General features: G+C 35.5%; 1 protein-coding gene across 1 annotated transcript; it reads left to right on the top strand.

Annotated features, from left to right (window-relative positions):
- The first annotated feature begins 62,698 nt into the window (after positions 1 to 62,698).
- On the top strand, positions 62,699 to 132,432 carry TNFSF11 (TNF superfamily member 11). Its single transcript, XM_074192597.1, has 5 exons — positions 62,699 to 63,068; positions 83,113 to 83,280; positions 113,702 to 113,747; positions 113,828 to 113,914; positions 130,984 to 132,432. The coding sequence occupies exons 1-5, from the start codon at positions 62,850 to 62,852 to the stop codon at positions 131,403 to 131,405; spliced, it is 942 nt and encodes a 313-aa protein (XP_074048698.1). The 5' UTR covers positions 62,699 to 62,849; the 3' UTR covers positions 131,406 to 132,432.
- Positions 132,433 to 144,179: the final 11,747 nt, after the last annotated feature.

Raw genomic sequence — 144,179 nt, 5'->3', positions numbered from 1 at the left:
AGGACAATCTGTCATCTTATGGGACTCTGTGGAGCCACTTCATAGAATCTCAGATTTGGAAGAAACCTGAGAGGTCCTTTAGTCAAGCCCCATGCCTACACAAGAATCTTCTCTACAATATCCCTCAATTTGTCACCTGATCTCTCTTTGAGCCAACCATCTATACCTTGGAGGCAGCTCCAGTTATTAGGAAATTTTCATATATTGAGCCAAAATCTGATTATCTAAAGCTTTCTTCTATTGATTTAGCTTTGTCCTGTATATTACAGCAAGCAAAACAAGTCTAATTCATTTTCAATGAGATCTTATACATGGATGTATACATCTCCAAGCCAAACTGATTCTTATATGGTCACCAGTAAAATCTATATTCCAGTTGCTTTGACTTATCAGTGGAAAAGGTGCCATAACTACTGACCTCCATTAAGCCTACAGTTCCTCTCAACTCTTGCCGTTTAAAATACTTTGTATTCAGCAGGTATTTATATGCTTCCTGGGGCATCCCTTGTCATATAGATTTCTTTAATTGTCACATTAATCCTTGTTATCAGCCAACAAACATTTATTAAGTTCTTACTATGTACCAACCACTTTGATAAGCAATGGAGATAAAAAGAAAGGCAAAACCTAATTCCTGCTCTCAAGGAACTCATGGTAAAATGAGGAAGAGAGTGTGTTAACAAGCATAAACAAACAGGATGTATATAGGAAAGGAGCTAACATTAAGGGAGATTTGAAAAGGCTTCATGCCGATGGTATGATTTTCTTTGGAAGTTAAAATAACCCTAGAAAATCAGGAATCAGATTGGGGGAGAGAATTCCAGTCAGTCAAGTATTTTTTAGCACCTACTAGTGTACTATGTGACAGGTACTCTGCTTTGTGCTGGAGGATTTCTGATGAAAATGCACAAAATCGGAAGGTGGGGGGGATCTAATTCAAGGAACAGCCAGAAGGGTCAGTATCACTGGATTGTAAAGTATTGAGTGGGGGTAATGTAAAGTATAAGAAAACTGAAATTTGTAATTGTTTGTTTTATTTTTCTAAATAGGTTGTAAGATTTTTGAGATTCTGAGACTGTCAGTTGCACTTTTTGATATTTGCTGGGAAGAGATAGAGTACAAAGAACTTAGAAAAAAAGGCAAAAAGATAAAAATTGAAGCATTTTGCTGAAATACAATGACCTAGGATCAGAAGGTTTTAGTTCTATTACTAGCTCTATTAATGACTAGTTACATGACCTTGGACAAATTGATAGTAAATATGAAAATAATACATTCTGATTAGGGCATAAGGAATGGAACCTTTTTTTTGGAGAGGCTAACAAAAATGGCTTTAAAGCTTATAGTGAGGAAGAGCTATTCTCCAAAAGATAGACAAGAGATAAACACAAAGAAAAAATGTACACTTACAACTATAACAAAATCACTAATAACAAAAGAAAAGCAAGTTTAAACAATTCTAAGATTTTGGCTTATACCTATAAAATTTACAAAAAATGACAAATATGGAAATTGTAAGTTTTGGTTTCCGTGAGAAGACAGGTCCATTAATATATTGTTGATGGAGCAATGAATTAGTCCAATTCTTCTGGAAGACAATTTGAAATTATGAGTAACTAAATTCTTCATTCCCTTATACCAGATACTATATATGTTAAAATATTTGTGGTAAGGTTTATTATGGCAATAAAAAAGTAGAAACAAAATGGATATCCATTGATAAAGAAAAATGTAATGAGCTAATATTGTAGTACCTGAAATGATAATATAAGGAATTCAGAGAAAAGTGAGACTTGTCTTAACAGATACAGAATAAAGATATACATATATGCAATGATGTAAATGAAAGCATGAAAAGAAAGTAGTAAGATTATTTGCAATGACTAAGCTTTGTTTTGGAGAAGAGATGATGAGGCAAATTTTCTCCTCCTTTTGGCAGAGAGAAGAAAAGCAGGATGTTTTGTGCATAATCAAATATGATCATTTTTCATGGCTTCTACAGAACTGGTTTCCCTTATTGCAAGTTCAACAAGGTGAAAGGGGTATATTATGAAATGACTCATATAAAAATAAAAGAAATCAATAAAACTTTAAAATATATTGTCAGAATCTTTCATTGTTCCTCCTTCCAGTGTGGTATCAATTTGGGGGACCAGTATACAATCATGCCCTTTTATTTCTCAATGCACATTCCAATTTGTTTCTTTGTTCCAAGCTAGTATTGCTTCTGAGAACATTGTAATATTGACCCATGTCTACATGTTCATGACAAAAAAAGGAAGTTCATTAAACACAGGAAAGGTTTTATTTAATGATTCCCAAGTCCAATAAAACAGAAAAGACTGAGCCATAAACAATTTTAAAAAAATTCTTCTGTTTTTTCCTGATGTCCTTTCTCCTCCAGGGACCTTACAGTCCTCCATGCTGATATTACTAATCCAGGATTGAGGATCTCTTGAAAAGGGTGAGGATAAGAGGTCACTGTCTCCAAACCTGCACACTCCCAGGATCAGTGGAGGTCAATGGCCAGGTTTGCTTCTGCACACAAATTCTGTACCAGAGTGTTCTGTGGGTAAAGTTCCTGCTTGGTCCTGGGATTTTCCCACTTTTTCAGGAACTCTTTTTTGCTCTGTAGTTTCCATACCACTACTACCAACTCAAGTTCCTATAGTTTCAACTTAAGTCAATGACTCCTTGACATTTCACTGATGCCTCTTAAAAAAATTTTTATCTATCTATCTATCTATCTATCTATCTATCTATCTATCTATCTATCTATCTATCTATCTACAGTGTCTCCCAGCATGGCTTCCTCTCCTCTTTCCTTACAGTCATTTCATATAACAATAAATTAAATAAAAAAAGAAAAAATCAGCATAAATGAAAAGCCTAAAATTAAATGCAATATTCTAAACTTGTAGACCTTCCACCTCTGAAAACAAGTGGAATGGGAATACTTTTAATATCTTATTAGGGATAATGCTTATCCTCTGAAATTTTGTAATATTCACTTTCACTAGTTTTGTAGTTGTTTTCCTTCCCATTTACATTGCTGTAGTTACAGTGCATATTGCTTTTCTGTCTCTGTTTATATCATTCTATATCAGTTCATAGAAACTCTTCCATGCTTCTCAGAATTAATCATATTTGCCATTTCTTACAATACTCCATTATATACATGTACTAATTTGTTTAACCATTCCTCAGTTGTAGAGGTTCTACTTTGTTTCTAGTTACCTCAAAAAAGGACTGTGATAAATAATTTGGTATAAATGAGGATTTTCTTCTTATCAATGAACTCCTTGAAGTATAGGTCAACTAACAAAACCTCTAGGACTGAAGGGCGTTTTATTTACTTAATTCCAAAATACTTTCCAAAATGATTGCACTAGTTCCTAGCTCCACAAACAATACATTAGTATGCTTATTGTCTAACATCACCTTCAACATCAACTTCTGTCTTTTATCTTCTCATTTAATTTGAAGAGTATGAGATGAAATCTCAGGGCCATTTTGATTTGAACTTCTCTTAATATTAATAATTTGGAGCACTCTTTAATAAGACTCTTAATAGTCTATAATTCTTTTGAAAATGATGTTTCTGTCTTAGTAGAAGATGGAGAGGAGACCAAGTTTTGATTTGCTAAGATTTTTAATGGTCTAGTCTATAAGTTTCAATATCCAACTGACATGTATTATATTTCTCAAAACTGATTAATTAATTTTTAGCTTTAAATCTTAGTATATGATTATCACCATTGAAATTTGGACAGTGTGGTGACAATAATTAAGCACTTTTGTTAACACTAGTTCAGGTCCAATGGTCTTTGTAAGTATGCTTTGCCAGACACTGTTGGTCTGTCCTTTTATATGTAATAGTATCAATAGAATAGATTATTGAAGCATACACACAAGGTCCATGATGATCCTATCCAGGGAAAGTTTATTTATTTACCCTAATTATGTTTTTTTCATTTATGTATAGATATGTTTATATAGAGATATATTTCCTCATTATGAATCAATATTTATCAATAAAGACAAACAATATAGACAAAAGAGAGTTTACAAAGATTTGGAGGAAAAGGAAACATTCATCACTTCCAATTAGTTTAAAATTTTTTTTAATGTAGAATCGCTTTAGAATAGCAACAAAATCTCCTACTTGTTTTCATTTAACCTTCAGAAATTGTTTTCTCTCCATTTTTTCTTCCCTCCAAAATTGTTACATTATAAATGTCAATGTATATATTAGTTTTCTTCATTTTGAATTTTATCTTGTTCTTCCTGTTTCTTTATATTTATATTTGTTATGCCTTATTCCACAATAATCCTATATTCATGCATCATGACTATTTGATTATTTTTCAGTCATTGAGTGCATAGATTATTTCTAGCATTTTCCTACTACTAATAATAATGCTGGTAGGAACATTTATGTTCAGATGACTCCTATTTCACATAAATATATTATTATGATTTAGGATAAAAAAAGATTAGTTACTGGGTCAAAGGGTATATACAATTTTGTGGATAGACAAACATCATGAGATGTTGGGAAGTTGGAAACAACAAAATTTATTAAAGGATTGGATATTTGAGTTGAGTAAATGATGAATGAGTAAATGTGAATCAAGTAAAAAATTGGATGACACTGAGATTATGAATCTGGATTATTGTGAAGATGGTGGAGCCCAATATAGGAATAGTGAAGTTAAGAAGAGATTAACTGGGGGGGGGTAGGGTAGGTAAGTACTTAATAGGATAGTTGGGATGTATTATAATCAGTAGGGAGCTAAGTCTCAGTGAAGGCCAAAAGATGGAAATAGTAAGAAAAGATTTAGAATGATAAAGACTTTTTGTTGCTGAGTTGTGCCACTTCTAAATCTAGAATTCTGTTTCTGTCATTCTTTCCTCCAATAAAATAATCTTTTACTTTTCATTGAGTGTATTGACTGTTTATATTATCTTTGGGTATTTCTAAGTGGTTATTTTACCATCATTCTATCCTGAGATTTCCTAATTTTGCTTAGTTTCTTCCTTATTTCATCTTGTGCTATTTTAACATTTCATCTCTTTCTATTTTGTATATTGAGGAAATTTTAGTTCAGTTGGGTTCAACAAATACTCCCTTTGTGTAAGGGCTGAGAAAGGCAAAACTCATATAGTCCTTGGTGCCTAGGAGCTTATATTCCTCAGGGATATAAGATACAGGAAGATAAAATTGATGTAAGTTTCACTTTGGATGCTCCTGTTGGTGTTTGAGTATTTCTGTGACTGTTTCTTTTATTCTAGAGTAGTTTATTTTCATTATATTAGAACTGTTCTTTTATTTATCCATTTCTTTGAGGTTTTTTTTCCCCCCTAAAAGTCAGTTTTCTTTTAAGTTTCTGATAGTTTGTCTTCTTTTTTGGCAAAATTGATCTTTGTTTTGAGGGGTCACTGAGTAGCAAGACTTTTGCAATTTCAAATTTCTCCATCTTTCCAGAAATCATCGAACATGATTACTTTCCAAGTTGCTTTGCCTCACCATGTGGTCTAAAGGCAGAATAGAGAGATAGAACAATGAGAAAAGAAACAGAATACAAATGGAAAACTGGAAAACCTCTCAGGATCCATAGTTTTAAGGGACCTTAGAAATCAACCTATTCAATAACTTCCTATTTTATAGATAAGGAAACCAAGGACTAGACAGACTAATTTCTTACCCAAGGACATACAATTAATAAAAAAGAAGAGTAAAAATTCAAAACCAAGACTTTCTGCCTCCAAATTCAGTAATTTCCATTAAATTTAGGTTGTTATAAGTATCAAATGAGATAGCATATCTAAAGTGCTTTATCAGCTTTAAAGTGCTATGTAAAAGACTGGTTATTTCCACTATATCATTCTGGTCCTGCAAGAATAATTTGATTCTCTGAAACTGATTGACTCATTCCCTGCTTCAAAACAGGTTTATACTTAGGATTAACCCCAGGATCAAATAGTAATGTAAGGAAAAGCTTTTTTCCTCTCTCTCTCTTCACCAGTCTCTACTTTGTGTATTTTTGAATCCTTCCTTTCTTCCTTGGTAGAGAAGTTTTTCCTATGCTTTTTGAGGTCCTTAGTTTCCTTAAGGTTTTTGCCTACCACCAACTCCCTGTTATTTAAGTCTTCTTTCAGGAAATAACTAAACATATTAACGAATTTAAGGTGAGGAGGCTACTTGTTGTAGTGGATAAGGACTCTGGACTTAGACTTGGAAAGACAAGTTCAAATTTTGCTTCAAATCCTTACCCACTGTGTGATCCTTGGACAGCCTATCTCAGTCTCACTTTTCCACATTTGCAAAATGGGAATAATCATAGCATACCTGACAGGATTGTTGTGAAATTCAAACGAGATTACATATATGCACATATATGTGTGTATATATATATACATATATATATATATATATGTATATATGATTTTATTTGTTCAGTTTTGTTGTATCTGACTTTTTTGTGACCCCATTTGGAGTTTTCTTGACAGGGATACTAGAGTAGTTTGCAATTTCCTTTTCCAACTCATTTTATGAATGAACAAACAGAGTTAAGTGATTTTTCCACGGTCACACAGCAAATAAATATCTGAGGCTAGATTTGCACCCACAAAGCAGAGTTTTCCTGACTTCACAGGGACAAAGTATCAAGCCAAAAGAATAATTTTATAACAAAGGAATTTCAGAAATCATGAAAGTTTGTGAAGGAGATATTTTGAGGGTAGAAACTAATTTCCATTAAATTTACAGTAAAAATCCTAAAGCCATGCTGTGTAGGGAGTGTCCACTTGCATGGTCATCCATGTCCATTCATAAAATGTCTGGCAGTTGACAGTCTTTGGAACTATCATTAGAAATTTAAATAAAAGAATTGTGTGTGTGTGTGTGTGTGTGTGTGTGTGTGTGTGTGTGTGTGGCGGTGGTGGTGGGGGGTTGAGGGGTAGAGAAGGAAAAGATGATGATAGCATCTTTGGTAGGACTTGATAAAAAGTTCAACTCTCTTGCCCCATGTGCTCCCCCTTTTTCCCTTTGGGGAAGCAAGATCAATTGACAAGATTGAGATAAACAGTACTAGGTCAAACCTGTACTCACATGTTTCATCAGCTTCTCTTGTATTGACATATTTTTTTAGCAGACAAACCAAGTCATGCTTAAAATTACGCCAAACATCCAACAAGTTCTCAGCTCCTTATTTGGGGGAAACTGGACCTGAAAGGACCCTTAGAGGAATTCTAATTCTAACCTTCTGCCCCCTCCCAATGAGAATTTGCATGTGTGATGGAGTCTGGGATTCTCCTCCTCATGCCCCACAACATCCTGCTCTCTTTGCAGGGTACAGCAATGTATTCTACCAAGGAAAAGACAAGTGATGATATACCAATATCCTGATCTATCTGTCCAGGGCTCTAGAATCAGTCATCTGATAATGCTACCTTCCAAAGTACTTCCAAAACACTGACATATATTAACTCATAGATCAAAATCTTTGTTGTTTGAAGTTGTCCCATTCAGTTTGTGTGTGTGTGTGTGTATGTGTATGTGTATGTGTTTTGATCAGAGACAATGAACAACAGCTGTATACTCAGGGAGTTTATAAAACTCAACACATTAGAGAATCCTTTTAGCAAATATCTTAATTCTTGAGTTGATTCTTCAAAGGAGGCTCAGGGACAGGAAGATTCTAGAAGTTTCTCAGCTTCTCCTAGATATCAGCTATGTGACCCTACCTGACAGGAAATGCCTAAATATCTAATACATTCTTGACAATATACTTCTGTATACAATGAGATACAGAGGAAATCTTTATCTCCAATCTAAGCTAATACAAGGTGGTCCTAGCAAAGTTATTATTTTCCTTTTATTTTCTAAATGTTATTTCATTTTATTTTTTCCAATGAAATGCAAAGGTATTTTCAACATTCATCTCTTTGTAAGGCTTTAAGTTCCACATTTTTCTACCTCCCTCTCTTCCTTCCCCCTTCCATAGGATGGCAAGTAATTTGATATAGTATACACATGTTCCGTCATGTTTATCATATTTCCCTATTAGTCATGTTGTGAAAGAAGAATTAGAACTTAAGGGGAAAAAACATGAGAATGAAAAAATAAAACAAGTTAAAAAAGTAAAAATAGTATGCTCTGGTCTGCATTCAGACTCCATAGTATTTTCCCTAACAAGTCTTTTGGAATTGTCCTTGGCAGAACTAAGCCCACCATAGTTGATCATCATACAGCATTACTATTAATGTGTACAATGTTCACTCCACTCAGTTCATGTAAGTCTTTCCAGGCTTTACTGAAGTCTACCTACTCATGATATCTTACAGAACAATAGTACTCCATCACTTTCATATACTACACTCTGTTCAGCCATTCCCCAGTTGATGGGCATCCCCTCAATTTCCAATTCTTTGCCATTACAAATAAAGCTGCTATACTTTTTGTTCATGTGGGTTCTTTCCCCCAATGTCATTATTTTTAAGGAAATTGGTTTTTTTCTTTAACCTTGGCCATGAAGTGAAGGTTGTTCCTTTTTTTTCTTTCTCATGCCATTTCTTGTCAATTAAGAGCTTCAATTTGCCATATGCTTGTTAGAGAAATGTTCACACGTCAGATTTGGCCCTGGTTTGGAGGTCTGGCTCTGTAGATATGTTTCTACATCTGAAAAAAATAAAGGGGATGATCTCTAGCTTTCAGGCTATGATCCAAAGCACCTACTATATTCATTCAGTTGTCAATGAACCAATAAGTATTCATGAAGTCCTAATCATGTTAATTGCTGGTGTCAAAAAAGAAAAAAGATGAAGCAGTTTTGGTGTTCAAGAAACTTACTTAACATGTATCTAGGAAACAATCCTTGCCCTCAAGGTGCTTACATTCAATTGGACAATAAACACACACACACACACACACACACACACACACAGAGTAATGTAAAAAGGGAGAAAACATTAAGGGAATTGGATCGAGAATGGATCATGAGAAATAAGAATTCATTAAAGAAGGAAAGATGCAGAAAGGTAAATGAACCAATGCCAAAAGAATATTATGCTCAATTCAGAAATGACAACAGAAAAAAAAGGACAGGTATGGTGCCCAAGATAAGTTGGATAATTAACTGGAGAAGAAAAATTTCTCTCAGAAAAATTGTCTTATTTGGAAGAGAAGGAGGAGGAATATTGTGAAGGATAAATATTAAGATCTACTGCCTGATTAAAGTAGGAAGGTCTGTAAGCACTTTGAAAATGTAAAGCACTTTGAACATGCATCCACTTTGCACTTATTAGACTATAATACTGGCCCTTTATCCTCTATTATCAGGCAGGACCATGTGCACATTTGATCCTAAGGTCATTGAAGTAGAAAATGATTGCTGAGGAGCATAACATACATTTCTTTCACATGTGAACATAGTAACTAATGGAAAGGTTCAGTCTAGGAATGACTGAGGTATTCCAGAGCACCAAAGACTGATGTTTGAATTTACTTTCAATTCAAGTCTGCTCATCTAAACCAAGAACAAAATAGAAAAGACATAGAGGGTTATAAGGGTCTTTTTTTTTTAAAATCAATGTCCCAGGTTCTCTGTAGGCATTAGCAAGAGAATGAACTCCTTGAAGTTTGCTTGCACTAAAGTAAGAAGGAAAAAATGACTTTGAACTCACTTCATTAGGAATGGAACAAAACCTTTTCTGAGGTAGCTAGAAACTTATGAAGATTACCATTGAATACAGGTACCGTCCCCAAATCATCTAGAGTACAGTTTTTCAGCATGATTCGTGGGAAAAGAGCTGTTATTTTGAAGTGAGGACACATTTTCAAATTCTTATTTTCCTACTTCCTCCCTGGGTGATCTTAGGCAAGTCATCCAAATTCTTTGGACCTTAATTTTTTCATATGTACAACGAGAGAGTTGGAGGAGATAACCTATAAGAACCTCTGCAGCTGTAAATTTATCAGCTCATTTTACAGCTCTGGGAATTTGATTTTTTGCCTTGAAAGTGGATAATTCTTTTGATCAACTCAAAGTTCAACCATGATTCCAGAGGACTAATGATAAAGAATGTTATCCATTTCCTTTCAGAGAGGAGGACTCAAAATGCAGAATGAGACCCATATTTTTTAGACAAAGACAATTTTAGAATTTGTTTGGCTTGATGATGCACAATCATTACAAATGTTTTTGTTTTTATTAGATGAAGAGGTAGGAAGTAGGAAAATAAATGCTTGATAACTGAAAAAATTAAATAAAAAAATAAAGGATATGCTTATTTTCAAAGGTAGAAATGAGAGGGGATGCAGTTTAGGAATATCTCAATGAGCAATCAAACAATTTCTAGGTAAACAATAAATGGGTTAGGCCCTGTATTCTATGATGAGGAGATTAGCAAAAGCCTGCCTCTCTAGTCCCCTTATCTTCCTTGGAAAGTCACTGTATTTGTTCTGTGGAGGAGGGGCTTCTCCTGACACTGAGGGAGTAAGACTTACTTCCCTCATAAAGTTGCTGAAGGATGCAAAATGATCCTATGTGAACTTCCAATAACTCACCCCCCCACTTTGTAAGAGGGGAGTCAAGCTGTTTAATTTTAATAACTTTGCTTTTTTCAACCTTTTATCTTTCAAAGACATAGTATGCTCTGAAATGTATTTACCTCTAAAGTGCTCATTTTGAGAATATGATTATTGAGTCTTGCTGGAATTTTCTATCAAATTCATTTTGGAGACAAGAAATTGACGAGCCTGATTTCTGGAACTCTCCTTGCTTTATGACCATACTCCATAATCATTCTGATTCTGAGGAAACTCTTAATCTTGTAAAATAAATTTAATGAGTCATTTTAGAATTTTATGAGATCTAAAAGTAAAGTGTCCCTGATAGGTTCTTTTAACACAATGTTTATACCTCTCATCATTACTTAGCACGTGTTGACTTATATTGTTATTTATCATTATGTGCTTCTTTTATTCACCAACCCTCCCCAACCCCCAACTGAGCTGTAAGGTTTCTGAGAGAAGGAACTTTGTTCTGTATTTTATTTCATTTGGGAGGATGGGTAAATTATAAACACACATGCTTGTGTGTGTATATATATATATATATATTACAAATATATATATATATTACAAATATATATTACATATATATTTTTCTAGTTCTATATTTTCTCCTTCCTTCCATCTAATTGAGAAGGCAAGAAATACAATATTCATTATACATATGAAGTGATAAAAATGTATTTCCACCTTAACCATGTTGTGAGAGAAAATAAAAAGGCAAGAAAAATAAAGTTAAAGAAAATTTGTTTCAATCTGTACTCAGAATCTAGTTTTCTCTCTGGAGATACATAGTATTTTTAATCATGAACCTCTTAGAACTATTAGAGTTCATTATATTGATCAGAAGAGCTAAATATTTAATAGTTATTGTTATTAGAATATTGTTACTGTGTATTTTTGTTGTTACAATATTCTCCTAGTTCTGCTCACTTCATTTTAGCTCATGAGAATCTTCCCAGGTTTTTCTGAAACCAACCAATTCATCATTTCTTGCAGCATAATAGCATTTCATCACAATCATATACCATAATTTTTTCATCCATCCCCCAATTGATGGGCATCCCCTTAATTTCTCATTCCTTGTCACCACAAAAAAGCTACTAAAATATTTTGTACATATTTTTCTTTGATCTTTTTTGGAATATAGACTTAATAATGGTATTTTGGGGTCAAAGGATACATAGTTTTATAGTCCTTTGGGCATAGCTCTTAATTATTCTCCTGAATGATTGGATCAGTTTACAACTCTACCAATAGTACATGAGGGTACCTATCTTTCTATATCCCACTAAGATCTTTTATTTTCCTTTTCTGTCATATTAGCCATTATGAGAGACATGGCGTGGTATGCCATAGTAGTTTTAATTTGCATTTCTCTAATATTACTGATTTAGAGCATTTTTATAAGACTTTTGTTAACTTTGGTTTCTTCTGAAAGCACCCTGTTAATATTCTTCAACCATTTATTAATTGAGGAATGATTTTTATTATTTAAATATAAATTTGATTCTTTTCCCTATTTCCTTGAGAAATGAGGTCTTAAAGGATAAAATATTTTCCCCTAGTTTCCTGCTTTCCTTCTAATCTGGGCTGCATTTATTTTGTTTGTTCAAAACCTTTTAAATTTTATATAATCAAAATTATCCATTTTGTCTCCCACGAAGTTCTCTATCTCTTATTTGATTATGAGGTCTTCCCTTATTCATAGATTCATAAGTAATTTTTCCATGCTCCCTTAATTTACTTATGATACCATCTTTTATGTACAAATACCATTATTGAGTTTATCTTGGTATATAGTGTAGGAGTCTTGTTGACTGATTTCTAATTTTTGCAGTTTTTGTTGAATAGTGAATTTTTGCCCCCAAAACTTGAACCTTTGGGTTTATTAAACACTGGATTATTATAGTCATTTACTTTTGTACTTTGTATACCTAATCTATTCCATTGATGAATCACTCTATTTCCTATCCAGTACTAGATGGCTTCAATGTTTACAACACTAAGTATAATTTGAAATCTGGTACTGCTAGACTGACTTCCTTCACTTAAAAATTTCTTTGATATTCTTGATCTTTTTTATTTCAATTTTACTATTATCTTTTCCAATTATATAAAATAATCCTATTGTACTTTGCTTGGTATAGCACTGAATAAGTAATTTGAACTAATATTATTATTTTATTATATTGGCTTAGTCTTCCCAGGAGCAATTAATATTTTGCTAATTGCTTAGTTCTATATTTTTGCTTGAAAAGTATTTTGTAATTGTATGCTGTAATCCTGTATAGGCTCCCTAATATTTTATACAATCTGAAATTGTTTTAAATGAAATTCCTCTTTCTACCTCTTCATGATAATGTATGTGAATTTGTTTTATATTCTGTAATTTTCTTAAAGTTGTTTGTTGTTTTGACTGGTTTCCTAATTGATTCTCTTTGGTTCTCTAAGTATACTATCATATCATGTATAAATAGTGATAGTTTTTTTCCTCATTAACTATTCTTATTCTTTCAATTTCTTTTTCTTCTCTTATTGCTAGTATAGGTTTTCTTTTTGAAGTTGACTCAGAAGATTCAACCTAGCAAACCTTGACTAACCATATTAATCATTCTTAGCCCAATGCAAGTGTCACATCTTCCATGAAACCTTTTTCTGAATCTTCCTATTAGTATTAATCTTCTCTCCCTGAAGTATCAGAGAACAATTGAGGAAAACTCTAATAGCCTGCATACAATAATAACAATAATGATAATAACTAGCATTTATATAGTGATATATATATACATATATACATATATATATATATATATATTATCCCCATTTTACAGATGAGGAACTAACTTGTATCTGAAAAGTAAAATTATTTGCCCAAAGCCACATAGTGTATAAGTATCTGAGATGATTTTTGAGATCTATTGTGTATTATTTTTGAGTCTGTCTCATCTTTGTATTAAACTGACTATAACTTTCATCATGAGGGCAAGGACTGTGATTTATGTATACTATTTGTCTCACCCAGTGTTCAATACAATAGTTTCCCCATTAAAAAGTGATACTTAATTTTTTGTTGAAATAAATTGATTTTGGGGAGGTGGAGCCAAGATGGCAACAGGAGAAGAGCCTCTCCTAGGTGTTCTCTCCAAAATATGAAGCCCAGCCCTCAGGACACTCAGCAAGCAGTGTGGCTGTGGCAGTCCAGATCCAGGACATGGAAGCAGGCAGAGCTGGTAAGCAGGAGTCCCCAGGCAACTTAGCCTTGAGTTCTCAGCCTACCAAAGGTAGGAGAGTAGAGAGAGACTTCTGAGGTCTGTCCTCTGTACCTGGAACAGGACTCTGGGGCTCTGACCACATTCAAATCCTGATCATAGTCTAGGCCCCCCCCATAGAACAGCAGGGCCCCCCCAACCTCAGCTCTGTGGCAAAGTGTGGGCTTACGGTCATTCACAGACCAGGAGGGAAGACAGAGCTTCACACACTGAGATCCTTGGGGGGGGGGGATGTCCCAATAATACTCAAAAGCTCAGGAAGCACCCTAAAACCAGCCACAGCCTGGGGAAATGAGTAAACAGAGAAAAAAAGAGGAATACCATTGAGAAATACATTGTCTGTGATCCCAGAAGGATCAAAATACTCAATCTGAAGATGAAGAAGTACAAGCTTCTGCATCTAAAGAGTCCATGAAAAATGGAAATTTGGGCTCAGGCTATGACAGAGCTCAAAAAGATTTTGAAAATCAAGTAAGGGAGGCAGTGGATAGAACACTGACTCTGCAGTCAGGAGTACCTGAGATCAAATCCAGCCTTAGACACTTAATAATTACCTAGCTGTGTGGCCTTGGGCAAGCCACTTAACCCCATTGCCATGCAAATATATGAAAAAAACTAAAAAAAATCAAATAAGGGAGATAGAAGAAAAATTGGGAAAAGAAATGAGAGAGATGCAAGAAAAACATGAAAAAGAAGTCAGCAGCTTAGTCAAGAAGATCCAAAAAATGCTTAAGAAAATAATATGTTAAAAACCAGCATAAGTCAAATGGATAAAACAGTTCAAAAAGTTATTGAGGAGAAGAATGCTTTAAAAAGTAGAACTGGTCAGATGGAAAAAGAGATAAGAAAGCTCTCTGAGCAAAAGAGCCTTGACCTCATTTTTAAAGATTTCCTACAGGAAAATTACCCAGATATCCTAGAAGCAGAGGGCAAAAATAGAAATTGAGAGAATCCAACAATCTCCCCCAGAAAGAGGTTAAAACAAAACCAACCCACAGGAATATTATAGCCAAATTCCAGAACTCCCAAGTCAAAGAGAAAACATTACAAGCAACCAGGACACAATTCAAATATTATGGAGCTGCAGTCAGGATCACACAGGACTTAGCAGCAACTACATTAAGGGCTCATAGGACTTGGAATATAATATTCTGTAACGCAAAGGAGCTTTGAATGGAGAATCAACTACCCAGAAAAACTGAACATCCTCTTCCAGGGAAAAGATGGACTTTCAATGAACCAGAGAAATTTCAAATGTTCCTTTTGAAATGACCAGAGCTGAACAGAAATTTTGACCTTCAAATACAAGACTCAGGTTAAGCACAGGGAGCAGAGGTGAAAGCTAAAATATGAGGGACATAACGATAGTGAACTACATGTATTCCTGCATAGAAAAATGATACTGATGAACCCTCTCACTTAATAGAGCAGGTAGAAGGAGCTTTTATAGATGAAGCACAAGAGATAGCAGAATTTGAAGATATAATGTAAAAGTGGAGTCAATGGTTAAAAGGGAAATGTACTGGGAATAAGAGAAAGGAGAGGTGGAATAGGCTAAGATATTTTGTGTGAAAGATTTTTTTTGCAATGAGTTTTTGTAATGATATGGAAGGGGGGAAGGTGAGGGGGAATGAGGGAACCGTCACTCTCATCAGAAATGTTTCAGAGAGGAAACAGCATATACACTCAATAGGGTATATATACATCTAGAGTAAAAAGGAGAGAATGGAGAAAGAGGAAAGGGGGAGATGTGGCTGATAGAGGAGAAGGTAGATCATAGGAGAGAATAGTCAGATATAACACATTTTCTTTTTTATTTCTAGCAAGGGACTGGGATTGAGTAGCCTCTCTGGGACCACGGGGTCAAGTGGTTGCTGGGTCTCAGGAGTGGTATGTGGGCTTGGGGCCTCTTGACCCCAGGGCTGGTGCTCAGTCCACTGCCACTCAGTTACCATCCAGCACATTTTGGAGGTGGGACAGAGTGAAAGGAGAGAGAAAATAAAATATATGGTAGTGGGGAGGAATGGATGGAGGGAATTACAATTAGCAACAGCACCTGTGGAAAAATATGGAAGTAACTTCTGTGATGGACTTGTGATAAAGAATGTGATCTACCTGAGACAGAGCTGATGGCATAAGAACACAGACTGAAACACATTTTTTTCTCTATTTTTTACTTTATTTCTCATGAGGTTTTATGTTTTTTGGGGGGAGGGGGTATTATGTTTACTCTTAAACAAGAATATTTTAGTAATGTATAAAAAAATTACTTGTACAAAAATATTCATAGTAGCTCTGTTTGTGGTGGCAAAGGATTGGAAATTAAGTGAATGTCCATCAATTGGAGAATGGCTTAACAAAATGTGGTATATGTATGTATGTGATGGAACACTATTGTTCTATTAGAAACCAGGAGGGATGGGAATTCAGGGAAGACTGGAGGGATTTGTACAAACTGATGCTGAGCAAGATGAGCAGAACCAGACAAATACTGCACACTCTAACAGCAAAATGGGGGTGATAATAACTTTAATGGACTTGTTCATTCCATTAGTGCAACAATCAGGCACAATACTTTATTTTTATTCTTTAAGGATATGATTTCTCTCTCATCACATTCAACTTAGATCAATGTATACTATGTAAAAAATATAAAGACTAACAGACTGCCTTCTGTGGGGGGGTGGGGGTAGAGGGAAGCAAGAATAGGGGAAAAAATTGTAAAAAATTTAAAAAATAATAAAAGGATTATAGAATTTAAAAAATAAGTAAAACAATGCCACTTTTCTCATTAGATTTTTTGCTTTGAAAAGTATATTTTTCATAATGATTTATTATTGTTATTTTGAATGAATTAATAAATATATTTTTAAAATTAAAAAAAGAGTTAAATTGATTTTGGCAACCCCTCCAGTAAGGCACCCAGCATAATTTCTTGTAACATAATGTGTTCAATTAGATGTTGCTGTCACTTTACTACATCAATCTACCTCCAATTCCAGACCATTTGAGCAATATTGCCCATGTAAGTCAATTGTTGTAAGTATCCCTCCTGACACAAAGTTTTACTCTTTCTGGTTCATGTCTTTGATCAAGAAAAACCTTGGAATTTCAGTATCTGATTCATCATGCTTATTCAAGGAATTCTTCAATTACTCTTTCAAATTCTTAAACTAACAAGAAGAGAATTTAATTACATAGCAAAATATAGAAAAGATTCATGCTTATTCCGTTGAATGTCAAAAATTTTCCCTGATTTCCCACATGGGCTTATATAGAATTCATAACTCATGATAGTAACCTGTGTGGCTTGAAGTTGCTACAAAATGATTTGCCTTCCCATAAATTATGCTGCAAATTATGCACAATGCTTATGTATAGCAAGGTCTGGGCTTGTTACTCTATATTTTAGATCTATGTCTCCTTGGTCCTTGCTCCCCTTCTATGGTTTGTCTTTCTGTGATTTCCTGACACATCAATTCTTCTCACTCTTCCTCCTTCAATATCCAAAGCTTTGTCATTAGTTCAGTACTTAGGTCTTACTGGCCCTTCCCTCCTAGGCTTTGTGGTTACAGGAATTTTCAGTGTAGGTGTGATTCAGTATCTCTGTACTGATGATACATCAACATCAGCAGATGTGCACTAGGTACTACTGACCCCAGATCTACACAGTGTTGTTCTATTTTTTTTTTATCAACCCACTATGACCCCTTTCATATGTGTTTAGGTCCCCTTTCACATATGTTTCCCAGCCCCATCTGTCAGATTTACCTGATGCTTGACAACCCAAAATGTAAAGAGATAAATTCAAAGAAAAATAAATATAAATAAAGGGAAAGTGTGAGAAGGCAAGCTATTGTGGACAATAGCACTCTAAGGAAACACCTCAATTTAATTCCAGGATAAGGAATTAAATGTGCTGATTTCTGAGGCAGGAATGTTCATTAGAGCAGCTGAATGATTAAGGAAGTGAAATTGAGCAAGCTAAAATGGTGAAACAACTGACAATTTGCTTCACACAGTTTGTTTGGCAAAACATACATATTCACACACACACACACACACACACACACACACACACACACAAAAAAAAACCCCTGTTATATGAGAGAAAAGATTTAATTGGAAGTCAAACAGTTTTTCATTAGTTTTGTATCCACGGAAGCAAAACCTGTCATTTGCATTGGCCTCCACTGGACTATGTATTACTCCCTGAAAGGAAAAGTGAGCTCCTTAAGGCAACCTGAGAAATCAAAACTGACAGGTGTTCAGCCATTCAATGTGCCTATCAGAAGTTGTTTATTGTGTCTAGAGCAAATGATGGTGACAGCTTTCTCAGAATACAAGGGTAGCAAAACTGTCACTCTGTCATTGATTCTAGTGCTAGAGTCCTATTGTGTAGTCTGCTTATTGATTTCTCAAGGATTACCTGCCTCTTTGGACCTACTGGAGAGTAAGTCACTCATTAGAATTGCACATAAATTTGGATTGTCTCATTAAAAGTCCATTGTGGCATATCAAAGTATTTTTAATGTAGAGTTCCTTTCTAGAAAATCCTTCCTAGATTTCAGGGCTTTTTTTCCTTTCTGTAGAATTATCTTTTCATTGGAAAAACAAATAAAATCTTAACAGAATTATGTTTCTCCCCCTCACATTATTGAGGTGCATTTGACTTTGTTTTGAAGCTTGTTTTATGTTCCTGGAAAGGAAGTTGCTATAAAGGGCATTTTCAAATGAAAACACCAGCTTTCACTTCCTCTTGGATAATCCCTTTTCTATTTTTTAGCTCCTATCATTTAGGTGAGCAAGAGATTGAAAGTCAGGATTCTTCAAGCCTGGGCTCCAATTTGGCAATGGATTTTTTCATTCTGGTCAAACTTAGAGAAATTTTTTTAAAATAATGATCTAATGTAAAGACATGCCTACATATGCAAAGTATATGTTGGTACCTTGAGGAATCTATGCATGTTGATTTCAATCATTGATGAATCAGGGACATTAAACTGGGAATAATATTGCAAAAAAAAGTAAATTTGGTCAGGGGTTATTTATTTCCAAAGCATCTATGAAAATCATTACTCATATAAGAAATGACAAATATGAAGAACTGGGAGGAACATGGGAGGAGTTTATGAACTGGTGAAGAGTGGAGAAATGGAAATGGAAACACTCACTGGTATCTAAACTCAGATTAAATTCAATATCCATAGTTGATTTCAGAGTTCAGATAATGGAATACATTTCCTTTTTTCTGAGTGGATAGTTAAGGAGTTTTGAAAGTTAAATGTTTCATATATGGACTGAAAATTCACCACATCTTTGACTTTTGTGTAATTATACTTACTCTTTTGTTAAAAGGGAGAATTCTTTAGATTAGGGGAATATTTAAGGCAATAATGGTTATAAGAAACAAAAGGTATGAATTAAAGGGTTTTTAAAATAAAAAAAGTTAAGTTTATATCTGTAATCCTAGCTACTAATAAGGCTAAAATTAGCAGATCTTTTGAGCTTAGGGGATCTGAGCAGAATGGCTTTTACTGATTGAGTATTCACACTGAATTTGACATCATTATGGAGATTTCCCAGAAGTGGGGGCCAACACTTTTGACTACATCAAAGCTCCAGTGCTGACCGGTCAAAAGATTTGTCTCATGAGCAGCCTTTACATTCAGTCTGATATAAAGGTACCCAGTCTAAAAACAGAATAAACCAAAAATAGAATCTGTGACTTGATTGGCAAGGACTTCATTATGCATTTCCCCTATGTTCAGTCGGTTTCTATGATTAGTCAATTCAATTTCCACAATATTTTTCATTTGTCCCTTAATTAGATTCATGTTACAAATTACCTTAGTTCAAGCCCGCCAAACCTCATACCAGGCCTTTCACAAAAGACATTTTTTGAAGAACAGTTTTTATATTTTTTGCCTATTTATTTTTCTGTTTTATTTATTTTAACATTAATTTAAAATTTGGGGGGGTTCCTAATTCTCTTTCTCTTCCCCTATCACCCCCATTCTGCAGTAGACTCTTAATTTGTCTTTCAGCATTCAGTCTCTTCTTTATCATCAATTAGCTGCCAAGTTGATCTTCCCAAAGAATATGTTTGATCATGTCATCATTCTGCTACAAAAACTTCATTTGTTCTCTCTTATCACTAAGATAACATACAAATTCATTTGTTAAGCATTTAAAACCCTTTTGCAATAAGATTTCAATCTATCCTTTCTGATTGTTTATATACCTCCATTCCCCTTTCATTCCAAATGTCAGTCAAAATGGTCTAAATTGTTTTTCTCCTATACTTAGCATTTTCATCTTCTATCTCCATATCTTTGCACAGGTTGTTCCCTCCGTCTAGAATTCTCTTTCTCATCTCAGAATCTTTAATTCCCTTTGAGGTTCAAGTCAAGTACTATCTCCTACAATAAATTTTTCCTAACCTCTTTCATTTATCCGTACTCACCTCATGTTGTTTTGTAAGATCCCAATGGGACTGACTCTCAACTTGGAACCCAAAAGTTGTAGATTTGATCTCTGGGAGATATGAACTAAGTCAAAGCTCTTGAAGTCTCTATTGCACTGAAACTATAGCTTATGAGCCTTTACAGGTAGATACAATTAGTAAAAAATAATCTTCCCTATAGAACTAGTATATACAATTCCATAAATATATTGCATTAGAAAAAAGAGTGGGCATCTGCATAGAATACGCCAACAGAGACAAATATGTGGGAAACCCATTCAACCAAGATAACTCACACATCTGTCACTACAGGACTTCAATGTTCTTTCTCTTTTCATGGGGTTCTCATACTGTTCCCCACTGTGAGCAATAGTTGTCCTGGGTAAATTACTTAGCTGGGCTCCTTGAGTGATTCTTTCCAAAGTTTAATTCTTGATTACCAAGGCAAAATTTTCCCTTGAATCTTTATAGCTATCTTCTTCTCTGCTTCCAGGGGTTACACTCCTCAAAGCTGTCTCCCAATTCGACTCTTTTCTTAGACCTGTCTACTTCTGGATATGACATTACCTTCTGGTTTTATTAGTTTTGCAGCAGCACCATGGCCCATATTTGAGGAGAGAAAAAAAGAAATCCCCTTCATTGTCCTTTAGTAGCAGTACAAGGAAGGGAACTGGTAAAAAGTCATCTGTCATTTCCCCTTTGGCTGACTCTCTTCTCTGCTGCCAAGGATTATAATCCTTGGAACTGCTTGTTACCTTAATTTACTTTCAGATTCAAGGAGATGAATTTTTTTTTAATTTTAAAGAAAAAATTTCTGAAGAAATCAGTATCTGAGCTGCCTAAGTAGTTGCTGCTTTCACTTCCATTTCTTTGGGTTACTAAAGCAACTAGTCAGTATGTTTAAAAACAAAAGATGAAGAAGAAAATTTTTTGCAATACTACGTTTCTTGTTAGATGCAGATAGTCTGACTTCCAAACATCATGCACAACATAGTCAAATAGTGGTTCCAGAAGCACAATGTTTATCCAACCAAGACTTTCAGCTTGGGCATGATATGTGAAGTGTGTTGGAAGGGGAGAGGAGAGAGGAGTATTACTAATATCAAGAAGGAGAAAGAATCAGAGTGGATGTCTTGAGAAGAGGAGGCTCAGTTGAAACTGTGCAAAACTAGAATAAACAAATTGTTGTTGCACACCCAAATGTCACTGACATTCAAAATAAATATCTAACAGAATTCCATAATGAGTTCTTCGCAAATCATCTTTAGCACTCCACTACTATAGTGAGTTTATGGCAACCCAGGGTGGGTTGATGGCTTTGTGCTTTAATTCTATGTTGCATTTTCTGAAATGGAAGACTAGGCATTTTTTCCACAGTCGTTTCTTTGGCATGGAATTATTGCACTTCCCATATAAAATACAAAATAAATTATATATATTAAGCTTTAATCAGTTTCTATTATTATTTAATAACTAGTTAAATATGTTGTACAAAACTAGTTCTAATCTATACTCAAAATGACTTTTCCAGCCATTGTGGATACACACACAAACATATATATATATACATACATATATAAAGATGTATACACATGCACATATATATTTATATAGAAATGTATATAATAAATTATAAATTTCCAATATCTATAAACAAAGTCATTTCAGTTGTGTCTAACTTTTTGTGATTCCATTTGGAACATTGTCTCTTATGAAAAGGATAGTAGCTCATGTTTCCGTAGAAATTCAAATATTACACTATGCTTTCCTCCCAACAGTCTTATTAGGTAGTAAGTTTAATTATCCTTCCCATTGTATTCAGGAAGTAACAAATTCAGAGAGAGGAAGTTCTTTGACCCTGAACACATAGTAAGAAGCAAAATTAAGACTCATACTTTGTTTCCTAACTTCCAAGTCCATGACCTCTTTCGTCTTAACCAGGAATTCTTAACCTCAAGTTCAAAAATTTGAGTTCTTATGGACACATTGTGATAACTATTTTGATATATTTGATTTCCTTTGCAATCCTTTGTATTTTAATTTATGCATTAAAAGCTTAGTTTTGTAGAGTCAATATGCTTTGCCAGAATGCCAAGGGCTTTAGAGCCCTGTTTATAAACCATGCTGTCTAGTCCTATCTTGCACCCATTTCTAGGACAGATTTTCCTCAGTTTCCCCACCATGAAGAACCATCCTGTTCTTCACTTCTAGAGCCTATCACTATCCTACAGCACATATGTTCAGTAAATTATAATTGAATGAATCAATGAATATTATGTGACTTAAATTAGATGTGACCAAAATACTTAAAAAAGTAAAGTATTTAAATATTTGACTATTTAAATACTTAAAAATACTTAGAATATTTGATAATCTAAGTACTTTAAAGTGTTTAAAGTATTTAAATATTTGTAAACCAGTATTTTAATTTTATACTTAAAATGGTACCATTCAGACAAGAATGGGCTCACCAAGGCCACAAGCTTCCTCATTGTTTCAGCTTTTCTTTTGTTGGGAGGTATTTGTGAGAGGAGTATTAACTCGCCTATGATATATTAGAGCAGTGATTGATTTCCTCGGTGGCTTTCAATAGACAGACCACTGATGAACCTAGAAGGGAGATCAGGGTAGCCAGGCTCTGCTTTATCTCTTCTATCAACTTTTTATTCAGCACCTTCCCTGTGTCAGTCACTGTTTTAAGTGCTGGAGAAGGAAGTGCAATGAATGAAACATCCTTTTGCAAGGAGTTTGCAAAGGAAATAAGAGGACTCTTCATTTGAAAAATGTGTCACACATTCTAAGGCCACCTTTTAAAGTTCCTTCTGCTGAGTTCCTTTCTCTATTTTTGCCTTATAGATCTTGCCTCTATCTACCTATTTTTTTTTCCTCTGTGGAACTTCATTCTAGAGAAGTGAATTCTATTACTTCAGGGGATAAAGAATATAAAAGCATCGCCTCATGGTAGAAATTTTCCAGTGTTTTTGATTATGTAGTTCCATATTGCCCTTGCCCTCCCCATAATCATTTTCCCTTTTGCCAGGAAAACTCTTGTTTCAAGCTCTCCCAACATTATCTGAAAAGGCTTTTTAATTTCCACATTCCAGCAGATCATATTCATTTAAGATCCATATGTACCTCTTCCTTGTCTTGATTTTGGAATTTTCTTTAAGGGAACCCCTTCCCAATCCTGAATCAAGATTTATCCTTTTCTTCCTATTTAAATCCTTCCCTTTGCCACATTACCCAAAACTCCCTATTTTTTGAAACTACAAGAGATATTTTTCCTTTATTGTTGATAAGAGTTCATCACACATCCCCTCTAAAACCTTCTCATACTTTTGTATTTAGTTACAAACACACACACACACACACACACACACACACACACACACACACACCCACCCCTTATTCCAATGAGAGAAATACATCAACTTTTTTATTTTAGATGACAGTGGGACTTCCTGAATATTTCATTCCACAAGTTCAATGATTACCTGAATATTTTATGCAGTCACACAAAATATTTGTTATTTAAAAGACTATAATAATCTCTCAATATTTGTTTAATATTGGCCTTCTGGTACTAATATAACTGAAATGTATTGAATACTCTTATTTCCAGTGTGTCTCTTACTCAAACACAATCAAGTAAGAAAGAGTACGCACCTGGTCTAGCTAGTGCCTTTTTAAAAGCATATTTCTCACTTCTACCTCAGTGTCAATTTGAAAGACTCTTCATCATATGGTACTATAAAAAGAATACATCCAAGAAGGTTCAGAACTGGGAGTCAGGGCTTTCCATTGCACCATCACCATCACCATGGCTTTCTAGAAACAAGCTTCCTTCTCAGGCTTGTAATACCATATAGACTTGTAGCAGACAGAACATAGTGTGCATGTTCCGGGAGCTCATTGGTCAAGTCCTCATTAAAGTTCTACAGGATGGGGGCAGCTAGGTGGCACAGTGGATAGAGCACGGAGTCAGGAGTAACTGAGTTCAAATTCGGCCTCAGACACTTAATAATTACCAAGCTGTGTGGCCTTGGGCAAACCACTTAACCCCATTGCCTTGCAAAACCTAAAAAAAAAAAAAAGTTCTACAGGATGAAAGGTTTACATAATAGTTTACTCAGAACATTGCCACTAATTAGGTATTACAAGCATAATTACAACTGTTTTATTGAAAAGAAAATATGAGCTCAATCGGTTAAATTGACTAGGTATTGGGATACTTTTTTCTTATGTTTCTTTTACAGCACTACGGAACATAATAAATGCTCTTAGCCATTAGAGTTTCATAACACTTTTATATTTTTATTTAGTTGGAATTAATTTTCAGACTGCATACATAGAAATATTCTCAAATGTAAGCATATATTATTCTGCTGAGGATGCAGCTGAAATTAGTTGGTAATCATAATCTATATAACGAGAAGGTAAACATAAGTCATTGTTTTCTTACGTTAAAGGAAGGAAGTAGAATCAATTTCTTGCTGAAATTTTTTTTGGGAGGAAAGCCGAACTTCTGTATCTCACATTAGGTTAAGAAATCAATCCATTCCAAAGAAAAATATTTTTTCTTTGCAGTTTTAAATGAGACTATCAATAAATTTTCTAGTCATTATACTTTTATGCACTTTCATTCAAGAATAATTGTAATTACTACTCTAAATGCTTACTGTGTAAGTAATTACACAGGGCATATTTGGCAGTGTACAAAAATGCAGTACACCTGTGATAAAATGTATAATTAGAATTTTCAAAATATAGAGTATTATCATCAGGATGATGTAGCCTCTTCTATTACAATTTGTGTGTGTATATATATATATATATATATATATATATATATATATATATATATACACTTGGATTATTTTTTCTTTTATTTTCAGTGTTTTTCCAATTACTTACCATCAATTTTGTCTATATTGTTTACCTCTAGTCTAAAATTTGGGGAAAGTATTCTAATTTCTTTTATTTATTACTTAATTGGTCTCTGGTTTTCTGTACCATGAAACTCGAGAAGCTTTCTTCCCAAAATCAAGACAGGGAGAATAAATGAATTATATCTCTGTATTTCAAATGAAACTACTTGATGTGAATTAGAAAGAAGAACTCTAAACAGAATAAGTGAGAAGATACTAGAAAGCATATTTATGTAAAAAACACAGGACTATCAGGAGAAATACAAATTCTGGGAGGAAATAAACTTGGTTTCATCTAGAGACTTGTGAGAAAAGTTTTTCTAAGAAAAATGCTAAGGATTTATGATGTGAGAACATCAAGAAAGAACCAGAGGAATGGTGTGACAGTTATGGGTTGAGATCATGGTGAAATTGTTCTGCAGTCAGAGGGAAGAAGAGGGGGCATGGAAGGTAGAGTAAGCCTAGGTAACTAGTTCTACATTCTGAGCCCAGGAAAAAGGAAAGGAAACCTGTTGGAGACAAGACTATCTCTGCAAAAAGCACACTTTTATATTTTTTAATTCTACTTGATTAGGTGAAAGCTTACCAAACTTTCCAACCAACCACATTTTCTGCCTTGATGTCTTAACCAAGTGGTTGCTGTGGTTTCAAAAAAAGCTATTGATTCTAAAGTAGCTGGTTTTGAGTGGTCTATTTTTAAAAATCTACTTAGATTTTAACTTTGATACAGAAGTGAAAATTACAGATAATTAGTTTTGCCTTCTATAAGAATTAGATCTTTAAAAAAATTAGAAAATATCATTTAGAAGGTACCACCAATTAAAATGACTAACCTTCCTAACCTTTCCAGTTTTCTTGTACTTTACTTTCTTCACACACACACACTACTCTCCAGTTATTTGTTCTTCCTCACATATAACATTTTATTGCCATATCATTTCACTGATTAAGAATTACATACTTGGGAGGGCAGTGAGGTAGTGCAGTGGATAGAGCAACAGCCCTGGAGTCAGGAGTACTTGAGTTCAAATCTGACCTCAGACACTTAATAATTACCTAGCTGTGTGGCCTTTGGCAAGCCACTTAACCCCATTGCCTTGCAAAAATCTAAAAGAAAAAAATGAATTACATGCTTGGAATGCTCTTCCTCCTTTCATCTTACTCCTAGTTTCCCTGGCTTCCTTTAAGATTCAGCTTATGTCTCACCTGAACTCTCTTTCCTCCTTCAAAGTTTCTTTTGATTTATCTATCTTGTATTTATATATTGTTTTGCTCAGTAGATTGGAGCTCCTTAAGGGCAGAGACTGTGTTCTTTGACATTTGTTGTTCTTCCTACATTTTTGAAGAGGAACAATGACGTCACAAGATGACATTTTTACTTGCAATGAATTAGATTTAAATGAGGCAGTATTGCACAAAGTCAATAACCTCACTCTTCCACAGTAAGCAAAGTCCAGAGGCAGGATAAAAACCAAGAAACCTGGTGACAGTACAAAATTCAGTGAATGACCTTGGCATCTTTAAATGCTTTAAAAGCTTTTAATGTTCCAGAACATCTACTTCAGTCACCTTCATGGCCTTTGGAACAGATTGTTCTCATCCACTCATTCCTCTGAAGGAAGTCTTCACATGCTTGGGGTAAACATCCCCCTAACTCATGGATGGATTGTATTGGGAGGTAGGTGCTATTATTATCATTTTTCAGATTAGGAAACTGGTAAACAGAAGTTAAGTGACTTGCCCAGGATCCTAAAACCAATTCAAAATCAAGATTTCCCAACTCTGTGCCCATCATTTTATCCATTGTGATACATACCTATTCAGTTTTCAATCAACCTTTCAAACCTTATCATATTTGAGCTTCACAACAACTGATATGTAAGACACTAGAGACAATAATAATGATAATATAATAAAGATAATGAATAATAAGAATAGCTTTTATATAGTGCTTTATAATAAAATAGTGTGCTTTATAAATATCTCTTTGACTCTCACAATAACCCTAGGAAGTGGGTCCTAATATTATTCCCCATTTTGCAACTGAAGAAACTGTGACAGAGACTAGGTTAATTTGTCCCCTTATTTTCCAGATGAAGAAACTGAAAATTAAATAAGTTAATCATATCGCTCTTGGTCACAATTACTACATGTCCAGGTGAAATTTGAACCCGGATTTTCTTGACTCTAAATCTAGAACCCTATTTCAGCTGCCTCTCTATAATTCTATAGTCTAAGAGGTCAAAACAGATATTGTCTTCATGTGCCTTTGTTCACTCTCTGAAAGGTTTATTTTGGCTTGTTGAATGGGCACATTAAATACTGTGCTAGGGGAATTAAGAAAGCATTCCTTATAATCTGGCACTGATCTTGAGGAATTTACCATTCATATTTCCCATCAATGAGTTTGTTGTGATCATGAAAGGTTTTAGAAGTCATCCATCAGTTTTGGGGTTCTCAAGTCTCCATATCCTGGGGTTTTGGTGATACTGGCACTCTTTGCCAGGTTCTCCATAGTGTTCTGTGACTCTTCAAGTCTTCTGGAAGTCATGTCCTTAATGCTTTCGTTTATTCCTTTTTTCAAGCCAACTGTTCTTTCTAGCAAATGTCTCTGAGGGTCAACAACCTTTTGAATTGTGTATTGGGAGAGATGCCATCTAAGCATTCTCCTCTTGGTATGCCTCCAAAAATAGGGCAAAGCTTGAGTACTTCAGTGGGAACAGAGAGCTCTGGGGCATTTCCATGATTTAATTGCTTGCTATACAATATGGAGTGTCTGAGGAATATGACCAATGGAGAAAAATACTGGGTGTTTTTAAAAGGCTAAATCAAATTTAAAAATTTCATTAAATGATTTTCCAGAAAACCTCTATGATAGCAAGCCCTTTGTTGTAGGCAAAAAAAATAGAATAAATTATATTGAGTGATAGCAATGTTTTTGATGGGTCATGAACTCCTCTGCCTGATCTGTTTATGGTTTGTGGTTCACTGCAAAATCTGTGATGCCATATAAAATAATAGAACTGTGATTCATGCCTTTCCCTGGATGGTAAATTATATTTCTCAGTATATCAATGAATTTAATTGGATGGCAAATGGTCACTAAAGATAGGCATTATCCTACAGTTTAGCTGATGTTAGTTGGAGTTCTTATACCTATCTTTAATTCAAATATATGTCCTGTGGATGATTCCATTGAGAATGAATTTCCCTTTTTCAGGTTCCTTTCCCTCCCCACCCTACCCTTTTTGATTTAAGTGCCTTTCAAGTGTTGTAATTTCTTTCCTAAAAAAAAAAAAAACCCAGGGAATTGACTTCTTGATCAACAAACAATCAAATCTTGAGATTATCTGTCCTTTTAAATCTGTCTTCTTAAAACAAAGTGCTTGGAACATAATGGACAATCAATGAATACTGGACTAGTGTAAGAGAAATGTCATCTCTTACTTCACTTTTTCCAATGTACCTCTAACTAATCTAGAAAAAAATCAATTTTTAACCATTTTTGTTATGATCACTAACTTAAGTACCTTTGAGTAATCCTTACTATATCAATCTGAAAGAGAAATATCCATTGAAAAATTTCAGATCTTATGTGGTATCTGGCTATTTTAATTTGTTTATGTATCTGTGTGTATGTGTACATATATGTTATACTGAATGTTTGTGTGTGTGTCTATAAATGTAGCAGGGCTATAGTAAACAAAACTTACAAAATAGAAAAAAAGAGAAAATTATTTCCAAATCAGCAATCAGGAAATGTGAATACATTCTCTTAGAGAGGAAAGATGGGATAGTGGATAAAGGATCAGTCTTAGAGTTAGAAAGACATACTGACTGTGATCCTGGGCAAGTCACTTAATCTCAAAGTTAATTCTCTAAATCTAGAAGGTACTAATTGGCATTATTTAGAGTCTTCTCATCTAGGAGTAACCTATACAGTTAAAATCACAGCTCAAATTGCCATTCTTAATCTTTTATATTGCCACTAAGAATAATTTAACTTAAATGTTATTCTTTTTTTTTCTTTAGTTTTTGCTAGGCAATGGGATTAAGTGGCTTGCCCAAGGCCACACAGCTAGGTAATTATTAAGTGTCTGAGGCTGGATTTGAACTCAGGTACTCCTGACTCCAGGGCCAGTGCTCTATCCACTGTGCCACCTAGCTGCCCCTCTTTCTTTTAACTTAAACTTATTATTTTCACATTCATAGTAGAGGAAGATGGTCAAAGGTTGATTTTGTGATAAATATTGATAAATATATTTATATGTGATATGTGATAAATATAAATATATTTGAAGATCAACAGGGGACTTCTTCCAGGGAAAAAGATGGACTTTCAATGAACCAGGGGAATTTCAAATGTTCCTGTTGAAATGGCCAGAGCTGAACAGAAAGTTTGATCTTCAAATTCAGGACTCAAGTGAATAAATATAAATATATTTAACTGAGTCTTCCATCTTTCCTCACATCCTTGGTTCATTTCTGGATCTGTCATAACTAGCAAAGTGAATCTTACGGAGGCTCATATTTCTCTAGCATTGGACTATATTCACAGAAACAGTACTTCTGATAATGTACATTCAACTTAATATCAACAAGATGATGTTTGTAATACCCTGAACACAGTGATTGGTACATAGTAGGCACTTAATACATGCTTGTTCCCTTCCCTACCCCCTCGACATTTCCTACTGAGAAAACTTGGAGGAATTAGATATTGCCAATTAACTATTATCAGAAGTAGCTTAACTATTTGGTTTTTTTTTTTGCAAGGAAATGGGGTTAAGTAGCTTGCCCAAGGCCACACAGCTAGGTAATTATTAAGTGTCTGAGGCTGGATTTGGACTCAGGTACTCCTGACTCCAGGGTGGGTGCTCTATCCACTGCACCACCTAGCCACCCCTAGCTTAACTATTTGGAAGCAAAATTTTCATTCTTTGGTCAACTTCTAATTGAAAGAATTTTGACTATGCAATTTCCCATGATCCTGATAGTGATATTAAGAGAAAAATGTTTTGTTCTGGTTTTTACCTTGATTAAGAAGGCAAAATTGAAGGTAAAGAAAATTAAAAGAGTTTATGGACTGATCTCTGTGAATCAGCAAGCTTTTCAAAATGGAGTCAACTTTTATTGATAGCTGTCATAATGCCCTTTCGTTCATGTAAACTTACCTGAATTGTCAGATAGGTTTACATGAACAATATGGCATGGATCATTGCTTCTCACTTCTTTCCCAAGGATATGACAATTTGCAAAAGAAAGGGGGACAAATATCAAGTAAAATAAAACTGTAGACTTAGTGATGCCTCTCCACTTCTGGCCCCCAAATACCGCTTAACAAGAAAGCCTGGGAACAATGGAATGCTGAGTCAACCTAACTTTCAATAGTTAATCTTTAACATCTCGCTCCTCCACTGGTCTTTTTTCTCTTGTCATCCCTATAAAGATGTTCAGATTAAAGGAAGTATCAAGTCTTTAGCAAATAAAAAAGCATTTATAAAGTGTCTATTGTTTGCCTGAACAGATTCAAAATAAGTAGAAGATATGGTACCTCTTTTTGATAGTTATAGTTTGAATATATTCCAGGTGATTGCAAAAGTTTTTTTTTGTTTGTAAGCCCCAATGACCTATATTTCTCAATAAAGAAAAAAATTGGCAGATGTGTTTGCTGAGACAGTATTAATGATCAGCAGGAAAGGAAGGAACCAAATGTCTCCATTTTCAAAAACAGGTGAGAAAGTAGAATATGAAAATGCTTGCCCAAATAAACTGAATGAGAACTGGCAAAGTCCTAGAATAGAATGTTAGAGGATTGGTATATATGTGTGTAGAAAATGAAACAATTGAAATAAGGAGCCAGAATGGCTTCATTAAATATATGTTTTTACCAAAATTAACTGGTTTCCATTTTGGACAGTGTTGCTAAATTGGTGCATCAGAAAAATATCAATATTAATTACTTCATTAAGAGTTTGGCAGTCTTAGGTAGTTCTTGAGAAAAGCTGGAGAGGCATAATGTACATTGATAGGATACTGGTAGTTAAGTGGTAAAATAGATAAAGCACTGGGCTTAGAGTCAGGAAGACCTGAGTTCAAACCCAGACTCAGGCATCTACTACTTGTTTGACCCTGGGCGAATTATTCAACCCTGTTTCTCTCAATTTCCTCATCTGTAAAATGAGTTGGAGAAAGAAGTGGCAAACCCCAAATTGAATCACAAAGAGTTGGACACAACTGAAGAGGTTTTTTTTTAACTTTTATACTTATTTATTTTTATTTTTGTACAAATGATGTTTTTATACATTACTAAAATATTCTTGTTTAAGAGTAAACATAATAACCCCTTGCCCTAAAAAATATAGACCCTCGTGAGCAGTAAAGAGTAAAAAATTAAAATAAAAAAAATAATAATAGGGGTAGATAAGTGGCACAGTGGATGGAGCACTGGGCCTGGAGTCAGGAGCATCTGAGCCCAAATCCAGCCCCAGACACCCAACAATCACCCAGCTGTGTGGGACAAATGCCACTTAAATAAATTTCGGAGATCTCTCAAGGTATAAAGAGAAGGCTTTATTCATTTCCCAAAAAAGGGTCCACAATCAATTAGAGAGATTGAGGCAAAAGAAAAAGGCCCAGGAATCACATTTATCCTAACTTGATTCCCACCCCCCCCAACTGACCTACCCTCATTAAATGAGGAATGTGGTCTTACAATCTAAACAGGAAAACTACCCTAGGGAAAGGAGCATAGAATTCAAAGAAAGTAAACTGATCTAGGGAAAAGAGCATAAAATTCAAACTGAAACCAGGTTATCTCTTTAGTCCCAGGAATTGAATGATTCTCCAGACATCAACAGATAAAGTGAGGTCAGTTGACTCTTCAACAATATCCCAGAAGTTTGTTTTGTCAAGGGAGGATTCAATCTATAATGTTTTACTGAAGAAATCTCAAAACTGTATCCCACTCAAAGCCGTGTGAACCTGGCCAAGCCACCCCAAGCCCACTGCCCTGCAAAAACAAAAAAAACCCTCAAAATAAAATAAAATAAAATAATAACAACAATAATAATAGGGGCAGCTAGGTGGCACAGTGGACTGAGCACCGGCCCTGGAGCCAGGAGCACCCAGGTTCACATTTGGCCTCAGACACCCAACAATTACCCAGCTGTGCAGCCCTGGGCAAATCACTCAACCCCATTTGCCCTGCAACCCCCAATAATAATAATAATGATGATGATGATGATGATGATGATGATAATTAATAATAACAATAGTAATAATAAATGTGCTTCAGTCTGTGTTCCAACACCACCAAGCTCTATCATGGACAGATCACATTCTTTATGATAAGTCCATCACAAAAGCTACTTCCATATTTTTCCACTGTTGCCATTGCTGATGGCAACTCCATTCATACCTTCCCACTGCCATATACTATATTTTCTTTCTCCTTTCATTCTGTCCCTCTTTTTAAATGTGCTGTAGGATAGCTGAGTGGTACAGCAGACTGATCACTGGCCTTGGGGCCAAGAGGCCCCAAACCCACCTACCAGCCCTAAGGCCCATCAACCACCTGGTCCTGTGGTCCTGAACAGAGCATCCAATCCCAGCCCCTTGCAAGAAGTAAAAAAGAAAATTGTTATATCTGATCACTCTCCCCCATGGTCCCCCCTCTCCTCCATCACTCACATCCCCCTTTCTCTCCTTCTTACTCCAGAGGTCTATACCCCATTGAGTATATATGCTGCTTCCTCTCTGAGCCACCTCTGATGAGAGCAAAGGTTCCCTCATTCCCCCTTGCCTTCCCCCCCTTCCATATTATTACAATAGCTCATTGTAATAAAAAAATCTTTTATATGAAATATCTTAGCCTATTCTACCTCTCCTTTCTCTTACTCCCATTACATTTCCCTTTTAGCCATTGACTCCATTTTTACACTATATCTTCAAATTCAACTCTTTCCTGTGCTTCATCTATAAAAGCTCCTTCTACCTGCTCTATTAAATGAGAAGTTTCCTATGAGTATTATCAGTTTCATTTTTCTATGCAGGAATACATGTAGTTCATCATCATTAAGTCCCTCATAATTTACCCATCTCCTCCACTCTCTATGCTTCACCTGAGTCCTGTATTTGAAGATCAAATTTTCTGTTCAGCTCTGGCCATTCCAACAGGAACATTTGAAATTCCCCTGGTTCATTGAAAGTCCATCTTTTTTCCCTGGCAGAGGTCCCTGCTGATCTTCCAAGTTGTGCTTGGTGCTCCCCGGGTTGTAGGTCAGGAAACTGCCTCCGCTACCGTGTGCTGCAGTTCCTAGGCACCTGGGGCTGCCTCCAGAAGGCTGAAGTTCCTTCACTCTGGCGGGCTGCCCCTCTAACCCTGTGGAGTGGAGCCTTTCCACTATTTTCCAGATTACCTTGGGCTGGATAACTGCCTCACAGGATCCCTCTATGGGTTCTGTCTCTTGAAAATTTAGTTAGAGTTGTTATTTTATGAGTTTTGAAATTTTATATAGAGAGAGCACCTAAGAGATACTCTTTTCCTGTCACCACCTTGGTTCCACCCCACAACCGAAGAGATTGCACAACAACAACATAATGATCAGGTGGATGTGGAACTGATTGAGTTTCTAGACTCAAAGAATAATCATTAATGATGCGATGTTGACATCTCAGCTGAAATTCTCTAGTTGTCTATCTCCTTGTATTGCTTAAAACTTTAAAAAATATATTGGATAAAGCTTTAGTGGGCGTGCTGACTAAATTTTCAGATGACATAAATTTAGAAGAGTCAGGATCCAAAAAATGAGTAGAGCAATCATATGAATATAAAATATCATTTTAAAAGTAAATATTAAATATTAATTAAATCAAATAGTAATTAAATTAATTGATCAAATATTGAATATTAATTTAAAAGTAAATATTTAAGTTTTATATTTAGATTCAAAAATCAATACCATAGATTCAAAATGGGAGAGACTTAGCTAGATAGAAACTTGTTTGAAAAAAAGACCTGGGAGATCTAGTAGAACATAAGTAAATCAGATTAACAAAGTAATGTGGTAGTCCCAAATTTGATTCCATTTGAGATCTCATTGAGAAAGTAATAGCATCTAAGTTTATGCAAGTTTTCATTCCCTAATATTCAGATTTGATTAGACTTCTAGATATTGTGTTGGGTTCTGGGTGTCACATTTTAGTATGGATATAGATAAGTTGGAAAGCATCCAAAGCAGGGTTACTAGGATGAGAGATATCAAGATCATGCCTTATGTTTTATGAGGATTGATGATGAAGAAGAGAAAACTTTAACCTAAGGAAGAGAAGACTTAAGGGAGTTTGGGGGTTTGTATATAATGCTTAGCCCAAGGGCAGAATTTGGATGAGTGGGTGAAAGATGCAAAGAACTTCATTTAGCTTTGATATAAGGAAAATTTTCCTAACAAGAATCATCCAAATGTGGACTGGCCTGTGTTGGGAGGTAGCAGGTTCCCGGGTAGAGGTCTTTGGTCAAAAGATGGACATTCTACTCTTAGGTATGTGATAGAGAAGATCTTTTGTAATTGTATGGCTTCTGAGGTCCTTTTCTTTTGCCTAACAGAGAACAGTATAATGTAACATTTGACCAATTATTTGATCATATTGTATGGTTATAAATACTACAAGTAAAAGATCAGCACAAGTAAAGGGAACTTAAAGATAGAAATGACTATGGTAGGTGTGGGACACTGTGAGAAGGACCTTACTGGAGCAGACAGTTAACACAGGAGAGAATTAGAAAATCAAATGGCTTGATATGGTTGAAACTACTAATAGAATACCTTGAATTCCAGAATGAAGACTCTGAATCTTATCCAATAGGGAGAAATTATAAGTTTTCTGAATAAGAAAATAGCATGGTAAAAGTAGTATTCTGGGAAAATGTGTGATTTTATAGGTTAGAACATTGTATATATTTCCTCTACTTTTCCATCTTAATCATATTGCTTCTCTCAACTAATCTCTGATTCTTCATGCTTTTACTGCTATGGTTTCTTGTATCCAAAGTTTCTTGAAAGAATCTCTTTCTTATGATTACTCCATCTTTGTTCTTTCTCAGCCTCCTGAAGTTTGTGTTAATAGTTAGTTTGCTGAAGTGTTATCTATGACAAGACTTGTAAAATTTCAGGATAATAGTAATTATAATAATTAATTTTTTCACAGTAGTTAAAATTTTTCTGAGCAATTTACAGAAATGATCTCATTTGAATTAACAGGCATAAATTAGGTTGGGCCTTCTTAACTTATTTTGTGTTTGATAGACCTGCTTGGCACTCTAATGAAAGCTAAGCAGCCCTCAGAATAATACTATTTCATTTTGTATTAAATTCATATGTGTTCATAGGATTAATTAAATTGACTTTGTATTCAATTCATAAGTGAAGTAAATGATAAATTTCAGTTAGAGGAGGGTGAAATTCTTTCCTGTCTAAATTCATGACCTCCCTGGGATCTTACCTATGAAATCCAAGTCAAGAACTCCTGATCTCTGTTGAATTTGTATTGATCTTGAGTTGATCTTAGATCACATCGTTGCTAGTGACATTGTGGTGTGAGATTTCATTTGATATTTGGTAAGACATTAAATCTTTGGGCACATTATTTTTTCCTTCTGCAAAATGAGTCTAAAACATATTTTCTACTTATATAGGGTGTTAGTGAGAAGCATATCATAATTTCCAAGTATATTGAATATTGAAGTATATTGAATATTATATATTCCAAGTATACATAAAAAAGAAATTCAATGAATCTATATTGTTTTCATTTTCTCTAATCTTATTAAATCTCATGAGACTATCATGCTAAGCAAAAGCTACATTCTTTTCCTATAAACTGGGTATATCATGTAACACAAAATACGACTTTAGCAGAATCTGGATATAGGGCTCCTTTCTATCTTATGCATCCTCAAGAGTCAGATTGTATGGTTCTCATTTGCACTGCTTCTGACAGTAATAGCCAGAAATGAGTCAATTCTTGGTGTTTGGACTTATATTAAAACAGCTCCATTCCACTTATAAGAACATTATATTTATTATTTTAAATCCAACATTCTTTCTATGAGAATTTCTTTTAAAATAATAGCTACTTTTTTGTGACTCCCACAAATAACAATCTCTGTCTTCTTGCTGCTGACTCTGCATTCAAGAGTAGTTAAAAAACATACTAGTTCCCAGGACTCTCTTGACAGTAGACAGCAATGCTAATGTGACAGAAACCAGATTTTTTTCCCTTTCTGTAACAAAGCATTATATGAGCTGTAACCTTTATGCTTAAACAAACTCACCAACCTGTTTGATATCAATTGCATTTAAAAAATGCAGGACATTTCATATTTTCCAAGGGCAAAAGATATAATTATTGTATGCTTACTTTTGCACTTTACCTGGAGGGAATTATGCTCAGTGAAGGGTGAATGCATTGTAAGCTATAAAAGGTAGTTAAAAGACTCTTGGGGTGAATATGACCATTAGTTGTAATGCAAACTTGATAGTCTATTCGTGTCATTTTGTCTTCTATCTCTATTAGCCTGATTTTACCTTTGAGCAGGATAATATGAGCAATATAAAGCCATGGATGGAAAGAATGCTCTACTCTCCCACGAGGATTTATATAGCTGGTAAAAAAAACCCTCCCAGAACTAGGCACTACAGAGTGTGCATACATACAACATGCATGCATGTGAAGATGGGGTGAGGGGGAGGTTGAATTTCCCATGGTGCCCATATCTGTGAAGAATTTGGTCTGACACTTGTCAAGGCTTAATAGATTGCAAATTCTATTGCTATGGCATTTCTGGAGTGACAATGGTGATTTGCACCATGTAAAAGTAGAATAGACTGCTTTAGGAAGTTGGTTCTCAATCCCTGGAGGTCATCTGCTGGATAACCACTCATTGGATATATATAAAAGAGGGTATGTTTGGGCAACTATGGATTGTACTGGACTAACCATTGTAGTACCTTGCAAGTTGGAAACTGCTTTTCTTTGAACATAGGCAACAGTTTGTATGTTAGTCCTGTATTTTGCTGTTGAGAATTGAGAAATACTCTGCCTTGGGTCCTAACCAGGAACAAAGATGGACCAAGTCCCCTGACCCTCCAAGGGCAAATATGAAACTAGAGCCAAATGGTGATGGTCAAAGTACTCAATGAATCTCAAGGGTATAATGGACCTCTTGGGACTATTCCAGACTGAATTCCACTCTGCAAGTCACCTCAACAGAAACATCCACATTCAAGTAGCCAAGACTGCTCTCAAACCAAACCAACCTCTGAGGCTGGGATATTGCTTGACTATATGCATGTTTAGTGGACTCAACTCATATAGGCAGAGCACGTTCTTTCTCATGTTATTCCTAGAAGACATAATCTTGGCAGGCAATCACCATGAGTGCTTTTGTGGTCTCAGTTTCATTGTCTACTAGCCTACATGGTTTTCTTTTGTTTTTTAGGATTAACTGCCGTATGATCCAAAAGTTGACATTATATTCCACCCTGGAGAACAGAGTTGTCAATTTTAAAGTTACATGGTAGCTGCAATAATATGATGTCCTGGAATATAGAAACATTTCTAGTTATCAAATCCCCAAATTTTCATCATCTAAATTTACTAAATTATTTTACCAGGTGCTTTTGTTTTGTTATGTTTCATTTATTTCTTCAGAAAATAGAAGACAACCAATTTCTAGATTTATAGACCTTGAAGAAACTGATGTCCAGTTTAAAAGTCATCTTGATTTCATGATGTTTGGCATCTATTATCATCCAGTTCCCCTTCTGCTTCTATAGGCTTAAGCAATTCTGAAACTCATAGAAAATATTCGGTTGTAAATTATAATGTATCAAAAGATTTACTTCACTAAAGTAGGAAAAGGCAGGATGTAGCTTGGGCATCTGTCCATATACTCCATCTAAAACTTCTTCTGTCTAGTTTACTCAGCATATGATGGTAATGAAAAAAGAACATGTCAGTAATATTTGTATATTTGGCTTTACATATAACCTTTTTGTTGTTGTTTTAGTTTTTCCCTGGCATTCTTCCAAAAGTTCTTACAAGTTATCAATCTTGCCAGGACAGGCAGTGTTGTCTGACCACTTCCTCTTTACAATTAAGGATTGTAACCACTCGCTTACGCACAAACTGAGACCATCATCCCTAACCCCAAAGGAGACCAGAAACTACCAGCAATTCTCACTGAAGAAGGGGATCAAACTGAAAACATTATATTTTTCATTTTAATGCTGAAATTCAAGCTGTTACTGAAAGGACTAGCACCACTATCTGCACCTTTCTTTCCTTCATCCTATCACTTTCCTTGGACTCCAGTAGCTATCAAGCAGGAAATATAATTGCAACATGCTTAAAACAATTTGTTTATGGGTTGATTTTTTTCTGGAGCCATATTTCTAGTATTCATTGAAATTCACTAGCTTGAACTGGAACAAAAAATCTGAAGAAACAGCTCCTTCCCTCTGTGCCCCCTAACTGCCCCCCAAAAAACCCCCAAGAAACCCAACCAGAACAGTAGCCCGGCTTTATTTGCAGGGTCACCAACAAATAACTTAGGTTGGTGTTGATTGCCATGCAGGTCTATGTTTCCGGCCTTGTTCCTGGAGTTGGTTAGCTGCTCCACAAATAAAACTTGCCCTAGACACACAGTGGGCAGATTTTGTTCACATAGGAAACCTGCCAGTTTGGTGACACAGATAAAAGCCAGGTCACTTGATGTGGTGAGTTTTTTTAGTTTGCCTTCTATTGTCACAGAATTTTAGAATGTCAAAAATAAGAAAGAACACTGGTGAATCATGGAGAACAACCTTTCCTTTTGTCCTCTCTCTCTGTGTCTTTCTCTGTGTACCATTGTATTATCCCTTTCTAGTTGGGATTCTAAGTTAAATAACCTAGATTATTACATATTTCCTTCTTTCTCCATCATTTAAACAAAAAAAGGGAAGTAGGACAAACATATAGTAATGCTTTTTGTGGGTATGAGAGTGCTGAGGTACTAGGGCAGATTTCAGTTGAAGATAGGAAGGTCGGGTCATATTGTTTCAGGAGCCTCCAACTAAGCAGGAACACACACACACATATATACACATACACACAGAGACACGTGCAAACACATATAACCTTTTTCATGGATTAATAGAGCTATGACAGTCTTTAAAAATTATCTAACCTTATCTTGTCTTTTTATAAATGAAAAAACTAAGGTCCAAGGAGATAATGTGTATTATCTAGGGTTATATGGTGAGTTAGTGATAGGACTGAATAACAAACCTAGTTCTCATTCTGTATGCAATATTCTTTTTATGTAGCTTTTTTACTTCCTTTATTATTCCCTTTTCTTCTTCTTGGACAAAAATAAAAGCTTTCCAAAGTATAATAAGAGAGAAGCACTATTTAGAAACATGTACATTGGGTATAGGATATGACCAATATTATAACTGAATGTGCAGTATAGATAAGGGAGATAATTTCACCATATTTAGATAGTTTTGAGATGTCTATTATTTTTGAAGTATAACCTCTTTGGAATATGAGGATTATACCTTCTTCATGAGGGAGATATGAAATTTAAAGGAACTATAAAGATGGGAAAGAGGTTGACATAAATGTCAAGAATATAAAAGATTTGAGATAAGGTGATACACATCTGTAGTCTCAGTGCCTAAGAAAAGTGAGAGCAGAGGATCGCTTAATTTCAGGAATTTTGAGCTTCAGATATATCAATTAGATGCCTACACTAAGTTCACAATTTTATGTGTTTCTGGGAAGAGAGGGTAGACAGATTTCCTAAGTGACGAACCTAAGTTTGCTTTAGGTCATAAACTGATCAAGTGAAAGGTTTCATGATGCTCATTTGAACTTCCAGGCTAGGCATAATAGGGAGGAGAGAGAGAGAGAGAGAGAGAGAGAGAGAGAGAGAGAGAGAGAGAGAGAGAGAGAGAGAGAGAGAGAGAGAGAGAATGAGAATATGTCATAATCCTCTAATGGTTGTACATAGCTATAAAAGTTTGGCTTCAAGCCTGTGGAATTTAAGAGATTTGGAATAAGGAAGAATTTTTGAAAGTGTTTTTAAATTATGAAATGAATTCTCCTGGGAAGGGAAAAGTGGATTGTGAGGGGAAGGTTGGAAATAGAATACACATTTATCTGTCTGGATAATATAGGATGAGAAAGATGGATACTCCTAGATTTCTGAGTGCTGTGGGTTTAACAAATAGTAATTAACTTGGTGAGTCAGGGTGAAGACAAGGAATTGTAATATAGACAGAAATATAAATTTTTATCATTTATTTTACTTTGAGATCCGGACAAAATATCCCCTTCCTTCTATTTCACTATTTTCACTTACCAGTCAGGCACCAATCATTATGGTTATCTACTTGGATAATTACAGAAATCTAATCACCAGTATGCTCTTCCCCTTTCAATCCATTTTTCTCATTGTTGTCAGAGAAGTCTTCCTGATATTTAGATCTAGAACTATCATTCCTCTGATCCATATGAGTTGGGGAGGGTGAATTTGGAGGACTGAACTTAGAGTCATGGACCCAGAGTTTGAATCCTGATTTTGTTGTTTACAACTTGTGTGAGTGGGCAAGTCATTTAACTTTGTGGGGCCCCTCATCTGCAAAATAAAGGAACTGGACTTGATGGCCTCTAATGTCTCTTCTGGATTTAAATCTATGAACCTATAAACAGATGTCCTTCCTACTTCTCAAGTGAAAAGACAGCACTTTGTAATTTTTTAATGCTATACAGTGTTACTGCTCTTACTACAAACCTTCAATGACTCTCCCATGCCTACCAATTAAAGTTGAACTTCTTAGCCTGTTATTCAGAGCTCCATCTTCATTCTATAGGCAATCTAAATGTGCATTATTTTTATTGACTCAGGTAATTTCATAGGCTCAGTAGTTCTGGGGTTTTCTTGTGTTATTTCTTGTATGTCTTTCAAGGTGTTTTAATTTATCATTTTGGGGGGGTGAACTATGATCCTTTAATTGTCTTTATGCATCTTGTCTTCAAGTACAATAAGTTTTATTGTATAGAGATAATGTTTTTTTTTTAACATGATTGCTTTTTAGCTTCTTTTCTTCCTTCCAGATTGTCCTTTGTTTCTGTGTATTTGGATTCTCAATCAGTTGATCTCTTTTTTGTGTCTTTTATGAGGTTTGTCACTGTGGAGTCAAATTTTTCTACTCTCAATTATTTATGCTGATTTAGGTCATAAATTCCACTTTCACTATTCTTATTTTTCTTTTAAACTTTTCAGGAACTTTCAGTTATGGTTCCATTCTACCTTGGATTTGGATAATAGAAATGGTTATAACGTGGAGGAAGAACTAATTCCCTTCTAGTGAAATCCAAGTGCCTTTGTTAACATGAGGCATCTGAGTCAAATTTCATGGTCTATTGTACTAACCCTTGGACAGCCAGGCATGGAGGTAGGAGTTATGATGATGAAGCATCTAGGTCAGTAAACCATTGATGATTTGAATCCCAAGGGCCCTAAAGAGATGTAGTTCTCAAAGTATGGTCTTCAGACCACTGATAATTGAGAGGCTAGCCATAATTCACTGGTATAGGACAATATGGCAGATTCCAAAGGAACACAAACCATACATTTCCTCTGATTTTTTAAAATAATAAACAGATATAAATTAATAATAGTGATAATAATAATAATAATAATAATAATAATAATAATAACAGGTAGCACTTATACATGCAAAAAAGTTTGGAAAGAGCTATACATATTTCATTTGATCTTCACAACAATTTTGTGAGATGGTTGTTCATTTTACAGATGAGAAAACTGAGACTGAAAGTTTAGGTAACTTGTTCAGGGTCACATCACCAGTAAGTACCTGAGACTGGATTTGAACTCAAGTCTTTCTGACTGTGTATTCTGCACTCTTATCTAATACATCACCTAGTTACAATATCATTCATCTCAATATTAAAAATAGTGAGATTTTGTTTTGTTTTTAATGTTGAAAAATTAGAAAAGGAGAGGTAGATAGTCTTAGGGATCTTCTGTCCTTGTCAAAAATGGTATCCAGCTTATAAAGTTTTATCTGAGGTTTTTGGCACCCTCCTAAGACAGCTTGAATATTCTAAGATTAACCCAGAATGTCCCTTTTGAGACCAGGTGTGGTTCATGTGGAACCTGCAAGTCTCTTATTGCCTTTTAACATGTCTGGTATAAATTCTTTTAGGAAATCCAGATCAAATTTTGGACAGAAGAGCCAGGTGTTTTGAATGACAATTCTTTCAAAGGTCTTGTTTCTACCAAAGTGAAGGATGAAACATTGTATTCCCATTAAGCAGGCTGTGGAATCACCAAGGAGTCAGCAAGTGGGTGACCAGTTTGTTCCAGACCATGGTCCTTGCCAAGCTGGTAACATTGCCCCAACCTTTTTTGGATTTGGGGGACTGGGTGTCCTCAGTCTTCTTCATAGAGGGGAGGGGGAAAGATTTACTTAGGAAAAATCCAGGAGCAACTTACCACACTTTTGCGCAGATGCTGGTTGTTCTCCTCACAATTTCCCAAGAGAAATTTGGATGAATGATCACTCTACTAAATGCAGAAACAACAAAGTCTTCCAGTTCTACCATGGGCCTAAAACAATTTGAAACCATGACACTGCCCAGACTGACTGGGCAGTGGAGCCCACTATTTACAGTGTATAACAATTATATTTATTTGTCTAGACTCTCCTTGGTGTTGCAAAACTGACCCCCATGGATATTTTTTTTAAAGTGAGACATTATAGCTTTATTCGTTTCACTATTCTCTGTGGCTTCAGATCTTGTGGTGAAGAAACTCAGTCAGACTGCAAGAAAAACCCAGCCACAGTGGAACTACGCCGGCAGAGATGCAGAATCCCAGTAGAAGTGGAATAAAGTGTGGAGTGATCATTGAGGGCCCTCCCTGTATGAACTGACTTTCCTTCATGCAACTATTTTAATATCAAGTTGGGGAGGGTGATTGGGACCTGGACAGAAAGGATCTTCACTTATGAGTGTTGCCTTACCAGCTAAAGTTACTAATGAAGGAGGGGGGGGAAGATGAGGAAGAGAGGAAACAACATACACAAGTCTTTCCTAAATATCTTTTCCCCCTGCCCAGACTGTGGTAACAGAGCATGGAGACCCGCCAGCCAGTCATGTTTGTTTAAGCTATTGACTAATCTTTGAGTTCATGTGGTGAGCTAGTTCATGAAGTTCTTGAACTTTCATTATCCTGGGGCTTCTGGCTGGGTGGGAGTGAGATAGCAAATTTGCACCAAATGAGGGAGGGGACCTTTAAAAAGAGTCAGTGTGGCCTTGGTCTTAGAGAAAGGACATCAAGAGATCTGAATTTTTTCTCTCCAACTCAGATAAGAACTCTCTGAGAGAGCTTTCAAAACTACTTAGCAAATTTAGGCCTCATTTTCTCTGTTGCAGAAATGAAAATAAAATCATTTAAGAAGACAAAGGAATGCACACATATATTTCTGCTTATCAAATCATACTCATCCATTAATAATCAAATTTTATTTATTTCACTGAAATGATCCTTGATCTCTCCAAGCAGATGTGATTTCCCCTCCCCCTCTTGAGTTTTGAAGAATTTGTTTAATACTATTCTCAATGGCATTTATAGTATTCTGTCTTTTAGAATAATCATTTGTTTACTTGTCTAATTCCTCACTAGAGAAGAAGATAGATAAAGCATTTATTAGACAGTTTTAGGGACTGTGAGAATCAAAACTAGAGTAAGCTCCTTGAAGACAGGGATTGTGTCATTTATTTTTGTGCTTTCCCAAATCCTTGCTTAATACTTTTCATGTATTGGTTGCTCAATACTTACTTATTAAATGGACAAATCAAAGAATGCAATATTATTTACATCAATTATTACACTGTATTATAAGGCTTTCTATTAAAGTCTCCAGACTACCTTGATTTTCAATAAAAGTTTTTTCCCTAGTCCTCTCATTCTTAGCAGTATAGCCGTACTTCCAAATGTGGGCCTTTTTGGTCAGTATGACCTTACTGTTCCTAATCTGCTGCCTTTGGTTTTTCTTTATTTTGCACTCATTTGCCTGAATAAGACCTTAGGAGTGTTTCTTTTACCAAGTAACGTTCATAGTTTTTGTGAAAGCTAATTTCCATGATGTTCAATGTTTTTCTAAATTAATTCCTATTTGTAGTTGTGATACAGATTATCTGTAAATAAAAACAAATGTTTCTTCCTAAACCCTTGAGGAGTTAGGAAGGAAAAAAATCAGTACTATCTTTTGTCACAGATTCATTTGAGCCTTTGACTGCTCAAAATTACCCTAATTCCTATTAACACACATCAAGATAGAGTATGATTTTTTAGACTCAAGATAGCCCCTCCCTTGCTCCCTTCCCCCTACCCCCCCCCCCCCCCCCCCCCCCCCCCGCCAAAGAACATTTCCTCCTTTTTAGGAAGGATGAAGTTGATTTGGCTTGGATGCTTAGGATTTGCATTTGCCATTCTCTCCCGGGAAATGCTATCAGAAGTAGAAGAAGATCCTTTTCCATTATAAACCTCTTCTTACCTCTGGACTTCGATGACTCCAATTCACATACAAGTCATACAAGTCAAGACATCACCTCATGATGTCCTGTGTCCTCTTTGAAAAAGGAAGAATGAATACCAAACCTTTTCTCATTGGGAGATTCCTCAGAATCTGTTGTCCTAGTAAGCAGAGCTGTTACTATAGATTTCTACCATTTTACGATAGTAAAAGTGATTTGAATGTGCAAATATTTAAAAAAAGGTCTTGAAATGAATCAACCAGAACTGTCTTCTAAGAGAAGAGACTGCTCTTCATCTTCTGTTCTCAATGTGAACTTTTGGTATATTTTGAGAACACTATTACAAGTCAGTGTTTCTAATTGGATGCTCAATCTCACATGTTATGTAGATGCTTATTAAACTTGGTTTGATGATGATGATATCTTGTATTCTTTTCATACTGGAAAGATTTTGTTCAGTAAGAAATTACTCAGTCTGTTCCTATATCAGCATTGTTGCTCCAATACTTCAGTTCCAGAAGGATTCAATCTTTTACTACTTTGTTTGAGACAAATATATAAAGATACTTAATATTTCATTATACATTTTTGAAAACTAAACTAATTATCTCCTAACTACATTTATGTAAATTTCTTTATGTTTCTTCTACTTTTCTCAAGATTAACTAAACAAAAATGGCTAGTGAGAGTAACTGCATGCCTTGGATAAACTGGCAGAATCATAATCCCCCATTGGTCTGCCATGATTCATGAAAAGAAACATGTAGTTCAAAGTGGTGTCACATTCAGATACAAATGATTCCTATTATCTTATTCAACTATGCTATTCCTATTATCAAATATAAATGATATTCTATTGCATACATTAACAGAGAACACAAATTAACAACATCTATGTTACATTGTATTTTTATTTATTTTGTTAAGCATTTCCCAATTACATTTTATTTTGGTTTTTGCAAGGCAGTAAAGTGACTTACCCAAGATCACACATCTAGGTAATTATTGTGAGAGGTGGGATTTGAACTCAGGTCTTACTGACTTCAGGGTCAGTGCTCAATCTATTTCACTACTTAGCCTTTCCCAATTACATTTTAATCTGATTTTTGCGGCGTTCTGGAGTTTTGCTAGCCACAAGCAGGGGCTGCAAGTTTAATGCTTCTGATGGTAGTATATACCATTCTAGACTTGGAATCAGGAAGTGCCCTGACTCTTTCTAGGTGAATTTACCCAGAGTATACCATTTAATCTCTGTCATTCTATCTGGGGACAAAAATAGGACCTGTCTCAAAGGGTATTTATGATGATCAAGTGAGATAATATGTTTTGTAAACCTAAATATTTACTATAAAGGTAAGCTATTTTTATTGTTATTATTATTATCTCCAGAAGTTCTCTGACAAATATTCTTGGCAGGAGTAGCACACTAACAAGTACTTAGTTTGAATTACATGCATGTATGTGTATTTGTAAATATATTATATATGCATTTTATAAATACATATATATGAGTGTATATATAATTATGTGAACAAGTAGGTGACAAGGTAGAGAGAGTACTGGGCCTGGAGTCAGGAAAACTCAACTTTGTGAATTCAAATCTGACCTCAGACGCTTACTAGCTATGAGACCCTGAACAAGTCACTTAATTCTGTTTGCCTCAGTTTCCTCATCTTTAAATTGAGTTAGAGAAGGAAATGCCAAAATCATTCTAGTATCTGCCAGGAAAACCCAAAAATGGGGTCATGAAGAGAGTTGAACACGACTGAAACAATTAAACACCAAAAAATGTAAACATGTCTATATGTAATTATAAAGAAAGGCAAAGAGAGATACATGCTTATGTATGCTCTCCAAGACCTCATGTGCCCTTCTACATGTGCCATGTAGGAGAGAGGTTCTGAACTTCTTAGGCAACATGAACCCAGAATTGAAAAGGGAAATTTCCGACATAAGACCAGCTTTGAAACCCACCAGTTAAAACTTCCAGAATGTTTGAATTTAGATTCTGGATTTTCCTGAGATAAAAGACTTCTTATTCCTTGGAGAAGAGAGAAGATAGATAATATGATCCCTGCACAGCATTCTACTTGAAGACAAAGCTTCTTAATTACTCAGACAATACAGTTCTGATAAATAAATTTCATTATTCAATAAACTACAAATAATATCTATTTGCAAGGTATTTGTCAAGAGTAGAGGGTGAAACATCTCAATAACAGGGTGGGGAAGTGAGTCTTAGGTTTGCTTTATGTGACTCTAGGAAAGAGGAGATTTCAGTAGAATAAATTAGAGTTGCTCTAATAGCAACCCCAGTGAAGTTCCTTTGCAGGGGCAGGTTGAAGATTTATTTGATTGTTTTATGGATCTGTATTTGTTCATGGACTCTGATGAACCATAGCCATTTTATATATTTCTTGGAACAACATTAAGTCTACTTCATACCCAATAACCATTCTATATGCTGAATGCTGATTTGGACATGCTTTAGATAAATTATTTTTAAGACTTCTCTGGATTTTTGATCTGAGTTTAGGGCAGAACTAAACCCTCTTTGAGTCAGGTTTCTTGGAATGGATCTAGACATTGGGGAAACCAGTCATTTTGGGGCCACTAGGGTCACTGGTGAGCACCATTAATAATAATAACTAATAATAGTCAATATCATGTCTATTGCATTTATAAGCATTACCTACTTTTACATGTATCTCCATTTTACTTCAGCTAAATGACTAACCATTCTCCTATCGCATTCGGCATTGTCCTATCTCGGTATATTTGCCCAATTCATCCTCTGTTCCAGAAATGAATTAATTCAGTTCACCTATCTACCTTTTTTATAGACAGAGAGACTTGGATCTTAGAATTCAGACCCAGAGGTGATCTTCAAAATTATGTAGTCTGCATCCTTCTTGTTTTATAAATGAGAAAACGGGCTAATATAAGTTATGTGGCTTGTCGCAGACCACACTGTTAGTAAGTAATGGAGCTAAGATTTGGAACTGATTTTCTTTTTTAGACTTCCATCATATAAGTGTAATAACATTGCTAATTCATGGTAACAAACCCTATTGAAACATTGCTCTTTCCTAGTATATAATATGGCCCAGGCAATTGCAACATTGTCCCTATAAAACAAGAATGACTCTCAATGAATTGTTTAGCCTAACACAGTATTTGCAAGGAATATAATATTAAACGTATCAGTCAGGGTAAGGATCCAACTTATTATGAGTATTAGCATACAGATCATGGGGCAGTGAAGTGGTCCAGAAGACAGAGCACCAGGTATGGAGTCAGGAAGGTCTGAATTAAAATCCAATCACAGACTCTAGTTGAGTGACTCTATCCAAGTTACTTAACTCTATTTGCCTCAGTTTTCTCATCTGTAAAATGAACTGGAGAAGGAAATGGCAAAGTACTCTAATGTCTTTGCCAAGAAAATCTCAAATGGGGTCAAAAAGTTGGACACAAGTGAAATTACTGAACAAAAATGACAAAACATGAATCATAGAGTTAGAAGAGACTTAAGAGGTCACAAAGTTCAATCAATTATTTTGAGAGATGCTCAAGATCAAATAGCCATTAGGTACCAAAGCTAGAGTTTAAAATTAGATCCTATAACAATAAGCCCTATAATAATAATAATAATAATAATAATAATAATAATAATAATAATAATAATGAGGCACTATATACCATGTTGCCTTTTAAGGTCCAAATCATCTCTCCACTGAAGCAATTTCAGAGTCAAATGGATTATTTTCTACTAAATCCCCACGATTCATTTACATTGTCACTATAACCTGTCACCTTTTTATTTTTTGTCAGTATTATGTAATATTGTTAGTTCTAGGGTTATTTAACAGTCAAAAATAATATGCCATGTGAGTGGGTGAACAACTGGGAAAAGGAGACAGATAATAACTATCTAATGCTAAAAACTAGATCCTAATGAAAGTTAGTCAAAAGTTAGAACTGAATCTGGTAATGACAGAAAAAAACAGCACAAGGTTTTGTTCTATTTCCTTTTAACTATGGATAGTTCTCCAAAGAACTTCAAAGTAGAGACTTTTGCAAGACTTACATAAAAGTAAGAGTAACTAAACATTTCTCTAACAACCAAAGCAGAACAATATACAAAATCTTTTAAAATAAGGAAGTCTAGGCTTTAAATGATGCAATACATATTTCCCATAGAAAATGCATAAGATTCATATGCTGATCCACAACAAGTCCAATGTGACATTCATTTAGGATTAATTCTATTAATTTATTAGTGACATATCCCATTTGCTTCTATAATGGATTGAAAACATTCTGATTGATTAAAAATAGTTAAAAGATACTCAGTTTCTGAGATCAAATCAAAGTATGGGTTATAAAACATTAAAAGAAGAAAAAACTTTAAGTAAAATGAATATATCCATAACAAAACTTTGTTAAATCAAATATGAATATGATTAACTTTTACCTTCATATTGATAATACAATAACAAATAAATCATTTTCTTTTTTTCTAAAGGCCTGCGTAATCTAGATTCTGACCTAACTTTCCAAATTTATTTGACATTTGTCCCATTCATGTGAATTGTTTCTACCAAACAGTTCTGTTTGCTCTTCTCCACACTCAGTTTTCTGTCTGTGAATGTGTCTTTGTCCACAAGCTGGGCTTCATGTCTAGAATGCATTTCTTCCTTAGCTCTATCTCTTTTTAGCTTCCCTTGAAGTTCAGCCTAAATTCTGCTTTCAAGAAGTTTTTCCTTATCCCTCATTTATAATTGTTTTAGTAGAATACAAGCTTCTAGAGGACAGGGACTATTTGCAGCCTTTTGATTTTTTATCCTAGGGCATAATGAATGCTGAATTAGACTGAAAACATATGAGTGGAAAATTATGAAAATCTACAAACACCAACAACTTTCAAATATAAATAAGCACAAAAGGTCTTTCACAAGTCACTGAAAGGATTTTAGAAAATCCTTTGCAATTTCAGAGTCAAATGGATTATTTTCTACTAAACCCCCATGATTAATTTACATTATCACTATAACTTGTTACCTGAATTGTATTGTATTTTGTAAAACACTAGCACAAATAGAATGTTTTTGATGATTGGGGCATTATAGGACAAAAATATCAAAAACAAAGGGCAAGTTAAATGTTCTTATTTCTCTCCTGCTTCCCCCAAATCATCTGTTAAGTAACAAAAACACATGTCAAATCCTTGATAGAATACAAACATACAAAAACTAGTTTCCTTGAAGTACTCTGTCATTAAACACAACACATTTTTAAATAATATTAAGCCTATGAATCAACAAGCTTAGAAACTGAATATTTTAGCTCATAATTCACATAAAGAAAAGAATTGTAAACAAAAATGTCATTCTGCTATGATTATTGAATAAGCCTAAAAAACCTAAATATAGCTGAATATGGTGGTTATTATTAATAATGATCATTATTTTTAAAAGAGGACTAAATACAACATGGGTGATATCTTAACCCACTTATAAAGTGGATATAAGTGAAGTATAATTGCACAAGGCATCAGCCTCATTTTCTCTTCCTGAGTTATCAAAGTCCAGGGGCAGGACAAAAGTCAAGGTGACTGGCAATGTCTCAGGATGCAATGGATGACCTTGGCATCTGATACCTGGCCAAGCTCTAAATGCTCCACAGCACCTGCTCCAGTTGTCCTCATGGTTGGTGAAAGAAATTGTTCTCATCCATCCAGTCCCACCAAGGGAAGTCTTCACATGCTTGAGATAGCATGTGGATTAATTCACCAACAGGTTTGAGGTGTGTCTGTTGCCCTCAACCTGGTTTTACCTTTGGCCAAGATGATTTTACCCAGGTGTGGCTGCTGCTCATGCTACAACTTGTTGGAGTCAAAGGTGAAAATTGGAGGACAAGAGGACACCAAAGATGGAGGAGTTCTGAAAAAAGGTTTGGCAGACCCTCACACCAGAAGTGGTAATCCTCCCTTACTACCCCATTCACCTTGTGTAGTATTATATGCCTGTTAGGAATGTAGAGATTAGTGGATTGTTTGTGCTCCAGGGTTCGGAGCTATAGTAGGTAGGGTTCAAGTCAAACTGGTCCTCACACTAAGTCAGACACCATTGTGGTAAGTCTCTCAGGGTAAAGATCTTCCAGGTTGCCTAAGAAGGGAGAGTGAACCCAAATCAGAAAGAGAACAGATAAAAGGTTCTGTGCTTATAAATTTTGGGATTGGGTCAGATACATATGGGATTGGGTCATATTTATCTCATACCTTTCCAGTCTGAGTGAGATATAGTTTTGAGAGAGAGAGAGAGACAAACAGACAGACACATAGTCATACAAAATAGCAGTGTTATACATTGTCTCAGTGACTTTGGGCAAATATGATAACCACTCAGAATCCCAGCCTAATCTCTAAAGTTCTATGCTGTATAGCAACTGCTTGGGAAGAGAATATGTGCTCATTGGGTATTATCTCTATGAATAAAATTACATATCTGATAAAAAAAGAAAAAGTAATCATAATAACTGATTTTATATAGTGTTGTAATGTTTGCAAAGCACTTTGTATGTATTATCTCATCTGAGTCTCTGAACAACTCTGTGAAGGAAGATACTACTGGTTTTATCCCATTTTAGAAACATGGAAATAGCCTCAGAAGTAAAGAGACTGACTTTAATTTTGTCTCATATGGCTAAGCCAGAGCCCACCCTCAGGTTTTTTGAGTCCAAATTCTTCTAGTGCACCAAACTGCCAAATTAGGATAGTTTACTTTTCTTTTAAAAATATTAATGGAATGTTCATAAATCTTTAGTTGCTATGTAAGCATATAATAGGCATGATCTTTGTTCTCTTGGAATATATAATAGGCTCCTGATAGTTCCAGAGACTAATTGTCCCTATAACCTCTGATTGCCAGGTTCTGTAATTATTCAGTAATGGCCCAGAGATACAGTGGCCCTTAATTCCCTTGATTTTTATTTCTTAAGAGGAGGGTAATCAAATACCTATAGTTAGGTCCCAAATGGGTGGGGACAAACTCCAAGGGTATGAAGCTTTTTCCACAAACTGACTCCTGTTCTTGCTCTTTTTTCACACAATGCAGAATTATAATGGCTAGCTATTTGCTCAAAAGTAAACCAGTTCTATTTACCCTGTTATTTTTAGATGCTGCTGCCCTAACTAAAGGATGATATCAGTTGACTTAGCCCAAGCTACTCTCAGTAATTAAGTTACAATGGAAGTCTCCTGGAGATGTTTCTATCCTGGAACTCCATAGAGTTCTCCTCGAACTTTCTTCCTACTCTGTTGATTCAACCAATAAAAGACCCAATGGAGGCTAAAATGAAATCATAAAAAGGTACAGGCCTACTTAGCTGAAGAGATGCTATTAAATATCATACGTTACATGTAGTGTAGTCACCTCCACCAATATTTCAATGGTCGTGGTGAAATTTATAGACTATTCCACTAGAATTCTGAGAGGTACTATGTAATTTGGAAAAGCTTTGTGTATTGACTGAATGTCTTTCATCCAAAGATTAGTCAGGGTGAGTTTAGAGAGAAACTCATATCCAGAAAGTTTACCCCCAAACAATGATTTCTCTTTTCCCCTGCACCAAAATTATGAAGATATCCTGCTAAGGTATAGAAGAATTGTAGTGAAGAAGGAACAGTATATAGTCATGAAATCCTTGATCTATGGAAGATAAAGTTTTGGACAGAAGCTAAAATAATCTCTCTAACAAGATCCCTCCCCCCGCAAGGGGAAAGAAATAGTTGTAGACCAAATCTACAGAGTTCAAAAGAGTTATTTCCCCCCAAATTGTTCACAGAAAAGGGAAGCATAAAAGGAGTAGGATGGTGCTTTCCAGAACCCTAGAAAAACGCTGAAAGACCCAAGAAACTGAGAATTTGAATATAAAATATTGTAACTCTGAGGTAGACAATAAGAAAAGAAAAGGGAGGGTCATGGAATAAATCTTCTACCATTCAATACTGTGATGAATTTATTGCCTGTTTAGAATAAATGTTAGGCAGCACTTTTTGATGTTTTGTAGATGGGGAAAGATGTAGTTCATTATGCTGATATTGTTTAACTATTTGTATAATAAACTTTACTAAATTGTGATTTTTCTCTCATCTCTATTCTCCTCTGTATCCTTACCCTCCCTAAGTCATGTTTCATAATAATTTTTATAAGAAAAAATGGGAAGAAGACAAAAAAGTTGGTTAATATTATCAACACATAGAAAAAATATTGACTATATTTTAAAGGGGGATTGGAAGCCCTTAATAAAGAATACTTTCTTTTTTGAAATTGAGCATGCATTTTGGTGGGCATTATGTTAAAGAGGTAGTAAATAGCAAAATGATACCATATGACCCCCAAACTATTCAATAAAAGGAAGCAAGAGCAGATTGCTTAATCAACTTGAGAAAAATACCAAAAATAGAAGAAAAAAAGAAATGATGAGTTGTAGAGATAGTTTGAATCAAAGGAAAACATTTTCCGAGGATATATTAAGAAATTATTTTTGGTTGAAATTGATTGCATCTTATTAATTATTTTTAAGCTTGTGAATTATAAATATTGTTAGTGTCATTTGTTATCACATCCATTCCCTGAGAACAAAGCCACTGAAAATTCAACAGATCACAGAATGTGTATGTATTGAAATGATCTTACTCTAATTACCCAGAATCCTGCTTTCTTTAGGACACCTATAGCTTTCTTTTTGCTAGATTTTAACCTTTTTTTAGACCTTTGGTCTATGATTCCTGCTGTATCCTATGTCACTCCTGTAGACTAACTCCCTGGATACCTATCATGCTCTGGAACTGATGAATACTTCAGTCAATCCTACTCTTGCCTTTTCTACCACAAATTGATTCCTGGCAAATACACGACTTGAGATTCAGCATCAATGAGTTGACCATTGATCTTAATAGTGGTGGGATCTATTCAGCTCTTGGTAATGCACTAAGATATCTAGCATTTTGATAACAAATGGTAGATAGAAAGAAGATAGAATTCTCATAAAGAAAATGATAAAGATGTCTAAGTCATTTTTTCTAAGATCCATGAACAGTTCAGGGCAGTACCAGCACTGCCATTTTCCACACACACACACACACACACACACACACACACACACACACACACACGTAGCAGATTCAAGGATGAAGAGAATAATTAGAATAAGGAGAAAAAACTCTATTTTTTAGTCACATCATCTTGTAGAGTTTTAAAGTTAAAAAAGAATACATTGTAAAAAAATTTGTTCTTAAGTGATTTTTCAGGTTCAATTTCATAGATGGTGATGGTGATTATACTGGATACATATAATGGTCTGTATTGTAGTGTATTTCTCCTAGAAAGGGTCACTGCTAAGGCCAAAATATTTGAGTATAACCAAGTAATATTAGTCTATGTCATGGAACCTAGTCCTTCTACTGTGAGAACAGATTGGAATGTACAGTACAAAATGGGGTAATAACTCCACCTGAATTTTACTGTGAAAACTTGTTTAGTGGTAATTTACCCCCAATTCTATGAAATTTATTTGGAACTAGGTAATGCAGTGGATAGAGTACTAAACCTGGAGTCAAGACCTGAGTGAAAATCTGGACTAGATTTAAATTTATATTTACTGAGTGACCATGGGCAAGTCACTTAACCATGTTTGCCTCAGTTTTCTAATCTATAAAATAAACTGGAGAAGAAAATGACAAACTATTATTTTATCTCTGTCAAGAGATACTATGGTCCAAAAGGAGTCACAGAGTCAGACATGACTGAAAATGACTGAACATCAATCACAATTGCACTGAAAGGGACCCATTGGAGAGAACTTTTTATTGGAATTCATTGAATACTTATTGTAATAGGGATCAAGAAAGCTAAAGAGAACAGAGATGGGAGATGGAACTGCATGAGATAATAAGGAGGTCAGTATGGAGTGCATGGATCAGAGTCAGGTGTAAGAATAAGGGGAATATAGTAAGGGGCCAGGTTGTGATGATTGCTCTTCTATAAAAACTCCTGTGTCTGATACTTAAAGTTCTTCAAAACCTTCTTACTTTTCTATTTTTTTTTTTTTGGCGGATGATTCCTCTCCATCCTCAACTACACCTGTTTACATGTTGGTCTTCACACATAGGGCTCTAATTCCTATCTCTGATCCTTTCTGCCACCTGTCCCCTCCTTTCATGGAATGCATGCCCTCCTCATTTCCAACTCTTAAAAACCATGGCTTCCTTCAAGAACCACGTCAAACTCCACTTTTTACCTGAAGCCTTTCTTGATCTTACCAGTTATAAGTACATTCTTTACCCAAACAAGTTCATGCTAATTTTGTATTATATTATGCACATACATATATGTGTAATATGTACACACATTCATATATACATAATGCAATGTGAATATATATAAATACATATGCAATATACATAGTCTATCTTCCCCTTGAGAAAGCTGCCACCTTTCCAGTAGCAACCCTGTGTGGAGACTGCTTTGTTATTTAGGAAACATAAGGTCAATATGATTAAAAGGCAGATAATATAGTTTCATCTTTTTTAAAAGATTCCTTTTAAATGTTACTAATTTGACAACCAGGGGAAAGAGAATAGATAGATAAATAGAGAATAAAAGAAAAAAGATAAGGAACTAGTTGAAAATTTCATCTTTGCCTTTAAAATCATAGTGTTATAGGGCAGTATCCTTCACAAAAATGAGAAGAAAAGAAACAGGGACAATTTGTGGAAAAAAAAACATAGGAAAGATAAATTGACAGGGGATGAAAAAGAGAAACACTAACTCAGAAACTAAATAAAAGACTACTTGTGGTAGCATTTAATTTATAGGAAGTTCAGTGTTGAGTCAATCTCATAATGTGTTTAAAAATATAAGATATTATTAGTTTATCTTAATAAATGAAAACATAAAATATGGGAGGTGATAGTTGTTTATAACAAGACTGCTTTGAATTTTGAGATATGACCCCAAGGAACCTGTCATCAGAATCTAGATGGTGCCTATAGATTATTTCATAGACTGTGTTACAGTAGATTTCTTTTTCTTTACTTTTTAAAAAAATTATATTAATACATATTTTTTGAAATAAAGCAAGCAGTTCTATAACATAGTGCAATTAACAAGATAATTGAACATAAAGCTACAAATCATCTGTGCACAACATGCTATTCCTTTCAATATACAATAAAATTATCATGTAAATTTCTTTTTTTTCCTATTCACCCCACTCTAGAAATGGCTACCATTAGACACAAATAGGTATGTGTGTGTGTGTGTGTATATATATATATATATATATATATATATATATGTAAAATTATTATACATATATTTCTACTTATCTATTCTTTCTTTGGATGCAGAAAGCATCTGTCTTCATATGTCCTTTATGGTTAATTCATGTATTTATAATAGTCAAAATAACTTATTCACTAAAAGTCATTCTTAAGGTAATATTGCTCTTGATGTATACAATGTTCTCTTGGTGCTATTCATTTTATTCTTCATTGTTTCATGTGTATTTTTTCATGTTTTTCTAAGATCTTTATTAAAGATTTTATTTATTTTGAGTTTTACAATTTTCCCCCTAATCTTACTTCTCTCCCCCCACCCCCACCCACAGAAGACAATTTGCCAGTCTTTACATTGTTTCCCTGGTATGCATCTATCCAAATTGAATGTGATGAGAGAGAAAACATATCCTTAAGGAAGAAACATAAAGTATAAGAGATAGCAAATCAAACAATAAGATATCAGTTTTTTTTAAATTAAAGCTAAAAGTCTTTGGTCTTTGTTCAAACTCTGCAGTTCTTTCTCTGGATACAGATGTTATCCTCCATTGCAGACAGCCCCAAATTGTCCCTGATAGTTGCATTGATGGAATGAGCGAGTCCACCAAGGTTGACCATCACTCCCCTGTTGTTGTTAGAGTGTACAATGTTTTTCTGGTTCTGCTCATCTCACTCAGCATCAGTTCATGCAAATCCCTCCAGGCTTCCTTGAATTCCCATCCCTTCTGGTTTCTAATAGAACAATAGTGTTCCATGATATACATGTACCACAGTTTGCTAAGCCCTTCCCCAATTGAAGGTCATTCACTTAATTTCCAATTCTTTGCCACCACAAACAGGGCTGCTATGAATATTTTTGTACAAGTGATATTTTTCATCATCTCCTCAGGGTATAGACCTAGTAGTGCTGGATCAAAGGGTATGCACATTTTTGTTCCCCTTTGGGCATAGTTCCAAATTGCTCTCCAGAAAGGCTGGATGATGAACTCATCATTTCTTATGCATTAAGTAGTATTCCACTATAATCATATACCACATCTTGTCCAATCATTCTTAATCGATTTCTCAATAAAGAAAAATTTTAACCCAAAGGGTTTTTTTTTCAAATCTAGACCAAAATAACTGACATTTTTAATGTGTTTTAAGTTTCCAAAGTACTTGACCTACCTCATTTGATCCTCACAATATCCCCTTTTACATTCAAGAGAAATGAGTTAGAGAATTTAATTGATTTGTTCACATTCATTCAAGTAGCAAGTATAAAGGACTTTTATTTTCAGGTTTTTCTTGATTTGAGAATCAGGGAATCTTATTGCTACACCATGAGGCATCTCAAATTTTAGACTATCCAGTCTTGATGGAATACACTTTTAACTCCTATAGGAGAGGCTGAAACTGTAGATCTCTTGATCTCAGGTCTGAGTTACAGTGGGCAAAGCTGATCTGGTACTCTCACCAGTTTCTGAATTATTATGAAAAAGACCAGAAAAAAAAGGTAGACAGAATGTTGACTAAGAAGGGGCAAACTATCCTATGGCAGAAAATGGTGAACATTAAATTGCCCATGCTGATTAGAGAGAGACTGGGATTGTGAGTGGCCTCTTCACTTCCAACCTGGATCTAGGTGATACAAGGTTACCCAGGTTCCAAACAAAACAAAATAAACCCAAAACTCCAGAATAAGTAGGTGCTTAGACACAGTTATGGCAAGAGTTGCTTTTGATGTATTTTTAGGGAATCAGTCAACAAGGGAACAGAGATCTCTTGGAGGAGGTATTGCCGGCAATGGTTCTTGACTTAGAAAAATGTTAATTGGAAAAGGGAAAATCATGAAATTGTTGCTATTTTTCCCCTCCCAAACCCACAAACATGTATTAAGTCCTAGGAATACAAATACAGAGTTCCAAACAAACAAAAAACCACCATGGTGTAACATTTAAAAATCGATATTTTAAAATAAGGCTGATGCTTTGAAAATAATTATCAGAAATGATGAAATACAGAATGAACTAAAAAAACCCCAATGAATATTCATTTTCTAAAGATTAAATGAAAACAAAAGGTCTGTGAAGGTTATCAAGCAAAAAAAGACGTTTCATGTTGAATATTGTCATTTTTGAAAATTAATTTTGTTGCCTGGCATATGTAAATCAAAGGTGTTCGCTTGCATTTGAATAAAACATTGTATTTATATTATATTTTATTATACAATGACTAGTTACTATTCTTGTCTCAATGTCCAGGTCAATATGGCAATTTTTGATCAAGAGTAGCATGAAGGCAGAGAAAGTGCCCTTTGACTGGCCTCTATTCAAATGTATACCACTGTGTCAGTTACAGAGCAGGACAATGATAATAAATATTACAATTTAAAAAAATACTAAGCTTTATTTAAAATGGTCCTAGGTTTGTTTTTCTTATCTGTGAAACATGAAAAAATATTAGACTAGAACTCTAAGGTTCCTTCCAGATTTGACAGCTTGATTCCATATGGTAACATGATTTTAAATTAGCTAACCTTGCAGATGATCTAGGAGTTTGTCCCATATATCATTGCTATCTTCAGATTTCTAGGACATATTTCTTCCTTCAATGACTTTGCTATTTGGCTTATAGACTTTTTCTTTGGGCCCTATCCTCCTTAGTGATTTTTATATTCACATTAATGGTTGTTCTTATATCTTGGTCTATTGGTCGCTTAATCTCCTTGACTTTCGTAACCTCATGTCTACTCCTCAGTCATCTGTTTACATGGGATGGCCACAACATAGACTTGAAAGTACTCAATCTCCAAGAATGAAATTCCTTTCTCTTACCATGATCTACTGTTGTTTCACCACTCTCACATCCCCATTCTTTGCTCTTAGACTATCTCATTCATTGCTACTTATCTTCTACTTATCTCTAACCCTAATACTCTTGTTTGTTTTACTTTTTTTTTTTTTTTTTTTTGCTAGGCAACAGGGCCAAGTGGCTTGCCCAAGGCCACACAGCTAGGCAATTATTAAGTGTCTGAGACTGGATTTGAACCCAGGTACTCCTGACTTCAGGGCCGGTCCTCTATCCACTGTGACACCTAACCTCCCCAAGTTTTACTTGTTTCATTCACAGTCTAGATCCTCTGGTGAGTCATTTCAATGACATGTATTTCTCTACCATTGGACCTATAGCCCTCTTGTTCTTCCAATGTTCCTTCCCCTCTAGTCCCCAGTGATAAATAACCATGTCTATGGTCTTCCTTGTTTCTATCCCTGAATGCTTCTTGAGAAAGCCATGAAACATTGTTGATTAGGTCCTCTGCAAAATATTCTAACAAACTAGAATCTCACCTCTGTTCAGTAATAATTTTATTATTCTGTTATTGATCTCCTAGCATATTATATTCCCTGCACTGTTCTTCTTTCAAGTCTTTCAATCTACCCTTTTTTGAGACAAATCTCTTACCTTATTAAGATAACTGAAACCATCCTTTGTGAGTTTTCTTAACTGTTCTCTTCCACAACCTTTTCAGATCTTTTCTAGCTTCTCCATTCTTCTCCTTCCCAAAGTGGACTCCTTTGCCTGTCATCATCATCTCAACCCCTTGCAAATTCTCCAGGACCTCAACCTATCGATCTCAATAACCTTCTCCACCCTCACTCTTCACTTTTATCTTTTTCTCTTGTAGATGCCCTTCCAATGATCTCTTTTCCCTCTTCTTCTAATTGCTATACACCCTGACACTTGACAATTTAGTACACATGGATGTCATTAATTAACACTTTTCGGAGGATGATTTCCACATTTTCATTACCAAGCCTAACCTCTTTCCTGAACTCTAGTCCCATATTTCTAACTCTGGGCATTGAGATATTCTCACCAAGATGTCCTCTATGCAATTCAAACTTAATCATTTCCAAACTTAAGCTTCCTCTAAAAGTGGTCACTTTTCCATTGGTGTTAATGATATCATTATTTTCCCAGTCCCCTAGCTTAAAAACTTCCAAATCCTTTAATTTTTCTCTCTCTCTCTATTCCCAACTCAGTCCATTAAGTGGCCAAGTGTTATCAGTCCTCCTTGGCAACAACTCTGTTACTTCCCTACTTCTTGGTTATTAACCTAGGTCAGGGTCTTATTTCTTCTAACATGGACTACTGTGATGCTCTTCTAACTGGTCATCCTGCTTCAATTACCCATTCCAATTTATTCTGCACCTAATGTCTCATAGAATGTCTTTTTTTTTTTAGGTTTTAGCAAGGCAAATGGGGTTAAGTGGCTTGCCCAAGGCCACACAGCTAGGTAATTATTAAGTGTCTGAGACTGGATTTGAACTCAGGTACTCCTGACTCCAAGGCTGGTACTTTATCCACTATGCCACCTAGCCGCCCCATAGAATGTCTTTTTAATGTATATCATGTCACCCCTCCACTAAAAAACCTTTGGTGGCTACCTGATGCTTATTGAGTACAATTCAACTGTTATTCAAGGCCCTCCACAAACATATGAAACTCAATATGTACAAAACAGAACTCATTATCTTTACCCCAAGATCTGCTCTTCAAAATTTCCCTATTTATCACAGGTAAGGGTATCATAATGTGTCACATCAAAGAAGTTCACAAATTTGATTTTTAATTGCCTCCTCCTTCTCTCTTACCTCACATATCAGTCCAGTCCCCAAATCTTGTGGTTTCTATCTCTAAATTATGACTTTTGTCCATTACTAGATCTCTGCTGACTCAGTCAACATGCCAGATTAATCCAACTGATCTCTCTCCTATACTATTATATTTACTTCCTAATCATCCAAAAAATGATTTTGCAAAAAGGCAGATTTGATATCACTCTTCTAGTTAATAAACTCCAATGACTTCCTGTTACCTCTAGGATAAAGCATAAACACCCATTTTCTTTTAAAAATGTTCAGAACTTGTTGTCAATCTACATTTCCAACCTTATTATACTTTCTTTTCTTTTCTATTCTCTATGTCTAGCCAAACTGACCTCTCTCTCTTCTTCAAGGAAAAGAGACCCATCTTTTCTCTCCGTGCATTTATATTTATACTGGCTGACCCCCATTTTGGGACAGCCTTCTGTCCTCTGTTTCTTAGCATCTCGTATTTCCTTCAAAATTCATTTCAAGGGCTACCTTCTGTGGGAAGTCAGCTTCCCCTCCTTAGTCAATTAACTCTTGTTTATTTTGTAGACACTTATATGTGTACATATCTCTTCCAATGGAATGTAACAGGTACATTAAGAATAGGACGTTCCATTTTTTTCTTTGCATTCTGAGTGAGCTATCTTTAGAAATACTCTTTACTTTAGTAATTAACCAACCAGCACTTATTAAGGGCCTACTAATGTGGTAAATATTGGAGGGGAAGGAAAACAAAACAAAACCAAAAAAATCAGTCAGTCCATGCTCTCAATGTTACTATATGTGCAGGATAAAATAGAAGTTGCTGTTGGTGGTGGTCATTCTGGATGATCATTTCATCAGGGATGTGATGCTATGACATGCATGTGAATTGGATTTGAGAGAGGGAATGCTGTGCTAAGTCACCAGCCTCCCTTTCTCTTCCACAGCCATCTGGGTCCAGTGGCCATCTAGATATGGATCAGGATGACTGGAGATGGTCCCCGATGTAAGGCAATCAGAGTTAAGTGACTTGCCCCAAGGTCGCAGAGGTAGAAAGTGTCAAGTGTCCAAAGTCAGATTTGAACTCGTGACTTCCAGATTCCAGGGCTGATGCTCTATCCACTGCCCACAACTGCACTGGAGGACACGAGCATTAAGGAGAATGGAGAAAGACATCTTAATAGAAGAAGGGAAAGAAGCTAGGAGCCAGAGAGAAGTAGGGGAAAGATTTCAGGCAAGGGGAAATGACCAGAATGGGGAAATAAGGTGTCTTTCTGATCATCTTTCCCACTAAAAATCCTCTTAACATCATGTAAAAAAAAATCGCCAATTATTTTAAAAGTTCCTTCCCTGGAAGAGAAAAAAAGTCTTTTCCTTTGTTAGTGCTTCTGGATGAGAGTGAGATCAGAAGGGTGACACAAGAGGTTTTGGGATTATTGATGAGATGAGGATCTCATTTGCTAGTTCCTTCCAGGGACTGGCTTTCCCACAGTTTCATCTCTGAGAAATCTGTCTTATTCCAAAGGTAATAGGGAGTCACTGAAAGTTTGGGGCGTAGAAGGAATGACCCTCCCACTGGAGGGAGATGCAGGCAGCAAGGTGAGGAGGCTACATGGGAGAGGTGGGCGAAGCTGTGGAGGGAATCACTGGGGAGGGGGGCTGTTCTTCCAGGAACAGGACCATTCTTAGCCTGTGGCGTTGGGATTCGCAGTTCGAGCGGCCCCGGGGCGGGGAGGAGGGTGTGCTCGAGCTGGGGAGAGGAAGGGAGGGAGGCAACCAGGGGAGATCAAGAGGTGGGAGTGGAAGAGTCAACTTGGCCCGGGGCTGATTGGCTCCGAGACCCAGCCCTCGCCTGCTAGCTTAAAAGAGTTGGAGAGGCCGGGATCGGCTGCCTGTGTGTGCCCCAGGAGGAGCGGGACTTGCGGACCCCAGGCTCTCCTGTCGCCTCCCCCCGCCTCCACTCCCGCAGGTGCTTTTGAGTTTGCCGCCGAGGGGGAGGCAGGAGGGGAGGGCGAGTGGCCGCTGATCGCGCCATGCGCCGCGCCAGCCGAGACTACACCAAGTACCTGCGAGGCTCCGAGGAGATGGGCAGCGGCTCCGGCGCCCCCCACGAGGGACCCCTGCACCCCGCGCCGCCCCCCGCGCCGCCCCAGCCCCCGGCCGCCTCGCGCTCCATCCTGGTGGCCTTCATGGTCCTGGGGCTGGGCCAGGTGGTCTGCAGCGTCGCCTTGTTTCTTTACTTCAAAGCCCAGGTGAGTGCCAGCCTACAGCGCGTCCGGGGGCCCCTCGGACTCTCTGGCTCTTTCTACCATCACCCCCTCCCGCCTCCCCAGACGTCCGGAGAAGAGGTCTTGATAAAGCTCCTTTGGGCATCTGCACTCCTGAGCTCCATCTGCCTAACCTAGGTGACGTTGGGCAGAGGGCAGAGACTGGCTTCTGCCTGGAGGGAGCTGAGCGAGGAGGGGGCTCCTCCGTTCCCCATCATTTCTCCCCGTACTACCTGTATCCCGCTTGGAAATGAACTTTCCTCAGCCCCCTTCCCACAAGTAGGAAGTTTCTCCACTCCCCCCTCCCCAACTTCCACCCCAAGGACTTAAATAACCTTAGACTTTCATTTTATTCGCATCTTGGAAACAGCAGCCACCCAAGTTCATCTAAGAGCGAAGCTCGCCTCGCCTCGCTTAACCTCCTCCCCTCGCTCCGTGGGCATGGCTGTCGCTTGGGCATTGGCTTTTCATTTCAGGCACCCCCTCTTTAGAGGATGCCACACTGTAGCTGTACCCCGGAGCGGAAGTTTCGGTGGTTCCTGAAGAGCCAGCAGGCGCGGGGCTAGGGCTGGCGTCTTGTGAAGGCTGGATGTATGGAGCATAGGGAGCCCCCCCCCCAATTCAGCCCATTAGCCTTGTTCCCTCACCCAAACGTGATCTTCCTGGGCTTTCTCATGAGGCACAAGGGGTTCCCCTCTCAGCCTTGCAAGAGTGGAGAAGAACAGTGGAGGAGGAGAGACTTCTCCTCCCCAGGGGACTGTCAGCTTACAAACCACAAACAAACAAACAAACAAACAACCTAGCAAATAACCCCTCTCTTTTCTCCTCTCCTCAAGCTAGGTGACCCAGGACAAGATAGTTACCCTCTCTGTGCTTCTGTAAAATGAAGGATTTGCACCCCATGACCCCTAAGGTTCCCTCCAGCTCTAAATCTGGGATTCTGTGATGCAAGCACTGCACTGTAGGGAGATAGTAAAGAAGGCATGGTTATGACTGAAACATTATGCTTTCTGGTGGTTTATGCTTTTAAGTCCTTGTTTTCTTGGAAATTGCAGTGCAGCTGGTTGGATTCATTTAACTCCCCTTGTCTGCTACTCTGAACTCTTTCTCAGAGGAAGTGGGGGGCTGACTGTGCATTTCTTTATGGGAAAAGAAAGAAAGTTGAGGTGGGACTTCTTTGGCTTTCAGACTCCTAGAAAGGTGATTACCAAATTGGGGTGCACCAATGTGGGGAGCTCTGTGATTTGTTAGAGATGAGTAGTAGGGTGTCTGTGTGTTTATGTGTGTATGTGTGTGTGTGTGTGTGTGTGTGTGTGTGTGTGTGTTCACAAGTGAAGAGGGCAGTAACTCTTGGTTTGTGGGATTTTTGTTGAATGTTCATTGAATAGTCTGTCTTGCCAGAAATAGTTTTTGATTGTCTCTTAAAGGGAAAGTAGTTGGTAATATTAGAAAGTAACAAGTTGGCACTTTATAGGATACAGAAAGTCTACATTTAAAATAGTTTATTCAAAATGCAAGCAATTGCTGCCTCCATCCAAATAATTTTAGAACTCAGTTCATTCATTGATAGACACTGCTAACAAATCCTCATTTAGGATTTGTTATGTTTTAATTCAATTTAAATTTGTTGAGTGCCCATACTGTGTGTCACTCCTAGGTGATATGGGATATGTTAAAAAGCATGGTTTAACAAACATTTGTTGAATTCTTAAACTGTATGATAGCTTAGTCAAAAAGAAGAAAACTTTGTTTACAGCAACTGTAAGCCACAAATTCTCCATGACAGTCTTGATTTCATAGAAATAAAATGTATTCCTGGGAATATCCTTTATCAAAGCATGTGTTCTTATTTTTGGTTTAGTTAATTGGGTAGTCCTCAAACCTCAAGAACTCTAAATTGAATTCACCAAAATGGAACAATACTCAGAAAATAGATGGAAAATACAAACTAAATAATGTGGAATTTATAAACAGAAGGAAACAATCTGAAAGATCTTGCATTGGTTCTGCAAAGTAACTTGATTGAAGGTTTCCTGAGGTGACATTCTAAAGTGGTTGTCACATATGGGAAGGGAAAGTTGAGAGAAAGATGGGAGAGTAAGGAGGAACTGAGAGGACCAGTTAGAGCAGGCTTCTTTGTCAGGAACAGAGTAAATGTGGGTTGAGCAGTAACAGGAAATAAATATGGCAAGGTGGGAGGAAAAAGAGCTGGTGGTATGCTGCTATCACTGATTTTTTTTTCCTGAGATAGTAAATCAGATTAGAGATGGTTGCTGTTATGCAACTTCCAGCTGAATGAAACATTATTTGCTATAAGGGTAATGCAGTAATATTGAAAAAATAAACAGGTTTATGTATCTTTTTAAATTCAAAAATATTACTTGGAAAAGAATGATCCCTGAATCTTTTTCTAAAATGTGTATGTCTGTTTGGTGAGATGATGCAATTCAGCAAATGAGTGTTGCAAAATACCTACTTTATACAAGAAAAGCCATAGGCATTGTGAGTACAAAGATAAAAAATAATACTACCTCTGCCCTCAGAAGGCTTTCATTTTATGAATGTGTGAGGAGTTGATCTGAGTGGCAAGATAACAAGCAAATGGACAAGTGAATACAATATAATTTGAGGAGGAAAAGAGTATTAGAGGATAGGCTTATCGAAGGTGGCATATTGGTGTAGAATTGAAAGTATATAAAAATTCCAAGAGAAACAGAGTAGGGGGTAATATATTCTAGCTTGTGCAAAACCATGGAAGCTGGATATTTATAGAAAACAGCTATTATCTCAGTGTGGCTCAAATATAAATGGCATGGGTAAATAAAATTAAATATGACTGGAAAGGTTGACTTCTGCCAAATTATGGTGGGTCTTAATGCAAGATCAGTAGTTTTTATTTAATTCAAGGGACAATAGGTCATTGAATAAGTCATTGAAGATTCTTGAGCTCAGAAAAGATATTAGATTTGAGCATTAGGATGATTATTTGGTTAGTTGAGTGGAGGATGGATCCAGAAAAGAGAAATTGCAAGAAATATGAATGGAGAGGAGGAGACAGATTGGAGAGACAAGTTTAGGCAACTGACTGGATGTGCAAAGTAGGGGAAAGGAAAGAATTAAGCATGATTCTGAGGTTACCAATAGGAATAACCAAATAGATGATGATCCCCTCAATAAAAATCTAACAGGATATTATCTCATTTGAAGTTTTTAATGTCAGTCATCGAATTTCTAGGGAAAAAATCCTAAAGTTTTGAAGATTTGTTTTTCTATTGTACTTTTAGGAAGAATAAATAGTCACTCAATGACATGAATATGATGCTATGATACATCATAATACCATTATAAAAAGGTTATCTCCTAGGGCAGGAAATGCTGGAAGCAACTCATTTAGATGAATATGTCATGAAATATGTTTCAAATACTTTTTGTAGCTATGTGGAATTTCTATTTAAATATAGGAGGCATATGGCAAATATGAGAACTTTTCTGAGATTTTTGGAGGAATTTTATGTAATATAAAATGCCAGAACTGGAAAGAATCTTAGAAATATTCTTATCCAGTTGTTAATTTTATAAATAAATAAATTGACATCCAGGGAGCTGAAATCTCTTGGCCAACATTACAAAAATAATAAGTGACACAGCTAAAATTTAAATATTTCAGTGCCAGTGGATAGAGTACCAGGCCTATAAGACTCATTTTTATGAGTTCAAATCCTGCCTTGGATATTTACTATGTGACCCTGGGCAAGTCACTTAACCTCTGCTTCCTTCAGTCTCTTCAGCTGTAAAATGAGGATAATAATAGTACCTGTCTTTCTAGGTGGTTGTGAGGATCAAATAAATGATTATTTATAAAGCACATAACACAGACCTGAAACATAAATACTAGCTATTATTGCTACTGTGTTGATAATGCTATTATTAAATTCACGTTTCTTTTTGAATTTGCATTGGAATGTGGTTCCAAAGAAAATTAATTTCCATTTTGTGGCTTAGCCATTTGGTATTTCCAAATCCATTTGTGCACGTCAGTAGCTAGTATTAGGTAACATATTTATATGCAACAATTATGCTTGTTATATACAATTCTTTTGCCCTTATATTTTATATTATAGTTATTCACATATATGACATGTTCAGTTGCTGAATTGTAAGCTACATTGGGTAGAGAGTTTGTCTTATTTAATTTTTTTTCTGAATACCAATGCACACAACTCACAATAAATATTTGGGGTTGATAGGACAATGAGGAAAAATTACTGGGTATTGGTATTCTGGACTTGTTGTTCAGTCATTTTCAATCATGGCCAACTCTTCATGACTCCATTTGGGGTTTTCTTGGCAGAGATTCTGGAGTGATTCTCTGGCTCATGTTATAGATGAGAAACTAAGACAAACAGAGTTAAGTGACTCACCCAGGGTCACACTTGTGACTATTAACTAGCTACTAGTAAGTGTCTGAAGTCATATTTGAACTCAAGAAGTTGAATCTTCCTGATGGAGCCCTCTAGGCACTATAATAACACCACCTAGCTGCCCTGGGTTAAGTATGGTAAGTATCAAAGAGTAGAACAATTGGTGGCCATATAGTTCAAACCAAGCTGAAAGGGACCCCTTCTTTAACATATTCAATAAATTGTCTTCTTGAAGACTCCCAATAAGGAAGAACCCAATAGCTCATTTTGGATAAGAGGGTTTCTCTGCCTTGAAACCTGAGTTTGCATCTTTGCAATTTTCATTGAATTGTTACTGGTTCTGTCCTCTGTAGAGCAAAGGAAAGCAAGATCTAATTCCCTCACCCACCAATAATCCTCTAAAGCCTTGAAGAAAGTTTTCTTCTCTTCTGTAAGTCTTATTTCCTCTTGGCCACACATATCTGGTTCCTTCATCCTCTCCTAATTTAATAATCTTCTCAGGACCCTTCACATCCTGGTGGTTTTTTGACTAGACACAGTTTATCAGTCTTCCTAAAATGTGGCTTCCAAAATGGAGAGAACAAAGAGGTCATGACTGGTTTGGATTCAGTGGATGTGGGTTCAAATCACAGCTCTGTTGCTTACTTCCCTGTGACATGAGCAAGTCAATTGATTTTTCTGGGACTCATCTATTCAATGAGAGGATTGAACTAGATGACTTCAAAGGTCCCTTAAAAAGAGGTCCTTGTGACCTTTTTCAAGCCTTTCCTCTCCTAATGCAGTCCATGATTGCATTTGTTATGTTGGCAACCATGTCACACAATTGACTGAGAGTTTATAGGGATCTTCAACCTTAGTTATCATAAGATGGTTTGAAAATACATTTCTTGAGAGTTAGGGATTGCTTCATTATATATACCCCCAGACCTGGAACAACATTGACACATAGTAGATGCTTAATAAAGAGACTGTTATGTGGAACAATAGGGTCAGCAAAATTTGCCTTCTTGAATTCAAATCTGACTTCAGACACTTAGGAGCTGTGTGATCCTAGGCAAGTCCTTTAATCCTGTTTGTCTCAGTTTGTTGGTCTGTAAAATAAGATGGAAAAGGAAAGGTCAAGCCATTCTAATATTATTGCCAAGAAAGCCCCATAATTGGAAAAAATGCAGAAAAAATCAAAGTATTTAATAAATGATTCTTGATGGGTTGATTTAAACAGTAAAAAATGAATTAACTTTAATGGTTTTTGTGTTATGCCTATAGCTAGAAAAAAGAAAGCAATGCATAACCATTCTCTACCATTTAGAATAAAAAATAGAACTATGGCTACACATTTATCATTCATATGATTTTTTTTCCAGGCAATGGGGTTAAGTGACTTGCTCAAGGTCACACAGCTAGGTAATTATTAAGTGTCTGAGGCTGGATTTGAACTCAGGTCCTCCTAACTCCAGGGCTGGTGCTCTATCCACTGCTCCACCTAGCTACCCCCATTCATTCTTTAATATACAAAGAAATATTAAATTTTTTGGAAATGTTGCTTGTAAGTGAATATGCTATCTCTAAACCTCCATAGGTTTAATTGAATACTTAACTGGAGTTGAAAGTTTTCCAAAGACTCAAACTTTTACCATTTGTCCCTTATGTATGCACATACCACAGGAGTGCTGTGACTTACAAAAAACTATCTGATGCAGGAGTGTGGGGGCTGTCTGTTTGAACTCACAGATAACATAGCAGTAGAAATGTCAAGCATCCTGCCTCACAACCCTATTGAGATGAATAAGGCTTTGATGAAATATGAAATGGTTAGCTCATTTATAGGAAATATGGAAACAAGTAATTGTCATTTAAATATTAGTCAATTATAGAGATAATTAAGATATAAATCCATCCCATACTGTGCCATATTTCAAATATGGTCATATAGAATTATTCTTACTAAGCATTAATGAGGTTTTTTGAATAATTTACCTGAAATAACAAATGATCTATTCCTCATATAGTAATGTTATTTGACAGAAATCAATTGATTACTGAGTAATTAAACATAACAAGAAGCATAGACTTTAAAAATTGCTTTTTGTTGATGATCAGTCTTGTTATATTATGTATATAGTGGTATAGGGGCCAGAAGTGAGTGCTACTGGGTGGCTAATGCCAGCTTAGACCCTTTCTTTAATGTAGTCACCTCCACTTGGAAGTATTAGAGTAGAATTACTCACCTATCCAAGTCAAGTGCTCTGTCTTGGCTTTATTTTCAAGAGGGCAAGAGCTGAATAAGTGAGCTGCAAAGACTCTAGAGTCAGAAAATTGTAAGTTATGATTTTTTTTCAAATAAAATAAAAATCTATATTAATATCAAAATTAAAACATTTTATGAAAACGTGTATTAGCTGCTACTCTCTATGGCACTGAACTTGGAGTAGAAATCCAATGAACCTGAATTCTAGGGGTTTACTAGAAAAAAGATAGAATCTATCCATTTACTTTGAGATTCTAAGAGAACTCTGTTGAGGTACTCCCTCCAATAAGAAAGAAGAACTCTTCTTCTCCAGAGTGACTCTTTTCGTGTCTTCCCATCAGTCTGTCACAGATGACTCATTGAATAAGACAATGGATGAATATAAAATCATGTTTATTTAAAATATCTCTAAATAGAATAATTTAAGTGTGTTTATAAGAATTATTTTATGTTTAAGAGCATAGTATTTTTGTTGTTTAGTTATTTGTCATGTCCAACTCTTTGTGACCCCATTTAGAATTTTCTTGGCAAAGATACTGGAGTAGTTTGCCATTTCCTTCTCCAATTCATTTTATGGATGAGGAAACTGAAGCAAAGAGGATTGAGGGATTTGCTCAGGGTCAAACAAATAGTAAGTGTCTGAGGTCAGATTTTTATTAAGGAGGATTAGTCTTTCTGACTTCAGGCCCAATATTTTATATATTGTACCACCTATCTTTTCATTAGAGCATAGTATATATTTTTATCTATTAGTTTAGATATTTTTTTCTTTCTCCTTTCCCTCTCCTCTCTCCTGAGGAATGTATATATAAATTTTCTCCTTTGATACAAAATGTCACCCATCCATGATTTTTTTTCCTCCTGTATCATTTTTGTCCATATTCTTCCATAGATAGTCTACAGAGGATCCAAACATTACGCTGGAAGGCTTTTCCTAAGTGAATCACTGGCTAGCCGTTTGTTATCCATTGTTCTGATCATATGACTGACGCATCTCCTTTTCCCAATCATACATTTTTTCCAATGAGCATCAGTGGAAATATACTAGAAATTACCTCTGCCCTCTCTATATATTTTCATCATCCACTGGGTCATCCTCAACTTTAATTCTTATAATATTATTGAATTGTAACATCATTTACATTCATTGAGCATCACCATGAAAGTGTTTTCCTTCACTTGAGTCTTTTCATAGGTATTTTTACAGTATTAATAACATTTTAAATAAGAACCAACCCATGTATCTAAAACTTCCATTAGAAAAAGAGCAGGTTGACTAAATTGTCATATTAACTGGCATGAAATCCTATTTGTAGGAATATCATGTACAATCTTGGAACTTAATAAATGATTATTGACTAGTATTGTCATCTATCATGGTCATTTAATTCACTTGTGGCCATAGATTTCTGCTTTCATTTCCAGTGATATGTGAATTACAAAATCATTGTAATAGTCTTTTGGTCCATCTATAGATAATCTTCCCCATCCCCTTATCCTTCTAACCCCAATCTTCTGGGCTTACATGACAACTAAATGTGAAACATATAATCAGTTTATTTGTTATTGTACTTGTGGGAATAGATACATTTTTCCTTCAAAGAGATGTAATATTAGGAGTTTCAACTCTATTTGAAGATAGTCTCCTTGAAAAGAAAAAAGAAAAGTCTATTTATTTACTTTGTGTTGGAAGATCATGTTTCTGTAATGGTATTATCTCCAGTGAGTTTTACATTGTCAGCAGGAATTAAATTTGACTATATGAGGATGCACTAAGCATACTGGCATCTGGCCTCTGGCCTCTTTTTGTGGTTGAACACAAGAAATATGCATATTAAGGTTTCTATCTCTGATAATTTCCTTAGTGTCTGAAGACACAGCAATCTTTATGTTACGTTATGTTATGTTATGTTATGCTATGTTATGTTATGTTATGTTATGTTATGTTATGTTATGTTGTGTTATGTTTGTGTTATGAAGTTAGGAGAGTTAGATGCCAATCCTGTCTCTGATGATTGCTACTAGCTGACTGACCTTGACCTTCATTTCTCTCTGGGCTAAGTGGTCCAATGAATAGAGCTCTGAGTATTGGGTCAGGAAGAAGACCTAAATTCATATATGGTCTCAGACACTTGATATCTGTTTAACCTTGGGTTATCTCAATTTCCCCAACTTTAAAATGGGAATACATATAGGACCTACCTACCTACCATGTTGTTTTAAGAATCAAATGAGAATATATTTGTAAAATGCTTAGTATACTACCTCTACTTAGTAGGTGCTTAAGAAACAATTGTTTCCTTCCTTCCTTCCTTCCTTCCTTCCTTTTTTCCTTTTATAAAATGAAGGACTGGATTAAGTTATTGCTAACTCTCTCAGGTCCAACATTCTATGGACTCTTAAGTCACGCCTCATAAGTAAGCAGTTGGTATTTGTTAGTCAAAGAATTTCCTCTTGGGCAATCCTTGTATCTTCTGATACATGTCAGTTATTTTAAATGAAACATGAGAAATAAATATTGATCTTACATCATTGCTTTCCATGTTCCTCTTTCTAGGTAGCTAATCTATTACCAATGGAGATAATTTTATGTTTGCAAAGTTGAGAGAAGAAAATTCATATAAGTGGTTGAACATTGACTGTAAGCTTTGTAAATTGGAATTCAGCTTTACAAAAATGTAAGAGAACCTACAAAGCCATTACTGTTGGAATTAGCAAGTTTTCACTTAGGAAATTGGTTCAAGTAGTGTAACACATTTTGGGGGGTTTTGCAAGGCAGTGGGATTGAGTGGCTTGCCCAAGGTCACATAGCTATGCAATTATTAAGTGTCTGAGGTCAGATTTGAACTCAGGTCCTCCCAACTCCAGGGCCAGCATTCTTTCCACTATGCCACCTAGCTACCCCTAACACATCTTTTTTTTTTTTTTGAAGGGAGGATTAAATCTGCGATCTAACCTCTGATATTATCTCTGATTAGTTGTGTACTTAACCTTTTTTCAGCAAAATAACCTTTTCCCAAGATCATAGGAACATAAATTTAAAGCTTGAAGGGACCTCTGAGGCTGATTCCTATAAGAAGTGAAGTGACTTGCCCAGGATCATCACAAGAACTAATGTCTTAGGGAGAATTTGTACTTATATTGCATCAACTCCAACTCCAGCATTCTCTCACCAATAAATCTAGCTGCCTCTTTCCCTACTTGTTAAATGGTAGGAATTTAGAAGAGAATAAATATTCTTGAAGTGTTCAGAGTTCCTTGGAAGAAGAATGCTATGGGTGCTATCACCACCACCTTCACCACCACCATCATCATCATTTACTCTCTTCAGTTTTCTTTATGTCTCATGCAATTTTCCTTTTTTTAATTTCTAGATAAAGATATTCTCACTTTTCATAAAGAAATTGATTATGGTAGCTACTGGTAGGATACTTTGAATTTATTGTCTTAGCTTTTGGCAAATGAAAAGCAATTGTTTGTTTTCTCCTCTACTAAGCAGTGAATCTGTTTTTTTTTCCTTCAACAGCTACTTGAGAGGCAATGTGGTGTGATCAAAAGGGTGTGTAGCTGGAGAAGCAGGTTCAAATCTTGCTTCTGCAACATTTTATTGGTTGGATCTTGGGCACTTCCCCTTGATGAGCCTCTATTTCCTCCTTTATAAAATGAAGAAGGTTGTTGAAGCCATTTCCCAAGTGCAATACCTTGATATGGAGTCAGAGAATAAGTTAAACACTTGAATTTGATTTTTGCTCTTTGTGTGACGCTGAGCAGGTCAGTTTAACTCTCTGGATCCTCAGTTTCCTCCTCTGTAAAAATGAGGTCAATGACCTCTAAAGGTCCTTTTCTAGGATTCTATGATCCTAAAATGGTTTTTGTCCTCAGGAAGTTTACAGTCCCTTTAGAAGGTCTCTCCCATTTAATGAAAGCAATATTTCTTTTTAGGAATAGCTTAATTTCTACAATTCTTTCTGATTTCTAAACGTGTGATCTATTGAAATCTGAAAAATAAAATTTAAAAACAATAACTAGTGCCTTGCATGTATTTATGTGCTTAATAAATGTTTATTGAATAATTGAATACTGCCCTTATCCATGATAATTGTTTTCCACTTATTTTCTTTAGAACTTAAATTTCATGTTACTCTTGAATTTTTTAGTTTTAAAATGTTTGTTAAAAACAAACAACTAACTCAAACCAGAAGTTGTTTGACCCTTTCCTTCAATTCTTATTATTTTTATTCATCCTAAACTCCTATTATGTTTTATTACAATAAATTAATGAAATTGCTTTTAAAATTTTGGAACTTTTTTCAATTTGAATTTTTCTGACATTTCTATCTAAATCAAATTCATTGCAATCACTTCTTTTTAAAAAACATTTAAAAATTTTTTCAGGGGCAGAGCCAAGATGGTGACAAGAGAATAGACTCTTTTGGGTGCTCTCTCTCTCTATAATATTTCAAAACTCATAAAATAACGACTCTAACTAAATTTTCAAGAGACAGAACCCACAGAAAGATCCAGTGAGGCAATTCTCCAGCCCAAGGTAACCTGGAAAATAATGGAAAGGCTCCACTCCATGGCGTTGGAGGTGTGGCCTCCACAGTGAAGAAACTTCAGCCTCCTGTGAACAGCCCCAGAACATCTGGGAGCCACGGCTCATGGCAGCAGGGCAGTTTTCTGACCTACACCTGGGGAGTATGGGGCACAACTTGGAAGATCAGCAGGATGACCTCTGCCAGAGGGCGGGTGTAAAGCCTAGACCTTAAGGCACTCAGCCGGGACCCAGAAGCCCAGGTCCAAGAAATGGAAGCAGGTGGAGCCAGTAAGCAGGAGCCCCCAGGCAACTGAGCTTTGAGTGCTCAGCCTACCAAAGGTAGGGGAGTAGAGAGAGACTTTCAAGGTCTGTCCTCTGTACCTGAAACAGAACTCTGGGGCTCTGACCACATTCAGATACTGATCACCATCTAGGAGCCACATAGAACAGCAGGCCCCCCCCCTCAGCCCCATGGTGTGTGTGGGGGTGCCTGTGGTCATTCACAGACCAGGAGGGAAGGCATAGCCTCACACACTGAGATCCTGGGGGGGGGGGGTCACAATAATACTCAAAAGCTCAGGAAGCACCCCCAAACCAGGCACAGGATGGGGAAATGAGTAAACAAAGAAAAAAAGAGAAATACCATTGAGAAATACATTGTCTATGATCCCAAGAAGGATCAAAATACTCAATTTGAAGATGAGGAAGTACAAGCTTCAGCATCTAAAGACTGCAAGTAGGGGCAGCTAGTAGGAGCAGTGGATAAGCACCGGCCCTGGAGTCAGGAGTATCTGGGTTCAAATCTGGTCTCAGACACTTAATAATTACCTAGCTGTGTGGCCTTGGGCAAGCCACTTAACCCCATTTGCCTTGCAAAAACCTAAAAAACAAGACTGCAAGAAAAACAGAAATTGGGCTCAGGCTAAGTTATTGAGGAGAAGAATGCTTTAAAAAGAAAAATTGGCCAGATGGAAAAAAGAGATAAGAAAGCTCTCTGAGGAAAACAAATCCTTCAGATCTAGAATGGAGCTAAAGGAAGCTGCTGGCTTTACAAGAAGTCAAGATACAATACTTCAAAACCAAAAGAATGAAAAATTAGAAGAAAATGTGAAATATCTCATTGAAAAAAACAACTGATCTGGAAAACAGATTTAGGAAAGATAATTTAAAAATTATTGGGATACCTGAAAGTTATGATCAGGAAAAGAGTATTGACATCATTTTTAAAGGATTCCTATAGGAAAATTGTCCAGCTATCCTAGAAGAAGAGGGCAAAATATAAATTGAGAGAATCCACCAATCTCTCCCAGAAAGAGATCCAAAAAAAAGACAACCCCCAGGAATATTATAGCTAAGTTCCAGAACTCCCAAGTCAAAGAGAAAATATCAAAAGCAGCCAGAAGGACACAATTCGAATATCGTGGAGCTGCAGTCAGGATCACAAAGGACTTAGCAGCAACTACATTCAGGGCTCATAGGGCTTGGAATATAATATTCTGGAAGGCAAAAGAGCTCAGAATGCAAGCAAGAGTCAACTACCCAGCAAAAGTGAACATACTCTTCCAGGGAAAAAGATGGACTTTCAATGAACCAGGGAAATTTCAAATGTTCCTATTGAAATGATCAGAGCTGAACAGAAAGTTTGACCTTCAAATACAGGACTCAGGTGAAGCACAGAGAGTAGAGGAGAAGCATAAAATATGAGGGAATTAATGATGATGAATTACATGTATTCCTGCATAGAAAAAATGATACTGATAATACTCATAAGAAACTTCTCATTTAATAGAGCAGATAGAAGGAGCTTTTATAGATGAAGCACAGGAGAGAGTTGAATTTGAAGATATAATATATTGTAAAAATTGAGTCAATGGCTAAAAGGGAAATGTAATGGGAGTGAGAGAAAGGAGAGGTAGAATAGGCTAAAATATTTCATATAATAAGATTTTTTTTTATTACAATGAGCTATTGCAATGTTATGGAAGGGGGGGGAAAGGTGAGGGGGAATGAAGGAACCTTCACTCTCATCAGAGGTGGCTTGGAGAGGAAACAGCATATACACTCAATGGGGGTATAGACATCTGGAGTAAAAAGGAGAGAAGGGGGGACAGGGGGAAATGTGAGTGATGGAGGAGAGGGTGAACCATGGGGGAGAGTGATCAGATATAACACATTTTTTTTTTATTTCTTGCAAGGGGCTGGGATTGGATGGTCTGTCTGAGACAACAGGGCCAGGGCCAGGTGGTTCCTGGGCTTAAGGGGTGGAATGTGGGCTCAGGGACTCTTGGCCCCAGGGCTGGTGATCAGTTTACTGCACCACTCAGCTACCCTACAGCACATCTAAGAAGAGGGACAGAGTGAAAAGAGAGAGAAAATATAGTGCATGGTAGTGGAGAAGTACGAATGGAGGGAGTTGCGATCAGCAATGGCAACAGTGGAAAAATATGGAAGTAGCTTTTGTGATGGACTTATCATAAAGAATGTGATCTGTCTGTGACAGAGGTGGTGGTGTTGGAACACAGACTGAAGCACATTTATTATGATTATGATTATTATGATGATGATTTTATTTTATTTTTGGTTTTTGAAGGGCAGTGGTGTTGGGGTGACCTGCCCAGGGTCACACAACTGGGTGATTGTTGGGTGTCTGGGGCTGGATTTGTGCTCAGGTGCTCCTGGCTCCAGGGCCGGTGCTCTGTCCACTGCACCACCTAGCCTCCCCTTATTATATTTTTAATTTTAATGTTAATGTTTTTCTCTTTCCTTTAATGCTCATGAGGGTCAATATTTTTTGGGGGGAGGTGGCATTATATTTACTCTTGAGAATATTTTAGTAATGTATAAAAAAATCATTTGTACAAAAATAAAAATGAATATAATAAAAAGAAAAACTTTGAGAAAAAAAATTTTCCCCAACTACATGCAAAAACAAGTTTCAATATTTACTTCCAAAATCTTGAGTTCCAAATTCTCTTCCTCCCACTGCACTCTGCCTTATTGAGAAAGCAAGTTATTTGCATATCACTTTATTTTTTATTTTTTTTAGGTTTTTTTTTTACAAGGCAATGGGGTTAAGTGGCTTGCTCAAGGTCACACAGCTAGGTAATTATTAAGTGTTTGAGGTCGGATTTGAACTCAGGCACTCCAGACTCCAGGGCCAGTGCTGTATCCACTGCGCCATCTAGCTGCCCCTAATATCACTTCTTTAAAAGATGAATTGATTGTACTTGTATTTCTGTTAACTTCCTTCATTTAATACTTGGTCAATAATTTTTAATATTTCATTCTTTCCAGTGTAGAAGGTGGGAATGGTTGGAAATATTTGCTGAGATTAAAGAAAATGGGCCTTTATTTAGCTGTTGAAATTATCATCTTTTGTTTGAAGATGTAAATATAGCAGTAGCTTCCACATTTAGAATGTTGAGAACCTCTACTTGATGGAATATGGGGAGAAAACTGGCTTGGGTATTTGCTGACTCATTGCATCTTATTGAGAATAGTTGATTGAGTCCTGGCTATAAAGAATTTAAGTTGATCTTTGGACTATGAAAAGGAAGAGGTAGATCAGTTGAAAAGAACATCAGGACCCCTTGGATAGAGGTAAAACCTTTACACGTGCATAAAATCCTCTGGAAAATTGCTCCCCCTGAGAAATGGTATCTAAAAAGAAATAGTAGAATCTCTCAGCTGGAAGGATGATTGCAAATTAGGGAAGTAGTGTATTGGTAAGAATTCCTAGACCTTGCCTCCTAGAAAGAAGAGGGAGGATTTCCTCTACAATATCAACTTCTTGAAACCAGACATGACCTCAGAGGTAGAAGATCAGAAAAGAGTCACTATAAAGAAAAGCTGACTAAGATCCTATTCTGGACTACTACTATGAATTATGTCACCAAGTCTAGTTGGAAAGGGCTTGGCTAGTAGTACCACACGCAAAATTCCCTTTTGTGGGGAGCCCCAATTATTGTATAGAGCTTCTTGTAAATCTGGAGGTCTCTAGAGGAGAGCAGGGCTCTTGGCAGAGTCTAAAGGATTATTTCTCTTTTGGCCTTTAGGGAATTTCTTTCTTTTGGGCAACTAAACCATAGGGTTGCACTATGAGTCTAAAAGATTTTAATTTTGGAAAGTACAGAGTAAAGATGGCTAATGGTGATTTGATACCTAATATAAATAAAATGATTCTTTTTTTCCAAGGTTTTGCAAGGCAATGGGGTTAAGTGGCTTGCCCAGGGCCACACAGCTAGGTAATTATTAAGTGTCTGAGGCCGGATTTGAACTCAGGTCCTCCTGACTCTAGGGCTGATGCTCTATGCACTGTGCCGCCCAGCCACCCCCAATAAAATGATTCATAAGAGAACACCTAGCTGCTCATGATGAATTCCAATCAAATCTCTCTCTGATAAGCAGATCCATAAGAAATGAAAATGCTGCCAAATGGAATTGCTGATTTAAAAGATTGTGGAGATTAGGTATGGGGAAAAGAGTAACCATCTTTATTTTAAATAAATGGGGAAGAATAGCATATATAAGCTATAGGCCATTTCACTTGACTTCAATGCTGGCAAAATTAGAGAACCTATTATTGAAGAATTGTTTATTGAATTTTTAGAAAAACTCTTATTATAAAGAGGCAGCATTATTTCATCAAGAACAGATCATGGGGGCAGCTAGGTGATGCAGTCGATAGAGCACTGATCCTGGAGTCAGGAGGACCTGAGTTCAAATCCAGCCTCAGAGACCTAATAATTGCCTAGCTGTGTGACCTTGGGCAAATCATTTAACCATAAATAAAAAATATATACAAATAAGTATAAAAATAAAAAAGAACAGATCATGCTAAACTAATCTTTATTTGGATAGTATTTCTAAAGTAGAAGATCAGAGGAATGATATAGATTTAGTCTGTTTGGATTTTAGCAAAGAATTTTATAAAAATCATGTTATTTGTCTGGAAATGATGGAAAGATATGGCAGAGATAGAGATGGGATTGTTTGAAAGACAACTATATATTTTTTAAAATGGTCATTAGTATTTCTATGTCGATTTGAAAAGAAGTCTCCAGTGGGCTGTATCAAAGATTTGTGCTTGTCCCATTGGTATTTAATGTTTCTTTTTTTTTTTAAATCAAGGACTTAGATAAAGGCTTATGAAATTTTCACACAAAGATGGGGGGAAACATTTATACAGTGTATGACATTATTTTCCAAAAGATTTTCCTATATTGAACTGAAACATAAAAAGGCTAAAAGTGAGGCTTCATATTTGGCTTTAAAAATTGCTTCAAAAATTCAGGATGGGGATTGTGTGATCCCATGGGGAGAAATATCTGGGAGTTTTTAGTGAACTATAAATGGAATATGAGTTAACATTGTGAGATAGCAGCTAAAAAACCTAATTCTAATGTTCCTGGGTTGTGTGAGGAGGCTTAGCTTCTTGGAATAAGGAATGATAGTTAGACTATTCATGGACTAGTATGTTCATTCTGGGCACTACAGTTTAGGAAGAATATTGGTGAGTAAGAGCATGTCCAGAGGACAGCAACTAAAATGGTGAAAGGACTTGAGTCCATGCTCTCTGAGAACTAGGGATATTTGACCCGGAGAGTACTAGCGGTAATATAACAGCTATCTCAAGTGTTTCAAAGAGATAAACCTTTCTCTCTTCCTACCCTCTTCTTCTTCTTCATCTTCATCTTGTTCTTGTTCTTGCTCTTCTTGTTGTTTATGTTCTTTGTCATTTTGTCTTGTTCTTGTTCTTCTTTGGTGTCTTCATCTTTTTCTTTTTCTTGCTCTTCCTCACTTTCTTCTCTTTGCTCTCTGTCTCTGTCTCTGTGTCTCTATCTCTATCTCTGTCTCTGAATCTCTCTGTGTGTCTCTGTCTCTCTCTGTCTCTCTCCCTCCCCCTTCTCTAAATCTTTTCTAGATCATTACTGTTTTCAATGAGATGTGATCTCTACCACCAGGTAGCATCCAAACAGATGAGATCCCAGACTTGAATATTTGACCAAGGAGAAAAAACGGCAGTTCACTGTAAGAGACACTATTTGAAAGCTTGCTTGGGAGCTGAAGGACTTTTAAATCTTTCTCTGAGGAGACAGACACAATTATATTCTCCTGTTTCTAGGGTGGCCCCCAGATCAGGTAAAATAAAGAAAATTTTAAGATTTACAGGAGAGAAACTAGTATTGAAGGGGGAGGTGAGGAATTAAATAGTGATTTATGGGAAACCTCTAAGATTGAGCTTGATCTGTGTAAACTCAGAGTCCGGGTTCTGGACTATTGATTGTACTATTACAAAAACTAAAGCAAAACTGGAATTCACCTTGCATGTTCTGCTATCTCTGCCATGTGGTCTATAATCTTGAGGAGTAAATATATTGTGGCTCATTATGGATTACCCTCACCCTATGTAGACATAGTATCTTCCCTCTGATTGCTGTTTTGGTTATTATTATTTATGGAAAATACTCACAGGGAAAGCACTCACGTGAGAGTCAGAAAAAATAATACAAGGACATTCTGAAAGTCTCTCTTAAGAATTTCAGAATTGATTGTGCAGCCTGGGAGACCCTGGCAGAGGGTGCTGTCTTTTATGAGCAAGGTAGAATTGAAGGAGCTCAAAGGAAATGCAAGATGCTCACATTTGGAGAACCATAACCCAAATTTTCACATGGATCATTTATGCCTGACCTCTGGTAGAGCATTCAGAGCTTGTATTGATTGATCAACCACAATCAGATCAACATAGTAATGTCATTTTGGTCTTTGATAGCAATGGACAAAAAATAACCAAGCTAGTCATCAAAATAACATAGATTATAGCATCAAAAAATCATAGGTTGCACAAGGGGAAAGTTAATTTTCCTTAAACACTGATTTTAAGGAAAAAGTCACAGCCAGAAAGTAAATTATATATTATTTATGCTTATTAAGCAAGTTTCTAATTAGCACAGAAGCAAAATTGGAAATGAAGCAGAACAAAATTACTGCATATATATTTGGTTAATTTTCTTTTGACTTTAATTCATAATTCCTTCATATTCAACTCTACCCCAAACCCATATAAATAAACCTATTTCATACCCAACATAAACTAGGAAACTTAGTTATAGGAGAGGCATTGTGGTGTAGTGGATAGCAAGCCAAGAAAGACTTGGGTTTGTCATATAACTTGCAACTATGAACTTAAACACTGAGGTACCCTGAGGGTCTTACCCTTCCAATAATTTTTTCTTTTCCTTCTTATTTTTTGAAAGTGGCCATTCTTGCTCTCTTTGTCTCATTTCTCCCTTACCTACCTTAATGATTAAATGGATGTTGCCTCAGCCAAACTGGGAAAGACCTTTAAAAAGCCAAGGTCTCCCAGGGTCATCTTCAGTCATCCTGATCCATATCTGGCCACTGGACCCAATGATGGCTGGTGACTTTGTACAGCACCCCTTCACTTAAATCCAACTCACTCTCACGTCATAGCTTCACCTTCCTGATGTCATTCTATTTTGAGACTGAAGGAAAAACATCATCCATGTCAAAGTTCTACAGACATGGAAGCTATACCCCCAGTTTGTTACTTGGAAGCCCAGAGCCTCTCCACTGCAACCATAATTCTTCACTAAAAAGGGGGAAGGGAAATTATGCAAGCAAATATTGTTAGATAAGAGAAATATTAATAATAGCTAGCTTTAAGGTTTACAAAGAATTTTACAAATGTTATCTCATTTGCTCCTCACAACTGTCTTGGGAATCAGGAAAGCACTTGAGGAAACTTGCCCAGGGTCCACCTAGTTGACTTGTTACAAGGTTTGTGTTCTATATGCTCCACTGTGCTGCTTCTATTTGATATGTCCAGAATGTCTTCAATTCATTTCAATAAGCCCACATTTACTAAATGTCCTCTGTGGTCAAAGTACTAGGGGATACAAAGACAAGAACAAAAATCTCTGCCTTCAAGGAATTTATAGTCCATGGTGCCACACAGACACAGATAACTAAATAGAAGAGGATGTGAAAAATGAGAGAGCAGAGAGGGCTTCTTGTGGGAGACTCTTTCTCATCTTCTTCCAGAAGGATGCTAAGGTTTTTAAGATAGAGAGGTGAAAAAGGGAATTTATTCCAAGAAAACTGTGAAAAGGTATGAAGCCAAGAGTTGAGATCAGAAAGCAAATGAACCAGTTTAAACACAGAGTTTTGAACATGTCACGTAAAGAGGAATAAAATGGGGAAATGACTGGAAAGAGCAGATGGAGCTGTCTTGATGAGAGGTTTAACTGAGAAGCTGAGCAGTTTGCCTTTTATCTTAGAAGCAAATAAGATTCTTTTCCCCTCAACTTGCCAGGCAATTAATTAATCCATTCAACCAGTGTTTCTCAAACTCTTAAAGTCAAGGTTGTATGTTAGAGATATTATGGAGGATAAAAAGAAGACAAGAAGTAACTTCTAGTTACTTCCTCTTGCTGATAATATTAAAATCTTTAATTTTTTGGCTAAAGATATTTAAAGAATTTTACTTTTGCTCAGCACCTCTTTCTGGAAAATATATAAACACACTTTAGACTGAACTGAAGCAACATAAGTTGCATTGGATTGGATTTTTTTGCATTTGATTTTTTTCCAAATATATGCAAAGAGAGTGTTCAGCATACATTTTTGTAAGATTTCGAATTCTACATCTTTTCCCTCCCTCCCTCCCTTCTCTCCATCCTCAAGACACTGCATTGGATTTTTACTAAGCTTCTAGGGAAATGAGACATCTTGAAGGAATGACTGTGTCATACCTAAGGATGAATAATAGCTACTTTAACATCCTTTAAAATATTGTTTCAGATGGACCCTAACAGGATTTCAGATGATGATACCTGTTGTTTTTTAAAACTCTTCAAACTCTACGAAAACTCAGATTTGCAAGATACGTCTCTGGAAAGTCAGGATGCAGAATTAATGTCTGATTCCTGTCGAAGAATCAAACAGGCCTTTCAAGGAGTATTGCAGAAGGTGAGTATGCCCACCTCTCTATATGGTTGAAGGGTCCTGGGGGAGGAGGCTGGCTTTTCCAGTCTTCAGAATTAAAGCATTCAAACACAGTTGACTTTGAAGATCCCTTAAGAAGAAAAATCATTTGTAAAAGGACCAAGGAATATTTTTGTGTTGGCATCAATATAAAAATATATTGGTCAAGATCTTCATGGAATCACAAAAATCTCGAAGCTGGAAGGAGCTTCAGATGGTCTCTATTCCAAACCCTGACTAGATAAAAATCTTCTCTAAAAGAGAAACCAAAAAAGGGTCAATAATCGGTCTCCCAGTGAAGGAGAACTGAGTGAGCACATTGCACTTTTGAATAACCTTTTTCTTAAGAAGTTTTTCTTGACATCAAACCTATTTGTTTCTTTGTCACTTCCACCCCCTGTTCTTAGTTCTGTCTTCTGGAGACAAGCAGAACAAGTTTAATTCCTCATTTCCTGTGATGAATCATCAAATACTTGAAAGTCTCCAGATTAGTTCTGAGTGAATCTTCTCATCTCCCATCTCTCCTTTCCCTTCTCCCCTCCTTTCCTCTTTTTTTTTTTTGTTTTTTAGAAGATGAATTTGAATTCCTACTTGGAGCAAATAGATTTTGGTTTGTGGTGAGGTGATGGGTCAATTTGCTGGCTTGAAATCACTGACACAGAAATCTTGTCCCAGTTAATGACTTCATTTCCTTTTTTTGGTATATGTTTTTTCATAATAGATCCCCCCCTTTCCAATGAAGATAATCATAGCCCTCACTTAAATGTCACTTTAAAAATTTATTTTTTTCTTTTATTCATCGAATAAAACAGGCATTTCTGCAATGTAGTACAGTCAAATAGATGATTGCATATGAAGTTGCAAATTCACCATATACAACCTGCTATTCCCTTCAAAAAACAACAAAGTTAGCATGTAAATTTAGTTTTTTAATTTTTCCCTTCTCTCCACACTGCAGAAGGCTACCATTAGACACAAAAAAGATTTATTTATGCAAAATCATTCTATACATACTTCTTTGTATCAGTTCTTTCTCTGGATGTCCTTTAGAGTTAATTTGGATATTTATAATAGTCAAAATAACATTTGTTCAAAAAACAATATTGTTGTCACTATGTATGATTTTAGGAAAACACAGAAAGATTTGCACAGAATACTTAAATGTCACTTTACAGTTTATAAAATATTTTACAGCAATCAAGAGAACTAAGTGCTCCAGGTAAGGAAATTGTTTCTAGGTGTGTGGTAAGAGGTAGAGTTGAAGTTACATATTAAATGTTACTTGGCTAGGAAGTGCTGAAGATGGGATTTGAACCCAAGTCTCCCGATTTCACATCCACTGAAAAGACTGTATTTAGTACTTGAGTTAGCCTTAAATAGTTAACAGTTAGGATAGGAAAAGATATAAGGTGGAAAGAGAAAAGAAGAGAGAAAACTAGAGAAAAGAGTAGTTTTCTTTTCTTTAGAATTTAGAAAGAACAAAAGGTTAAAATTAATGACAACACTCCTAAGAGAAAAGGAGTTATTGAGAATCATTGAATCAATCATAGACAAGCAGGGTAATTATGAAATTTGCATGTTGCATGTATTTGTTATAATTAACTTATATTTAAGTATTTTTCTTTAAAAATAAAAAAATTATATTTTTAAAGATGAGCAACTGCCCAGAATTGGAATTTTCTATTTCAATTATAATCCTCTTTTCCTGTACTATTATGTGTATAGAAATGTTCGTCTTATTTAATGTTTCAGCTTAAAGTAATTTTTTTAAAAGGACAGTCATAGAATATTTTAGCTTTTGAGTTTTAATACATCTTAGAGACTGTTGCCCAGTGGATAAAGCACTGGTCCTAGAGTTAGGAAGATCTGAGTTCAAATGTGAACTCAGATACTTAGTTGTAAAACTGTTGGCACATCAATTAACCTCTGCCTAAATTTCCTCATTTGTAAAGTGAGAATAATAATGGAACCTACTTTACAATGGGATTGTGAAGCTTACATGAGATTGAATTTCTCCTGTATTTTTCAAACCTTAGTATTAGGAGAAAAAGGAGGAGGAGGAGGAGAAAGAAATTAAAGTTCAGAATGGGGAATAGACTGCTTATGGTCTTGTAAAACCAATGATTTCTCTTATACTTCTAGGAACACAGTTAAGAAAGTCTTTCATGACATTGTTTATATGTTTGATCAAAGAAAAATCTGTATCCAGTTTAGAGAATAAAGAACCTATAGCAATATATCCCAGTCTTAATTTTATGAATATTTACCTACTTCATTCTATTATGAAAATATCAACAAGTCCTCCAAACAAAATTAATATTTAAAGATTCTATCAGTATTTTTGGTTGGACATACATGTTGGAAAGTTGGAAAGAGAGAAAGAATCAAAGTCCAAATCAAGTCAATATGTCTCAAAAAGTTTGGAGTTTATTATTTTTTATTTATTAAATGTTTATTATTCTAGAATTTCTAAGTGGAAAGCATTTTGGTAGTGGAAGTCAAGATTTTCAACCACATGTGTATGTTGTAGTAGTTTATTTATAGAGATCTGTGCTAACATGAAATTTCTGTTTTCATACTTGGAAAATTGATAAGACTCAAGCACATCATTAAGTTGATTGACTATCTGACTCTTGTCAAAAATTGTAATCTAAAACTGAGAACCTGTAAGCATTTAGGCAGAAAAAAATCCCTTCTATAAAATTAAAGAAGTTCCCTCTAGCACCCACTAAAAAAAGTCATCATTTTTCTGAAAAAAAAAATAACCTACAAATATCAGTAACTTCCTTTTCAAGTTCCTGTTGCATTACAGAAATATAATTCTCCTATGGGAGGAGCTTGAATTTGCAAACAATTTAATCAGAACAAGAGCTTAATTCATTCCATGATAACACTCAGTTTATCTTTGTCAATTCTAGATTTCTTCAATCTTCTACCTAAGTTTGACTTTCTCTTTTAAAAATCATTAGAATCTGTGAAATTCTAATTGTCATCCAAAATTTTGACTGTACTCTTGTTAGCTTTTCATGTAAATATTTTAAATTTCTACCACATCCTCTATCTAGTATCATGGATCATTATAAAAAGTGAACTCAGTTATTTAGCTGAAAAATTTACCTCCCACTCTCAAAAAAAAAAAGAGGAGAGGAGAGAAAGTAGATGTATAATATCTGAGTATCTTAGAAGTTTCTGCCCATTGGTCTGAGTTTATTAACTATTTCTTATTTTTGTCACATTTTTAATAGGTAAAGCTCATTATAATATGCTCTGGTACCTTGCTTTTAAAATATTGATAAGACTGAATTATTGAGAGGAGAGACTGCTTCTGTCTCTCTTTGTATTTCCAGTACCTGTCAAAAGTAGGGGCTCACTAAGTTCTTAGTGTTTTGATCTTAAGAAAGAACATTCTTCCCAAATCAGTTACTTAAAGGAGAGAAGAGAAGAGTCATTTAATTTTGGCAGCATGATGCTAATGTTACATTTTCATGTTGACTTTATCTGCCATGTTATAGTCTTCTAATTCATGATACTACTATGGAAAAGACCCCAAGTAGAATAATATACCAGCTCTCTGATGTTCTTACATTATAATGTTTATTAATAGTTTATTATTATATAAATTTTTCCACCTAATATTATTATATAAAATTTAAATATGTACATGCTTTAGAAAGGTATCATTAAGTTCATGTAAGATGTTGTTTATAAATTCCTTTGTAAACTTAAAAGGTATTATCAGTCATCATTGATCATCATCAATTATTAGTAGTATTAGTCATGAGCACCCACCATCGTCATTTGAAGTAGTGTTGCTTTGTTCATGTTATGTTCAGTCTTTCTTCAAGTCACATATGAATCTTCATGACCCCTCTTTGGGTTTTCTTGGCAAATACACTGGAAGGGTTTGCCATTTCCTTTTCTAGCCCATTTTACAGAGGAAGCTAATAGAGTGAAGTCATTTGCCCAGGATCACACAGCTAGAAAGCATCTAAGGTCAGATTTGAACTCAAGAAGGTGGGTCTTCCTGCATTCTATCCACTGTGCCAGCTAGCTAACCCACGTAGACACTGGTTAATATATTAGGATGGGTTTCAGCAGCTGTATGACAGAGGCTGTCAGACTGTTCACTTTTTCTTTCTCTGCTTAGTAAAAGGACATGAATGTTGACATTTGAAAACTCTATTTCAGGAGACTTGGAAATGCTTCCACGTTACCCTCTAAAAACATTTGTTAAGCTCTAATTTGTACTTTGCACTGAAAAAAAGTGATTTAACTAGATTTGAGTCTTTATTTTAATCATCTACAAAATAAGACAGATAATGCTAGAGCAGTTTAAACAGGGGCTGTTCAAAAATGAATGAATGAAAAATATTAAACTATTAACAAACATTATAATATAAGTACATCAGAGAGCTGGTATATCATTCTATTTGGAGTCTTTTCTATAGTACCATGAATTAGGTGATATAAGGAATTTATTTTAATAATAACTGAACTACTTTGGAGTAGTTGCATAATCATCTCATGTTATATGAGCATGTTGATTATGCATTTTGTCAAGCACTACCAAATTTATAAATTCTATTAAACATCAAATACTAGCAAATAACTAAAGCATGGAAAGACAACTAACATTTATTAATTGAGATATTGTTTACAATGTCTACAAAGATAGATATTTGTTTTAAGAAGTTATTCTATCTTTATTAACTCTATCCTTGTCCATGAGACATATAAATATAGTTTTAAATTTACATTTACTTTATATTTCAGAGTTTAGACTAAAGTTCAAAATTACTTTTAAGTGCTGTTACATATAATCAGGTTTGACTCTGAGAAGACCTATTAAGTTAATCAAATGTGTACTGTTAAATGGCTAAATAAATCTTCAGTGTCAACTGACCTCTCCCTCTTGTTTAGGGTCTCCCTTTTGCTCAGATCCCTTTTTGTGTTCTTCTCTTAGATGTCCAGCCTCTATGCTGTCTCTTAACTATGTAGAGACCCTATTATTCTAGCCCATTCAGAGATATGGTTAATTTTTTCCTACCTAGTGCTCAATATCAAACTATACCCATTCTATATCCCATTTCTCCTCTTCATTGCTAAAGGACTGGCTAGTGATTACATTTGAGGAAATTATGAGCTCTTAAAATATTAATTATAGGAAAGGTACAGGTAATAATTGATAATATATAATCCTGACTTGATAATATATAACATTTGCATTTAAACAGAGCCCTTTGGGAGACACAATCTAATTCCTTCATTCAAAGAGATGACTAATGCTAAGAATTTGAGGTACTATAAGTCATTGAAGAGAAATTTGGAACAGGCAAGACTTTAAGATTCATTCAAATCATCCTACTGGTAATAAAAACATAAAGTCTGACATAATAGACAAATAATTATTCTTTGCAAAACAAAGACTTGTTTTTCAAATTTGCTGATTATTATTCTTGTATGGTAATTATAAATTATGATTCCCTTTAGAATAACTAAAAAATTACATGGGACAATAAAGCATTATAGTGGATAGAGTGCCAGGTACTCATCTTGAGTTGAAATTCAGTCTCAGCCAATTACTAATTGATTGACCCTGAGACCAAATGACTTAATCCTATTTTTCTCAGTTCTTCATCTGTAAAATGGACTGGAAAAGGAAATGGAAAACCACTCTAGTATCTTTGCCAAGAAAATCCCAAGTGGCATCATAAAGAGTTAGATGCGATTGAAATAACTGTACAATAAATAACAAAGATTTGTGGGACCAAAGAAAAAAGTGTGTTTGTATGTGTGTGTGTGTGGGGGGGACCATACACCCAAACAAAGGGACCACAGGAAAAAACCATCTCCTTTCCTCAATCAAAAACCTTGCTTGGTAGAAGTCATTTGGCTAGTCAATAAGCATTTATTATCCAGCACTATGCTATAAAGAGTTAGTGATACTAACTCAGTTATACCTAACATACTGCATTTATTTGGGGGCAGAAATAGTTATTAAATTAAATGAAATTTTGCACAAATCTTTCAAAATAAGATTTTTCTATTAAGAAGTCTAGGCTAGGGGCAACTAGGTGGCGCAGTGGATAGAGCACTGACTCTGGAGTCAGGAGAACCTGAGTTCAAATCCAGACACAGACACTTAATAATTACCCGTGTGGCCTTGGGCAAGTCACTTAACCCCATTGCCTTGCAAAAAGAAAAAAAAACAACCTTAAAAAAAAGGAAGTCTAGGTTCTAAGTCCAGAATATTAGCCACCACATAGCACTTTAATAAAACATTTTGTTATTCACTTAATCCTTACCCTATGAGTTAGGCAGTATAAATATTTTTATTTTTATTTTAGAAAGGGGGGAAGTGGCGGAGCCAAGATGGCGACAAGAAGGGATTGAGTCTTAGGAGCTCTCTGATAAAATTCATCAGCTAAGGACTCTTAACTAAACTTTCAAGAGACAGAACCCACAAAGGGACCCAGTGAGGCAGTTCTCCTACTCAAGGTAACTGGGAAAAGAGCAGAAAGGCTCTGCTCCCCGGGATTGGAGAGGCAGCCCGCTAGAGGGGTGGCCCGCCAGAGGGGTGGCCCGCCAGAGCCAAAAAACCTCAGCCTCCCGGAGGCAGCCCCAGGGTGCTGGGGGTCTCAGCTCACAGCAGCGGGAGAGTCTCCTGAGCTGCACCCCAAGGAGCACCAGGCACAAAGTGGGGGAACAGTGGGGGACCTCTGCAAGAGCAAGCACGTGGAGCCCAGCCCTCAGGGCACACAGCAAGCAGCATCCTCTTTCCCCAGCCCTGATCCAGGAAACAGAAGCAGGTGGAGCTGGTAAGCAGGAGCCCCCAGGGCATGAGCCCATGGTGCTGAGGGAGGGGAGTGAAGAGACACTGCCTAGCTCTGTCCTCTGCCCCTGAAACAGGACTCTGAGGCTCTGACCACATTCAGATCCTGACCACAGTCTAGGCCCCCCCCATAAAACAGCAGCCCCCCCCCACATCAGCCCCTTGGCAGAGGGGGGCGCTTATGGTCATTCACAGACCAGGAGGGAGGACAGAGCCGCACACACTGAGACCCTTGTGGGAGTGTCCCAAAAGCTCAAGAAACACCCCAAACCAGGCCTAGGCTGGGAAAATGAGCAAGCAGAGAAACAAAAAGAAGACTATTGAGAAATATTTTGCAAATGAGCCCAAGAAGGACCAAAATACTCAGTCTGAAGATGAGGAAGCACAAGCTCCTGCATCTAAAGACTCCAAGAAAAACAGAAATCGGGCTCAGGCTATGATAGAGCTCAAAAAAGACTTTGAAAGTCAAATGAGGGAGTTGGAAGAAAAACTGGGAAAAGAAAGGAGAGAGATGCAGGAAAAACATGAAAATGAAGTCAGCAGCTTAGTCAAGGAAATCCAAAAAAATGCTGAAGAAAACAGCATGCTAAAAACCAGCTTAGGTCAAATGGATAGAACAGTTCAAAAAGTTATTGAGGAGAAGAATGCTTTAAAAAGCAAAATTGGCCAGATGGAAAAAGAGATAAGAAAACTCTCTGAGGAGAACAAATCCTTCAGACAAAGAATAGAATTCAGGGAGATTGATGAATTTAACAGAAATCAGGAATCAATACTTCAAAACCAAAAAAATGAAAAATTAGAAGAAAATGTGAAATATCTCATTGAAAAAACAAGTGATATGGAAAACAGACTTAGGAAAGATAATTTAAAAATTATTGGAATACCTGAAAGTCATGATCAGGAAGAGCCTTGACATCATTTTCAAAGAAGTGCTACAGGAAAATTTCCCTGATATTCTAGAAGCAGAGGGCAAAATAGAAATGGAGAGAATACACCGATCCCCCAGAGAAAGAGATCTCAAAAAACCAACCCCTAGGAATATTATAGCCAAGTTCCAGAACTCCCAAGTCAAAGAGAAAATATTACAAGCAGCCAGAAGGACACAGTTCAAATATCGTGGAGCTGCAGTCAGGATCACACAGGACTTAGCAGCAGCTACATTGGAAGCTCGTAGGGCTTGGAATACAATATACTGGAAGGCAAGAGAGCTTAGAATGCAGCCAAGAATGAATTACCCAGCAAGGCTGAATGTCCTCTTCCAGGGAAAAAGATGGACTTTCAATGAACCAGGGGAATTTCAAATGTTCCTTTTGGAATGGCCAGAGCTGAACAGAAGGTTTGATCTTCAGATACAGGACTCAGGTGAAGCATGGAGATTGGAGGAGAGGGGGGAAATATGAGGGACTTAATGAGGATGAACTGCATGTATTCCTGCATAGAAAAATGACACTGATAATACTCATATGAACCTTCTCAGTTAATAGAGCAGGTAGAGGGAGCTTTTATAGTTGAAGCACAGGAGAAAGCTGAATTCGAAGATAAAATATGGTGTAAAAATGGAGTCAATAGAAAAAAAGGGAAATGGAAGGGGAGAAAGAAAAAGGAGAGGGGGAATAGTCCAAGATATTTCACCTAAGATTTTTTTTATTACAATGAGCTATTGCAATGATATGGAAGGGGGGAGGCAAGGAGGAATGAGGGAAACTTTGCTCTCATCAGAGATGGCTAGGAGAGGAAACAGCAAATATACTCAATGGGGTATAGACATCTGGAGTAAGAAGGAGGGGGGAGCAGGGGGAAGGGGTGGGGATGTGAATAAAGGAGGAGAGGATAGACCATGGGGGGAGAGTGGCCAGATATAACACATTTTCTTTCTTACTTCTTGCAAGGAGCTGGGAATGGAAGGCCTGCCCAGGACCACAGGGCCAGGTGGATTCTGGGCCTAAGGGATGGTAGAGGGGGCTCAGGGCCTCTTGGCCCCAGGACCAGGGATCTGTCTGCTGTGCCACTCAGCTACCCTACAGCAGAGTCATAGTGAAAGGAGAGAGAAAATAGAGTACATGGTAGTGGAGAAATAAGAAAGGAGGGAGTTGCGATCAGCAATGGCAATGGTGGAAAAATATGGAAGTAACTTTTGTGATGGACTTATCATAAAGAATGAGATCCACCCATGACAGAGTTGTTGGTGTTGGAACAAAGACTCAAGCACATTTTTTGTTATGATTATTTGGGGGAGGGTGCAGGGCAAGTAGGGCTGGATGGCCTGCCTGGGGCCACATAACGGGGTGATCTTTGGGAGTCTGGGGCCGTATTTGGACCCAGGTGCTCCTGGCTCAAGGGCCAATGCTCTGTCTGCCACCCAGCCACCTCTACTATTATTACTATTTTATGTTATTTTGGGTCTTTTTTTCTTTCTTTTTTTTTTTTTTTTGGTTTTTGCAGGGCAGTGGGGATCGGGTGGCTTGCATGTCACACGGCTGGATGATTGTTGGGTTTATGAGGCTGGATGTGGACTCGGGTGCTCGTGGCTCCAGGGCTGTTGCATTGTGGATGCATTGGATGCATTGTGCCACCTGGCCGTATCTACAATTATTACTATTATTATTTTTTTATTTTAATTTTTTTCTCTCCCCTTTACTTTTTTTTGCCCAAACAAGTCTATCTATATTCATGGGGGAGGAGGGGTATTTTGTTTACTTGTAAAAAAGAATATTTTATTAATGTAAAAAAACATTTGTACAAACTGAGAATAAAAAATAAATTTAAGATGAAAAGCGAAAAAAAAATAAAAAAATAGAAAGGGGGGAAGTTGAGGATCCAAGAGGTTAAATTACTTAAGATGATATTCCTAGTGACTTGAATTCAGTTCTTTCAATTCTTCATTAAGTGTTCTTGCTGCTAGTCTACCTCTCAGGGATATTCAGATCTATGTCTTCATTTTGGTTCTAAGTGTGGACATAAAAAAACAGTAATCCGTGAACAACACTAATTTGGGAGTCTGAACACAGCATGGTTGTCTCAGACATTATGAAGGGATCAAACTGTTCACTGGAAATAGATACTGGACACAATTTTATATTGGATTTACTCATGAAAGAATGTTTACATAGCATGCCTGGTCAGACAAGCAATGCTATTTTTTCTTCTTTTTCTTTTTCATTTGTGGTTGTGTCTTCTTGGCCTTTCCCTCTCTTATAGCACAGAACTTTAAAAGCCTTAAAAGTGATCCAATAGCAATTTATAAAATCTATCATAACAGTCTATGATAATTTAAAAAGGAAAACAAATGGATATATCTAGCACCTAACATATAAAATTATTTCTTTTTTTCTCCTTGTTTTTAGCTTTTGGCAATATTCCCAGACCTTGCTGTTTTAGGGACTGAAGTGGTCAGCTTGGTTTGAACTCAGGAATCCCTTGCACAGCAACAAGAACACTTGGCCACCAGACCTCCCTCTTGCTCATCCCTCACCCCCACTCCTTATAAAAAGTCATTTGTTTAGCTGAACAAATGCGGAATACATAGGGCCAGTGACATGGTCAGGGTTATGAATACTAGAAGATTACTGACTGCCACTTGTATTTAATGTGTCAGACAATGAGTTGTTATTTCCACATTGGGTAATACTGTTAGGAAACCAACTTTTCTTGAAAGATGGGCTATAGGGCTGTAAGATCCCTAAGTTGCCTAGCACACTGCATTGGAAGTGCTGTTAGAGCTTTGATAAGTGAAGATGGCATCTAGAAAGTGCCATTATTTTGCTCTGTTAACCTCTGTCTGCCTTCACATTTTCATCAGTAAAATTGAAATAATAAAAGTGCCTACTTTCCAGGGGTGTTGTGAGGATCAAATGAGTTATATGTAGAGTTCTTTATAAAAAAGTATCCTATAAGTATTAGCTATCATCATTGGAATTGAAACCTGAGACTTGTTGAACTGACTTAGTTCTTTTCTATAAAACTGGAGCCAAAGTAATTTGTGTACATATTTAAAATAAAAAAACTGTAGGAGCCCATATCACATCTAGACACATCATAGACTTATTCCTGCTAAGAGCAATGGGCACCAATAACCTGAGGAAGCATTCAGAGCATTTTTTTCAACTTTTGTTAACAGTTTTTTGTTCTTGACAACTCTAATCTAGACCTCTTGGCACCACTGTGGTCTGCATGGCCAATTGACAGTCATATAGCAATGAATGATTATGGAGTGTATCCACTTCAAGCCTCTAACTATTGAAGCCCCACTTCCAACCCAATGATGCCATTATACTAAGTTGAATTGGTTCAGCCTGATCCTTCAGCAACACTGGGTTGATGGATGGGCTAACTGAAGGAAATCTATCCTCCTGCTCAGGTATACTATCTATAAACCAGGGGTAGGGAAACTTCTTTGCTCTGCCAAAGGCCATTTGGATATTTATATCATCATTAGAGAGCCACACAGAATTATAACTTAAAAATTAGTCTGCTATATTTGGAAAAACATTTAATGAATTCACCCTTAAAAAGCTGCAAGATTTACTGAATTTCAAGACCCATCTATGGTTGCCATGGCAGCACCAGACCAAATGATTTCAAGAGTCTGGGGCCAGTTGTTCCTTGTTCCTGATCTAGACCCTTTATTAGAAATAATAAGCTCTGCAAAGTACTTAGAAGAGAATTTGGAGGGATTTCAGAAGGCCAAAGTTATTACTCATCAAAACCTCACCCCAAGCTTTTTTTTCTTTATTTCACTTTTTGGAGAAATGGGAAAATAAGAATAAAATTGTGGTTTAAATAAAACAAAAACATAAAACAAACTAATATGAAAATCTCAAAAAGCATTGGTTTTGCATCAAAAGACCTGGGTTCAAAGCATTCTCCCTTCACTTAACACCTGAAAGACCTTGACCAAATAATCTCTCCAGACCTCAATTTTTTAATCTCTTTTTAAAAAAATTTTTAATCTTTAAAATGAAATCAGCTTTATCTCTTTAAACTTCTAAAGTTCTGTACAATGATGACTGATGAATATAGAATAATGACCTTGAAAAATCAGTGAGCTTTTCAGTAATAATCACCTATATCCTACTTCCTACAGTCAAGAATATGAACCAATATATGTTTCAAAGTTTTATTTGTTTTTAGCAAAAGGGGCTGAAACATAAATGATTTTCTCCTAAATTGTGAGTTAAGCTTTAAGGTTGGTAAGTCTTTTTAATCATACAAAGATTAAAGAAATTCTGAATAACATAGAGCAAAAAATACAGAGTTGATTTAATAACAGTATTTTAATCTTAGAAATTCTCAAAAGATTCCATTTAGGCTTAAACATTTAAAATCCCTATATATTCTTTGATGGTTACCTATATATTTTACTTTTAAAATTCACGATTTGTTGGAATTTAGAGCTTCAAAATAAAAAAATCAAAACAAAAACTATAAATTAATCAACTAAAATTTTTTGATGCTCTTCATTTACACTCATCATAGCATCTCAATCTAAACTCTTCTAAGAAATCTTTTTTTTCCAGTTAAGCAAACTTCAAAAGTGAATAAGAAATTAATTCAATTTTGAAAGGTATAAACTACTTTATATAACTTGATTGCTCCTGTGATTCTAATGAATGGAACTTTTAGATTCAAATCATTTCTTATTTTCTATATGATTAGCACACACACACACGCACACAGACACACACGAAAATAAAGCAGTCATTTTTGTGTTGTTCTTTTAGCATTCATAGAGCATACATCACAAGGAGGTTTCTTGCAAACCCACAGGGAAACTTGAGTTTCTGGGGCCCTGGTGTTCCCAAATCAAGATGTTAGTCATATAGTGGTTTTCTAATGGGATTTCATTGTCCTTTGCCATAACACTTTTGGGAACTGCAATTCAACACTAATCATACTTAGTTTTTGTGAAAGCTGTCTTTATGGGAAAACTAGAGCAAGACCCACAGTTTTCCCCTACAAAAGATCTATCACCTTATTGCCTTTTGCCTATCATCATGGCTGTGTTGCTCTGCCTCTCAGCAGAGGACTGAGAAGATAGGAACATGTGTAACAGGGGTATCTTACAAGCACAGTCTTGTGTAAATTTGAGGTTTTGTGTGTGTGTGTGTGTGTGTGTGTGTGTGTGTGTGTGTGAGAGAGAGAGAGAGAGAAAGAGAGAGAGAGAGAGAGAGAGAGAGAGAGAGAGAGAGAGAGTGTGAGAGTGTGTGTGTGTATGGGGAGAGGTATAGTCATGCTGATGCAAGAGTCAATAATTCAGGGGCAGCTAGGTGGCTAGGTGGAGTAATGGATAAAGCACCGGCCTTGGAGTCAGGAGTACCTGGGTTCAAATCCGGTCTCAGACACTTAGTAATTACCCAGCTGTGTGGCCTTGGGCAAGCCACTTAACCCCGTTTGCCTTGCAAAAACCTAAAAAAAAAAGAGTCAATAATTCAGGAAGGGAAAGACCTATCTGGTTGAGGCTTGAAGAAAAATGGAGCACCCAGAAATGGGGAATCTGAGGAAGCAGCCAAAGCTATGCTAGTAAAAATTTAACAGCCCTCCCTCCAAAAGCATGATACTTTCAAAATTAATTTGCATTATTAATATTTTCTCTATCACTTTGTTTATTCTGAAAATGAAAAAAATAATCAAACCCTTGTTTGTAGCATTTCCCAATTTCTGTGAGATGATGCAGTAGACTCATCTCCCTGAGTTCAAATCTGGTCTCAGACCCTTACTATCTATGTGACTCTGAGCCAGTCACTTAATCATGTTTGCCTCAGTTTCCTTGTTTGTAAAATGAGCTAGAGAAGGAAATGGAAAACCTCTCTAGAATCTCTGCCATGAAAACTTCAAAAAGGGGTCAAAAGAGTTGAACATGATTGAAACAACTGAGCAACATCAAGGAGAGAGGTATAAAAGGTCACGATGAAAATGGAGCAACCTCCTGCAACTCCCCTCTAAATGTAGCCTAAGATTTCTTAGATTAAGTAATGAGGGATGAGTGTGATGTTCACTGCAGGATTGGGGGACAGAATATCCCAATTGTGATTCATCTTGGAGAGGAATATGATCTGTGAAGGGAATTGCTTATATAACTTGGAAACTAAATATTCAATATGGTGGAAAGGACACAATTGGTCTAGGGAGCCAGCCCATAAAAGAAAATGGATAATTAGTAATATTTGTCTCAGTTCTTAGTGTTTTCTAGTAAGAGTATCTTCAGGCATTTTAGTGGACATATGTGATTCACCTTATAAATATTATGAAAAATTCATTCTGGGTTGTGATCGTATTCTGGGATACTCTCTCAGAGAGGACAATGTCTTTTTCTTTTGGAATAAGAGTAAATCAGGTGTATTAAGTTTGCTTTCTCTTCTTTGTTGATCTAAATATTGGGTGCATTTTAGTGAGAGTAATAGAAATTGCATTTAGTGAGGTAATATTATTTGCACATTTAATTTATGTGAATTCAAATATATGTACTCAACAAAAGTGAAGAGTTGCAGAGAAAGAGCAAAGGGGGGATAATGATAATATCTACCATTTGCATAGCACTTGTAAGGTTTGCAAAGTACTTTACATATATATTTCATTTGATCCTCCCAATAAACCTGCAAGGCAGGTACTATTATAATTATTATTATTTCCCTTTTACAAATAAGGAAACTTGTGAGAAAGTTATATAGCTAGTCAGAGTATGAATTTACGACTTCTAACTCCATGGGCTCAGGATTTGAACTCAGGTCTTGGTGAATACAAATCAAATGAGTAACACCTAGCTACCTAAATTTAAATGATTAAATATTGCTCTAAATAAGGTAGAAATTCTACCTGCCTTTCCACTCAGTAAGTGTGTGCCACATAAATGAGTGAACATGAGAATGAGGACATGAAAGTTCTTTCAAATCCTCCAAAGGTCAATGCCCACTTCCAATGGACCCATGCAAATCTTATTTCTAGGTCTTAAACTCATCTTTAGCCCATGTAACTCAGTCCTTACCCTCTAGATTAGAACCAATCTTTTCTTCAAGTGTCCAGTCCTGCTTACATCACATCTACTGACCCAAGGTACCAGTGACTGTATCAAAGAGAAGTTAATTTGCAGGAGAGATTTTTTTTAAATTTATGCACAGATTTTAGAATCCAGTCCCCCAACCCTATGTATGATACATCTCCCCCATTGCAAAAAGAACAATGGAAGTGGAGAAAGAAGACATCAATTTGCATTCTGCTTGCCTTTGGATCACTCTTACTTTCTCTATGTCTAAGTTTCCTCAAGGTGACATGGGAATTGTAATGCTAGTGGTTGAGAGATAATATAGACAAAGTTCTCTGTAAATGGCAAAACTCCATAAACTGTCAATTATTCATATTGTTATCTACTGTACAGAATAATTAGGAAGAGAGTGCTTTGTAAGTTGTAAAGCTTTATAAATGTGAATTATTTTTGGAACTTAGGAAACCCTGATTATACTTTTAGTTCTTACTAGTATTAGTTCAGAGTAGACACCTCACATCTCTAGACCTTGGTTTGCTCACCTATGAAATAAGGAAATTAGATCAGATAATTCTAAAGCCACTTCTAAATTTAAACTCTGTGGTTCTATAATGATAGAATTGTTTATTTTTTATTATGTGCTTTGCAATCTCTAAAATTAGCACCTTCATTCCATCTCTTTCTGGGTTCATATAGCCCATCATCACTTCTTCATTATTGTTGTTCATTTTCTGCTCTTCCTGACCCCATTTGGAGTTTCCCTGTCAAAGATAATGGAGTGATTTGCTATTTCCTTCTCCAGCTCATTTTTAAAGAGGAGCAAACTAAGTCACACAGGGTTAAGTGACTTGCCCAGGTTCACAAAGCTAAAACATAACTGAGGCTACATTGGCCTGAGGAAGATGAGTCTTCCTGGCTCAAAGTCTGACACTCTATCCACCATACCACCTACCTATCCTTTATAACTTCAAGTATTTCTATACCTTTTTTTCTCTCTCTCTCTGAGCAAGATTTCAGGTAGGTAGAAATTTCTTCAGTAGGGTCACTCCTCATTCAGCTAGTCATTCTGCCAAATGGCACATAGAGTCCAGAGATGGGAAATAGTTTAAGTTGCTAAGCTGCAGTTATTCTGCCTAGATTTGAAATTAGTCTTTTAAAAGAATATAGTAGCTTAAGACATTTTTAAAAATTGAGCTCTTTATGAAGACTAATATTGCTGTCACATAAGCCTACTTTATGAAAACTCAAGGGGGACCTTAAACAGTAGTGGAAGCTTCTTCATTTAAACGATGAAGGTTAAACAATAAAAACTAATTTTCTATTCCCAGTTTGCCCATAGAACTACCAAGAAGAGTATCATTTTACCTTATGAAAACAAGGCCACTACATTCTTCAACCTTTATATGTTCACCAACTTTTGTTTCTAAGGACTTACTTTTAATTCAACAACTTTCTAGCTGAGAAAATGGTAGTAATCACATTCCAAGTATAAAATACATAGTCTAGAAAATTTCTTTACTAAACAGATTAATTTTTGGTGATATTACTCTCTTGGCTAGAGGTTACATGCGATCAAAAATCCTTCATGGAAGAGGTTACATTTTACTGGCCACGCAGTCAGGTTATGTTGGGTCATTTTAAAGCCATAACAGTCTTGGACATATGGGGCCAGGGTAGCAAGCAGTGACTCATTCTATGTCAAAGAATGAGCTGTTTTAATGAGACAAGAAGGTAAGGGTTAGAGGTAGGAGATATGTCTGAGAGCCTAATCAAAAGGATAAAGGGATCCAAAGGACAAAATAGGAAAACACCATATCAAGGAAAAATTTAAGAAGCCAGCTTAAACAGACTTGAGCTTATACAGCTGAGTTCAAATTTGACTCCGTGTTATGATTGTGCCAACATCCTTGTATTTGCATACAACCTCAATTCACTTGGTCTAAATGAATTTCTATCCTGTACAGTCCCCGACTAATGCTGTTTTTCCCTTAGGGCAAACAGTTATATTTGTGTAGTGCTGGAGGATATGTAGATGTCAGATTCATTTTAGTAAGGGACATGCTATTTTGAGAAGAACCTGGCCTTGTGTTGATAGAATTTCTTATCAATTTGTATTAAAATATAGACCTTTGATAAACAAATTTAAATCTAGTGCTGTAATATCAGAAATGACTCACCTCAGGGAAAGGGATGAGTCTATCCCTTATATTACCAGAATCCTTTCCATAGATGTGTTTTTCCTTGCATTTATTCTAAGAATATTCAGAATTCCTTTTTTTAATTCAATAATTTGAAATCCTCTGTTTCACCTTGAAAACAAAGATTTATATATTTATCAAGCATAGGATTAAAATATATACCAATTACTTCCTGAAAATTTTAGCTCCGAGACAAATGCAGAAATATCTTTCTTTCAAACTGGGAAATTGTATAATCTAGTTAACTACTTTGAAGAGGATCTTACATCAGTAATGCAATCAATCAGTGATTTCTTTAGTGTGGCCACTTGCAGGTTGCAACTCATTATGGGGTTATGTTTGAGGAACAGTCAGTAATCCAATTTAGCACCAGTATTAATTAAATATATCTAGGAGAAGCAATCTGAAATAAGGTAGTAAATGCTCTTGCTGTGGTAGGGTTTTAAATTCCAGAATAGGAAGTCTTTTATTGTTGTTATTGTTGTTGTTTAGTCATTTCAATCTATCTCTTCATGACACCTTTGGGATTTTTCTTGGCAAAGATACTGGAGCAGTCTGTCATTTCCTTCTCCAGCTCCTTTTACAGATGAGGAACTATGACAAATAGGGTTAAGTGACTTGCCGATGGTCATACAAGTGTCTGAGGCTAGATTTGAACTCATGAAGATGAATCTTCTTGATTCCTTGCCTGGCGCTTTATCTATTGCAACACCTATCTGCTCTATAGTCTATTTTTTTTACTTTATTCAACAGGAAATGGAGGATGCAAAGTACATCTTTTTAACTGATCATTACATGATTGGCATTGTACTTTAGAAAGATTAAATATTGGTAAATGGTGTGTAGATTGACTTGGAGAGAAAAACTTGAAGAGTATTTCATTAGACCAGGTAAGCGGAAATGAGATCTGGATCATGTTGGTGTTATAGGGAATGTAAGAGATGATGAATGGGAAAGACATTAGATAGGAAGAATTTACAAGGCTAGATAATTGATTGTATATGAAGAAGGGAAATGAGTTCAAGATGACTCCAAGGTTTTGAGCCTAGGTGACTAGGAAAATTTTGACATCATAGAACAGTTAAGAGGAAAATCTAGGAATTTGGGGGAGAAGAGGGAGTAGCTAATGAAAGAAGAAAATTAATAAATTTGGGGATGTATACTTGCAATGCTAAGAAGAAAACTAGCTAGAGTTAAATAAGAATTTGCCCTGTGATTTTGTGAGGAGCAAATGAGAGAACAAACAAAAAACATTTTATAAATCCTAAAACACTAAATATATGAGATGATGATGATGATGATAGCATTGTTGGTGATGATGATGAAATGTTGCATTAGAACTCAATGTCAGAAATCAGGAATGGATTTTGGTGTCATTTATATATTAGAAACTGTTAATGAATGAGATATTGAGACAGAAAATACAAGGAAAGAGAAAATGACTTAAGGGAGGAAATGTCAAAATAAATGAGATGCTCTGTAGCATCACATGTTTCAGAAAGATTGAGAAAAGTTAAGAGAGGGAAAAAGTCATTGGATTTGATGATTGGATCATTTGTAACCTTCAAAAGTAGAATGTCTATTAAATGTTTAGGTTGAAAGACAGATTTCAAGGGGTATAGATGTAAGTCAATGATGAAGAAGCAGAGACAGTGAAAACAGGTCCCATAAAGTCTGCCTGCCCCCATATTCCTTCCTCTTCACAGAGTGAATTAGGAACGCTTTTTCCTCAGACACAGGAACAAAAGAAGAAAAAAGAGAAACTTGAGAGGGTGGTAAAGGTAACTAGAAAGTTGATGAGACCTTACAAGGCAATAGAATATATAAGGATTAGACTCAATGCCAGAAGGACTGGACCAGTCTCTGTGCCATCCTGATAAGTAGTTTACTTAAGTAAGTTCTCCCTTGTGCCTCAGTTTCCTCATCTGTGAAATGAGGAACTTTAGTTAGATTTCTCAGACTATAAATTCTAAATTTTTGATGATCTGCAAAATGGAGATAATAATGCATGTATTTACTTATCTCATAGTTTGTTGTGAGAAAAGCCCAGTTTCTGCAAATAGGTGTTAATAGAACCACAGGATTTCAGAGCTGAAAGTGGTTTTCTACTTCAATCCCCTTGTTTTGCAGGAGGATTGCAGGAAAATGAGGTCCAGAGAGGCTAAGTGATTTGCCTCAGGTCATAAAATTGGTTAGTGGTAAAGCCAGGGCAGCCAAGTGGGTCAGTGGTTAGAACACTGGACTTGCAGTCAGGAAGACTCCTCTTCCTGAGACCAAATCTGGCCTCAGACATCACTAGCTGTGTGACACTGGCAAGTCAGTTCACCCTGTTTGCCTCAGTTTCCTCATCTGTAAAATGAACTGGAGAAGGAAATGGCAAACTATTCTAGGATCTTTGCCAAGAAAATTGCAAATGGGATCAGAAAGCATCAGACATGAATGAAAATGACTGGAGAAGAACATCAGAACCAGAATAGAAGCTAGCTGTGTTATTATTACTACTAGTCAACTTTTATAATTTACTCCTCTTCCTCCTTCTCTTCTTCCTTCACTTTCTACTTCTTCCACATTCTCCTCCGCTTCTTCCTCTTCTTTCTCTTCCTTACTGACTGACATTTGATAAAATTCAATTCAACAGCAATCCAACACAGTCTGTCCTTCCCTCAAGGAGTTTACATACTATCTGGTAGAGACCACGTTTTGTTGTTCTTATTCTATGTTTTCTTGACAGAGGTAGAGAGTGATTTGCCCTTTCGTTTTCCATTCAACGGATGAGGAATTGATGCAAATAGGGATTAAAAGATTTATCCAGCTAGTAAGTAACCTGGGACAGATTTGAACTCATATCTTCTTGACTCCAGGCCTGGTGCTCTATGACCACCAAGCTGCGCCTCCCCCCCCCCCCGAAATACAAAGAAATCATGGGAGCTAGAATACAAAAGCAACCTTCATTGGGGGGGGGGGGTGCGTTGTGTGTGGAGAAAGGAGGGAGCTAGATTGTATTTTCAGGAATCTAATGATACTTAAGAGACTGGGGTAAAGAGAGGACACATTCCATTCATGGGAAACCCCTAGTACAATCTCTCTGATCCTCAGTATTCTCGCCTTTAAATTGGAGGCTGATCATATGTAGTACCTACCCCCACAGGATTATTGTGAAAGTCAAAGGAGATCGTGTATGTTCATAGTTTAAATTTAGATGTATTATAAATACAAGTTATTATTATTCCTCCACTTTCAAAGTATATATTCTCTCCAAACCTCAAATTTGTTTTCTAATATAACTACTGCAGCAGCAACATTGGGAATTTCTATCATAGCAGGAGGGGAATTGGGGAGTGTGGGAACTCAGTTGATTTTATATGTAGGATATTTGTCTGATGATTTTTTCCCCCTAAGTCAATAACTGTATGAAGAATTGACTGTTCATTTTTAGAAACAACCAAAGTGTAACAGTTATATGGTAACAACACTCAGTTGATTGGAAATCTTAATACACTAGGCTTGTCACAGGGTTGTAGAAGAATTAGTGATATGGCCTCATTAAGATGTTAAAATGAATGCATCACATATGTTAACAAGTGGCTGCACCCTACGATATATCTGGCAATTGGGGTGTTAAATCCTAATTCATCTAGCCAGATGTCCCTGCAGCTGCTGCTGCTATTGCAGAGGGAGGCAGTCACCTGAGACCCCAGCGATGAGCTAGGAGCTGGTGACAGTGGCTTCAGAGCATCTGCTTGTACAAATGACTTTTTTCCAGACTCTGATTGACAGGTACCGAGTGGTTTGTGCATGTCCTGTGTCATAACGAGCATATTGGGGAATTTTAGACAGATAAACCCAATTTGCAGACTCAAGGCCCTTGACTTTCTTAAAGTAGGAAAGTCCCCCAGGGGTAGCTTAAGCCTGTTTACTTTATTTTGTATCTCTAGAATATAGTGAGAGCTTATTAAGATCAATTGAAGAATATTCACTACTAAATTGGAAGAGTGTCAAAATTTTGTTTTCAGACAATGATACAGCTGAGTTTGCAAAGGGAGGTTTACAATTTACTGTAAATGTTTAAATGACCTGCAGCAAAGTTCCCAGTATTACTCAGAAGAAGGGAAGGTGTTCAGATAAACATCTAGCTATATTTATACAGAATACATTTTTTTATAAGGTCTTCATTCATCTTACTCTAATTTTCAGGAAGAGAACTACTCCCTTCCATTCCTTCCCCTAGTCAGGGTATATTCTTTGCTTCTCTTTGAAATTTAACTCATTTTAGGGCCTTTCATCAATATAAGTGGTTGGGAATAAGTGGGCTAGCCCAGATTGGAAAAATGGAGCAGATCTGAATTTCTTCACTGACAATATTAGGAGTAACCTATGAGTTGCTACTATTTTCCAGTCTGGGTTAGATAGGGAAATCTAGTGCTTTAAAGAAAAATCTCTGTGGGTCAGTATATTCCACAGTGATCCACCCTACCCTACTGGACCTTGCCAGTTCCTGTGCTATTTGATTAACAAAAGGTTCAAAAGTTCTCCTCTAGATTTTCATAAATTTGAATTATTGTAACCCAAATAATTTAGAATATGAGGTTGAATATTTTTCATTGTACTTTTGAAGAATTAAGTTTAAAATTCTTGTATGTCAAATTAGAAATGAATTAATGAGAGGCGGCTATGAGAACACAGTGACTTAGATCTTTTGTGTATATATATTTACAAGAAGAAAATTTGCAAAATCAAAATATTTGCATAGACACTAAATAAGTATGGCTTTGAAAAAGAGATAAAAAGGAAAAGTTTGGGTTCATGTCAGGACCCAGTGATTAATTAGAATAAGTGAAGAATTGTGAGATGAAAAAATTAATGTTTCATAAAGAGGAAAAAATATCAGCTATTGCTATACAAATCTTCCTTGTCTCCTACACTCCCCAACTCATGAGCATTTTGTTAGACTAGGAATGGGGGGGGGGGGGGAATGTATTTGTAAAGATGAAGACAACTCATTCATTTCAAGACCTTATTATAATATAGAATTGCCACAAGATGGCGGTGTGTCAGAGGAAGACTTCAATTTTTTCACTTGGCAGCTGTTTTCTTAGGCTATTTCTATCAGATTTTTAAGGTTAAATGGACACTATCTTAGCTTAGTAAGCCAAAATTATGCTTATTTTTTTAAAAAATGGTAATATCCTTTACCTTCTACTGTGTTGAAATTGAATACATTGGCCATTCTATCTATATATAGTGTGTCAATCATTCCCATTAATTTGCTGAAGGAAAGACTGTAAGCAATAATACCAATTTTCTTGGGAAGCTCATGGGAACTATTGTATTACTTGATAGTCACACCTGGACCAGATTTAGTCTTTTGCAGGTCATAGAATAGCTGACAAATAGATTGTAATTGGGAGAAATTGGAATGGCCCTGGATGGCAGCACATTATGGGCAGTTTAGCAGTTATATAGGGGTCTTCCCCCAAGAAAGATGAGATAGTAGGGTCTGTTGTTTGCTTGGTTATCTCATCCTGGAAACTGTTCTCATGCTTGAAGCTATTTTCAGGGAACTTTTTCAAAGACAACCTTTCCTGCTTTTTGAAAATCAATGAGAATTAAGGATTGGAAGACTTCTGATCTATAATTAGACAAGATGTTTAACAAAAAATAAATAAACCAACCAATTTAAAAAAGGTTATTCACAGCTGATTTTAAATAAGGATGAATTATAGGCAATTTTTTTCTCTAACCTGAATAATTTATTCATAGGGAAGGAAGAAGTTGGAACTGTCCTTCCTCACTGTGTATAAAATCATTGTACTTAGGTAGAATATTATTCATTCAGTGTCACTTTCCAGAATTCAATAACAATACTCCAAATAAACATTTAAAAAAACCCAAACTTCAAAGAGCCCTATCATTAATCTAGATGCTGGTTCTTAACCTTTTTGTTGAGTCATGGATTGCTTTGTCAGTCTCATGAATCCTACAAACCTCCTTATGAGAATAAACATGTTTTTTAAAAAAATTCTTGTGTCCCAAATTAATAAACCCTGACCTATCTGAAATCCTTCATAACTATCTATGTGACAGCCATCTTTTTCTACCAAACACTGTACTGATAGAAAAATAAAGGCAAAACAACCCCTACCTTTGACAAGCTGCATTCTAATAGAATAATCTTAGCAGTATAAGGAGCATCTAAACCAAAGATAAGAAAAATATCAATATGGGGATAGACAAAAGGAGGCTGAGATTTCTGCCACTCATTTTAAAGTTATATATTTCCTCTTCTGTATTAGCTTAACAGCTCACATTTCTATGGCATTTGAGATGCTTTCTTCTCAGTAGTCCTGGGTTGTTGGCAAAAAGCTGCCAGTAAATATTTAACAATTGACTCTTTTGAAAAAAACTGTACCTACAGCTTACTTTTAAGTTTAAATGCATTACTAATATTTTTTCATTATTTTCTTAAGCCTAGACAATCAAGTAAGCAATAAATCAATTCCTGATTTGTCACTTTTGTCAATTTTGATGATATAAATATTCATACTGAAAATATAATAATTGATTTTTAGGATTGAATTCTAATCACATCCAGCACATCTCTAGTCATAAGTATTATGTGTATCTTATTTTAATAACAATGATATATGGAAACAGGATGGTTTCCTATGAGGGAATTTGTTTAGCTATGAGCATGTCTGGATCTCAGAGGAAGGCTAGAATAATTATTCTTTAATTTTTGGTATACATGAGATAATGATCAGGTCTCAATGGCATCCTATTCATCTTTGAAAGGATCCAGTTGGACAGTAAATCCACCTGTTTATTTAACCTATGGAAATTCTGGACAGTCACAATTGTTCATTCTCTCTTATCAGAAAAATAGCTTAGGAAGTGAAGAGTTGTTTGTTTTCCCCCTTTTAAAGCTGGTTTAGTCTACTTTCTTAAAAATATTTATGACTGGGCATTGATATTGAAATCCAGGGATCAACAACCCTAAGGTTTGAAAATGATATTGCAGACCCATTAAGCTTTCAATTCAGGCTACTAAGTTCAGTATTCACATTACTCCTCAGGGATACAGAAAATATTGCTATTATTTCAGTCATTGAAGGGATTTGTGTGAAGAGTCAGACCCCCATTTCCTAGAACCCCACCTTTAGATGTTAAAGACACAAAATCCTGGGTGTAAAGATACATGCTTTCATGAAGTAATAACCATATGAGCCACTAACAAAGCAAAGTTTGCTTCTTAGAGATGTAGAAAAGGCTTTGGGCTAATGGCGGGGGGGAGACTAGAGTACTCTGCTAATTCTGAAATTTTATTTAAGTTAGACCCTAGTGCCTCTATTATTAGGACCCCCAATTCACACTTTATTTATTCATTTATGCCATCAGTTAAATATGGACTCTTGTTGCCATTTTCTGTAGCCCATAGAGTTGGATGGGTATTGGAGCTGTCCAAAATTGCTGCTCTGTTTCTTCTCCCTGAATGTGAATGAGCCTCACTTGACTACTCCCTGTCTTTGGGAGACCCCTGGTCTCTTCTTTCTAGTTGTTGCCTTTCTAGATTTAATTAATATGATTATGGAAATGTAGACAGCTTGTAGGCAAAGAAATAGAAATATGGGTCAATAACAGATTTTTTTTCCTCTTATCTAGTTCCACCTGTTTTTTGATTTGTCACCCTAATAATTAATGTACAACAACATATGAAACATAGTACAATATTAATTCCAATAGACTGTATTTGCAAAAATTTAGTCCAAAAGCACAAATATAGTACAATATTATAAAAATGTGAGAATTTTGTTAAAGGAATCTCAAAAAAAATTGAAAAAAATTACTGTTGCCATCCATTAAAGTGAGTGGGAGAGATTACCAAACTCATAAAGAAAGGCTCCAAGGGCAGATATTGGCAATATTTCTATATAGTCTCAGGTCATAGACACATGGATACCTATACTTTTAATAAAACTTCTCTTTAGAATTCTTGAAAGAACAGAGATTTTTTTAATATTCCTTGATAATATAATTCCAATTTTGCTTTATAATTCCTTAATTGAAACTCTTAATTAAGCTAGAATCATATATGCAATAAAACTTTAAATTTGTAAAAAAAAATAAGGAGAATATTTGGCAGAAGTTTTGTGGAATTGCCAAATATAGTATCCAATATAGCCTAAGCATTAGGAAACATGCATGTAATATAAGAGAGTAACAATCTGAAAATAAACAAAACTGAATTCTAAAAATTCACATTACGCTACAATGGATGTTGCCTTTGGTTTTTCTTTTTTCAGTTAACAGACATTCATTTTCTCTCATCCCCCTGCCCCCCATCCTGCTACTAGGAAAAAGAAAAACCAAATTCTTGTAACAAATATGCATAGTCAAAAAAAAAAAGTGACCAAATTCTCACATTGTCTATATCCATGTATATTTAACACTTTTTTTAAGGTTTTTTTCAAGGCAAATGGGGGTTAAGTGGCTTGCCCAAGGCCACACATCGAGGTAATTATTAAGTGTCTGAGACTGGATTTGAACCCAGGTACTCCTGACTCCAGGGCCAGTGCTTTATTCACTGAGCCACCTAGCTTCCCCTATTTGGCACTTTCTTAACCCTGGATCTATTCCCTCTGTCAGATGATTGTAGCACTCTTCATATCATATATAGTCAGGTGTCAATGACCATCCTTTGACTGAATGTTGCATTATTGGACTTCTTTTGTTATTGTTGTTTTACTTGATATTTTATTTTTTCCAAATTCATGTTAAGAAAGCTTTTCAACATTCATCTGTATGCATATGTATATTTTTAAGTTCTAAGATTTCCTTCTACCGTCCCTTCCACCCTCCTCCCCTCAGCAGTGAATAGTCAGCTTAATATTGCACATACACATTTGTGTTAAACATGTTTACAGATTAATCATTTTCATTATGAGGAATTAGGAATAAGGGAAAGAAATACATAAGAGATATTTTTAAAAAAGTGAATGTAGTGGTCATCAGATTCTGAAGGATTTTGTTTTGTTTTATTTTTTCCCCTTTTGGATGGGGATAGCATTGTCTAGTCTAATATTGTTGTCCTAGCTCTCTGAACTGCTGAGAAGAGCTATATTCATCAGGGTTGAGCATCTCACAATGTTGTTGTTAAAGTGTACATTGTTCTCTTGGTTCTGCTTCCTTTGCTTGGCATCAAATCCTGTAATTCATTCCATGCTTTTCTAGAGTCCCACCATTTATGGTTTCTTATGGAACAATAGTATTCCATAATATTCATATACCATTACTTGTTTAACCATTCCCCAATTGATGGGTATCCCTTCAATTTCCAATTCTACTTGCCATTCTTAAGTCTCTTAAAATTGTACAGTGTTGGTGTAGTGTAAATAATTCTTCAAGTACAGCTCTATTTAAATTCATCCAAGTTTTCCCAGGTTTCTCTGAAATCATCCATTTCATAATTTCTTGTATCACAATAGTATTCTATTGTATTCATATGGCATACTCTCTTCAGCCTCATAGTTTCTAGTTCTTCCTCACCACAAAAAGAGGCTACAATGCCTATTTCTTTACAAATGTCTCTTTTATTTATCTTTTTTTTTTTTAGTTTTTTTTTGCTAGGCAGTGGGGTTAAGTGGCTTGCCCAAGGCCACACAGTTAGGTAATTATTAAGTGTCTGACTCTGAATTTGAACTCAGGTACTCCTGATTCCAGGGCCAGTGCTCTATCCACTGTACCACCTAGCCACCCCACGTAAAAAAAATTTTAAAAAGATTTTGTGTTCCACATTTTTTCTCCTCTTCCTTGACAGTGAGTAGTCTGCTAATGGATTATACCTGTACAACTAGGTTAAACATATTTCCATATTAGTCATATGAAAGAAGAACCAAAACAAAAGGGAAAAAAATCATGAAAAGAAAAAAAAACCCAAATTGAATTTTTAAAAGTGAAAATAGTATTCTTTGGTAGGGCATTCAAACTCATTGTTTCTTTGGATGTGGATAGTATTTTATATCATAAGTCTTTTAGAATTGTCTTTGATCATGGTACTTCTGAGAAGAGTGAATCATTACATGATGTTGCTGTTAATGTACTCTTGATTCTGCTCCCTTTACTTATCATCAAATCACACACATATTTCCAGGTTGTTCTAAAATCCATCTGCTCACGATTTCTTGCAGAACAGTAGTATTCCATCATATTCATATACCTATAACACAATTTGTTCAGTCATTCCCTAATTGGTGGTGACCCCTCAATTTACAGTTCTTTGCCACTACAAAAAGAACTACTATAAGTATTTTTGTACACATGGGTCTTTTCCCATGTTTTATGATTTCTTTGGGATACAAACCTAGTAATTATATTACTGGGATCAAAGGGCATGCACAATTTTATAGCCCTTTGGGCATAGTTCCAAATTACTCTCCAGAATACCTGAATTAGTTCATGACTCCACCGAAAGTGCATTAGCATTTCTGTTTCTTTCCTTGAGAATTACCTGTTCATTTGCTATCAATTGGTGAGTAGCTTTTATTCTTACACAATTGAATCAGTTCTTTATATATTTTGGAAATGAGACTTTCATCATAAAATTTTAATTCAAAGCTTTTATTCTCCTCTACTTGCCTATTTCTCTTTTAATTTTATACTATTTCATTGAACAAAACTATTAAATTCTGCATAATAAAAATTGTACATTTTACCTTCTGTGATCCTCTGTATCCCTTATTTAATCTTGAACTCTTCCCTTAGGCATAAGTAATTTATCCCTTGCTCCTATAATTTATGATATGACCTTGAAATTTATATTGTTTATGGTATGAGATGTTGGTCTATACTTAATTTCTACAAAATTGCTTTTGTTTTCATGGTAGATTTTGTCAAAAAAATGGAGTCTTTGGGTTTATTGAGCCCTAGTCTCCTATTTCTGTTTGCATCTTTATGTTGTATACTCCATCAACTTAATGGCTTAAACTCTCTAGCATTTAACAAGTACCAAAAAGTTTTGATGATTACTGCTTTTTAGTATAATTTGACATCTGGTATTTATGGGTCCATTTTGTTTCTATTCTCATCATTTCCCTTGAAACCCTTGATCTTTTGTTCCCAGATAAATTTTATTACTTTTCTAGTTCTGTAAAGTAACTCTTTTATAATTTGAGAAAAAAATTGAAGAGTATTGTCATTTTAATTTTATTAGTTCAGCCTTCCCATGAGCAATTGATATTTCTCCAATTATTTATGTCTACCTTTATTTCCACAAAGAGTTCCACAAACTGTTGTAGCATTCATATATTTGTATACAACTATATATAACTATTCACATGAAGCAGTTAGATGGTATAGTTGACAGAATACCCAGTCTAAAATCAATGAAGCTTGAGTTCAAATCTAGCCTCAGAGGAATAAATTTCTTCTTTCTGATACCTTTGTAGTCATTACTGAAGTTTAGTAACCAAATTATATTAGGAAATTATTTCTTAGAGCATTGCAAAACATTTAACTTGATGGTATACATTCCATCCTTTGATGGAATGTTCAGTGTGAATTTAGAGGTGGTCATGATATGAAAGACTATAATATAGACAACCTCGCTAGCCTTCTGAATCTGCCCAGTATGGAATGTTCCACTGAACTTTTAAAGAACTTCCTAAACTTCTGAACCCAAAAGATTTCTGGAAAATGAAATATCTAAAGACATACATTAAATATGGAATGATTTTATTTTTAATGGACTCCTAAGTGCAGTGGTCTCCCAAGGGTTATCTGAATTGAAATATATCTATAAATTATGCCTAATTTCTAATGCTGCAACTATACATGCAAGAGACATCATCTGTTAAAGAAAGGGATGTAAAACCAATCCTGGTAGAATTTCAGCAAGGATAAAAATGAGGGAATTGTAGAATTCAATGCCCAGTGGGGACTGAGGGAAGAAGCTTAGGGATTATAGTGCACCAGTAAAGCTTGTTAAAGAGCTGGAGAAAGACTTAGATCTCAGATAGAGCCGGACAAACCAGTGGTTCAGAATGAGTCTCTCAACCTTAAGGTTTCTAAAGTAAAATGTGATTGTCATTCATTTAAACCACTATCCTAGCTTACTTAGGAAGACAGTGTGAGTTCTCAAGAGTGAACTAAAAATAGAATAGATTCTCATCTCTTTGAGATGACATGGTTTATACTTTCCCAAGGTCAAGGGAATGGAATAAATTTCTTTTTTCTGATACCTTTGTAGTCATTGCTGAAGCTTAGTAATCAAATTATATTAGGAAATTCTTTCTTAGAGCATTGCAAAACATTTGACTTGATGGTATACATCCCATCCTTTGAATGAATATCCTTGCAAATGATTGGCATGAGTTAACCATGCTGATTGAATAGGTAGTTGAACTAAGTGACAAAGTGATTGTACTCTTTCAAATTAATATAAAGTCAGTGATCATTGAGAAGGTATGGATTCAAATGGGGAATAAATCTCCAGCTGCTTCCTAAAGAATTAAAGACTACTACATTCAATGCACAAATTCAGTATCTAATGACTTGACTAACAGGGCATCTAGTAGACTGATTTTGATGAAGTAGCAGCTTTGATGCAAATACCTGTTCTTTTTGTGGATACCAGAATGCTTCCTTTCTATGGTCTGCATTTTTAAACTTTTATTTGCTGCAATATTTTAAGTTAATTATAGGCAATCTAAAAGCTCCCACACTTCTGTGTAGTACTTTTTAATGCACTGTGATTAAAAAAAAATTAAACACTGGTTGTTGACCATTATTCTCTTCTCTGTGGGCTATGCAAAACTGGTGTACCCGCCATGTGCTCTAATGAAATGGATATAAAAAGTATTTCCCCAAAGATTTAAGAGAACTACATATTCTTTGTAATTGTTATTTTCCTGGTTAATTTCCTCTCTCTTCATTTGTGTACCTGCTGACTGTTTTTAATTATGCTTCAATTACTCCATATTTTATAAATAAGAGACTTTTTAAAATTCTTTTATTAGCTTAGATAGTTTTCAATACCCTATGTTGGTATGCATTCTTCATATGATTTTCTCAGAATAGCCAGGTAGTTTTCTGGGGTGAATTTATTGGGTCAGTAATACAACTAGTCATGAAAGTACAAGAACTATATGCACCCAATATAGTATGATGAGAAAGAAACATTTTATCATTATACCCTTGTATTCTTAAATCTTCTCCACTTTATGTACAAGATGATCATGATCATGTTCTGCCAAATGAGTAGCCACTGGTGTCCAAGATTGTGGTGAGGACCTAATGAGACAATGGACTTATGTACAGATACTTCAAAGAACTGTAAAATATTGAACCAAAATAAAGTGTTGCTATTGCATTAAAACTTTGTGGGATTTTCCCTTTTCCTTTTAGGAACTAAAGCTTATGACTAGGACAGAGGATGCAAGAGCAGAAAAAGGTGAGCATTGATCAATATAAATATTTGATTTCCTGATGGATTGAAATTCTTGGATCTAATGTGACTTCTTTCATCTCTAGCTATGATGGACTATCCTTTGTTGGATTTCTCCAGGAAAACACAGCCATTTGCTCATCTCACTATTAATGGCACCAATATTCCCTCAGGTAAGTTTAGGCATTCAGCCAAAAAAAGCATTTGAAAGACTTCTACTAACCATGAGAATATGAAAAGCTACCAAATGGTCATTAGACCACTGCAAACTCTATGTCCTTCCAAAGAAAAGATCATTTGTTCTTAAGATCATGACAAACATTGAAACTTTCTAGAAACTGATTCTCAGCTTTGCCAGAATATACTTTATTCAAGTTTGAATTTTCAGCTAGTAGTCAGACATATTGCCAATGGGTATTTATTGATACCATCAATGTCCATGAGCCTTCTGGATTCACTCAAACTAAAATTCAGGTATTCCCATTGGTGAAGAAGGTAATAGTTATCTTCAGGGGGTTATTTATTATCCTATTGAGTGATTAGATTGTTGTTGACTTAGTTGCCTCTTACAGTAGTCTAGGTGGTAGCATGAGAAGCAAGCTTCTAGCTAGTGAAAAAACTCTGCTTTTTGAAGAGTGAACCTGCTACCTTGTCAGGAGGATCATCACTTTACATTGATATTTATGTGAAAAAGGTGGTATTTTTACATGATTTCCATAAGGAAGATATAGTTTTAAAATCTATGGATTAAAAAAAAAACTATGGTTTTTACCAATCAGTTTTCTGGGAGATGGGAGGGTCAGGCTTGAGACATCAGCACAGGATACTTCTAGTTGGAATCTCCTTTCTGTGGTACAAATATTCAGTTAATTATATATTCTAGAGTTGCCTTGGGGCCCTAATAGATTAAAGGAGTTGCACATAGACATATAGCTAGAAAATGTTACAGCCAGGACTTGAACCAACCAGGATATTATATTGATAGTAAAAATCTAGATTTTTTCCAAGATGAGTATATAATATCTAATAAAAAAAAAAAGAGTGAGCCTTGGCTAGATTGGATGTTGAAGAAAGAATTGTTCTGCATGGCTTCAATTTCCAGGTAAATGAGAATTTAATGCTTTAGTAACCAAAACTTCAAAAAAATCAATTTTGCACTAAAATCTTTATAGAGTATATATTTTTCTCCTATAACACCCAAAGTATACTGAATGTCATTTGAACGTTTTTTGGTGACAGCATCATAATGATCAATGTTATCTCTATTGCACTAATTCTCACTGTTGTCATCAGTTTTATTGTTGGGCATACTAAATGGTTTAATGTTTCTATGCTTTTAGTACTTGTGTCTGTTTTTCTATCATGGCTTCAGCTTTCACCTCTTTCTATATCAGAAATAACCTTCTTCCTACTTTAATTTTGTTGGGTCTTCACTTCAAATGTATTTAGAAATCAAAAACCAGACTCATTAGAATCACACCCAAAATAAACAGGTGCCAAATAATCTCTGAATGAAGATTTGAGATGTTCTCCTATCAGTAAAGTACATGAGGTTTATTTAGCATGCACAGATCTTGTGTTTAGGATTGAGTTGAACCCTATTTTCCTGGAGCTCTTGGATGTTTCCAGATAAATGAGGTTTCTAGGAGCTGTTATAATTAAGTAAGGTATTTGCTTAACACTAAATATCTGGCTACTTTCGAGCCTAATCTCAGGCTCAATTTTTGAGATCATAGTGGTATAATTGATGCAGGAAAAGTTTTCTGTGAATTACTCTGGTTTAGCATAATTTGATAGCTTTCAATGGCATATTTTCTTTCAGGGTAATCTTGTGCCATTTGGGGTAGAATATGGAAATAGAGTTCTTTAGGTTTCCATATGATCTCCTTACTAATGAAATGGGTCCTAAATATGTTTCATCAGCATATTTTAATCTTTAGTTTCTCTGCATCTCCAAAAAGAACTATACTAATTTGCTCTGAAAGACTACTTTGCATATTAGCACATTTTAAATGCAATCAAATTAATAATGAAGCATCACTGGGCACAATATGGAAATACTATTCTACATTTATCTTTTCAGCTTGTTTTAAATTACCCCTGATAAATCTTACATTAGACGATATACTGAAGTCTAATTTGGCAATAGCAACCATACTTTTAGGTATAAAAAATCTCTCTATATATAAAATGAATGTTAAAAAAAACAGAGCAGGACTTGAATATTTGTGAGGTTTATTGAATTTGTGCCTGAATGAAATGAGTTAGTGCACTTTACTGCTTAAGAAAATAGGATTTCTTTTCTGACATAGAGCATTTTCCCAAGCCCACTTATTTTTAAGTTTTGATAGTGGTCAATGATCACCACTTCAGAGGAAGATTGCTATAAGCTTTTATTTTTATTAAATTTAGGGGCAATGAGAGGTAGCCTGGGATAATAGATAGTGTTGGACTTAGAATCAGGAGCACTGCTAAATGTTCAAATCCTGTCACTGATTCTTACTAACTTTTCAATTATAGACAAATCAGCCAACTTCTCTGAATCCTTGGTAACTAGCTCTCCAATACTCTTAGTATTAGATGTACTATCTCTATCTGAGGCATCTCTATAGCTCCTAGACCAGTAACATCATAGGTCTTTGATGATCTTATGGGGATATATATATATTGTGTTGAAATGAGAAAAGAGAAATGAGAACCCAGTTCACTGATCATTAATAGCAATATAGAAGTCTCAGACTTCAGGAGCCAAAAACATCACTTTGCCATATGATATTATTGCTTCATTTGTGCTACTTAGACTGTTGATTTCCACTGACATCACCTCATCTTGCTTTCAAATTTGCTACAGTTATGACAGTGGCAGTTGAGGTAAAGGATCTGTCAAGCCCCATTTGTACAAGGTTTCTTAGTCAAGCAATACAAGTTCACTCTAGCCTGGACTCAGTTTATATCTTCACTATCCTCCCTGAACATATTTCTTCAGTCAGACTGTTCCACTTTATATCCCTCTAGCTTACCATACATTCTTGCAAATTGACCATTGTTCTTTCCCTTGGCCAAGCCAAGAAGGCTCTCCCTCCCAACCCTCTTTGCCTCCCCAAATTTCATACCTTCTTCCCAATGAATCCTTTCCTGATATTTTTATCCCATGGTGATCTTTCCTGCCTCTGAATTCCTTTTCATTTACCCAGCATTTAATATCAATGATATTTTGTTGCCTTTTATTACAATAAGGCATAATAGAAGGATCATTGGATTCAAATTCACAAGTGGATTGTGCTATCATTGTGACCTTTGGTAATTTTTTAGCCTCATTTAGTCCTTAGATTCTATATCTTTAAAATGGGGACAATGTGATCTGCCCTGTCTACTGTATAGGGTTGTTATGAGGGTCAAAGGAAAGTGCCTTAAAAAGCTATAAAGTCAATGTGAGAAAAAAATCAGTTAATTTTTCTTATTTAATTGTCTCAATAGTCCAGTTAAGATCATTGAGATTTAGATGCCTATTTTATCCTACAGTACACGAATAATATGTTCTTGTTGCTTTTTAGTCATATCTTACTCTTGTGAACCCATTTGGGGTTTTCCTGTCAAAGATGCTAGAGTGGTTTGCCATTTCCTTTTCCAACTCATTTTACAGATGAGGAAACTGAAGCAAACAGGGTTAAGTGACTTGTCCAAGGTCACACAGCTAGTATGTATTTGAGATTGAATTTGAACTCAGATGAGTTTTACTGACTATAGACTTAGTGCTCTCCCCACTGTGCCACCTAGTGTAGTAACTATGGATTATGTATATAAATATATATATATATATATATATATATACATATATATATATATATATTGCATAAACATAGAGTCTTCTTTAGTCTTTGGTAGAAAGACTTTCAATGGACTAAATGTTCATTGAAGGGATATTAAGATTCAATCATCACCTTTTGATTTCCCTGCTTAACTACCTTTTCTAAAACAGTATAACTTATATCTTCAAGACTATCTATTCCTTTAATGTTCCTAAGACTGACCTGATGAAGCATCACAAGGAAGGGGATATGGTGTTCACTGTATTATTCATATAAATAGTCAAACTGTAGTCATATTTAATCTTTCAGACATGACAAAGAAAGGACCCTGATTCTTGAAAGCTATATCACCAAAATACAAGCCTCAGGGCAAATTTTATCAAGCCAGAAAGACCTATGATGAACCATATCTATTACTCAAATGCCAAACTAGTTAAATTCCCAGGGGCTTATCACCAGAAGGGTAACTGTCCCTTGATTGTGTTGTTTTCTTTTCAATGAGGACTAAGCAGACTATTTCTTAATATGGACAATGGGAGGAGCAGGACACATCCTGCTTTTGTCAAAGAACTACCCAGTTTTGAAGTAATAAACAATGGCAGGTTTGATCCTAAGGGATGGGTTGGGCAGATGTGATGAAAGAAAAACTTAAGAGGAGTCAAATGTCTTGAATTTCTTTAAGCTTCTTCAGGGTACTTCTGAGGAGATAAATATTCAGGAAGATGTGATAACTAGAGAAATTTTCATCCCAATGTAGTTTGTCCATCTTAGTACCATGATCTTAAATAATAATTTTATCTCCAGAACTGAAAGAGTTCCTAATTAGGAAATACTAATCCAACACCTCAATGTGAATCAGTCCCTTTAATGTCTTCCCCCCTTTCTCTTCCCCTCACTTTCCCCACTATCCCCACTATAAATTCTTCTGATTCTATAGCTAGCATTTACATAGAGTTTTAGAATACAAATGTAAAATGTATTATATCTATAGGGGCTTCCCAAAAGTTTCATTTTAAGTTTCACTAAAACTTTTGGAGCATTTTGAATTATCTCATTTGAACTTCAAAACCAACCAGTGGTGTAGATTCTAAAGACAATATTATTACTATTTTATTATAGTTGAGGAAATGAAGACTCAGAAGGATTAAGTGATTTATGCCTTGGTCATATAGTAAATATCAAATGTAGAATTTGAATTAGATGTTCCTGGCTATAAACCCAACACTCTATTCCCAATCTGATTTTTTGGTACCTTGCTCTTTAGAATCATTGGGCAACAGGACCACCAATTCATACCTTAAATTTAAAGGTGACTCCCTCCAGAGTCTTCCAATCTGAAGGACTTTTTTGGAGGAATATTGGTCTTACAGATTCCTGAGTGGTTCTGTATCAATCTGGAGAGTCACTGAGGGTATGGAAACATCAGGAAGTTATTGGGTTTAACTGAAATTGGTTTTAGACTCTGTGGACATTTAAAACTATTTCAGATCCAACCTGAAATGACCTGAGAGTTGTGAGCCAACTCAAAATAATGGTGAACCATAATAGAGGCCTGGGAATTATACTCTAAGGCTAATTAAAATCTTAGGGATGCGGTAGATGAGTGGGTAACAGGACTAAGATGGTGGAGTACAGGCAGTAATCCAGTTGAATTCGTATTTCATTTCTCTTCAAACAACTTTAATTACTCTAATCAAATTTTGGATTGGAAGAGTCAATAAAATATCAGGCATTTTTTTCAGTCAAAGACAATTTAGAAGGTCAGTGTCACATCTGGTGACACTAGGGTGGGGGCCAGTCCAGAGTGACATAGCGGAAGGCAATGATAGCAACAGTTGTGGGTTTCAGAAGCAACTATGACTATGGAACTACTAGTGTTGGGATATCTCAGCCCATGGATGTTGGTAAGAGGGTTATACAGTTGATCAGAAAGAGATTACATGGGACATTTATCTGGAACTGGGTACATTTGGCATTGATTGGAAACAATTGCCCATATACTATTATAGGACATAGTCCCAGGGTGGAATGGAATACTTGGAGGGAGCAGGGACCCTTGCAAAAGAGTACTTGTAGTTGCAGGGAGGAAAGAAGTCCTGATCACAGTTCCAGGACCAAGAGGAAGACTAGCATTTGTGGCTGCAGAATAGTAGGGCTTACCTGCTCAGACCAGGAGAGCAGTGACCACACCTCTATCCTGTTCATGCCACTTTGGATGCACCAAAAACTTGTAAATTCTATCACTAGATCTGAAAACAGCAGCACAAAAAAAGTCTGAAACTTGAGGGAGTGCCTGCCTATCCCTAAGTGAGCAGAGAGTTCAACCTTAAAATAAAGTTTCATATAAATATAAATTCATATATATACTACAACCAAAACCTCAAAGATTTCAAAGATACTAAAGCCAACAATTCCTGGCAGAGTTAAAGAAAGAAATTGGGGGTGGGGCAGCGCCAAGATGGCACCTGAAGCTAGCATGCTTCCGGAGCTTTTCCCTACCAAAGATAAATTAAACCTCTGCACTGACATTCCAGCTACAGATCCCACCAAGGAAAGAAAGGAGATTGAAAGAAGTTTTCAGTGGTAGACATCATAGAGAATCTTCATTGAAGGTCTGTTTCTTTTGGGGGGAAAGGGGAAGTAAAGACCAGGATGTGGGGAGAGCAGAAAAGCCAATGGCCACAATGCAGTCCAAGTCCCGACAACAGCAGAGGTCCCAGCAGCTAGATAGCAAGCCAACAGGGAGGGTCCCAACCCCAAACAAAGTTTGAACCCTGGCAACACCAGAGCAAAATATAGGACTGGGTGAGGAACAAACCACTACTAAGTCAAAACCTGGACATAAAGGAGGAAAAAATCCTCTGCAGAGGCAAGGACTGGACTGCATAGGCAACATCTTGGCCAGTGAGAAGCTAGAGATCAAACCCCAGCTTAGAAAGATTGGATCTATACTCCCTATACCCCAGGAGCAGAGTTAAAACAACAAAGATGAGCAAAAAAAACTAAGAGTGCTCACTGTAGAAAACTACTTTACAAAGATGATAACAATGCCATGTTGGAAGAAGAAATAAGTGATAAATAAGTCTCCAGCAAGTTTTGAAAGGGTCTATACACTGGACTCAAATCCTAAAGCTCATGTAAGAACATAAAAAAGAATTTAAAAACCAAAGAAGAGAAGAAGAAAAATGGAAAAAAAGAAATGAGAATCATGCAGGAAAATTATGAAAAATTTACCAGAGAATTCAACACCTTTAAAAAGGCAACACAAAAGTTAATTAAAGAAAATAAAACCCTAAAAATGAAATTTGAATGAATAGAAATCAATGACTCTACAAAACCATAAGATTCCATCAAACAAAATAAAAAGGCTCAAAAAGTTGAAGAAAATATTAAGTACCTTTTAGGAAAAAAAAAATGACCTGAAAAATAGACCCAGAAAAGATAATCTACAAATCATCAGACAACTAGCAAAAAGAAAACAATTTAAATACAAAGGAAACACAATCAGACACATACAGCATCTATCAGCCTCAACACTGAAGGACCAGAAGATCTGTAATACCATATTTTGGTATTCCAATACCTATATCAGAGAGCAAAGGACCACCCAGAATTTACTACCCTGCAAAATTCAGCATATACTGTCAGGAGAAAAAATGGATATTCAATGAAATAGAGGACTTCCAGAATTTTCTGATACAAAGACCACAACAGAAAAGAGAATTCAATCACCAAATACATGACTCAAGAGTTGTATAAAAATGTAAATGTAAAGGAGAAGGAAAAACAAAACAAAACAAATGTTGGTCAAGACCATCAAATTGTGTACAATCCTAAAAGGGAAGATATGATTCCTCTAATTCTTTACAATTTTACTTTTCTTAGGATAATTAAAGGGTTGATTATAGTTGAAGAATTTAGACTTAAAGTATATCAGTGTAATTGGGTCTCATCTCTCCATTGAAGAGGTCCAAGATGACATCACTATGTTTGAGACAAAAAGCCCTCATGAAAGCAGGGATGTTAACTCTAAACTTAAGTGTATTATTGACCTTTGACCTACTTTACTTCTACTTTGCTGACAAAGCTTAACATTTTCTCTGATGAGGGCATCCTAAGCTGGTGTTCCTGAGCCAGTGTCTCACATAACTTACAATCATTTGTAAAGTTCTCAAGTGAGATCTTCAGGGCCTCCAAGTACTTAGAGTCCTTAAGATTCTTGTAGTTAATTAAATCAGGATTTGATTTACTCCTTCCTTCATTTAACAAGGGATTAAGTACACTGCATGGGGGGGGGGGTAAAGTGTGAGGGAAAATAGACCTGAGGGAGGGATACTAATAGTTCAAGAAATGATTTGGTTTTGGATGATAACGTTGGCTCATGAGGATGATTGTGGAGGGTACTTGAAAAGGGGGTAAGGTAAAAATGATTATATGTTTTGTTGTAAGTTGAGACAATGCTGCTTATCAAGCAATCAAGCAATCAGTCTGTGATGATACTTTGATAACAATTTGAGCATATTAAATAATCAAACTATGATTGATGATACCTGATTAAATGAGTGATAAATAACACCAGGTGAAGAGGCACAGAGATTTATAATTTTAGAGGGAAAGAAGGGAAAGTGTGAACAATGAGTAAATTATATTCAATTTGGCCTGGAGAGAGAGCATAAGATACATTCCCATTTGGATTTAAAAATCTATCTAATCTATGGGGGGGGGGGGGTGAAGGGAAAGATAAGGGAAGGCAAAAATATAAGTGAAAATAAACTGAAAATTAAATTTTAAAAGAAAAGTTAAAGAGGGAAAGGGAGTAAAATTTTGGTGAGAAGGAATAAGAAGAAAAGAGAAAAATATAAATGGAGAAATTGCATAGAGGGAAATACAGAACTCGGAATCTTAACTGTCAATGTGAATGAGATGAACTGTTCCATAAAATAGAAGTGGTGAGCAGAATGGATTAAAAACCAGAATCCTACAATATGTAGTATACAAGAAACATATTTGAAGCAGAGAGATACACACAGGGTAAAGGTAAAAGAATGGAGCAAAATATATTATGCCTCAACTGAAATTAAAAAAAAAAACAGGGTTAGTAATTCTGATCTCAGAGAAAGTAAAAGCAAAAATTGATCTCATTAAAGGGATAAGGAAGGAAACGACATCTTTTTAAAAAGGCACTTTTGTTAATGAAGCTATATAATTACTAAACATGTATGCACCTAGTGGTATAGCATCCAAATTTCTAGAGGAAAATCTGAGTGAATTTCAAGGATACATAAATAGTAAAATTTTAATAATGAGGGATGAGAACCTCCCTCTCTCAAAACTAGATAAATCTAACCACAAAATAAACAAAGGGGAAGTTAAGAAGGTGAATGAAATCTTAGTAAATTTAGATATAATAGACCCCTGGAGAAAACTTAATGGGATCAAAAAGAATACACCTTTTTCTTGTCAGTACATGGCACCTATACCAAAACTGACCATGTACTAGAGCACAAAAACCTTATATTCAAATGTAGAAAGGCAGAAATAATAAATACACACTTCTCAGACCATGATGTAATAAAAGTTACAAGTAATAAAGGGTTATGGAAAGATAAACCAAAAACTAATTGAAAACTAAATAGTTAAATCTTAAATAATGGGTAGATCAAACAGCAAATAATAGAAATAATCAATAACTATATCCAGGAAAATGATACTAATGAGACATCATACCAAAATTTATGGGATGCAGCCAAAACTGTTCTGAGAGGGAATTTTGTATCTTTAAATGTGTAAATGAATAAAATAGAGAAACAGGAAATCAATGAATTGGGTATGTAACTAGAAAAAAAATAAATTAAAGATGCTCAATTAAATATCAAATTAGAAATTCTGAAAAACGTGGGAGAGATTAGTAAAATTGAAAGCAAGAAAACCATTGATCTCATAAATAAAACTATGATTTGGTTTTATGAAAAAGTCAGTAAAATAGACAAACCTTTGGTTAATCTGATTTTTAAAAAGAAAGAAAGAAGATAACCAAATAACTAGTATCAAAAAGATTTCTCTTTTTTGAACTAACCACCAATGAGGAGGAAATTAAAGAGATAATTCACAGCTGCTTTGACAACTTTATGACAATAAATTGGATAGCCAGATTAACAGAAGAGGAAATAAAATGCTTAAATAACACTAGTTCAGAAAAAAAAGAAATTGAAGAAACCATCCATAAACTCCCTAAAAAAAGTCTCCACATTCAGATGGATTTATAAGTGAATTCTACCAAACATTTACAGAGCAATTAATTCCTATTCTACATAAACTATTTAAAAAATAGGAGCATTTCTACCAAATTCCTTTTATGATACCAACATGGTGCTGATACCTAAAACAGGAAGAACCAAAATAGACAAAGAAAATTGTAGACCAATCTCCCTAATGAATATTGATGCAAAAATCTTAAATACAATTTTAGCAATGAGACTACAAGTTATTACTAGGATAATATACCATGATCAGGTAGATTTATACCAGGTAGGCAGGGATGGTTCAATATTATAAAAATGCTCAACATAATTAAGCATATTAATAGCAAAACCAGCAGAAATCATATCAATATCTCAATAGATGCAGAAAAAGTCTTTGTTAAAATGAATCATACATTCCTATTTTAAACATTAGAAAGTTTAGAAATAAATGGAGTTTTCCTTAACATAATAAATAGTATCTATCTAAAAACAGCAACAAATATTATATGTAATGGGAATAAACTCTGAGCATTTCCAATAAAATCAGGGGTGAAACAAGTGTGCCCACTATCACTATTTCTATTCACTATAGTATTAGAAATGCTACTTTGAGCAATAAGAAAAGAAAAAGAAAGTGAAGGAATCAGAATTGGTAATGATGAAGCAAAGCTTTCACTCTTTGCAGATGATATGATGGTATACTTAGAGAACCCAAGAAAATCATTTTAAAAATTTCTTGAAACAACAAATTCAGCATAGTAGCAGGATATAAAATGTACCCACTTAAATCATCAATGTTTCTATATATGAACAACAAAGCCCATGAGCAATGGACAAAAAGAGAAACTGAATTTAAAATAACTATAGATAACATTGAATACTTGGGAATCTACCTCCCAAGACAAACCCAGAAACTGTATGAACACAAATATAAAACACTTCTCACCCAAATAAAGTCAGATCTAAATAATTGGAAAAATGTCAATTGCTCATGATTAGGTTGAGCTAATATAATAAAAATGACAATTCTACCCAAATTAAATTACTTATTCAATGCTATACCAATCAAACTACCAAATAGATATTTTACTGAGCTAGGAAAAATATTAACAAAATTCATCTGGAGCAACAAGGGGGCAAGAATAGCAAGGGAAGTGATGGGAAAAAAAATGTAAAGGAAGGTGGCCTACTTCTATCAGATCTAAAACTATACTATAAAGCGGCAGTCATCAAAATTGCCTGGTACTGATTAAGAAATTGAGTAATGGATCAGTGGATTAGGATAGGTTCAAATGAAATAGCAGGAAATGACTACTGCAAACTACTTTTTGACAGACCCAAAGACATCAACTTCTGGGATAAACTCACTATTTAGCAAAAATTGTTGGGAGAACTGGAAAATAGTATGGCAAAAAACTAGGCATAGACTCATATCTCCCACCCTATACCAAAATAAGGTCAAAATGGGTACAGGATTTAGATATAAAGGATGACACTAGAGATAAATTAATAGACCAAGAAATGCTCTATCAGATCTATGGAAAGGGGGCAAATTTATGATCAAGTGAGAAATAGAGTACATTATAAACTGCAAAATGAATGATTTTGACTATTTTAAATTAAAAATAATGCTAATAAAACTAATGCTTTCAAAATTAGAAGGAAAGCAGAAATCTGGGAAATAATCTCCACAACTAGGAGTTCAAATAAAGATCTCGTTTCTTAATTATATAGAGAATTGCATCAAATTTATAAGGCTACAAGTCATTCCCTAATTGATAAATGAACAAAGGATATAAATAGACAGTTTTCAAATGAAGAAATTAAAGCTATATATAATCATATGAAAAAACCTGCTACAAATCATTATTGATTAGAGAAATGCAAATTAAAATACCTATGAGGAAGCTATGTGGCACAGTGAATAAAGCACCTACCCTGGAGTCAGAAGAACCTGCGCTCAATTTCGGTATCACCTCACACCTATCAGATTGACTAAGAAGAAAAAAAAGAGAAAATGATCAGTGTTGGAAAGGTTGTGGGAGAATTGGGACATTGATGCATTGCTGATGGGGTCGTGAATAGATCCAACCATTCTGGAGAGCAATATGGAACTATATATCCAAAGAGCAATAAAGATGTTCATTCTCTTTGACCAAACAATCCCAATTCTAGGTCTATAATCTAGAAGAAAGCATAAAAAATGGGAAAAGTCCCACATTTTCCCAAATAGTTATAGTAGCTCTTTGTATAGTGGCAGAGAATTGGAAATTGAGGGAATGCCCATCATTTGGGGAATGGCTAAACAAGTTATGGTACATGAATACTATGGAATATTATTGTTCTATAAGAAACCATAATGGATGGACTCTAGAGAAACATGGAATGACTTACAGCATCTGATGCTGAGTGAAAGGAGTAGAGCCAAGAGCATGTACACATTAACAACAACATTGTGAGATGATCAGTCTTGATGGAAGCAGCGCCTCTCAGCAGTTCAGAGAGCTAGGACAATGGTATTACACCAATTATCCCCATCCAGAGGAAAAAAACAAAACAAAACAAAAATAAAAAGCAACCCTTCAGAATCTGAACACTTTCTAAAAATTATCTCTTATTTATCTCTTTCCCTTAATCCTAATTCCTCACACCAAAAATGACTAATCCATAAACATGTTTATTAAAAATGTGTAAGTACAATGTTAATCTGACTGCTGCTGAGGGGTGGGCAGGGTGGGAAGATGGGGGGAAGGAAATTTTGTAACAAAAATATACATGTATTTGGAAAACTAAAATAGTAATTAAAAAAGAAAGGGATGAAAACTTGGGGAAAAATCAGAATGATACAAGAAAATCATGAATAGAGAACAGTTGGGTAAAAGAAAAAGTGCTGAAAAAAATTATATGTTAAAAAAAACTGAATTGGTAAAACAGTAAAAAAGGTACAAAAAGTTCACTGAAGAAAAGAATTCATTAATGAAGTAGAATATGTCTAATGGGAAAATTCACTTTAAAAAATTCCTTAAAAAACAGAAGTGACCAAAATTTTAAAAAGTACAGAAATTGACTGAAGAAAATAATTCCTTAAAAATTCTAATTGGGTGAATAGAAATGGTTCCATGAGACATCAAGGAATAATCAAAGTCAAAGGAATGAAAAATAGAAGAAAATGTGAAATATCTCATCATCGAGTGAAGAGAGATAATTTAAGAATTACTGGACTAACTGAAAGCAATGGTGAATGAAAGAGCTGAAACATCATACTTCAAGAAATTAAAGGGGTGGCTAGGTGACACAGTGGATAGAGCACCAGTCCTGGAGTCAGGAGTACCTGAGTCCAAATCCAGCCTCAGACACTTAATAATTGCCTAGCTATGTGACCTTGGGCAAGTCACTTAACCCCATTGCCTTGCAAAAGCCAAAAAAAAAAAATTAAAAACCCAAACTGTCCCAAATCTTAGATCCAGAGAATAAAATAAGAATTGAAAGAACCCACTAATCAACTCCTTTAGTAATCCCAGTTCAAAAACTTCCAGGAATATTAGAGTCAAATTCTAAAGCTCCCATGTCCAGGAGAAAATATTGTAAGAAATCAGAAAGAAATGGTTAAATTATCATGGACCCACAGTCAGGATCACCAAGTTTTAGCAGCTTTCACATTAAAGAATCAGAAGGTTTGGAATGTGATATTCTGAAAGGACAAAGGAGCTGGGATTATAAGTAAGAATAATGTACTCAGAAATACTAAGTATTTCTAAGTATTATCCTTTAGGGAAAATTCATATATATATATATATATATATATATATTTGTATATATATATATATACATATATATATTTAATGAAATAGAAGACTTCTAGGAATTCATTATGAAAAAAACAGAATTGAATAGAAAATTTGACATTCAAACATAAGATTCAAGAGTTGCATAAAAAAAGTAAACATGAAAGAGTAATCATAAGGGACTCAATAAAATTAAACTATTTCTATTTGGGAGGATGATATATGTAACTCCTAAGAACTTTATGATTATATTAGGATGGCCTCTAAAAAAAAGTAAAAATGAAGGGAAGAAAAAGAGGAATACACTGGAAGAAGGAGAAGGGAGATATAGAATGGGGAAATCTCTTTAAAAAAGGTGTGCAAAGCAGAGTTTTAATTGTGGAGGAGAAAATGGAGGGGTAGAAAGCAATATTTGAACCTCACTTTCATCAGAAAGAGGGAAGACTATATGAACACACTCAACTGGTATAGAAATCTTTTTTTTTTTCAAAAGAGAAATAGGAGAGGAAAGAGATAAGAGATATGAACTGGGGATGATAATAAAAGGGAGGGCAAGTTGAAGGAATCAGTGGTCAGAAGCAAAACAGATTTTTGAGGAGAAACAGAATAAAAAGAGAGAGGATAGAATAAATGGAAAAAAATTGGATGGAGGGAAATACATAGTTAGGAATCATAACATTAGAAACTAGAATTCAGCAATGTTGTTTAAAAGGGGACACACCTGAAACAGAAAAATATACACAGTTGAAATGACAGTCTTGAGCAGAATTCATTCTGCTTCAGGAGAAGTATAAAAGGTAGAAATGGCAATCATGATCTCAGATCAGCAAAAAAGCAAAATAGAGCTAATTTTAAAAGATAATCAGGGAAACTACATTTTGCTTAAAAAAAAAAAAGGAAATACCAGAGACAATGAAGTGACATCAAAAAAATTTGCAGCAAGTTTTTCTGATATCTCATTTCTCAAATATATTGGGAACTGAGTCAAATTCATAAAAAATAAGAGCCATTCACCAATTGGTAAATGGTGAAAGGATCTGAAAAGACTTTTCAGAGAAAGAAATCAAAGCTATCAGTCATATGAAAAAAATGCTCTCAATCACTATTGCTTGGAGAAATGCAAATTAAAACAAATCTGAGATACCACCTCACATTTATCAGAAATGACAATTACCAGAAGGGATCAGGGAAAATAGGTACACTAATAAAATGGGGTTCTGAATTGGATCCATCCACTCTGACAAATAATTTGGAACTATGACTGAAGGATTATACAACTCTGCATATCTTTTGACCCAGCAATTAGTACTGTAGGTCTGTATCCAAAAGAGGTCAAAGAAAATGGAAAAGGCCCTCTATGTACAAAAATATTTATAGCAGCCCTTTCTGTGATAGCATAGAATTGAAAACTGCGGGAATGCTCATCAGCATATATAGTTGTGATAAGTACTATTGTGCTATAAGAAATGATGAAGGAGGTGGTTCAGAAAAAAATTTGCAAGACCTATATGAACAGATTCAAAATGAAGTAAGAAATGGGAAATGAACGTGCATAGTAATTGTAGTATTTCAATGATAATTAACTATGAAATACTTTGCTATTCTGATCAATAATCCAAGATAAGGCTTCATGATGGAAAAATGCTCTTCATATCCAGAGAGAGCTGATTAAGTCTGAGTGCAAATTAAGTATAATTTTCTCTCTTTTTTAAATTTTTTGCTTTTTTGGTGGTATGTCTAATATGGAAATATTTTGCATGATTTCACATGTATAATTAATTGTTATCATTTTGCTTGCCTTCTCAGAAAAAGGGAAAGGAGTGGAAGGGAGGGAGAGAATTTGTAACTCAAAATTTAAAACAAAAAGAATGTAAAATAAATAATAAATTCAAAAAATAAATTTAAGTCTTCAGGTCTGTTCTTTGTCTCCTGCTTCTCTACTCAAATGATCTCAAGGTATTGGGTTGACTGGCAGGGAGTAAAGAGATTTCAGTGGTCACAGAAATGGGGTTTTCTGGCATTAAATCTAAAGGACAGATACTGATCTTCTATTGACCATCTTGGTGATGTAAGTGTCTATCTTAGTTGGATTGTGAGAGAAATTGTTTCTACAGATTTCCTATGGGATAGAATAAGAATTTATTTAGACTGTACTGTGAACTAAAGGGATATCTGTTCTCTGTAGTTGAGTAGCATTTCATATTCAATAAAATCTTTCTTAGTTGGCATAGTTGGGACTTGGTTGTTTTGCTTAATTAAATGTTCTGGCTAATATATGACTTTAGGGGGCTGTGTGATTGTAGATTGATGATGTTATTGGAATAAGCAACTCCCAGAAAGGAAATTTCCTCTTCTAATCCAAATTAACAACTTATACAAGTTATACTGTTAGAGATTTGCTTGGGGACACTCAGAGTTAGTGACTTGTCCAGGAAGACATAGTATGTGTAAGAGGTCAAACCTGAACCCTGGACTTCTTAGCTCAGTTCAATTCTCCCTCTACTATGTCTTGAGTTACTAAATCTGTTTATTATTCATGAGTATCAACTTTCAATGAATTTGAATATAATGAAATAATCTGAACATAATTTTGTCCTTGATTTAAGGAGCATTTCAGTCATTGTATGAATAGCAGTTATTATTATAATAGTAAATAGACATGTGGAATTATTGGTTAGTACAGATTTTGATCAATACTGTATACTGGATCATAATGACTTTACCATTTTTCCATGGAGTTATAAATGAATAATAATATGTTCTGAATAGAAAGTAAATTAGTTTAAAGAGTTTGTGGAACATTTGACAGATTTATAGAAATTAATGATAGAAAGAAACCTTAGATAGCTAATCTTTTCCTTTTGCACATGAGAAATCAGAGATCTGAAGGGTTAATAGTTTGTCCAATTTCATATAGCAAATGAATGAAATTATCCAATTTTATGTAGCAAAACAGCCTTTCCTGTTTTCCAGTCAAGTACTGCTTCCAATACACCCCATTGCCTCTTTGTTGGGGGCCAATCAAATTTTCACCTGGGTTGAACTGTAGGTGTCAGTTATGACTACAAGTTACAATTGAAAAAGAAAAAAGAGAGGAAAGAGGAAAAGAGATTGCAGGCAGCAATATGCTCCCTACTCTAACTCCTTTTCTTAGGGTCATTGGAATCCAGTTTCTCATTTCCCTTTTGTGCACCTCAAATATCTCTTCATGAATTGAAAGGAAAGGGTGAGACAATTGAGATGTACAAGTAAATGAAACTGTCAATTCTGGTGCAAGTTTTGAGGTTCAATTACTTTATACTTTGGAATACTCATTGGCTACTTGCTTCCAAACTCAAAATCCTGTTGAATATCATATTTACGAAAGGAACTAAATTTTACTTGTTTTTCTCTCTCTTCTGCTCAGGCTCCAAAAAAGTGACTATTTCTTCCTGGTACCATGACAGAGGTTGGGCAAATATTTCAAATATGACTTTCAGCAATGGAAAACTAAAGGTCAACCAAGATGGCTTCTATTACCTCTACGCCAACATTTGCTTCAGACATCATGAAACTTCTGGTGGTTTGACCAAAGAACCTATTCAGCTGATGGTGTATGTCACAAAAACCAATATGAAAATCCAAAATTCGGATACTTTGATGAAAGGAGGAAGCACTAAGTACTGGTCAAAAAAATCACAGTTCAATTTTTACTCCATAAATGTAGGAGGATTTTTTAAACTGAGGTCTGGTGAAGAAATAAGTATCCAGGTATCCAACCCATCATTACTGGATCCTGCTCAAGATGCAACTTACTTTGGGGCTTTTAAAGTTCGAGATATCGATTGAGCCTTGAGTTTTAGAGGTAGTAATTAGACATTTCCTAGGGTGTATGGTTATTTTAAAAAATATGTCAGAAAGATGTTTCATAGCTGTGTCAGACTACTAGGAGACATGACTTAGAGCCTTCTGAGCAGAATTTTACCCTCAGATGTGTGCATTTGACTCTGTATGTGCACGTACAAAAGGAGTATCTGGACTCAAGATATATTCCTCGTACAGGCTTTATTACACAATGGTTTATATATTTTGTAATAAATTCCTAGAATTAAACTGGAGTGTGGCATTTATGGTTACCTTCATGAAACGCTGCATTTGAGCTATTAAAAGGGGCTACACTTGGTCTTGCTACAATTTCATGCTGCTAGACCAAACCTGATAGGATTTTATCCTAATTGCAAGAGGGGGATCATCTGAAGAGTTGCGTTCTTTTGAATTGTTACATCATGCTAGAACCTGCAAATAATTTTTTTTCTAAAGAGGAAAGAAAAATATGTATTTTTATATAATACCTAAAATTATATTTCAGATGTAATGTTTTGTGCAAAATATGTAAATTATATTTGTGCTATGGTATTTGATTCAAAATATTTAAAATGTCTTGCTGTTGGCATATTTAATGTTTTAAATGTACAGACATATTTAACTGGTGCACTTTGTTAATCCCCTGGGGAAAACTTGCAGCTAAAGGAAAGAAAGATTGTTTGCTAATAGCAAATGTAATATATTTCTTTGTTCTTTTTAACTTAATAGATTTTTCAGACTTGTCAAGTCTATGCAAAAATTAAATGAATTCCATGAATAACGAGTAGAATGTTGGTCACCAGGTGCCTTTCAAATCTGGAAGCTAATTGACTTTAGGAAGCTGACATTGCCAAAAAGAATACATAATGGGACATTGAAATCTGTCAAGAGTATTTATGTAATTATTGAACAGGTGTTTTTATCTACAAGTGCTGCAGATTGTGGATTTTGGATATTTTTTAAAGTGAAAAGTTATCAGAGGCATATTGACCAAAGAAATCATCTTCATTTTAGTAGGAATAATTTTATACTATACAGTAAAACTATTTCATTTTTTTTTCTTTTGGTGTAAAAATAAATTTATATGAAAAGATACTTTGAATGCTGTGGTTTCCTATAATACTTGTTTTTCTCTATTATCCTTTCCTCTTCATTATACTGTTATGTAGTTTATAGCTCTTCCCAAATTTTATTGGGATAAATGGGATTCAACCAAAAGGAAGGAATATGGTCCATTAAATTAATGAACCTTTGAACTCTAATAAAATCAGTGATGAGAGATTCACTTGTGTGTTGATAATCACAAGTCAGAGGCTTTGTAAGTTAAAAATGGGGACATTATAATTATACTGAAGGCCAGATACATTTAACACCAAATCAGAGTGCCCTTAGGAACAATCAGCCATTTGCCTAGTGACCTCTGGGATCACCCATTTTTATATTCACCACCCCCATTATGGAGGAGGAAGCAATGAGGGTCTCCTGGACTGGTATTATGGGAGTTTACCTTTGGGAAGCTATTTAATGCTGGCAAACTAACTGGAAACAAATGATATTAGAAAAGGAGAGCCTGATGAAAATCAGTTTGTAATAATCATGATGTAATTTTAGCACTAGCAGACATGGAATCCTGATAGTAGTAAGAGATTTTTCTTTGAAAATTCAGGTTGATTATTTATTAAGCACATAGTACCAAAACACATGATGATTACTTCAGAGAAATTTTAGCTCTAAACCAAACCCTCTAATTTACCAAATAGAATCTTTGAATGGGAATTTTAGCTCTAATTTAAATTCTACCCATATTTTTTATACAAAGATACATACATTCAAAAACATAGAGAAAAGAATGTCTTTCCAGAATTTTGATATAGCATTTAATTGCATGAAAATAGCTACTAGAAATACCAATGTTACCAAGCATAGTGGTTGGGCATGGAGGTGAGAAGAGAGGGAGAGGCAGTGGTAGAGAAAGAGGTAGAAGGAGAGGTAGAGAGAGAGAGAGAGAGAGGGAGAGACAGACAGAGAGACAGAGAGACAGAGAGAGACAGAGAGAGACAGAGAGAGACAGAGAGAGGATAACAGATAAGTAGAGACAGTTGGAAGCATTTGTCTTCCAAAAACATTATTTTAGGTGAGTTAAAAACCAGAGCTATGAAGATTTATTTCTGACCATTGGCATTCTGTGTGGTATACTCAGTCTATACTTTATGTAGAGCTATGTCTCTCACCTAGAGAGAATAAATATTTTTCAAGAACTCGGGGAAAAAAATGATTTCAGACTCTTAGCCTGTACCCTATCTTTTTATTGATTTCACTGATTCCTAATCTGGAAAATGTCACATTCTTCCGAAATTGTTGTAGAGTTGATCCTTAGAGGATGAGATAGGCAGAAAATAGGAAAAGGGTAATCAAAATCCTATGAGTTCCCTTATCTTCTCAAAAGTCCATTGTTCCACACTTGGTATTAGTGATGGGAGTTGATATTTCACTCTTTGCCCATATTTAGATTTCTTTAAATCATCAGTTAGGGAGTCGGGGGTAAGTTGTACTGGACCTGCCTAAATTTCAAAGACAGCTGAGATCAAAGAAAGCCAACCTAGTACTTATAGAAAGCAGTTTCTGTCTTTAGAGGCTCATTAAGTTAAGTTTGGAAGGAAATTCAGTGGCTATCTCAGTTCATTTAGATGAAGAAAATGAAATCCAGTAAGTTTGTGAGCTGCCCTAAGTTGAGATGGGGGCAAAACCCAAAGCCATTACCCTTTTGTCTCATACTCCTTTTGTTCCTTACACATTAATCCAAACTAAATTAATCACTCCCCCAATGACCATGCAATCCTATAAAGTAGCTAGAATTCAGCAAGACACCAGTTAGTTCGCTGGAGTCCCATCTGTGGTAGTTACACGGCATATGTCAATAGACTTCTTTTTGCTTTGGGTCCTATTAATCAATTATCCAGCTTCACTGCTATGAAATTGAAATATGTCTCCCTGTAGTTACATTTATAAATGTTAATTAGTTATTGATTCACATTATTATGATTTAGTCTTGTGTCCATTTTTATAATCAACGCTGTGTATACAGTGAGTGTTAGATTTCTGTTTTATGTCTGAAAAATCCATCTTGTCAGAGTTTGTAGATTAATAATGGTTCTAGGACACCCCTACTTTTTCTAATCCAGTTCCCCTCCCTCTTTTCTACTCCCTAATCACTCTCAACTCTGACAAATGATTTCTTTTTACAGGGATATGGCATAGTTTCATATTGACCACATATTTAGGCTAACTATAGTATCAATCATGTTGGTATTATCCAAGTGTTCCTGTTATGACATTGCTAATAGCTTTCAACAGCCCTCTGAAGGAACCCAGACAGTGTTTTCCCTAGAATTTTAAGAGCCTAGACCAATTATTGCCAAACCCAACTGCAGCAGTGAACCCTGATTGTTCCAAAAGAGGCTTCTTTAATAGGACCTAGGGGACAATTATAAACTTGACTTTTGAATGAATGACTGTCAACGAGATGGTCCAGGGTTTAGACTGATGGATAGAGTCAGAAAAACCCAAGTTCAAAACCAGCCTCAATCACTTATTAGCAGGGTGTTCCTGGGCACTTAACCACTATCTGTCTCAGTTTCCTCAATGTAAAAATGGGAATAAAAATATTGCCTCACTTACAGGGCAGTTGTGAGAATTAAATAAATTATTTGTAAATCACTTAATACAAGGGAGTTGTTTTCCAAAACCCACACAACCAAGATTAGAGGGAAAACAGAAAGTTGGGAAACAATTTTTATAGCATTTCTGATAAAAGCATCATTTCTCAATTATGTAAAGAACTGAGTTAAATGTATAAGAACACAGGTCACCAATTGATAAATGGTCAAAGGATATGTACAGGCAGTTTGAGGATGAAGAAATTAAGGTTATCTATAGTCATATGAAAAAATGCTTTAAATCACTGTTGATTAGATAATTGTAAATGAAAACAGCTCTGAGGTACCACCTTACACTTATTGGATTGACAAATAAGATATAAAAGGAAAACTAAATATTGGAGAAGATGAGGGAAAATTGGGACACTAATATTGGTGTTATAAACTGATCCAGTGATTCTAGGGAGAAATTTGGAACTATGTTTAGAGGGTAAGCAAATTGTGCATACCCTTTGAGCCAGCAATACCACTACTAAATTCATATCGTAAAGAGATCATAAAAAAAGAGGAAAAGATCTACAAGTACAAATATATATATATAGCAACTCTTTTCTTAGTAAAATTGTGGAGATGCTCATCATTTGGGGAAATGACTAAACAAGTTGTGGTATATGAATATAAGGGAATAGTATTGTGCCATAAAAAATTATAAGAAGGTGGATTTTAGAAACATCCAGAACTGATGTTGAGTGAACCAGGACAACATTTTGCCATTGACTTAGCTCTTCTCAACATTACAATGGTCCAAAACAATTCCAAAAGACTGGAAAATACCATCCACATGCAGAGAAAAAAATTACAGATTCTGAATGCAGAACAAAGCATACTATTTCCCCCTTTTTGTTTATTTTGGGTTTTTTTTATGACTTTTCCCTTTTGCTCTGTTTCTTTTCTTTTACAATACCACTAATTTGGAAATATGTTTACATGATTATGCATTTAAAGTCTATATCAAATTGCCTGCCATCTTGGGAAGGGAGTACTGGATGAAGGGAGAAAAATTTTTTTTAAATTTATTTTTATAAAAGATATTATTTGAGTTTTACAATTTTCCCCCCAATCTTGCTTCCCTCCCCCCCCCCCATGGAAAGCACTCTGTCAGTCTTTACTTTGTTTCCATGTTGTACCTTGATCCAAATTGGGTGTGATGAGAGAGAAATCATATCCTTAAAGAGGAGAAGAGAAGTCTAAGAGGTAACAAGATCAGGCAATAAGCTATCTGTTTTTTTCTAAGTTAAAGGGAATAGTCCTTGCACTTTGTTCAAACTCCACAGCTCCTTATCTGTATACAGATGGTACTTTCCTTTGCAGACAGCGCAAAATTGTTCCCGATTGTTGCACTGATGGAATGAGCAAGTCCTTCAAGGTTGATCATCACTCCCATGTTGCTGTTAGGGTGTACAGTGTTTTTCTGGTTCTGCTCATCTCACTCAGCATTGAGAAAAATTTTGAAACTCAAAATCTTATTTAAAAAATGAATTTTGAAAAACATCTTTATGTGTAATTGAAAAAATAAAATACTATTACCAAAAAATTAAAATTAAAAAGGTAAATGATTATTTTCCTTTGGCCCTAAGTTTAAATGTATTTTTCAAATAATACAGAGATTTTTAATGAACAAATAAATAAATCTTTTTTCTTTCCTTCTGGGTATCATGGAAAACTTTTTTTCCTCTTTTATTTGCATATCTCCTTTTTTAACCGTTTGAATCTAATTATGTGGTATGTTTGCCTGGCTATTGGCCTCTCCAGTGCTGACATGAGCAGAGAGCTTTCAATCTTGATAAGTGGTTAACCTCTGGATCAAACCTAGGTATTAGCTAGGTGTTTCACAAAAGAATAGATCCTCTGATTAGTGAGCCAGGCAAGTGAGATATGAACTAGCTTGGTATGATCTATCTACCTTTCCTATTACTCTTACAATACATTTCTTTAATTCCTTGAGGTTCCATTTTTGTTAAAGTTAATTTTTTTTTCAAAAGTCTAGGCCATCCTATTTTAGGCCCTATTTCTTTGGAATTTACGGTAAATCTAATTCACTCTCCTTTCTCCCAGTTACACAAAATTGTGCCTCAACTTATAGATACATAGTTGTGGAGCTGTAAGGAACCTCAGATGCCAGCTGGTCTAATCCTTTCATTTTATAGATGAAGACTAGAAAAGTTAACTGACTTGCCCAAAGGCATACAATTATGAGAAGCAAGATGTGAACCCAGGTCTTCTGAACACAGATCCAGTGTTTTTTCCTATTCTATCACACCCTTGGCACAACTAGAAAAGATCATTTATTTTCCTCAGGTTGGACCTAATTTGAGGTTGGAGAGAGGATGTGGTCTCTGGAGATATTTAGAGAAAAGATATTGGAAGAAGAGTGCTATTGAGAAATGACCACATTGTTTAAAAATAACAAAATAAAATAAAATGTTTTTTCAAGGAATTCAGGATTGGGGAATTTTTTTTTTAAGTGAAGATCACGAAAATTATATTCTTGCAGAAAGTGGTACTTCAGTTGTATCAAAGGTAAATGATGATGAGAATATTTGTGCTTCATTCTTTTTTTTATTTAAGGCAATGGGGTTAAGTGACTTGCCCAAGGTCACACAGCTAGGCAATTATGTATCTGAGACTGGATTTGAACTCAGGTTCTCCTGACTCCGGAGCCAGTGTGCTATCCACTGCACCACCTAACTTCCTCCTGGCAAAAATTATATTGTTTAGATCATCCAATAAAAACTCTAAATTCTGATTATTTTGCAGGGGTGAGGGATGAGGATTGGTCAAATCATTCAGCAAAAAAGGACAAAATTCCTTCATGCACTTCTTTACTTCTCCTTGTCTCTTCTTCATTGTCTGTCTCAGTCTTTACTCCTGGGTATTCAGATTTAAAATAAATCTATTTATTTCACATTGAAAGCTTAAATGCTAAAAAGAACCTAGGATTAGTTGATAAGAGCTTATTAACTTTTGAAACCCCTCATCCCAGGGCCTAAGGGAGGGTGAGTCAGCATACAGAGAAACTGGTTTTTTGGCAACTGGAGAACTGACATCCCTTGGTAGACTCCTCCCTTCTATTTAAAAGTTTTAGCTCATGTTAAATTTGGAAAGTGTGGTTGGTTAATGTGGTATAAAGTCAGAATTAAGAACTTACCCCATCTTGTATTTCATTAAACTTGATTTATTCCCCCTCAACTTTCTCTGACCCTCTACTTAGGTTCCCAAAGAGATTTCCTAGATTCAGGGGGATTTGGAAGAGTGGGATTGATTATGAACTTGGTGAGAAATGTTTCTGCTAATTCTTCTTCTACTTCTACTCCCAAAAGAGATTTCCTAGGGCTATTCAGAAAAGTTGGATTGATTATAACTGGTGAGAAATATCTTTCTTAATCCTTTTTTTTTTTTTTTTTTTTTTTTTAGTTTTTGCAAGGCATTGGGGTTAAGTGGTTTGCCCAAGGCCACACAGCTAGGTAATTATTAGGTGTCTGAGGTCGGATTTGAATTCAGGTACTCCTGACTCCAGGGCTGGTGCTCTATCCACTGCGCCACCTAGCCGCCCCCTTTCTTAATTCTTAAAAAAAAAATAGAGACTAGGGGTAGTTTTGTGATTTTTTTGTTTACTTTTTGCTTTTGCAAGCTTGTGCACCTTTCTTCCTGTCATCAACAACAGAAACTAATTAATTGAAATGAATCCTAAACATGCAAGCTGCTTGGACAAGACTGTAACTGCAATGTATGACTGCCTAATGAAACATCATTTTGTTTTCATTTTTATTCATCCATTTATTTATTTATTTGTTTGTTAAAATTTTAAAGGCATATTGGAGAGGAATTCTTACAGCCAGGCTATTATTTTTGTTTGAGATTTAATTAAGATTTGAGAGAAATATTTATTTTTAATAACAATTTTTAGCCATTTGAATCTAATTATGTAGTATGCTTGCCTGGCTATTGGCCCCTCCAGAGCTGACATGAACAGAGAGCTTTCAATACTGTTAAAGGGTTAACTTCTGAACCAAACACAGGTACTAGGCCCAAGTTTTTCACCAAAGAAGAGATGCTCTGATTAAAGAGGCAGGCAAGTGAGATGTGAACTAACTCAGTATGATCTATCCCCCCTCTCCCATTACTCTTACAATGCATTCCTTTAAAATTATTAATCATAAATATTAATGGATCTCATCATTAATTATTCAAACAACCCAGAAACAACTTGAGCTCTCAGTAAGACTCCTTAGTCAATGTTGAATATTAGAAGGAATATGTTCCCAAACTAAATGTATTGCACAATTCCACGGAAGGGTGAGTATATACTCTAGTAGTTTCTAGAGCAAATAATTTCTCTTCCTCCAAAGGATAAGGGTTCTAAAACTACCAACTCTAATAAAAAATAATCCTATCCACTTTGTCTTGACTGAAAAAAAAAATGTAAGAAACATAAGGTCCTTTCTCTTCTCCATGAACAGTCATAGTATTCCAATCAAATTTATGAATAATGACGTGCAATTGGTCCCCTGCCTTTCCTGCTCCCTCCAATAACTTTTGCTCATGCTGAGCCCCTATCCTAGAATTTTCCCTCTCCTTCCTACAGAATCACATTCTATTCACTCTTTAAGGTCTAGCTCAAATCCCACATTTCTACCAAGCCTTCTGAGACTCCTATAGACCCAATTCACCTTTCTCCTCTCTAAAATCTTAGCACCAATTGAACCACATCAACTAACATATGTATTCTAGTAGTATCCATATAGATATTACTCTCAATAATTCCCTCAATATTTCTAGCATCACATAACATTTTGCCTTCACATTTGAATATTAAGCTCCTAGAGGGCATGAAGCATGTTTCATATTTTTTCACATGATTTTCCTATCCCACATAGGTCCCATTGCAGTAGATCAAATGGTAGATATTTAGTAAATACTTATTGAAAGAATGATTTTCGATTTTGTAAACTTTCAGCAGCTGTCACACAAATATACTGATTATTCTGCCAGGTCCTTCCCATCCACTCATCAAAGCAACTTCCCATTCAGGCAAGTCAAGAATTGCTTATATGTCTGGAAACTGAACTTTTAAAAAAATCCACAAGAACTGTCAGTTCAAGCAGCAGCATTATATATATATAGTGTTATAGAGGAAATCAATCATGAACAAAAAGTTAGGAACTTTGGGTCTAGCCTTAGTCTTTATGGCTTTGTAGGTTTTCTCATCTGTAAAATAGGAACACTGTTTTGAGAGGGTTGTTAGAAGAATGAATGAAGTTATAGACATAAAAGGGTTTTGTAAAGCATAATGTATTATGCAAATATAAACTTCCTTTCTTTAATATTATTATATTATTATATATTATATATTATATTATAATATTATTATTCTAATCCTCACATTAACCAGACTAGAATGTTTCTAAGTCATTTAAACAACAGTGGGTTCAGGGAATAATGATAATAACTCATATTTTATAAAAGCTTCAAGCTTTACAAAGTGTTTTTCCCCCATAATAATAGCCAGTTTGGCCAGATTTTTCCACTCCCTATTTTATTCATTTACACTAGCCTGGGGCTGTCTTTTCCTGTCTGATTATGGACAGTGATCATTTCAGGTCTAAAGGGTTGGAAGATCTTGGGGTCAGTTAGTATTCTGGTATCTATAGCTACATGGATCCTCAAATCAATTTCACTTTTTATTTGAAATTTTAAATGATTTTGCTCCAAGTCAAGTTTGGTCTGGCATTCAGGAGACTAGGATCATCAATTCCAACCTTTCCTTTTTTAAAGTAGAAAATGAAAAGGCAGAAAAGAAGTACATTTTAATAACAGTTGCAGTGGATCACCTTTTTTTTTTTCCTGGAGGCAAAATAAAAATGTCATTAATGTGTAAATGAATTAGTATCTCAGGGTTAAATTCATCTCCTTCTGCATCTTTGCAGAGCACTTTTATTCTTTCTCTTTTGCTCACCCAATGGAACTGCTTTAAAAACCATTGAAAAAAAATCTTAAGGAAATTATAGAACCAGAAGGATGTAAAGAAAAGGAGGAAGGAAAGGAAAAAAGGGGTGGGGGATGGGGAGGAAAAGAAAAAATTAGGTCAGGGTCAACAACAATTATGAAGTATCATACCAAGCACTTAGTAACATTTTCTTTTTAAAATTCAGATTAAGATAAAATCCAAGCCCTCAGAGAGTTATAATCTAATAAAAGGGAAAAGATGCCAACACAAATGGCTATAACATTCATTATAGTTTGATAAGTGCCTCAATGGCTCTGTTGAGAGATCTTAGTCTTTAAAGGTGACCATTAAAACAGGTGTTGTCAATGTGTTAATTGCTCTTCCCATTGAGTTTTAACTTCAGGAAGCTTTAAATCTCTTGGCATATTTAACCAATATTTTGCTCTTCATAGCCTGATATTTGATATATTTATTTTGCTTGGAATTCCTAATTCAAACTCAGTACTTTCAGTCTCTTTAAAAAAATTTATTTGCATTTTGTGTTTTATATTCATTGAACTCAAATGACATTTTAATAACAATAGAGAGATAACTTTTATGATGGAGTAATACAATGTGTAATCAATCCATCTATATCAAGTGATCAATATGTTCTGATGTTTTTCTTGCTTTGGTTTGCAAACTGCTAAGTTCTATTCTAAGTTAGGCAGAAACATGAAAACTTAGACTATTCACCTGAAAAATCTTGTACTTTAAGTCAATCGTTGCATGGGCAGTATTTTCAAAGAGAGAACAATTTTCTACAAAGAAATCAATTGATGCTGTATTGTTCTCTTATCTATAAATAAGTCACGAATGCAGAACTGAGTCTAAAGGCATTACAAATGTTAAAGTGCTCTTGGGAAGTTTATTCAAAAATTATCTTCAATAATAAGTTGTAAATAACATCCCTGGGAATTTTTATTTCACCTAGTGAGTAAGAATTGTGTTTATTTATATTCATATTCCCAGTCTCTAGTACAGTGTCTGGCACATAGTAGATACTTAATGAAGGTTCATTGATTACTTGATTGATTAAAATTCCTCCTAGACTTCTCTTCATTTTAAATATCCCCAGTTTCTAAAGCTAATTCTCATCAATGATTAATGGAAAACATATTTTAAGAGCTTACTATGTGGTATGCTTCTGAGTTCATTCATATTTTCATGACCTTCCTCTTAACCAATTCCATCTGATCAGTGTGGAACCCATAATTTTCTGTCAGATGAAATCTTACTGTAGCAGAGCATCTTACTTTGAGCATGTGTCTGTTAGCATTCAGCAACTATTTATTCAATGTCAAGCTCCTCAAAGATAACTCCTATTCATTTCCTTCCTACATAAGCTCTTTTTTTCCCTTTTTTCTTTTTTAAAAAAATTTTTATTAAATATTTTATTTATTTGAGTTTTACAATTTTCCCCCTAATCTTACTTCCCTCCCCCACCCCCCACAGAAAGCAATTTATCAGTCTTTACATTATTTATATGTTCTTAATCAAAAGGAGAGTCAAATTGTCTTTCTTGTGGTTTCTCACTCTTCTCATTCCACCAGCAAATCCCTGAGTTTCACAAAGGTTATCTTCCATAGCCAGACAACCTTCAATATTCCTCTGCCTCTTGGGATCCCATATTTTCTGTAAAGTTCTATGAGAAATCTTTCATGATCCCCCAAATTCCTAGTGTCTTTCTCTTCAAAGTACCTTGTACTTTGTATATATTTTGTATTGTTTATAAGTATGCATGATGTTTCCATTGAGAGAATATAAACTTCTTGAGGGTAGAGACTAAATTATATTGGTCTTTGTATCTCTTGTACTTTTCCCATAGTGAACAAATAAAGAATGCTAGCTGATTAATTGTATACAGAAGATATCATAATAAAATTATGAAAGAAAACAAATGCTAGGTGAAGTCTAAGAAAGGAAAGAGCATTTTCAATTGAGGAAGATCAAGGACTGCTTCTTGAAGGAGACCAGGTATTATTACAAGATCTTGAAGGTATGTAAGATTTCATCAAAAAGAGAAGAGGGTAGAGATAAGGAAGACAGTCAAGGCTGAAGTGTAAAGCATTGCCTTTAGGGATCAGGTTCTGTTGATATGTCCTGGTGTGAGGGATTTTTTTTTAATTTGTGAGCCACTTCCATGGAAGTGGAGATAAGGATCCATGAGCCTTCTGCTCAGTAAAAGGAAAACAAAGAAGTGTTTGGAAGTAGTAAAGTAATAGGCAGGACAGATGACCAATTTTTCCTTTCAGTCCAGCCAGGAAAGGTTAGTAGTGATGGGGCCAGGGATCACAATATCAGAATCAGAGATCATCAATGAAGTACATCAATAAGCTTATTCCTGGTGAAAAAGTTGGATGTCTCATCATGGAATCCCAGGGTAAGCAAATGAATGTTGGTTATGATGAAATGCTCCCATCAATGAGATTCCACTATAGTGTATGGAGAAGAAGAATAAGAGACAGACAAAGCAAAAATATAGAGGTCTGTATCCTTGCAAATAGTAGGTGCTTAACAAATAGTAATTAAGTTCAATTGAATGCAAAATTCATCTCGCTAGATCATGCCTCCCAATCTCTGGATGGCACCAAGTTCTGCTTTTGCCTTCATTTGATTGTGAGAGTAGATGAAAAAGCTGACTGATAAGCCCAAAGGGAAATAAAAATGTGCATACCCTTTGATTCAGCAGTACCACTACTGGGTCTATACCCTAAAGAGATCATGAAAAAGGGTAAAAACACCACTTGTACAAAAATATTCATAGCAGTCCTGTTTGTGGTAGCAAAGAATTGGAAATTGAGGGGGATGTCTGATTGGGGAATGGCTGAACAAAATATATATATATATATATATATATATATATATATATATATATATATATGTATATGTTATGGAACACTATTGTTCTGTTAGAAACCAGGAAGCATGGGAATTCAGAGAAGCCTGGAAGGATTTACATGAACTGATTCTAAGTGACATCAGCAGAACCAGAACCAGAAGAATATTGTACACCTCAACAGCAACATGGGGATAATGATCAATCTTAATGGACTT

Source organism: Macrotis lagotis, chromosome 6 (genome assembly GCF_037893015.1).
Source record: "Macrotis lagotis isolate mMagLag1 chromosome 6, bilby.v1.9.chrom.fasta, whole genome shotgun sequence".
NCBI classification, from domain to species: domain Eukaryota; kingdom Metazoa; phylum Chordata; class Mammalia; order Peramelemorphia; family Peramelidae; genus Macrotis; species Macrotis lagotis.
This window is presented reverse-complemented; position numbering and strand designations above follow the sequence as displayed.

Bases quoted from the DNA above. Each gene is read 5' to 3' on its own strand.
- TNFSF11 (XM_074192597.1), top strand. From the start codon at position 62,850: ATGCGCCGCGCCAGCCGAGACTACACCAAGTACCTGCGAGGCTCCGAG. The intron at 113,748-113,827 runs GTGAGCATTGAT...TTTCATCTCTAG, and splicing joins GGATGCAAGAGCAGAAAAAG to CTATGATGGACTATCCTTTG. The intron at 113,915-130,983 runs GTAAGTTTAGGC...TCTTCTGCTCAG, and splicing joins TGGCACCAATATTCCCTCAG to GCTCCAAAAAAGTGACTATT.